The sequence below is a fragment of the Bufo bufo genome, chromosome 4 (genome assembly GCF_905171765.1).
Source record: "Bufo bufo chromosome 4, aBufBuf1.1, whole genome shotgun sequence".
Classification (NCBI taxonomy): Eukaryota; Metazoa; Chordata; class Amphibia; order Anura; family Bufonidae; genus Bufo; species Bufo bufo.
Window position 1 is genome coordinate 409998823 of NC_053392.1, and position 144179 is coordinate 410143001.

A 144179-nucleotide genomic window follows, 5' to 3' on the forward strand; every position below is an offset into this window, starting at 1 on the left:
CACCCTTGATCACCCCTGATCACCCCATATAGACTCCCTGATCACCCCCCTGTCATTGATCACCCCCCTGTAAAGCTCCATTCAGATGTCCGCATGATTTTTACGGATCCACTGATAGATGGATCGGATCCGCAAAACGCATACGGACGTCTGAATGGAGCCTTACAGGGGCGTGATCAATGACTGTGGTGATCACCCCATATAGACTCCCTGATCACCCCCCTGTCATTGATTACACCCCTGTCATTGATCAACCCCCTGTAAAGCTCCATTCAGATGTCCGCATGATTTTTACGGATCCACTGATAGATGGATCGGATCCGCAAAACGCATAGGGACGTCTGAATGGAGCCTTACAGGGGCGTGATCAATGACTGTGGTGATCACCCCATATAGACTCCCTGATCACCCCCCTGTCATTGATTACACCCCTGTCATTGATCAACCCCCTGTAAAGCTCCATTCAGATGTCCGCATGATTTTTACGGATCCACTGATAGATGGATCGGATCCGCAAAACACATACAGGCGTCTCCGCAAAACGCATAGGGACGTCTGAATGGAGCCTTACAGGGGCGTGATCAATGACTGTGGTGATCACCCCATATAGACTCCCTGATCACCCCCCTGTCATTGATTACACCCCTGTCATTGATCAACCCCCTGTAAAGCTCCATTCAGATGTCCGCATGATTTTTACGGATCCACTGATAGATGGATCGGATCCGCAAAACACATACAGGCGTCTCCCTGGAGCCTTCCAGGGGGGGTGATCACCCCATATAGACTCCCTGATCACCCCCCCCTGTCATTGATCACCCCCCTGTCAGGCTGCATTCAGATGTCCGTATGATTTTTACAAATCCACGGATACATGGATCGGATCCGCAAAACACATACGGACATCTGAATGGAGCCTTACAGGGGGGTGATCAATGACAGGGGGGTGATCACCCCATATAGACTCTCTGATCACCCCCCTGTCATTGATCACCCCTCTGTAAGGCTCCATTCAGACATTTTTTTGGCCCAAGTTCGCGGAATTATATATTTTTTTTCTTACAAAGTCTCATATTCCACTAACTTGTGTCAAAAAATTAAATCTCACATGAACTCACCATACCCCTCACGGAATCCAAATGCGTAAAATTTTTTAGACATTTATATTCCAGACTTCTTCTCACGCTTTAGGGCCCCTAGAATGCCAGGGCAGTATAAATACCCCACATGTGACCCCATTTCGGAAAGAAGACACCCCAAGGTATTCCGTGAGGGGCATATTGAGTCCATGAAAGATTGAAATTTTTGTCCCAAGTTAGCGGAAAGGGAGACTTTGTGAGAAAAAAAATATATATATCAATTTCCGCTAACTTGTGCCAAAAAAAAAATAATTCTATGAACTCGCCATGCCCCTCATTGAATACCTTGGGGTGTCTTCTTTCCAAAATGGGGTCACATGTGGGGTATTTATACTGCCCTGGCATTCTAGGGGCCCCAAAGCGTGAGAAGAAGTCTGGTATCCAAATGTCTAAAAATGCCCTCCTAAAAGGAATTTGGGCACCTTTGCGCATCTAGGCTGCAAAAAAGTGTCACACATCTGGTATCGCCGTACTCAGGAGAAGTTGGGGAATGTGTTTTGGGGTGTCATTTTACATATACCCATGCTGGGTGAGAGAAATATCTTGGTCAAATGCCAACTTTGTATAAAAAAATGGGAAAAGTTGTCTTTTGCCAAGATATTTCTCTCACCCAGCATGGGTATGTGTAAAATGACACCCCAAAACACATTCCCCAACTTCTCCTGAATACGTCGATACCACATGTGTGACACTTTTTTGCAGCCTAGGTGGGCAAAGGGGCCCATATTCCAAAGAGCACCTTTCGGATTTCACAGGTCATTTACCTACTTACCACACATTAGGGCCCCTGGAAAATGCCAGGGCAGTATAACTACCCCACAAGTGACCCCATTTGGGAAAGAAGACACCCCAAGGTATTCCGTGAGGGGCATTGCGAGTTCCTAGAATTTTTTATTTTTTGTCACAAGTTAGTGGAAAATGATGATTTCTTTTTTTTTTTTTTTTTCTTACAAAGTCTCATATTCCACTAACTTGTGACAAAAAATAAAAACTTCCATGAACTCACTATGCCGATCAGCGAATACCTTGGGGTGTCTTCTTTCCAAAATGGGGTCACTTGTGGGGTAGTTATACTGCTCTGGCATTCTAGGGGCCCAAATGTGTGGTAAGGAGTTTGAAATCAAATTCTGTAAAAAATGACCAGTGAAATCCGAAAGGTGCTCTTTGGAATATGGGCCCCTTTGCCCACCTAGGCTGCAAAAAAGTGTCACACATCTGGTATCTCCGTATTCAGGAGAAGTTGGGGAATGTGTTTTGGGGTGTCATTTTACATATACCCATGCTGGGTGAGAGAAATATCTTGGCAAAAGACAACTTTTACCATTTTTTTATACAAAGTTGTCTTTTGCCAAGATATTTCTCTCACCCAGCATGGGTATATGTAAAATGACACCCCAAAACACATTCCCCAACTTCTCCTGAATACGGAGATACCAGATGTGTGACACTTTTTTGCAGCCTAGGTGGGCAAAGGGGCCCATATTCCAAAGAGCACCTTTCGGATTTCACTGGTCATTTTTTACAGAATTTGATTTCAAACTCCTTACCACACATTTGGGCCCCTAGAATGCCAGGGCAGTAAAACTACCCCACAAGTGACCCCATTTTGGAAAGAAGACATCCCAAGGTATTCGCTGATGGGCATAGTGAGTTCATGGAAGTTTTTATTTTTTGTCACAAGTTAGTGGAATATGAGACTTTGTAAGAAAAAAAATAAAAAAATAAAAATCATCATTTTCCGCTAACTTGTGACAAAAAATAAAAAGTTCTATGAACTCACTATGCCCATCAGCGAATACCTTAGGGTGTCTACTTTCCGAAATGGGGTCATTTGTGGGGTGTTTGTACTGTCTGGGCATTGTAGGACCTCAGGAAACATGACAGGTGCTCAGAAAGTCAGAGCTGCTTCAAAAAGCGGAAATTCACATTTTTGTACCATAGTTTGTAAACGCTATAACTTTTACCCAAACCATTTTTTTTTTATCAAAGACATGTAGAACAATAAATTTAGAGCAAAATTTATATATGGATGTCGTTTTTTTTTGCAAAATTTTACAACTGAAAGTGAAAAATGTCATTTTTTTGCAAAAAAATCGTTAAATTTCGATTAATAACAAAAAAAGTAAAAATGTCAGCAGCAATGAAATACCACCAAATGAAAGCTCTATTAGTGAGAAGAAAAGGAGGTAAAATTCATTTGAGTGGTAAGTTGCATGACCGAGCAATAAACCGCTAAAGTTGTGGAGTGCCGATTTGTAAAAAAGGACCTGGTCTTTAGGGGGGTATAAACCTGTGGTCCTTAAGTGGTTAAAGTCCCTTACAGTATGAACTTCTCCAGAATATCGTGGGAACCAGGGGTCTCCAAAATAATAAGGCATGGTTAAAGGCATTAAGCTTGGCGCTGCAGCAATTGGTATTGCGCTGGGACCGGCTGCGGCTGCCGCAGGGGGTCCGCGGAGGTCAGGCTGCACGTTATCCTCCTGCACAGACATGGTAACAGCAGGTGAATTATGGTTAGGTAAGTTAACTGTGGCTGTAGACACCTTTTTGTGCGGCGTTGCTAGGGGCAACCGCTATCTTGCGGGTGTATGGCCCTTTAAGAAACTTGGTGCCGGCTGCATGCAGTGTTTGAACAGCGCCTGTTTAAATCTCTGACAGCACTCCTGGCTATCGACGCTCCTTATACTTAGTAGGGGCAAATCGGAGTACTCACAGGTCGCGATTACTACTTGGGGGACGGCAAGCAATGCGATCCTTTCCTCTCTGTTAGTTCGCATGTGAAGTCTTGTGACTTTTGGGTATGTGCACGTCTCACTCTGATGTGGCTGCAAGCAGAGGAGGCGCTGCGTTTGCATATAGGATCGGCCTCCCAGAATTGACACAGCAAAAGGTAGGAAGGGCTGGCCGGACAATTTTGCATAAATGGGCGGCACTAGGTTTTCCCGCTCTTCAGGGGGTGTCACTAACTTATCCACAGTGATGGCGCAGTATTTTTTTCAAACAAGAAGGTCTCCGGCGGCCATTTTAAGTGCATAGAAACAGTCCATTCAATGATAGCAAGCCGTTTTAGTAACACATAAATATCTGATTTTCTCACTTTTGACACTGCGATTTTTATGCTGAGGGAGTTGCACCTTCAAGTTTGAATGCGCTTCTATTTTATCTTGGGAGTAGCGTTTTTGTGCACTTTTGCCCCACTTATCTACTAGGCGACCTTGATTAGGTGGTACATATAGCTGTGTGTGCTCCTCCTCTCAATGGTTGCTGATGCACACAGAGTTAACTAGGAGCAGCACACTATATGTGCAGGGTCTGCTCTCCTGAACATAGATGCCCAACGGCATAGGTAGGTTTAGAGTAGGACCTGTCTGACTGAGACCACCTTGGTGCGATTATGCGGGCACAGATGTGTTTTAATCAAAAAATATTGGCTGAGAGTCTCAAATTTTATCATTAGAGTGAGGGCTTGGTCTATATGTAATACTTGCATCTATTGTGTTTGTGTATTATTATCCGTTTTCTGAAAGCTCAGCTGCTACATTAACCCTACAGCACAGCCCAGACAGCTCCTTTGTTTCCAATGTAAGAAGGGAAAGCTCAGCTGCTGCATTACCCCTACAAACAAACATGCATGTCACGAGGCTCTTGCCCCTGACTCCACTGCCATACAAGCTTCGGAATTCTGCAGTTCCCAGCTGGTGCCCGGGCAGGACAGTCGTAGGTGCACCCACATTAGCGCTCCATTATTTTCTGCAACCGGGCTCCAGACTGGGTTAATTGCTAGACAGTAAGGTATAGTAAGCTGAATGCTAGGAGTAGATAGCTGGGAAGTGCATACTGTCTTTATCTTCCAAAGGAGAGTGTATGATATCACCATCACTGCTTACTGTTACAGATAGCCCCGCCCCACCCCCTTCACCAGGGTTTTTTTCTCAGACAGAATTGCAATCTGTGCTTAGTTCCATTTATTGCATTATATTTATGTTCTTTACCATTGCTCACCCTTTCCCAAATAAATCTGTTGATCAGTTAACTCATTCCTGGGGTGAGTGCATACTGAGCTGGGCAGGGGTTTCCCAAGCTGGGTAGGGGTTTCCAAATTCAGCCCCTGGCAGAAGAGGAAGATCTTCCTGCTGTCTTATAGAGCTCCAAGCAAGATTTAGGTGGATGGACTGTGTCATAATGAGGGCTGCCCAAAGGAGTGTTAAATAATACTTTCATACTTACCAAAATTTGAGTTGGTAACATCAGCGCATATAAGCCCACCCTGGGAAAGCCTCAAACCTGGTGGAAACATAACCCTGCCATTTTCAGCCTTGGACAGCGCAAATTTGCCAGGACTGTCTCTGAAAATCAGGAACAGTACCAGCAAATGTAGGACAGTTGGCAACTATGTCCTTGGCAAACCCCTTTATGAAGGATCAGGGATATTTTAGAGACTGGAGTAGATTTATCAACCAATCAGATTCAACCTTACGTTTTTCAGAGCTAATTTGGAAAATGAAAAGTGGAATCTGATGGTTGCTATGGGTAACCAAGCCATTTTTCATTTACACCAGTTTTGATAAATCTCTACCCATTGCTTTTTAACAAATATTCTGGTCTTTCAAGGTGATTTGTTTCAAACAGAAACTTTATTATCCTTTGTATACATCGTATTTCTGCGCTGCTCTCATAAAGGGCTTTTTACCTTTAGGCCTCATGCACACAACCGTGGTGTGTTTTGCGGTCTGCAAAATCCGGAAGCCGCCTATTGTAGAAATGCCTATTCGAATAGAACATGTTAGATTTTTTTTGCGGGGCTACGGAACGGAGCAACGGATGCGGACAGCGCACGGAGTGCTGTCCGCATCTTTTGCGGCCCCATTGAAGTGAATGGGTCCGCATCTGAGCCGCAAAACTGCATCTCGAATGCGGACAAAAACAACAGTCGTGTGCATGAGGCCTTAGTTTAATTGTCAGCAGGTTTGAATAGTTGTGACACTATATTTTTCTGACATCTGTTCTTATAAACTGCTGCATAATATCTTGCCAATGTATAAATAAAATTGTGTACCTGAAATTCCCATTTAATTCATGTAAAAATATTTTGCTGTAAAACAAGTTTCTAAATTACACAAACTTAACTCATCCTCATTCACAGAGTGTTCACTTGTAACTCATCTGTGACTTGCTATGAGAAGTCAATTCTTTACAACAGAGCCCAAGTGATGATTCAGATTTCAATAATGTTGGTTATGTTGTCATGCAGTAAATGACAAACTGTGTATTTTAGTGTTCTTTCTGTTTGCATTCATACAGTGTATAAAACAGTGTTATTTGGAAACTGTCAAAAAGCAGACTATTTTATTGTATTTATTTTCCTTTTTAGTTAGCCCTACAACTCCCTACAATCTAGGGTGGGGAGCTCCATGGGATAGGCAATCACTAAATAGCTTGGCCAAATCATATTCCACGTTCCCTATTCTAATTTCTCAATGTAATTCAAAGTGACCCTGATAAATGTTGGATTATGGTTAACCCATATTTTCAAAAAGCCATATTTAGGCATGAGCGAATAGACTTTGGATGAAACATCCAAAGTCGATTTGCATAAAACTTTGTTAGAGCTTTGTACAGAGCTAGCGCTCAAAAAAGTATAAGAATGTATTGGCTCAGATAAGCCAAAGTTATTACTTCGTGAAGTCTTTGGGTTATAAACTTCAGAAATTAAATTCTAATGTTAGAAACCTTTTACCATACTCTGTTTTGGGTCCAGTATTCTAACAACGTTTTATGCAAATCGACTTCGGATGTTTCATCCGAAGTCTATTTGCTCATCCCTAGCCATATTGGTCACTAGAACCATTTTTACATTTATCACTCAGTGTACCCTTTCCTACTTATCTTTATTCCCTCATTCTAATTTCTAACCCCTTGAGGGAGCAATTTAGCATTTTTCATGATGCTTATGAAAATGTGTAGAAACCTCGTCTCACTCCCCTTTTTTCTAAAACTTGTGTCCCTACCTATCCCTTGGTTGAACTTAGTAACATAGTTTATAAGGCCGAAAAAAGACATCTGTCCATCCAGTTCGGCCTGTTATCCTGCAAGTTGATCCAGAGGAAGGGGAAAAAAACTGTTAGGTAGGAGCCAATTTTCTCCACTTAAGATGAAAAAAATTCCTTCCCGACTCTAATCAGGCAATCAGAATAACTCCCTGGATCAGCAACCCATCTCTAGTAACTATAACCTGTATTATTATTATTACACTCCAGAAATACATCCAGGCCCCTCTTGATCTCTTTTAGTGAACTCACCATCACCACCTCCTCAGGCAGAGAGCTCCATAGTCTCACTTCTCTTACCGTAAAGAATCCTCTTCTATGTTTGTGTACAAAACTTCTTTTCTCCAGACGCAGAGGATGTCCCCTTGCCACAGTCACAGTCCTGGGGATAAATAGATGATGGGAGAGATCTCTGTACTGACCCCTGACATATTTATACATAGTTATTAGATCTTCCCTCAGTCGTCTTTTTTCTAAAGTGAATAACCCTAATTTTGATAATCTTTCAGGGTACTGTAGTCCCCCCATTCCAGTTACTTCAGTTGCTCTCCTCTGAATCCTCTCCAGCTCTGCTATGTCTGCCTTGTTCACAGGAGCCCAGAACTGTACACAGTATTCCATGTGTGGTCTGACTAGTGATTTGTAAAGTGGCAGGACTATGTTCTCAACACGGCATCTATGCCCCTTTTGATGCAACCCATTATCTTGTTGGCCTTGGCAGAAGGTGCCTGACACTGGTTTCTACAGCTTAGTTTGCTGTTCACTAAAATTCCTAGGTCCTTTTCCATGTCAATGTTACCCAGTGTTTTACCATTTAGTATGTACGGGTGACTTGCATTATTCCTTCCTATGTGCATAACCTTACATTTTTCAATGTTAAACCTCATCTGCCACTTATCTGCCCAAGCCTCCAATCTATCCAGATCCCTCTGTAGCAGTACACTGTCCTCTTCCGTGTTAGTTTACACAGTTTAGGCTTCGTTCACATCACCATTCAGCCTTTCCGTTCTCCTGCTCCGTTTAGGAGCAGCACATAACTGAGCCGAACGAAGCCTAAAGGACCCCATAGACTATATGGGGTCCGTTAGGTTTCCGCTCAGATTATTTTGGAGCGGAGACAAAAAAAATTCTTCTGAGCGGACACCTAACGGACTCTATTATAGTCTATGGGGTCCTTAGGCTCCGTTCAGCTCAGTTATGTGCCGAATCTGTCCTTTCCGTTCTCCTGCTCCTAAGCGGAGCAGGAGAACGGAAAGGCTGAACGGTGATGTGAAAAAAGCTTTAGTGTCATCTGTAAAAATTGATATTTTACTGTGCAAGCCTTCTACAAGATCATTATTAAATATATTGAAGAGAATAGGGCCCAATACAGACCCCTGAGGTACTCCACTAGTGACAGTGACCCAATCTGAGTGTGTACCATTAATAACCACCCTCTGTTTTCTATTACTGAGCCAGTTACTTACCCACATACAGACATTTTCTAACACTCCAAGCATTCTCATTTTATATACAGTCCTGATCAAAAGTTTAGGACCACTTGAAAAATGGCAAAAAATCCTATTTAGCATGGCTGGATCTTAACAAGGTTCCAAGTAGAGCTTCAACATGCAACAAGAAGAAATGGGAGTGAGAAAACATTTTTTGAGCATTCAATTCTCATTTTTTGCTGGATGATTTGTAGTTTTCAGTGATTTGGGGGTTTGTTTTGGGTTGACTTGATCACTTTTTAATTACTTTTTTGACAACGTATAGTCCATTTTGATTGTTTTCCCATTACAGCATTTAGATAAATACAGTTATATTTACCTAGTTTGAGCATTTTGGGAAAGGGGTATTCAAATGCAGCACTGCAATATGCAGGCCGACATTGGAATATACATGCGATAGGCCTGGTATCCTCATACAGGTTCCAGCCTACCACCAATGAGCTGCGTGGGAAAGCCGCTTGGGTGCCGGAAGCGCTGCCTCAGATGCTGTAGTCATAAGTGACCATGAAATCTAAGGGGTTATATAGTTATTTCCGGAAATAGTTGGAGAGTGACACAAGTTTTGGTATTATAGCCGTTAACAAAAATATATTCACAATACAGTTATATAATCAATATGGGCTTAAAGTGCAGAATCTTAGCTTTAATTTAACGGTACTCACATCCTAATTGAAAGAAGTGTTTAGGAATATGTAGCTGCCTCTTTTTCAAGGGACCAAAGGTAATTGGACAATTAAATGCTATTTAATGGGCTGCATGGACAATTCCCTCATTAATCTATCATCAGTTGGGAACCCACAACATGTAGTCAAAAGATATCTTAATGGAAGTGAAACAGACCATCTTTAGACAAAAAAAAAAAGATCCATCAGAGAGATAGCAGACATGTTAGGAGTGGCCAAATCAACAATTCGGTACATGCTGGTAAAAAAAAAAAAAAGAGCACACTGGTGAGCTCAGGAATTCAAAAAAGCCTAGACGTGGTGGATGATCGTAGGAAAAACCACTTAACAACATCCACCCAAGTGAAGAACACTCTCCAGAAGGAAGGTGTATCAGTATCTAAGTCTACCATAAATATAAAACTTTAGGAGAGTAAATACAGAGGGTTTACCACAAGGTGCAAACCATTAATCAGCCTCAAAAATGGAAAGGCCAGATTAGACTTTGCCAAAAATTATCTAAAGAAGCAAGCACAGTTCTGGAACAGCTTTATTTGGACAGATGAAATGAAGATCAACCTGTACCAGTATGATGGGAAGAAGTATGGAGAAGGCATGGAATGGCTCATGACCCAAAGCATATCACATCCTCTGTAAAACATGGAGGCAGTGTGATGGCATGGGCATGGATGGCTTTCAATGGCACTGGGTTACTAGTGTTTATTTATGATGTAACTGAAGACAGAAGCATCTGGATGAATTCTGAAGTTTACAGGGATATACTTTCAGCCCAGATTCAACGAAATGCAGCAAGATTAATTGGATGTGCTTCACAGTACAGATGGGACATGATGGACCCAAAATGTACTGCAAAAGCAACACAGGAGTTTCTTTAAAGCAAAGAAGTAGAATATTTAGCAGTGGCAGAGTCAATCACCAGATCTCAATCCGACTGGGCATGCATTTCACTTGCTTAAGACAAAACCTGAGGCAGAAACACCCACAAATGAGAAACAACTGAAAACAGCAGCAGTAAAGGCCTGGCAAAGCATCATAAATGAGGAAATCCAAGGTTTGGTGATGTCCATGGGTTCCAGACTTCTGGCAGTCATTGCATGTAAAGAATTCACTACAAAGTATTAAAAAGTAATATTTATGGTAACATTAATTTGTCCAATTACTTTTGAACCCCAAAATGAGGAGGCTTTGTAGAAAAATTATTACAATTCCTAAACGTTTTACAGTATATTTTTGTTCAATCCCTTCATTCAAACCTGAAAGCCTACCCTTCGATTGCATTTCGGTTGTTTCATTTCAAAAAACAAATGTGGTGGCATGCAGAGCCCAAATAATGAAAATTGTCACTGTCCAAATATTTTTGGACCTAACTGTATATCCATCGGTGTTATCACTGATTGCAGACATTAGCCCTGGGTGTCTCTGGAGCAGACGCCACCTTTAAAGTGCTGATGTCATTGTGAAGCAGTTAAATTGATTGTCTGATATCTAAAAACACGGGAGGATGTGCATGGGACCGAAAGTGTGATGTGCATCTACATACATGTCAGCGTTGCTGACCAATCACTGGACTCGGTGATGTGAGCAGGAACAGCACATGACTGCCGAGGCTCAGTTGTCGTGTCCAGTTACTCTTTCTTGTTGTGCACAGGAAAGAAAACGGTCAATCATCCAAAGGTGGTAGCATGCACTGCAGAGTTTGGATGGTCAGTTATATAAAAGTCTGTCATGACACTATGCCTGAAACACATGGGAGTCAACATGTTCCCTTTAAAAGTCAAAATTGCTTCCCATGCCAATGCTGTTCTGACAGCATATACTGCACTCCACCTCCTACAGGGAATTCTTCCCAGCCAATCATTGGCTGCAGTAATGATATACCTCAGCCAATTGGTTTAGCAGACATTTCCTGCCAAAATGGGCCAGGAGCAGGAAGTGGTAATCCGCTGGTACCCTGGAACTCTCTGAATGTTTATGGCAGCAGCAGAGAATTTGTGATTTTTTTTTTTACAGCAACTGCAAACCTTTTTTTGTGATAGAATACCGCTTTAACCACCTCAGCCCCCTTAGCTTAAACACCCTTAAAGGGACACTGACAGGGCCAAAAAGCATATTAAGGTATATATATAACCGTACAGGTCTTATAAAGTGTATAAGAATCATGTAAGTATCCCCCCTGTCCACCTTATAACTACAGTAATGTGAAGTTTTATAACCTGCTGGAATCGGGTTCAATCTGCCCAAGGGGCGGTGTTTCACCTCAGCTTGCGCCCAGCCAGCCTCGCCACAACTGCCGTTTGAAGCGCCGCCCAGCTCATCAATATTCACTTCGCTGGGCGGCTACTAGTGTCCCCGGCTATCTTCAGCGCATGCGCCCGACACCCTCACTGGCCGGGATCGCATCGCGCCTGCGCACAGTCTCATTCTCAGAGGCTGCCTCTGAAAATGAGACTGTGCGCAGGCGCGATGCGATCCCGGCCAGTGAGGGTGTCGGGCGCATGCGCTGAAGATAGCCGGGGACACTAGTAGCCGCCCAGCGAAGTGAATATTGATGAGCTGGGCGGCGCTTCAAACGGCAGTTGTGGCGAGGCTGGCTGGGCGCAAGCTGAGGTGAAACACCGCCCCTTGGGCAGATTGAACCCGATTCCAGCAGGTTATAAAACTTCACATTACTGTAGTTATAAGGTGGACAGGGGGGATACTTACATGATTCTTATACACTTTATAAGACCTGTACGGTCATATATATACCTTAATATGCTTTTTGGCCCTGTCAGTGTCCCTTTAATCACCAGGCCACTTTTTACACTTCTGACCTACACTACTTTCACAGTTTATTGCTCGGTCATGCAACTTACCACCCAAATGAATTTTACCTCCTTTTCTTCGCACTAATAGAGCTTTCATTTGGTGGTATTTCATTGCTGCTGACATTTTTACTTTTTGTTATTAATCGAAATTTAACGATTTTTTTGCAAAAAAATGTTATTTTTTACTTTCAGTTGTAAAATTTTGCAAAAAAAAACACGACATCCATATATAAATTTTTCTCTAAATTTATTGTTCTACATGTCTTTGATAAAAAAAAAAAAAAGTTTGGGTAAAAAAAAAAAATGGTTTGGGTAAAAGTTATAGCGTTTACAAACTATGGTACAAAAATGTGAATTTCCGCTTTTTGAAGCAGCTCTGACTTTCTGAGCACCTGTCATGTTTCCTGAGGTTCTACAATGGCCAGACAGTACAAACACCCCACAAATGACCCCATTTCGGAAAGTAGACACCCTAAGGTATTCGCTGATGGGCATAGTGAGTTCATAGAACTTTTTTATTTTATGTCACAAGTTAGCGGAAAAGGATGATTTTTTTTTTTTTTTCTTACAAAGTCTCATATTCCACTAACTTGTGACAAAAAATACAAACTTCTATGAACTCACTATGCCCATCAGCGAATACCTTGGGGTGTCTTCTTTCCAAAATGGGGTCACTTGTGGGGTAGTTATACTGCCCTGGCATTTTAGGGGCCCAAATGCGTGAGAAGTAGTTTGAAATCAAAATCTGTAAAAAATGGCCGGTGAAATCCGAAAGGTGCTCTTTGGAATGTGGCCCCCTTTGCCCACCTAGGCTGCAAAATAGTGTCACACATGTGGTATCTCCGTACTCAGGAGAAGTTGGGCAATGTGTTTTGGGGTGTCATTTTACATATACCCATGCTGGGTGAGAGAAATATCTCGGTCAAATGCCAACTTTGTATAAAAAAAATGGGAAAAGTTGTCTTTTGCCAAGATATTTCTCTAAGAAATATCTCGGCAAAAGACAACTTTTCCCATTTTTTATACAAAGTTGGCATTTGACCAAGATATTTATCTCACCCAGCATGGGTATATGTAAAATGACACCCCAAAACACATTGCCCAACTTCTCCTGAGTACGGCGATACCAGATGTGTGACACTTTTTTGCAGCCTAGATGCGCAAAGGGGCCCACATTCCTTTTATGAGGGCATTTTTAGACATTTGGATCCCAGACTTCTTCTCACGCTTTGGGGCCCCTAGAATGCCAGGGCAGTATAAATACCCCACATGTGACCCCATTTTGGAAAGAAGACACCCCAAGGTATTCAATGAGGGGCATGGCGAGTTCATCGAAATATTTTTTTTTTGGCACAAGTTAGCGGAAATTTTTTATTTTTTTTTCTCAAAGTCTCCCTGTCCGCTAACTTGGGACAAAAATTTCAATCTTTCATGGACTCAATATGCCCCTCACGGAATACCTTGGGGTGTCTTCTTTCCGAAATGGGGTCACATGTGGGATATTTATACTGCCCTGGCATTCTAGGGGCCCTAAAGCGTGAGAAGAAGTCTGGAATATAAATGTCTAAAAAATTTTACGCATTTGGATTCCGTGAGGGGTATGGTGAGTTCATGTGAGATTTTATTTTTTGACACAAGTTAGTGGAATATGAGACTTTGCAAGAAAAAAAAAAAAAAATTCTGCTAACTTGGGCCAAAAAAATGTCTGAATGGAGCCTTACAGGGGGGTGATCAATGACAGGGGGGTGATCAGGGAGTCTATATGGGGTGATCACCCCCCTGTCATTGATCACCCCCCTATAAGGCTCCATTCAGATGTCCGTATGTGTTTTGCGGATCCGATCCATGTATCAGTGGATCCGTAAAAATCATTCGGACATCTGAATGCAGCCTTACAGGGGGGTGATCAATGACAGGGGGGTGATCAATGACAGGGGGGGTGATCACCCCCCTGTAAGGCTCCATTCAGATGTCCGTATGTGTTTTGTGGATCCGATCGATGTATCAGTGGATCCGTAAAAAACATACGGACATCTGAATGCAGCCTTACAGGGGGGTGATCAATGACAGGGGGATGATCAATGACAGGTGGGTGATCAGGGAGTCTATATGGGGTGATCAAGGGTGAATAAGGGGTTAATAAGTGACAGGGGGGGGGGGGTGTAGTGTAGTGGTGCTTGGTGCAACATATTACTGAGCTACCTGTGTCCTCTGGTGGTCGATCCAAACAAAGGGGACCACCAGAGGACCAGGTAGCAGGTATATTAGACGCTGTTATCAAAACAGCGTCTAATATACCTGTTAGGGGTTAAAAAAATCAAATCTCCAGCCTGCCAGCGAACGATCGCCGCTGGCAGGCTGGAGATCCACTCTCTTACCTTCCGTTCCTGTGAGCGCGCGCGCCTGTGTGCGCGCGTTCAAAGGAAATCTCGGCTCACGCGAGATGACGCATATATGCGTCGCTGAGCGCAGGGCTGCCACCTCCGGAACGCGAATCTGCGTTAGGTCTAACCACCTCCGGACAGCCTATTTAAAAAAAAACAAAAAAAAAAAAAAAAAAAAAAAAAAACGTCGGGCATGGCCAGGGATGTTGAGAGAACAATAAAACTGGTTTGAGTCATCCTAGTTCCTGTAGAGTGGCTCCCATCCCAACCACTTCTGGTCTCTACTAGGTTGGAAGTGGAACATGCCATGTATATATATATATATATGTCACAACTGCCTGCCAGCCAATCTGGGACCCCAGCAGTCAGACATGAAACCACTTAACCTTCGCAGGCACCGCTTGGGCTGTTAAGTGGTGATGCACATGTAGATGGTACGTAACACTTCTGACATGGCACCATGGATAGAAGTCGCTCTGTGGATATTGGGAAGACTTGACTAGGTGAAGGGGGTATATATATATATATATATATATATATATATATAAAAAAAATTCTGTTATACTGTGCCATGCCATCCCAAATTTTTCAGGTATCGGCCAAGCCCTTTAACCCTCTTAGGCCGGGAGTTTTTTTTTTGCATTTTCGTTTTGAGCTCCCTGCCTTCCCAGAGCCATAACTTTTTTTATTTGTCTGTTCACATAGCCATATGAGGGATTGTTTTTTGCGGGACAAGTTGTACTTTCCAACACCACCATTTAATATTGTATATGATGTAGTGGGAAGCGGGAAAAAAATCCCAAATGGGGTGAAATTGCAAAAAAATAAAAAAAAGCTATTCCACCAGTTTTGCGTTTTAAATTTTTTTCATTTACGACGTTCGATAAAACTGACCAGTTACTTTTAATCTACAGGTCAGTACGAATCTGGCGATACCTTTATATGTATAGTTTTTCTTGCGTTTTGATAGTGATAAAAAAAATTAAAAAGTGGGTAAAAATCTGTTTTATTTTTGTCGCCATATTTTGACCCCTATAACTTTTTTGTAATTATGTGTATGGAGCTGTACTTTTCATCGATACCATTCATGGGTGTGTGACTTTTTATTTAAATTTTTTTGTAGAAAATGAAGCAACCAAAAACGGCGAATTGGCCATTTGGACTTTTTTTTCCGTTTTGGCGTTTGGGGAGTATATTTTTAAATTATTGGTGTTTTCGCACATTGCGACACCCATGATGTGTATTTTTTTAATTTTTTTTAGTTCTTTTATTCTTATTTTGGGAAAAGGGGGGTGATTTGAACTTATTATAATTTTTATTTTATTTTTTACACTTTTATAGTTCCCATAGGGAACTTTAACCATCAATCATCTGATTGCTATTATCAGACTTCAATGCACTTGCATGGGAATCTATGATGATTTCACTGCTTTCCTATGGAGCCTTAATACAGGCAAGGGCTCCATAGGAAATACTATGCAGCAGCCTCCTGTCATTTACAAAGACAGGGGCTGCTGCATACACGCTCCGGCTCCTCCAATCGCCACATGGGGGAGACTGAGCACAACCAAAAGCTCTTCTGAATACAGTATTTGTGTGCAGTCTCTTCTGAATACAGTATTTGTGTGCAGTCTGCACAGTGAGCGGTAACTTTTCCCACACAAATTAGTACAGTGTGACAATGCCATTTTTTCAAACAACTTTTCTTATAAACGCTGTGTAGCACAGTTCCTGTCACTTCTGGAAATGTATGAATAACAGGGGTGTCGCTAGGCATGTAGATCCAGGGTCTGGCCCCCAGATTTCAAGCATATTGCCCAGGACCTGTAGCAGGCACCTTCCCTAGTAACCAGGTGCACATTAAACCTGTAAGTAGCGGCTTCCTTGTGTGCCAGGATAAAGTCTAGCGAAGCCAGGAAGCAGCCCTCACTGGTGGCTCAGTCTGAGAGCATGAAGCAGGGCTAGCGGCCAAAATTCACATCCCAGACAGCATAAGCAGATTCCAGAGCTATTGCTGCTCCTGTCCGCTCACTAGTGCTGGAGTGTGGAAGGCCTTGTGTAAATGGCCTCTACCAGCCCAGAAAACAGCCAGTGCCGGTTCATGGAGCAGAGAGAATTACTGGCAATGAAGACGAGCTTCATGTAAGTCATTCATGTATGTTTATGGGATCTGTGTTACACAGTATATACTCATCAAGTAGCTGTGTACATACTCTGAATGGGGAAATGCATATATGCTGTGGGTGGAGGAGCTGTGTATATACTGTTCAGCGGAGGAGATAAGTAGTAGACACTGTGAGAAGAAAAGCTGCGTATATACGGTTATCTTTTAAAGGGGTTGTCTGGGTTCAGAGCGGAACCCAGACACATCCTCTTCTTCTGCCAGTCAGCCCCTCTGACACGAGCATCAGAGCATTTCATACTCAGATGCTCTCCCAAGGGCTTTTCCTGGAGATCCAGTGACATACCAGGCTCACCATGGGTAAGCTAAGCGGAGCCCGGTGCTAAAGCCCGCCCATGAGTGCCGGTGACATCACTGGGAACACTGCTAGGTGGAAGCCTCTGCCTTGCAGTGCAAGGCCTCTTTCACACTGGCGTGTGTGGTCCGTGGTCGTGCTGCGGCCCGCAAAATGCAGGCCGTAATGCACGAGCACAGTCCGTGGGGCAGCCGCAGCGGATCGCGGACCCATTTACTTGAATGGGTCCGCGATCCGGCCATTGTGCAAAAAGATAGGACATGTTATATCTTTTTGCGGAAGGGAAGTACGGGACGAAACCCCACTCCGTAGTGCTTCCGTAGGGTTCCGTTCCGCATCTCCGGATTTGCGGACCCATTCAAGTGAATGGGTCCGCATCCGTGATGCGGAATGCCTACGGAACGGCGCCCGTGTATTGCAGCCCGCAATACGGCAACGGGCCGCACACGCCAGTGTGAAAGAGGCCTAAAGATGTTAACAAAAAAAGCCCTTGCCCTGCACAATACAGCTCATGTCAGAGGGGCTAAGTGGGGGAAGAACCAGACAACCCCTTTAAGATCCTAGCAATGCTCCTGATGAATAGACAACTGGGTATTACCGTTTCTCTAATTTATTTAAGTAATTTATATTGCGCTGACACATTCCGCAGCACTCTACTGACATTATCATCACGTGACACCGATACAGTCTGTGTAGGTACACACCTCATTGTTAGGAATAACAGAAGACGGGCACCACGTTAGGTTACATGAAAAGATGCTCCAGCATTATTTTTTATGAGGAATACAAGTACTGAAACAAATGTCCTAGGAGAGATGGCAGGCCATTTTATCTACTTAATCAAAGGATTGTTGCATAGTTAGAAAAAGTATTTAATCGAGGATTTAACTCCAATATACAGTACAATCATCATATACCAAGTAGTTTTCTTTATAGCTTTAAATATTTACAAAGCTAAAAAAAATCCTGAAGTAAGGCATTTCGGTCAATATCTTATGAGTGCACTTATTTTTGTTACTGCATAAATATGCATAAAAAAAAAAAAAAGTTAAAATACAATACATTGTTGCTTTAAACAATATAAATTTAAAGAATCAGCACTTTGTTATTTACAAAAGAAAAGAAAAAAAAAAAGAAAAAAAAAACAATTTTGTTTTGCATAGAAAATATAGAACTAATTGACACCAGCGCAACTTCCTGATTTCTGCACCCGAAATCTCCATCTTCTAATTCAAACATGTGGTGAAGCATTTTGTCACAGCATCCCTGTTTAGGAAAATAAAATATGTTAATGAAAACCTCTGGAAAGAAGGCCATGCAGTAGACAAAATCTGATGTGCGGTGCCAGGCTTTAGAAGAGCGGGCACAGGCAGGAGCAATGATGTGCTATGCAGAGCTCCTGCTTGTGCATGTTCGCTCTGCTAAAGCCTTGCATAACACATCAGCAGAGGTTCTCCTGCACAGATATGCTATGCAGAGTAAGAGGGCGCCGAGTACGGAGCGATGTGTGCTCCTGCCAGTACAGCGGCTCACTGCTGTCCCTCAGTGGAGTCTGTACCCGCTGACATGTCAGTGTTTGAGTGTATGGAGTCCAAAGCACTATGAACACCTGAATTTAGTGTGCCAATTTTATAATTAAAATGGAGAAAAGACCTGGCGTGAGCGGTAAAAAGTCGCAGATAGCGGCACAACTAACCGTTGCACCGCCATCTATGACTGAAATACGCCGACTTTAGGCTATTTTCACACTAGCGTTTAAGTTTTACGGTATTGAGTTCCGTCATAGGGTCTCAATACGGAAAAAAAATGCTTCAGTTTTGTCCCCATTCATTGTCAATGGGCACAAAACTGAACTGAACAGAACGGAATGCTCCAAAATGCATTCCGTTCCATTTAGTTGCGTTCTCATACCGGAGAGCAAACCGCAACATGTTGTAGTTTGCTTTCCGTCCTGGGATGCGGCATGACCCCCCAATGCAAGTCAATGGGGACGAATCCGTTTTCTCTGCCACAATAGAAAACGGATACGTCCTCCACTGACTTTCAATGGAGTTCATGATGGATCCATCCTGGCAATGTTAAAGATAGTACAAACGGATACGTTCATAACGGATGCAGGTGGTTGTATTATCAGTAGCAGAAGCGTTTTTGCTGAAGCAGTAAAAACGCTAGTGTGAAAGTAGCCTTAGGCATATTTCAAATTAGTAAATGACCCCCAAAGTATATTACAAAATGTATTTATATGCCATTTAGAATAGATCTGAACAAAATCATTAAAAAGGTCGGGTACACTTTACGCTATGTTCATACAGGTTGAATTTGACCTAGATTTCAGAGTAGGTTTAGCACACTACACATCTAAACTGGTGACTATCCGCTTGCAATGCATATGAACATAGTTTCCAAAACTCCATTCACATGCGATGGAAATTTTCCTGCATGGAAAACCTAAGGTTTTGCCTGCAATGGTCAGCTTTGAATTCTTGCCACAGAAAAGTACATTGGAATATATAATGTTTGAACATTACCTAAGAGGGTTAAAAAATGAAAAAAAAAAAAAAAAAAAGGTTCTGATCTAAGCAGGCAAACCTAAAGTATGCATTAAAGATTTATGGCAGGGGTGGCAACCTTACATACACAAAGAGCCAAGAAACAACAACTTATGACTACCAGGAGCCACAAGCTATACATTTACACACTAGTCACCGTATTTTTCGCCCTACAAGATGCACAAAGAACATAAGAAAAATAAGATAAAAAAAAATATTTTTCATCCGATCTGAGTTCTGCTAAAAATATTTATTATTTTTCATTAGCAGAAGAAAAAAAGAAAAAATATATTATTCATCAGACCTCAGATCAAACTCCTAAATCAGATCTCAAATCCTCATCTGACCTACAATAAGATCCCCAAACCTCATCAGTCCTCCAAAACAGACCCCCCAATGCTCGGATCAGACAACACAAATCAGACTTCCAGTGTCAGAACCTCAGTGCTCAGATCCCCCCCCCCCCCCCCCATGCTAAGATCTTCCCCCTTCTCAGATCTCCCCCCCCCCATGCTCAAACAAGACCCCCCATGCTCAAATCTGCACCTTCATGCTCAGATCAGGACCCCCATTGCCCAGATCAGAACCTCCCATGCCCAGATCAGAACCTCCCATGCTCAGATCAGAACCTCCCATGCTCAGATCAGAACCTCCCATGCTCAGATCAGATCCTCCAATGCTCAGATCAGAACCTCCCATGCTCAGATCAGAACCTCCCATGCTCAGATCAGAACCTCCCATGCTCAGATCAGAACCTCCCATGCTCAGATCAGAACCTCCCATGCTCAGATCAGAACCTCCCATGCTCAGTTCTATAATTAAAAAAAAAAAATCTCTTCCCTGTCCTGATCAGGCACTGGGCTCCTGCTATTCTGCAGGTCTGACACGCCCTCCACTGTGATCTGATGAGCATAACGTCAGGTCATAGTGCGTGTCTCCACATACTACGTTCACACATTGTGTGCATCAGGACGTAGTGGAGAGTGAGCTGGAGCTGCAAAGTAGTAACAGTGCCCGATCAGGAAAAGAGATCTGAGCATGGGGTTGGAGAGTGAGCCGGCCTGACTGCTTCCTGGCTTCACAGCTAGAGCCTCACTTGAAGAAGCAAAAGAGCCGCATGTGGCTCAAGAGCCACAGGTTGGCCACCCCTGATTTATGGGGTCATTTATCAAACTGGTGTAAAGTAGAACTGGCTTAGTTGCCCATAGCAACCAGATTCCACCTTTCATTTCCCAAAGGAGCAGTCAAAAATGAAAGGTGGAATCTGATCGGTTGCTATGGGCAACTAGGCCAGATCTACTTTACACCAGTTTGATAAATGACCCCATTAATTTTTATAAATAGTGATGTTCTATTTCCTGGATACAAAAAGCTCAGATTATGCACTTACCTTGCAAAGGGAATAAAAGAGATGCTGTACCTGAAATACAAGCAAGAAGAAGGACTTTAAACAAAGTTCACAGGAAAAGATGTCAGAACACAAGTTAGAACAGGTGTCAAAAGATAAACGCTTTTATAGAATAGGCTTTATACGTTCCCCAGCCGAGCAGTTTATGTTCTTACATGCATTTATGATCCAAAGATTCATTTTCAGTGCAGTTCAGTTAACAGGTAATTGGAAATAGCAAACAGCATTGGTGGGGGGGGGGGCTCTTTCTACTCCTTAGGAGAGTTCACATCACCGTTATTTTTCAGTTCTTCCGATCCATCAGAAGAACAGAAAAATAAAGAAAAAAAAACTGAACATCTGCATCAGTTATGACTTTTTTCCGCCAGAAGTAACAGATCTCTGATGGAAATGGCTGAAACGGATTCACAGGATTTTTTTTTTGATTTTTTTTTGTACAGGATCAGTTTTTCTTTATTTTTCTGTTCTTCTCATGGTTTAGAAGAATGGAAAAAATAAGTGACTTGAACACAGCCTTACAGATAAAAACCAGCAATGCAGCCCGGTATCCAACTGGTTTCGCCTTTGAGCTTTGTCAATAGATCCCATCACATAACCCACCCAGCCCAGACTAGGCATACAGTGTAGGGAAAAAACGAGCAGCACACCAGCCTTACAGGCCTCTGTAAGGAGTCACACAACGTTCACAAAGAAGATGCAGTTTATGACGCCGAGATGAGAGCTAATCAACTGCTAGGACTACCGGCCTCTTTTTGGAACGATAAGAAACAGATATGCATCACTCAAATGTGTGCTTTTGAGTTTTTTCTTTTTATGTAGCTCTAAGTCCTACTTTGTATTTTTATTCTAAGTAATTACCTCTTCACAGGGGGTGTTTAGGACTTGTACTGTGCTTTTACAGTAGGGCTGGGCGATTGACAGAAATGAAAATGATAAATTGAACAGGTAACCTCGATTTCAATTATAGAACAATTATTTGGGGTGTGGCTTAGCACAGGGTGTTATACGACACCAATGGTTTAATAATATTTTGAGTTCTGTGCTCCCCCCCCTCTATTGGGGATACTCCTGTATACTTGATGTACATTAGACGGGTATATACAGGAGTACACAGCAATATAAAGGGGTTTATACGGGTATTTATACAATACCACTGTGTATTGCTGTATATTCTTGTATATAACCCTTTATATTGCTGTATGCTGTCGTACCCCATCTATAATGCTATTTACTCATGTATATACTACCCTATATTGCTGTGTACTCTTGTATATACTTTCCTATATTGCTGTATACCCGTGTACTACTGTTACAGCCAGTCTTAATAAATGACCAAAAGTGTTCGACGGTTTTGGTGGTGTGATCTAGCTGGAAGAGTTAATGTAGAGCTTAGGGTTAGGAAGAGTTCCAAGGTCCTGTAATCTACAATATCTCCATTATGGAATAAACCATTCTCAAACCATGGTTGGTTTAGAGAAGTCTGCAGTCATGCTGTCTGTAAATAAAGGGTTGTGTAAAAAGGTGGTCATGGAAGATTGAACTGATGAGAGAGGATATAGCTTCTTGCATTTGTTCTAGGGGTGGGCGATATGGCCTAAAATCTATATTGCGATATAATTTTAAGCATGTGCGATATAGCGATATATTGTTTTCTATATTGGGGGGGGGGGGGGTGTTTAAATTTTTTTTATACTTTTTATTTAATAACTATTAGCCTCCTTAAGGGCTAGAACCCTTGTCATTCACCCTAATAGAGCTCTATTAAGGTGAATAGGACTTTACACTCTTCCTGCTGCCCTGTGCACACAACAGCAAGGAGCTGACCATGGCAGCCAGCCTCTCATGTGCCCCCCAGCCTCTCCCTCTCATCTCCCCTCTGGTAACTCAAACCCACCCCTCCCTCCCCAGTATTAATCATTGGTGGCAGTGGCCACAGGGTCCCTCTTCCCCCCCATCATTGGTGGCAGTGGGCAGTTCCGATCGGAGTCCCAGCAGTGTAATTCTGGGGCTCCGATCGGTTACCATGGCAGCCAGGACGCTACTGAAGTCCAGGCTGCCATGGTATGTTAGTGAGCAGCATTATACTCACGTGCGCCGTGGCCGCCGGACGCTCCTTCTCATAGGTCTGTGCGGCGCATTGCTAATGCTATAATACAATGCGCCGCACAGACAGAAGGAGCGACCAGCAGCCACGGCGCACGTGAGTATAATGCTGCTCACTAACATACCATGGCAGCCAGGACTTCAGTAGCGTGACTCCTGGCTGCCATGGTAACCGATCGGAGCCCCAGCATTACACTGCTGGGACTCCGATCGGAACTGCCCACTGCCACCAATGCAGAGACTGAAGAACATTCCCGGCACCCAACCTCTGACAGGACGCTGTGATCCGCGCCATTAACCCCTCAACTGAGGGGTTAACTGCGGCAGATCGCAGTGTGCAGTCATAGGGGCCGGGATATGGCCGGCACATTCATTGGTGGCGCAGTGGCCACTGTCCCTCCCCTCCTCCTCCTCCTACTCTGTTCTCATTGGTGGTCAGCGGCAGCCGCGCACAGTGGGGAGGGAGGGACTCCCTCCTCCTCCACTGTGACGGCTCAGGAGAACCTGGTGCGCGCCGAGAGCGCGATCATATCGCGGTCCGGCGATATACGCGATATGCACAAAATCCATATCGTGGCACAAATTTATATTGCCTACCCCTAATTTGTTCCATACATCGCATGCAAACGACATAGGACCCAACATTGAATTGCTCTGTAAGGATCGAGAAGATCCTCACAGCAGGGAATTAGGATAGATAGGGGCAACCCAAAGCTTCTCCATCTTCTTCGACCAGTTCGGATTGCTCCTGAGATAAGAAGCCCAATAGTATTTTTAAGGCTACTTTCACACTTGCGTTCGGAGCGGATCCGTCTGGTATCTGCACAGACGGATCCGCTCCTATAATGCAAACTCTGGTATCCGTTCAGAACGGATCCGTCTGCATTATATTTCAGAAAAAAATCTAAGTCTAATTGTTAGTCAAACGGATCCGTCCTGAATTTGCATTGAAAGTCAATGGGGGACGGATCCGTTTGAAATTGCACCATATTGTGTCAACGTCAAACGGATCCGTCCCCATTGAATTACATTGTAAGTCTGGACGGATCAGTTTGGCTCCGCACGGCCAGGCGGACACGAAAACGCTGCGAGCAGCGTTCGGGCGTCCGCCTGCTGAGAGGAGGCGAAACGGAGCCATACTGATACATTCTGAGCGGATCCTTATCCACTCAGAATGCATTGGGGCTGTACGGATCCGTTCAGGGCCGCTCGTGAGAGCCTTCAAACGGAACTCACAAGCGGAACCCCGAACGCAAGTGTGAAAGTAGCCTAAATATCAAGAGAGCATGCTATTCTATGTCTCTTTCCGACCCCCCCCCCCCCCCCCCCCGGAATTTTTTATACACATCTCTGTATCCTCCCCAATTTACGCCTGGGAACTGCTATACGAAGCATCTCGAACAAATAGAGAAGCTTAGGAAGAACGGTCATCTTCACAGAATGGATACTGCCTGACAGAGAAAGCGTTAGTACATTCCATCTGTCAAGACAGCTTCAAATTTCCGTAAACAGAGGTTAGAAAATTTAAAATGCAGTTTTTGGCGTGTCACGTTCGCTAAAAGTCTATAGCAAATGCACACAAGTGCATTTTTTTAATGCAGTTTTTTTTCAAAGCATGAAAATGCATGTATTTTGTAGGTATTTGTTAGCAGCAAAAAAATATATCAAACCAACTTTGTATGAGAGGGAAGCCTAAAAATGACCTGAAAAATATAAGCAGAAATTATAGGCCCTGACTCCACACACTTGAAGCCAAAATTCTGGAGTAAAAAAGTCACAAAATGGGGCTCTTGCAACTTTTTGGGCTCACTTGTGCAAATATTTTGTTACTTTTTGCATTTTTACACTGTGGTTAACTATGTTAACAATTTTCTCTCCTGATTTATTACAGAGACTTTCAAAAAGTCGGAATCTCACTCCGGTATTTTTTTTTTTAATTTAATTTATGCATTAGTAGTATGGGAGGAAACCGGAGTACCTGGAGGAAACCCACACAAACACGGGGAGAACATACAAACCCCATGTAGATGTTGTCCTTGATGGGATTAGAGTGGTGTAAAAATGCAAAAAGTCACCAAATTTTGTGCAATTGCATGAAAAGAGTCGCAAAAGCATTTTTTTTTGGGCGACTTTTTGATGCCACAATTCTCGATTAAAAGGTATGATAAATCAGGGCCACAGCCTATTATGGCCCTCAGGACGCAGCCCAATTTTTAAAATCTGATGTGTCACTTTATGTGGTAATTTGGGAATGCTGTTACTTATCCAAGCCATTCTAAGCCACTCTTTTTTTCACGAGGCATTGTACATAAAAGAAATTCCAAATTTAATGTAAATATTCCAATTTGAGTTTCTCAGTTTTTAAGCCAGTTAAAGCTCACAAAATACTTAATCATTATTTACCATATGTACACTTTATGTTGGCATCATTGTTCTATCATACTTAATAGTTAAAAATCTTATAAGTTTAGCGGCCATTTTACAAATTTAAGAAAATATTGAAATCCTAAATTTTTATTGACAAATTCAATTCTAAAGTGTCTTTGAGGGGCCTATATATTATAACCCCCATAAATCACTCAATTCAAAATGGAATTTAGTAAGATTGTTAATCCTTTAGGTGTTTAACAGAAATGAATGCAAAAGATTGCAGATTTTCAATTTAATCAATTTTTTGGGGAACACAGCGTGTGATAAAGCAGAATTAAAGCCCACTTTTATTACCCTGATTCTGCAGTTTCTAAATATCCCATATGTGGCCCTAGATTGCTACACCTATAAAAAAAAAAAATTCTGTCGAGGTACATGAGTGAGGGATTGTTTTTGCAGGACAGGCTGTAGTCTTTACTGGTACCATTTTAGGGTACATATGACATTTTAATCACTTTTTACACCTAAACAAACAAAACCAATGTTTGGCAGCCGGAGGCCTTACAAAGACCTTAAAGGGACACTGACAGGCCCAATAAGCATAAATAGTTATATATATATATGACATTACAGGTCTTATACAGTCTATTAAAAGCATCTAAGTATCCCCCCTGTCCACCTTCTAAATACCGAAATATAAAGTTTTATAACCTGCCTGTCTCGTGACCAATCTGCCCAAGGGGCGGCGTTTCATCTCAAAATGCGCCCAGCCAGCCGCACCCAACTGCCGTTCTGAAGCCCCGCCCAGCTCATCAATATTTACTTCGCTGGGCGGGGCTACAACTCTCCCAAGTCACGATCCTGCGCATGGGCAGATTTGACATGAACGATGCCAGGAGGATTCAATTGCCCATGCGCAGGATCGTGACTGGGGAGAGTTGTAGCCGCCGCCCAGCGAAGTGAATATTGATGAGCTGGGCGGGGCTTCAGAACGGCAGTTGGGAGTGGCTGGCTGGGCGCATTTTGAGATGAAACGCCGCCCCTTGGGCAGATTGGTGACGAGACAGGCAGGTTATAAAACTTTATATTTCGGTATTTAGAGGGTGAACAGGGGGGATACTTAGATGCTTTTAATAGACTGTAAAAGTATACAGTAATGTCATATATATAACTATATATGCTGATTTGGCCTGTCAGTGTCCCTTTAAGGTCTGACAGGCTTGTGTACATGGTAGACCCAGGTCTTTATAAGGCCTCCGGCTGCCACAGCATCCATCAGGGCCCTGCGACCAAATCACAGGGGACTAGATGGTGTAGAGAGGGAGCCCCATCCCTCTAAACCCCATAGATGCAGCTGTCGCTACGGACCACGGCATCTAAGGGGTTAAACGACCCATTGCAGCAGGGTATCTGCTGTATGTTACTGCTGACGCATGCCGTTGATAGCTACAGTTCAGTTCCTTGCCCAGCGCCACTGCAAAATGTACAGCATGGGGCGGGAAAGTATCCCGGTTCAGAAAGGGGTTAAATTGTATATATATATAGTTCTCTAAGGATTTACAATGGAGTTGCCTGTTTGTTCACATTATAAGCAAACTTTGCCCCAAAACACTGAAAGAAAAGACATGGCAGATGTTCTTAATAGAGTTAGGCTTTAAGGGGTGTCCAGATCATGAAAATGAAGATATTCGAGTACAATGCCATCTCCAGCAGTCCCAGAGAGGTAACTGGAGTAGCAGTGCGCATGCGTGACCGCCGCTCCATTCGAAGAAGAACATGGGGCCCATGAGGGCCTCAGAGGTCGGACCTGCACTGACTAGACACATTCACTTTTTTTAATGGGGGAATAAGTCTTTTTTCATGGGACACATTTGCCTTAAAACTACCCATACCCATGAAAATACTCATTCAAGTGTGTGAAACAATACATATAAATTAAAACTCAAAATTTAAGTACATCTCACCAAGTTTGATGAATAGAAAATATATAAAATACTTACCAGGTCATCGCTAGGAACTGTAGGATACAAAAGAGAAGCGCTAAACCCTTCTTTTGCCACTGAAGAATAAGGTGGAGAACAAAAAATAAAGATCATGAAATAAATGTCAATTATACCACATACATAAAATAGCATGCAGAAATGCTAGGGATAAGTAAATCCTGCTAAAATGATGTGTTAATGTTTTGTTCTGTTCATATGGGCATCACAGGTTCAGATTTTACAGGATTTTTTTTTACTGGACAGAATAGTGCAGCAGAGTACTTCTGGACGGTAGAAGCCTTCAGTCATGACACCAGTAAGAAAAGAGCCTTATGCAGAAAAACCAATTGAAACCATGAGAGATATTAGCATCCATGAAAATATGTTCTCCGTGTCTACAAGTTTTTGTTGGGTCAGTGTTGACACAATCTGTGACTGGGTTTATATAGGAGAAGTCCTATACAACTATGGGGTCTTCAACTCCTGATTTACCGAAAAGTATACAGTTTATTTCTACACTGCAAATAGAGCACGGTGGGATATCCGCCCGCAGCTAAAATGCATATTAAAATTGTAATAATTTGAGTGACATATCTCACTCTACAATGCATTCAGAAATTCTTCAGGCCCTTTCACTCCCCCCCCCCCCCCCCCCCACATATTTTGTTATGTTGCAGCTTTGCAAACAATTTACTACAATAAAGGGACCATTTGTGTACAAAGTAAGAATAAAGTTAACTGCCTGAATAAGACGCTTAAAATAACTTTTATTTGTAATATTCTAAAATATGTGGCTACCTGCCAAAAATCCACACATCAGGCTTCCGTGAGTGGCTCACACTCCTGTATGTATATGGTGCAGCCAAACCCCTCCACTCTAATAAAAAATTGTGTATCCAACTGGAATAAAGTAAAGTAACTTCTCTTAACACTCCAGTAACATTGAAACACTATAAATAGCGCTGCCAAATAACAAATATAAGCTGCTGTCTCTTGTTTTGGACAACAGCTAAAAGGGCACACTGTTTAAATGTATCAGCGTATCCCGGCAACATTATGCAGATGACACCGAGTGTGTGGACCGTATTATTCACAGGCAAAGTGCCTTATATGTTCTGGACTTACTATCTAATAGCACATAACGTCCCCCACACTTCAAATCGCTGTCATCTATATATAAAGCATTTGTTCCCTGCCTAATATCGCGGTCGCTCAACGCGATTCTATGTCACCACAGACAGGGTGACATGTCAACAGGAGCATGGGATGTTTAATGTAGGAGTGGATTGCCTCATAGACTTGGCATATTTCCACCACCTATTATAACAGGGAAGACACTGCACGCCGATATTGGCGCGCGTGCAGCAAGATAGATCTTGGCCTCCAGCTCTGGTATAGAATAAGCCACACCCCCTGGGCAGAGCTAACAGCAGCAGAGATTACACACTGAGGAATGGTAAGTCCTTGATCTCGTCACTGCCTCATCTCATATAGCTTGAAGCACCAGAGGGATATTCATTCTTTATTGGCATATACTGGCTAAGTAAACAGGGGTAATCCATGAACTATACGCTGCTGTATAAAGGCAATATAAAGAGGTAAATATAAACTAAGAAAACCACCAATAGTGAGGTATATATATGGTGGCACCTGCAGTAGGTAAACAAACACAGCATCACCCATAGCAACCAGACCTAAAAGAAACTAGATACAGTTCACAGGGTCTATCGTCTATAATAAGATCCACCTCCATATCTTTTAGGTACCTACTGTTTCAGGTCACCAACTTTACCATATAGAGATCAATAGGAGGGGGGACACCTATAATGTGATAATTAGGGCTGCAACGATTAATCGACTTTATCGATAGTATTCGACAATGGGATTCGTTGTTGACGAATCCAGTTATCGAATAATCGCCGATTTGTTGCTATGCGGGTGGGCTACTTTAAATCAGCGCATCTTTATTTTACCTTACAATGAAGCTCCAGTAACAGGCAGAGCGGGCGGCGGCGTAACGTCACTTACTGACGTGACGTGCCTGCATCATTCATAAAGTGCGCGCCATGCGAGTGAGAGACGTTACACCGCCGCCCGCTCTGCCTGTTACCAGAGCTTCATTGTATTTTATTTTCTAAGGTATTAAAGATCAATTCATAGCGCTGATTTAAATTTTAAATAAAAGTTGCTGCAGGGTAACGGTTAAGGAATACTCTTTAGATATTGCTGTGAGTGGCGGGGCCGGTGTATTGGGACTCGGGAGACACTGTTCTGGGGGAGATCTGTGGATGACACATATAGCATAAGATGCTATATAGTGCCATTCACAGATCCCCCATAACAGCGTCAAGTCATCTACAGATCCCCCATAACAGCGTCAAGTCATCTACAGGATAATAGTATTAGGAAGAGTACTTGGAGATTGAATGTGCAATAATAAGCTATTGGTCTTCTCCCTTCTGACTAGGGTTGGGCAATATACCAATGTTGGCGGTATTAGGAAACAGCGATATGGCGATATCGCTGTTTCCTAATAACCGCTGTATTTTGTGACGTCATAGAAGCGGTCATGTGCACTGACCGCTTCAAAATCTGCGTCCGTGGCCGCCCACCCCAGCATGATTCCATACCCCGGCTCCTCCACGCAGGCTCCCATAATGCAGTCTCCACCGACCGACATCTGACGTCTGAGTCCGATGACAGGCGAGGCTGCACAGCGCAGGACAGGACAGGAGCGCCACCAATGCTTCTGCTTACAGCCTGCAATACACCCTCTAGTAGGAGATGATACACGAGATTACTATAAACCACTCGTTCTGGTACAGAATTAACCCTGTAATGGTAAACAGCAGCTAGTGAACACGGCACTGATAGCAGCAGCCAATCATAGGCCGTTTAACATTTGTATCTCAGCAGAGTAAACATTGAAAGCAGCGCTCTGATTGGTTGTTGTGTTGCAAGGTCACATCAAGGGCGACATAAAAACACATGAGATACAAAAGGTAGTAAAAAAAAAAAAAAGAAGAACATATACCTATTTGGTATTGATGTGATCGTACAGCCCCATAATACCTTAGTTATGTCACATGCTGAATAGCACAAAATATAAAACAAAAATGAATGTTGGAATTGTTTTTGTTTTTCCATTGGCCCCCGAAAGTGTTATTAGAAGTCAATCGACTAGTTACAGACACCCGAAATGGTGAAAAATATGACATCTAAAAGTATAACAATTAACGTCTCCTTGTGGCTGCTTGGCTGCCCCCATACAGTAGAACGTCTCCCTGTGGCTGCCCCCATACAGTAGAACGTCTCCCTGTGGCTGCCCCCATACAGTAGAACGTCTCCCTGTGGCTGCCCCCCATACAGTAGAACGTCTCCCTGTGGCTGCCCCCATACAGTAGAACGTCTCCCTGTGGCTGCCCCCATACAGTAGAACGTCTCCCTGTGGCTGCCCCCATACAGTAGAACGTCTCCCTGTGGCTGCCCCCATACAGTAGAACGTCTCCCTGTGGCTGCCCCCATACAGTAGAACGTCTCCCTGTGGCTGCCCCCATACAGTAGAACGTCTCCCTGTGGCTGCCCCCATACAGTAGAACGTCTCCCTGTGGCTGCCCCCATACAGTAGAACGTCTCCCTGTGGCTGCCCCCATACAGTAGAACGTCTCCCTGTGGCTGCCCCCATACAGTAGAACGTCTCCCTGTGGCTGCCCCCATACAGTAGAACGTCTCCCTGTGGCTGCCCCCATACAGTAGAACGTCTCCCTGTGGCTGCCCCCATACAGTAGAACGTCTCCCTGTGGCTGCCCCCATACAGTAGAACGTCTCCCTGTGGCTGCCCCCATACAGTAGAACGTCTCCCTGTGGCTGCCCCCATACAGTAGAACGTCTCCCTGTGGCTGCCCCCATACAGTAGAACGTCTCCCTGTGGCTGCCCCCATACAGTAGAACGTCTCCCTGTGGCTGCCCCCATACAGTAGAACGTCTCCCTGTGGCTGCCCCCATACAGTAGAACGTCTCCCTGTGGCTGCCCCCATACAGTAGAACGTCTCCCTGTGGCTGCCCCCATACAGTAGAACGTCTCCCTGTGGCTGCCCCCCATACAGCAGAACGTCTCCCTGTGGCTGCCCCCATACAGTAGAACGTCTCCCTGTGGCTGCCCCCATACAGCAGAAGGTCTCCCTGTGGCTGCCCCCATACAGTAGAACAGGAAATTCTGATCAGGCGCAAAATCACTGGTTCAAGCAGGTCTCTGTCGGTGAATCTTCTTTATTTACATATTAACCTGATGAAGGGGACACTTTGAGGCCCGAAACGCGTTCTATGCACATATGCTTATTATGTAAATAAAGAAGATTCACCGACAGAGACCTGCTTGAACCAGTGATTTTGCGCCTGATCAAAATTTCCTTTTCTACAAGCACCCTTTGGGGGATTGGGCACCCGATCCCAAAGATACTTCTGCGGCTGCATTCCTAGATCCTAAAGGTCTATATATACCTATAAATCTACAATAGAGTTGTGTCTATTATTGCACAACCCTAAAAAGGTGAGCACCCTTATCTTTCAATCAATTTATTTTGTATTGAACGTACTACCCTATTGTGCGCCCCCCACCTTCTTCTCTTGTCTCTTTATTCCCCTCGTGACCGAGTGGAATTTAGATTCGCGCATGGTTGCCAAGACCCATACAGTATAAAGTCTCCTTGCGGCTGCCCCCATACAGTATAATGTCTCCTTGTGGCTGCCCCCATACAGTATAATGTCTCCTTGTGGCTGCCCCCATACAGTATAACGTCTCCTTGCGGCTGCCCCCATACAGTATAATGTCTCCTTGCGGCTGCCCCCATACAGTATAATGTCTCCTTGCGGCTGCCCCCATACAGTATAATGTCTCCGTGTGGCCAAGTGTTTTTTTCTTCTAAATGGGCATTTATCACGATATATATAGTTATTGCGATAAATTTTTTAATATCGTTATTGTGGGAATATTTTTGATATCGCCCAACCCTACTCCTGACCAGAGTCCAGTGGTACGGTCACGGTGCAGTAGTGAGAATCCCCCTGAGAGAGACACTGCAAAGTCAGGAAGTCAGTAGTGGATTTTTTTATATGCTGCTGCTGTTTTTTCTGTCCCCATTAGGTCTACAACCTCCAGAGTCCAGTGGTGCGGGACTGTGGTTGTGAGAGACAGGTGCACACTGTTCTGTTGTGTAAGTTATGTCATGTTATTTAACCTGTTTCCTGCATGTCCTAGTACTAAACCCCTCTCCCACCAGCACTAATTTTAAGCATTTGCTTCAATTACAGAACTGCATTATGGCTGACGCTGGTGAGACTGTGACCCCTGAGAAAAGCGTGCGGTCAAAGTCATGCAAGGCATGGGAGCACTTCACTCAACATCCATCCAACAAGTTGGTTGTCTGCAAAATCTGTAAAGCAGCGCTGGCATGGCACGGAAGTACAACCGTGAACGAGCACCTGAGAAAGAAGCAGGTTGGCGTCACAGAGGAAGGAATAGCCCCGTAAGTAATTAATGATGTATTATGCAGGTAAAAAGCTCTCTTTCTGTCAAACCTAATCATATATATGAATGTGAGTAAGTTAGACAGAAAGATTTTTTTTTTTATACTAATATATTGCTTTTCAATCATATCATTTCAGGAAGAGAGCAGCGCTCCACCAGTGAATTTGTGCATGTAAATCCCCAATGTACACCAGCACAAGCTTCTGTTCTCACAGATGCTGTATTAAAAATGTTAGTCACTGACATGCGACCACTGTCCATGGTTGAAGACAAAGGATTCAATAGCATGGTTAGTGCACTAAATCCTTCATACAAGCTTCCATCAAGAACCCATTTCACCACACTAAGGCCGAATGCACACGGCCGTGTTCCGCAGCAGAGAGCGGTCCGTGGTATGCCGGGCTGGATTCCTGTTCAGAGCAGGAGCGCACGGCGTCATTGGTTGCTATGACGCCGTGCGCTTCATGCCGCCGCTGCACTACAGTAATACACTATACGAGTGTATTACTGTACAGCAGCGGCGGCATGAAGCGCACGGCGTCATAGCAACCAATGACGCCGTGCGCTCCTGCTCTGAACAGGAATCCAGCCCGGCATACCACGGACCGCTCTCGGCCGCGGAACACGGCTGTGTGCATTCGGCCTAATGGAGAGGAAGTACAAGGAGACCTTTCAGCATGTGATGGATACCATTCGCCATAATAAGAGCAGAATAGCGTTGACTGCAGACATATGGACCAGCGTAGCAACTGAGGCTTACCTTGGCATTACATGCCACTACATAGGGGAAGATTGGAAGATGAATTCCATCTGTCTGACAACCATGCCCCTGGAGGAGAGACACACATCTGCACACATTGCAGAATGGTTAGAGGAGGTTTTGGATAGATTTCAAATTCCACCTAAAAAAATTATTGCCCTTGTCCATGATGATTCTGAAAACATGGTGGCTGCTGCGAACATCCTGGAGGAGAAGAAAGGATGGTCCAGTATTCGCTGCACTGGCCACACTTTGCAGCTTGTTATTAATGCTGCAATGAAAAATGCAGGTGTTGATAGAGCTGTCAGTGCTGCTAGAGGACTGGTTGCACACTTTAAAAAAAGTGAATTAGCCAGCACAAAGTTGAAGGAGAAGCAGAAGCAAATGGGTACAGCAGAACATAAGCTTGTGCAAGATGTCAGCACCAGATGGAACAGCACTTACTATGTGGCTGATAGACTCCTTGAGCAAAGGTGGCCAGTTGCTGCAACCCATGTCAGACCCATCAGTTACCATAAAGGGCAAACATTATCGGGACCTAAAGCCAGAACAGTGGACTGTTCTTGAGGAGCTTTGTACTGCGCTTAAGCCTTTTAAGTGCGCCACTGTGTTTATGAGTGGGCAAGAGTATCCATCTCTATCTTCAATGCCTACACTTGTCAAGGGGTTGTTGAGGTCCAATGAGCGTGCTTCCCTTGAAACTGCGGACATGAGGAGCTTCCAAGCCACTGCAAAGGACCAGCTTCACAGCAGATGGCGTCATATCCTATCAGAACAGGTTCTAAATCCTGTCATTATTTCCGCTGCACTGGACCCAAAATTTAGGAAGTTGAAGTTTCTGACACCTGAACAAATTATAAATGTGCAGGCAAAAGTGCAGACAGAGCTGCTTGCTCTAAGAAGAACAGAGATCCTGGAGGTGCAGCAGGATTAAGAAACTACCACGTCTACTTCTACAGCTGATGCTGAGCCAGGACCTTCAACATCAAGAACATCCTTGATACTGGAGACTCTCCTCAAGTCTGGTGGCAGCAGTGAAGAGGACACAGAGGGACAACACATGGAGGAGGATATTAACACAGTCATCAGGAATGAAGTACAGTCCTATTTTGCTGAGAAGCCTCTCCACAAGGATGGCAACCCTTTGAGCTGGTGGAAGTCTAACGAACACAGGTATCCTACATTGGTTAAAGGGTTTCTGTCACCCCACTAAAGTGATTTTTTTTTTTGGGCTAGTTAAATTAGTTATATAGCGATATCTGAAAATATAATAGTGTTCCTTACTTTGATCCAGCAGTTTAGTCAAAAAACGACGTTTTATCATATGCAAATTCGGTCTCTACCAGCAAGTAGGGCGTCTACTTGCTGGTAGCTGCTGCAGAAATCCGCCCCCTCCTCTTGTTGATTGACAGGGCCAGCCGGGATCTCCTCCTCCGGCCAGCCCTGTCGGCATTTCAAAAATCGCGCGCCCGTGTTGAATCTGCGCAGGCGCTCTGAGATGAGGAGGCTCGTCTCCTCAGAGCTCCCTCAGTGCGCCTGCGCCGATGACATCGAAATAGAAGACATCATCGGCGCAGGCGCACTGAGGGAGCTCTGAGGAGACGAGCCTCCTCATCTCAGAGCGCCTGCGCAGATTCAACACGGGCGCGCGATTTTTGAAATGCTGACAGGGCTGGCCGGAGGAGGAGATCCCGGCTGGCCCTGTCAAGCAACAAGAGGAGGGGGCGGATTTCTGCAGCAGCTACCAGCAAGTAGACGCCCTACTTGCTGGTAGAGACCGAATTTGCATATGATAAAACTTCGTTTTTTGACTAAACTGCTGGATCAAAGTAAGGAACACTATTATATTTTCAGATATCGCTAAATAACTAATTTAACTAGCCCAAAAAAAAAATCACTTTAGTGGGGTGACAGAAACCCTTTAAACTTGCAAGATCATACTTGTCTAACCCAAGTACATCCACACCATCGGAATGCCTCTTCTCTGCTACAGGCAACATAGCGTGTAAGAAGAGAGCTAGCCTCAGCCCTGACCATGTGGACATGTCTTTTTCACATTGTAATGCAACATTTTTATAATTATGTAACTCCTAAAATTGTTTTAATATGGCCTTTGAACATAAATTTTTCAAGTAAAATCATATAAACCCCTTTTTTTGTCATTTTGGCGGTTTTCCTGATTAATCGATGAAATTATCGACAACTAATTGATTATTCAAATAATCGTTAGCTGCAGCCCTAGTGATAATCCATATAATAATGGATAAATGAAGATATAGGAAAAAGGAAAAAGCTGAAAAAGAGACCTCAACAACTACATATGATGGGAGACACCTGTTCCCCATCCTAACATGCAGTTAGATGAAACACGTGTATGAAATAAAATCATTCAGACCAAACGGTTTAACGGTCTGTAATGTAAAAGTCCATTGGGTCTCTTTCCGTAACAGGAGGTTATCATTATCACCTCCTCGCGGCGATCCCCGCACATGTTGCATCCCTTGAAAGATCACACACTGCTTTAATCCTGGGTGAAGTTTCATAATGTGTCGGGAGATTGGAGTATCATCCTCATTATGAATACTCAGCAGATGCTCTCCAATACGTCTCCTGAATTCTCTTTTGGTCTTTCCCACATACTGCTTCTGGCAGATGCATGTGGCCACACAAACCACCCCTACCGTTTTGCAATTAATGAAGGACCTAATGTTGTAACTTTGCATGCTACACAGTTCCCGCATTTATATGTACCGGGTGGTCTATTGGTTAGCCATGTGGACTGTATTGGAGAGCTATACATACTGTGCACCAATTGGTCTAGCAAATTGCTGCTTCTCCTGTATGTAATCAGAGGGTGGTCACCTACAAGATGTCCATCCACAGGGTCTGACTAAGATACCCCAGTTTTCTCTCAGGATGTCCCGAACCTCTCTGTTGGCCTGATCATATGTACCAATGACCCGAACCAACCTATCATCTGATATCCGTTCTTTAGGGATCAGAAGGTCATCTCTATTGCTCACTGAGGCATGTTGCACCTTTGTGCTAAAATAAAAAAAATCCAAAGTTCTCTGCACGCAATACACCATAATGAGAAAGTGAAAACAGAATTTTAAAAATCTTTGTAAACTTAAAAAGAAGGGGTGCACCGAAATTCCGGCGGCCGAAAATATCGGCCAAAAATGGGCCTAATCCATTTCGGCCGATATTGGTACATATCGGCAAAAAATATGGGGTTTGGGATTTGTCACCCACCAAGTAGCTCACCATCCGCGGCGGCGCCCCTCATGCTGTGCCTCCTAATCGTTTGCCGCTCTAAAGAATCTCCGGCTCAGTGCTGCGCAGCCTGCTGTGTCTGCTCTGTGCTACTGCTGTTGTTAGTGTAGCGTGGCCGAGCTCTGTTCGTTCCGCGGTACAGGAGCTTTTGTTTCCTGTACCCGGCCGGACTGACAGGAAGTGCTCACTTAGTGTGCACTTCCTTTCAGTCCGGCCGGGTACAAGAAACAAATGCTCCTGTACCGCGGACCGAACAGAGCTCGGCCACGCTACACAGGCTACACTAGAGGTGACAAGGGAGGGGGAGGGGGGGTGTAAAATGAGAGTGAAAAGGGGTGTGTGTAAAATGAGAGTGACAAGGGGGGTGTGTAAAATGAGAGTGACAAGGGGGGTGTAAAATGAGAGTGACAAGGGGGGTGTAAAATGAGAGCAACAAGGGGGGTGTAAAATGAGAGCGACAAGGGGGGTGTAAAATGAGAGTGACAAGGGGGGGTGTAAAATGAGAGTGACAAGGGGGGTGTAAAATGAGAGTGACAAGGGGGGGTGTAAAATGAGAGTGACAAGGGGGGGTGTAAAATGACAGTGACAAGGGGGGGTGTAAAATGACAGTGACAAGGGGGGGGTGTAAAATGACAGTGACAAGGGGGGGGGGGTAAAATGAGAGTGACAAGGGAGGGGGGGTAAAATGAGAGTGACAAGGGAGGGGGGGGTAAAATGAGAGTGACAAGGGAGGGGGGTGTAAAATGAGAGTGACAAGGGAGGGGGGTGTAAAATGAGAGTGACAAGGGAGGGGGGTGTAAAATGAGAGTGACAAGGGGGGGGGGTGTAAAATGAGAGTGACAAGGGAGGGGGGTAGAATGAGAGTGACAAGGGAGGGGGGGTAGAATGAGAGTGACAAGGGAGGGGGGGGGGGGAGTAGAATGAGAGTGACAAGGGGGGGTAGAATGAGAGTGACAAGAATTATTAATAAAATCATTTAAAAAAAGTATTTTAAAAGTATTTGGGCAAAAAGGCAGTTTCGGTTTTCGGTCAAGGGCATCCTGAATTTTCGGTTTCGGACCAGAATTTTCATTTCGGTGCACCCCTATTAAAAAGGGAAAACTAAAATTTCACATGCACATAGGTATTCAGACCCTTTGCTATGACACTTGAAATTTAGCTCTGGGGCATACCATTTGTGTTGGTAATCAGTCAAGTTTTAGAAACCTCTCAAAGGAGTCATCCAGTGGTAAATTTGACATGATTTGGAAAGACATACCCCGCTTATAAAAGGCATATCAGAGCAAAAACTAAGCCTTGAGGAGAAAAGAACTGCCTGTAAAGCACAAGTCTGGAGAAGGCTACTTTCACACTAGCGTTTTTGCTGTATCTGGCAGGGTTCAGCAAAAATGCTTCAGTTACTGATAATACAACCGCCTGCATCCGTTATGAACGGATCCGGTTGTATTATCTTTAACATAGCCAAGAAGGATCCGTCTTGAACTCCATTGATAGTCAATGGGGGATGGATCAGTTTTCTACAGTGTCAAATTGTGTCAGAAAACAGATCAGTCCCCATTGACTTGCATTGTGGGTCATGAAGTATCTGTTTTGCTCCACATCCCATGACAAAGAAAACTGTGGTTTGCTCTCTGGTATGAGAACGGAACAGAATGCATTTTGGAGCGCTCTGTTCAGTTATGTTTTGTCCTCACTGACAATGAATGGGGACAAAACGGAAGCGGTTTTTTATACGGTATTGAGACCCTATGACGGATCTCAATACCGGAAAATATTAACGCTAGTGTGAAAGTAGCTAAAGGGTACACAAAAATTCTACTGAACTGAAAGTTCCCAAGAACAAAGTGACCTACATGATTCTTAAATGGTAGAAGCTTGGAACAACCAGGACTCTTCAAGACCTGGCCGTCCCACCAAAATAAGTAATCGAGGGCCTTGGTAAGAAAGGTGACCAAGAAGCCAATGGTGGCCTAGCCGGAGCCCTGACTCAAACATCTCTGGAGAGACCTGAAAATGGCTGTCCACTGAAAGTTCCTATTCAATAAAACGCCTGCCATCCTATTAGTACACACAAAACCTGTCCTAAATCACACAGGACGACAAGTTACTAAATTAATTTTTACGTCAATCGGTCCAGTCTTTAAACATGGCGCCCGATCGCGTGCGTTCTTATAGCAGACACCCGCGGCTCATGTCCACAACCGGCAGTAATACCAATCGGACATTTAACCCCTCAGATGCCATGGTCAATCCTGACCACGGCATCTGAGTGCACTGAAAACCAAAAGCGCACGCGCTCTTTCAGTTATGCTCTGGTTCCCCCATGTGGCGATCGGAGGAGCCGGAGCTTGTGTGCAGCAGCCCCTGTCTTTGTGAATGACAGGAGGCTGCAGCATAGTATTTCCTATGGAACACTTGCATGTAATAGGGCTCCAAGTGCATTGGAGTCTATGATAACAGCAATCAGATGATTGATTGTTATTGGTGTCGTGATGTGCAAAAACGCCCATAGTATAAAAATATATTCCCCTTACGGCAAACAGCAAAACGGAAAAAAGCATCCAAATGGCCGATTCCCAGTTTTTGGTCGCTTCATTTTCTACAAAAAAATTTAATAAAAAGTGATCAAAAAAGTCACCCCCCCCCCCCACCCCAGAATGGTATCAATGAAAAGTTCAGATCGCCCCACAAAAAAAGAGCCCCCATGCAGCTCCGTACACATAATTACAAAAAAGTTCTAGGGGTCAAAATATGGCGACAAACAAATAAAACAGTTTTTTTCCCCACTTAATTTTTTTTAGCACTATCAAAACGCAAGAAAAAAACTATACATATAAAGGTATCACCAGATTCATACTGACCTGTAGAATAAAAGTAACTGGTCAGTTATATCGCACATCACACGTCGTAAATAAAAAACCCGCAAAACTGTGCTGGAATTGCTTTTTCTTTGCAATTTCACCCTAATTGGAATTTTTTTCCTGCTTCCCAATACAACTTGTCCTGCAAAAAAAACAAGCCCTCATATGGCTATGTGAACAGACAAATAGAAGTCTTTGCTCTGGGAAGGCAGGGAGGGCAAAACAAAAACACAAAAAAAAAAAAAACTCTGGGGGTGAAAGGGTTAAACAAGACTGGACAGGCCAGACTGGTAATGTGGGACTGTGGTAATGGGGACTGCATACAAGTGCTGCTGTTCATTTTTCACACCCCCACCCTCCTCTCTGTAGTCCATGTTTCCTAATGAACCCCACTCCTACAGAGATTCATCTGAAGATCACATTAAGGCCACTTTCACACTGCCGTTTTGGCTTTCCGTTTGCGAGATCCGTTTAGGGCTCACACAAGCGGTCCAAAACGGATCAGTTTTGCCCTAACGCATTCTGAATGGAAAAGGATCTGCTCAGAATGCACCAGTTTACCTCCATTCCGCTTTGGAGGCGGACACCAAAATGCTGCTTGCAACGTTTTGGTGTCTGTCTCAAGAAACTGAGCCAAACGGATCCGTTCTGATACACAATTTAAGTCAATGAGGACGGATCCGTTTTCTAGGACACAATCTGGCACAATAGAAAACGGATCCGTCCTCCATTGACCTTCAGTGGTGTTCAAGATGTCTTGGCCATGTTAAAGATAATACAAACGGATCCGTTCTGAACGAATGTGAAGTGGCCTTAACTGTATTCAAGATCATAATCCCTGATAACCAGAGGATTAGTAGGCAGCTCTTCAGCTCAGTGTTGTGAACCAACGTGTCCTGCTGTGTGACTAGGACAGGTTTTGTGTGTACTAATATGACGGCGGCCATTTTATTTCCCCTGATGATTGCCCCCCAAACAAAACAAGCCATTATAACTAATGGACTGTATTTATAATAAAATAATATTTAAGTAGTTTCTTTAATTCCCACAGAACCCCTTTCAGTGGATCTGCAGAAAAAGATGGCAAAAAAAAGCGACACGTGACTTTTGAAAAGTGAAAGGGTCTGAAGACTCTCCCCAACCAATGTTATGTTTACATTTTGGCTCTATACACCACCACAATGGATTTGAAATGAAACAAACATGATGTGCTTTAACTGCAGATTGTAATCTTTAATTTGAGGGTATTTACATCCAAATCAGGTGAACCGTGTAGGAATTACAACAGTTTCCATATGTGCCTCCCACTTGTTAAGGGACCAAAAGTAACGGGACAGAATAATAATAATAAATCAAACTCACTTTTTAATACTTAGTTGCAAATCCTTTGCAGTCAATTACAGCCTGAAGTCTGGAACGCATAGACATCACCAGATGCTGGGTTTCATCCCTGGTGATGCTCTGCCAGGCCTCTACTGCAACTGTCTTCAGTTCCTGCTTGTTCTTGGGGCATTTTCCCTTCGGTTTTGTCTTCAGCAAGTGAAATGCATTGCATAACATTCCACTTCCTTCCCTTAAAAAAAACTCTTTGGTTCCTTTTGCAGTATGCTTTGGCTCATTGTCTACTGCACTGTGAAGCGCCGTCCAATGAGTTCTGAAGCATTTGGCTGTATATGAGCAGATAATATTGCTCGAAACACTTCAGAATTCATCCTGCTGCTTTTGTCAGCAGTTACATCATCAATAAACACAAGAGAACCAGTTCCATTCGCAGCCATATATGCCCACGCCATAACACTACCACCACCATGCTTCACTGATGAGGTGGTATGCTTAGGATCATGAGCAGTTCCTTTCCTTCTCCATACTCTTCTCTTGAGGCCATCTCAAATAGCTAAACCAGTACTCTGATCTGTACTGATGCATGGCCTAAAAGTCTCCTTAGGCCCCTTTCACACGAGTGAGTATTCCGCGCGGGTGCAATGTGTGATGCAAACGCATTGCGCCCGTATCGAATCCGGACCTTTATTTCAATGGGTCTGTGTACATGAGCATTGTTTTTCACGCATCACTTCTGCGTTGCGTGAAAATTGCAGAATGTTCTATATTCCGCGTTTTTCACGCAACACTGGCCCCATAGAAGTGAATGGGGCTGCGTGAAAATCATATCCGCAAGCAAGTGCAGATGTGATGCGTTTTACACGGATGGTTGCTAAGAGATGTTCAGTACCTTCAGGTTTTTTTTTATCACGTGCATGCAAAACGCATTAAATCGCATTGCACCTGCACAATAAAAACAGAACTAAACACAATCGCATACAAAACTAAAATGAACTTGCTTGCGAAATCATGCATTTTTCAACTGAACGCATCCGGACCTAACCCATTGACGCTCAGCTGCAAGGGGCCTTATATGGCTACATGGAACACTTCCTAAGGCCTCCTGCACACGAACGTGTGCTTCCCGTTGCCATATTGCGGACCGCATATGCGGATCTGCAATATACGGGCACTGTTCTGTGTGCATTCCGCATCACGGATGCGGACCCATTCACTTCAATGGGTCCGCAAATCCAGAGATAAGGAACGGTAGCACGGAACCCTACGGGAGCACTACGGAGTACTTCTGTGGGGTTTCGTCCCGTACTTCCGTTCCGCAAAAAGATAGGACATGTCCTATCTTTTTGCGTAACGGCCGGATCGTGGATCCATTAAAGTAAATGGGTCTGCGATCCGCTGCGGCTGCCCTACGGATGGTGTTCCTGCATTGTGGCCCGCATTTTGTGGGCCGCAGCACGACCATGGGGCTCACACGTTCGTGTGCAGGAGGCCTAAGGGTGACCGTTGCTGTGTGTGTTCCGCATTTTGTGGAACAGAATGTCCTGCCCTCTGTACAACTGTCCTATCCTTAATCCTATCCTGTAAAAAGGACAAGTATAGGATATGTACTATGTACTACAGTATTACAATGTATGGGCTCGATGAGCAGAAGTTAGTTATTCACGAAGTTGCACAAGACTTTTTTGAAATATTTGGTAATTGATTTTTAAAACCTAACTCTGCTTCGGTTCCAACTAGTACCTCGGAACCAAAGCAAAGTTTGTTTTCAAGTTTCAAAGCGGTTTTCCCACAAAAAAAAACACAAACATGAATGACTTCGCGAATAACTTACTTCAGCTTATCGGAGCCCATACATTCTAATAGTGTACGGTTAAAGATCTTTGTGCAGTATTATTCTAAAGTTTTGAAAGAAGCAACTTTAGATGAAGCATCCGAAGCTCACTTAGCTCAACACTACTGATGACCTATCCTGAGGATGGGTCTTCAACATGGGAAACTGGACACCTTTAAAAAAAAAAAATTTTTACAATATTTTCAAGTCCTACAGTATATTTTATATAGGGAAAGGATACAATATCAGTTCCTAGTTACCAGTGCCGTTTCAGTTTGTCAAATCTTGCAGAAAAGCCACTATAAAAGCACCTCTAAGGCTACATTCACACGTCCGTGGTGTGTTGCGGACCCGCAAATTGCGGGTCCGCAACACACCAGCCCGTCACCCCCATAGAAATGCCTATTCTTGTCCGCAAAATCGGGGCCACGCTCCGCAATTGCGGCTGCAGACAGCACACTGTGTGCTGTCCGCATCCATTCCGTTCCCATAGAGAATGAATGGGTCCGCACCCGTTCCGCAAAATTGCGGAACGGATGCGGACACATTTTGCGGACGTGTGAATGGAGCCTAAAGGTGGCAATACACTAGAGTTTCCAGTTTTGTAAGCACAAACTAGCATGACAAATGCAGTCAGATAACTACTGAAAAGTTGATCTGCCATGTTGGATGTTTTTAGTTGTGGTCCGGTCCTGTAGCTGGAATGTCATTCATGGCAAACAGATCTGAAATGAAAGCTCAGACCAAGCCACAGACCAGATATTGATTTATTTCTACTTATGGCATTTGTCTTCCAAACTTCAAACTTTGCTGACTAGTAGTCCAGAAAACGGCTGTGAGAAATCCCCAACATAAGGTCAGCTTAATGCTCATGTTTAGCTTCTTCAGACCTTGCAAGGCGAGGGAACGGTTGAGAGTACTCCAAGATTGACAATGCTGACATAATGCCTTGAGGTTTACCTTTCACCCACTGTGAGCCCCTTCTATTGTAGGCAGAGTTGTGAATCATAGCAGGATAACAAGGGGAACATTGTGACCGCCTCATCTATACAGCTTCTAGAAAACACCACTTCCTGTGGGACTTGTGCCAGCGCATTTCTGACCGTTCCATCTTATAATTGTGGATGCAGTCTCATGTTATCATCATGATAACCTCCACCCACATGAAGTACTTGTTTAACTTGAAACTGCACTTATGATAATTATTTAACCCACATTAAATTGAAAAAACCCTACCGAAAATGTCACTTTTACTGTAGATTCTGAATTTACGTCTGAAGTAAATATAGTTTGCGCACAACTCCAAAATGAATACAAGGCCCTTATTATTGTATTGTCATTATCCATATTGCTTTCTTTGATGGCTTGATTTGAAAACGGAAAAATTATTTTTGGAGTAAAATTGAAAAAAATAAAATAAAATTCTGCCAAGGCTTCAACATTAGCACTGTGTGCTAAAAATGACATGACATCCTTATTCTGCAGCTAAATACAATTACGGCGATACCAAACTTGTCTAGTTTTTATTACTTTTTTGCCATTTTCTTACAGCCATAATTTTTTATTTTTTTTTATATATATTTCTGTCTACAGAGCTGAATGAGGGCTTGATTTTTGCAAACTGTAGTTCTTATTGGTGCCATTTTTGTGGTATGTACGACTTTTTGATCACTGTTAGGACCCTTTCATACGAGCGAGTTTTCCGCGCGGGTGTAATGCGTGACGTGAACGCATAGCACCCGAACTGAACCCTGACCCATTCATTTCAATGGGTCTGTGTACATGAGCATTTTTTTTTCACGCATCAGTTCTGAGTTGCGTGAAAAACGCAGCATGTTCTATATTCAGCGTTTTTCTCGCAGCCCTGGCCCCATAGAAGTGAATGGGGCTTCAGTGAAAAACGCATTGCATCCGCAAGCAAGTCTGGATGCAATGTGTTTTTCACCGATGGTTGCTAAGAGATGTGGCTTGTAAACCTTCAGTTTTTTATCACGTGCGTGAAAAACATCAAAACGCATTTCACTCGCGCGGAAAAAACAGAACTGAACGCAATTGCAGACAAAAATAACAACTTGCTTGCAAAATGGTGCGAGTTTCACTGAACGCATCCGCAGCTAGTGTGAAAGTACCCTTAGTAGTTAACATTTTTAAATGCGGCAATGATATGTTTTTTTATTGTTTATCTAATTTTTATATGTAAAACTTGGAAAGGGGAGAGTTAAACTTTTAATATTTGTGTTTTATTTTTTTTTACTTTTCTTTTACTTTTTACTTAAAAACTATTAACCCCTGAAGGGGGCTAGTACATCTTTTGATACCTTGTCCCATTCACCCTATGGGCTCATGTACAAGGCCGTGTGCCTGTGCTGCGAACTGCAAATTGTGGTTCGCAATGCATAGGCACCAACCCGACCGTGTGCCCATCGTCTGTAGACACATTCACTTGAACGGGGCCCGTGATGCATGCAATACTTTTTTGCGGTGCAGAGGACAGAAAACCCACAGAAGCACTCCATATCGTCTGAATTGCAGACTCATTGAAGTGACGTATCATCCATGATACGGTGCAAACACGGCCCGTATATTGTGGACTCGTTGTTTGTGGGCCGCAATAAGGTCAAGGCCGGCACACGGTCTTGTGCATGTGGCCTAACAGATCTATTAGGGTGAATGGCATTCTGATGTGCTCCCAGCAGAGCTGCGCCTCATGGACAGATTAGCAGGGAGGTTATTATGACAGCCCTGGGAAGCCTCAGCAGGCCCCAGGTTGTCATAGTTACCGATCAGAGCCACATGATTTAACTGCGGGGGGGACTCCAATCGGAAGGCAAAGCCGCATGTGTCCGACTTATCTCACAGATGCCACAATCGCTGTTGAACGCAGATTCTGAAGGGTTAAATGACGGGGCACGGCGTGATCGTTGCTCCCAGTCATTGCGGCCGAGTGTCTGCTGTATTATACAGCCGGCACCTGATGCAGCAGCCCACTCAATTTTAATAGTACGGTCATTTCCGCACTCAGCGATGCCCATGTTATTTTTCAGGTTTATTTTTATTTTGGAGAAAGGGGGGGGGCGATTTGAATTTTTAGATATTTTTTTAAACTTTTTTCACAAATTTTTAAAACTTTTTGTTAGGTCCCTAATTGGACCCCGACTTGCAATCATCAGACTGCAATTTGTATAGAATGGAATTATTTTATTAAGAAATCACTATATTACAGTTCAGTAATAAGTCAGGACTCATAGTACAGGCTCAGGCTCATTACTATGTATGAGCTCCTTCCCCAATTTTCGTCCGGGTGAGCTTCTGGGTTTTAGACCATTTAGAACGCCGTGGTCACATTTGATGAGGAGAGAGTGAATTTATTAAATACTTTTCCTCCACTATATTCACTGATAAAATGCAGAGTGTCTAAGTAAACTCCCCTTTAACCCCTTAAGGACTCAGCCCTATTTCACCTTAAGGACTTGGCCATTTTTTGCAAATCTGACCAGTGTCACTTTAAGTGCTGATAACTTTAAAACACTGACTTATCCAGGCCATTCTGAGGTGTTTTTTTCGTCACATATTGTACTTCATGACACTGGTAAAATGAAGTAAAAAAAAAAAAAAATTTTTGCATTAAAAAAAAAAATACTTAATTTACCAAAAAAATTAGAAAAATTAGCAAATTTCAAAGTTTCAGTTTCTCTACTTCCGTAATACATAGTAATACCCCCAAAAATTGTGATGACTTTACATTCCCCATATGTCTACTTCATGTTTGTAGCATTTTGGGAATGAGATTTTTTTTTTGGGGGATGTTACAAGGCTTAGAAGTTTAGAAGCAAATCTTGAAATTTACAAAAAAACAATTTTTAGGGACCACTACAGGTCTGAAGTCACTTTGCGAGGCTTACATAATAGAAACCGCCCAAAAATTACCCCATTCTATAAACTACACCCCTCAAGGTATTCAAAACTGATTTTACAAACTTCGTTAACCCTTTAGGTGTTGCTCAAGAGTTATTGGCAAATGGGGATGAAATTAGAGAATTTCATTTTTTTGCCTAATTTTCCATTTTAACCCATTTTTTCCACTAACAAAGCAAGGGTTAACAGCCAAACAAGACTATCTTTATTGCCCTGACTCTGCCGTTTACAGAAACACCCCATATGTGGCCGTAAACTACTGTACGGGCACACAGTAGGGCGTAGAGGGAAAGGTGCGCCGTATGGTTTTTGGAAGCCAGATTTTGCTGGACTGGTTTTTTGACACCATATCCCATCTGAAGTCCCCCTGATGCACCCCTAGAGTAGAAACTCCATAAAAGTGACCCCATCTAAGAAACTACACCCCTCAAGGTATTCAAAACAGATTTTACAAACTTTGTTAACCCTTTAGGTGTTGCACAAGATTTAATGGAAAATAGAGATACAATTTTATAGAGCAGGTTGTCATGGATGCGGCGATACTTAATAAGTATACTTTTTTTTTTTTGTATTTAAGTTTTACACAATGATTTCATTTTTGAAACAAAAAAAATGTTTTAGTGTCTGCATAGTCTAAGAGCCATAGTTTTTTCAGTTTTTGGGCGATTATCTTGGGTATGGTATGATTTTTGCGGGATGAGATGACGGTTTGATTGGTACTATTTTGGCGTACATGCGATTTTTTTGATCACTTATTACCTTTTTTGGGAAGTAAGGAGGGCAAAATTTCAATTTCCTCATAGTTTTATTTTTTTATTTTTATGGCGTTCACCGTGTGGGGAAAGTAACATGACCGTTTTATACATCAGGTCGTTACGGACGCGGCGATACCAAACATGTGTAGGGATTGTTATTTTTTTCATTTTTAAATCAGTGATAAATGTGTTTTTTGATTTTTACTTTTTTTCACTTTATTTTACTTTTTTTTGACCCAGACCCACTTGGTTCTTGAAGATCCAGTAAGTCCGATGTCTGCATAATACAGTACAGTACAATATAGTGTACTGTACTGTATTTTACTTACACTTTGTCTGAACAGATCTATGCCTTTAGCACAGATCTGTTCAGCACCATGGACAGCAGGATGCCTGAGAAGGCGTCCTGTTGCCATGGGAACCTTCCCCGTCTGCTCAGTTGTGGCCACAACTTCGCAGACGGGGAAGGGTAAGGAGGGGGGCTGTCTGGGGGCTCTCTCCCTCTCCATCGGGGGGCTGCAAAGGCACAGCAGCCCCCTGATGGGAGAGGGAGGGTGCCCCCTCTTACTGTTAACTTTTTCCATACAGCGGTCCGTACGACCGCGGTATGGAAAGGGTTAAACAGCTGACATCGCATCACAGATGTCAGCCGTTTATACCAGAGTGTCAGCAATGTGCTGACACTCTGGTATACCACTGGCCACCAATGATTATTCAAGAGGAGGCGGGCAGGGAATCGCGATCCCGCCTGCCGCACCGCCCGCCTCCCGCAAAACCCCCCCCCCCCCCCGCCATAAAATCAATCAGGGGTGCAGGGGGGGTGAATAAAACTTTATTTGGGGCATTTTAAAGTTTGATCTGACCACGGGGGATCAGAATCGACAGAAAGCGCAGCAAACCGCAGGTCTGAATTGACATGCGGTTTGCTGCGATCGCCGATAGGGGAGGGGGGGGCGGGGCGGCTTCATGTGACAGGATGATTTGAATGATTTCAGCCGGCATTCTGTTCGGATTAACCCCCGCAGCGCCGCAATCATTTTAAACTCATGACGTACCGGTACGTCATGGGTCCTTAAGGACTCGGGAAACATACCGTGCCGGTACGTCATGCGTCCCTAAGGGGTTAAATGTGGCCTGTCTGACCCAGGATGTAGTGCAGTGCCATCTTAAAAAGAAGATAAAAGACATCTGGCCTACACCCAAGAATCTTAAGATAATTAATAATGTAATACAGACCCTTATTTCTGATATTTAAGAACGCTATAATGACAGGCTCTGTTAATCTCTTATGGAACAGGCCGCTTTTTGGAAATTTGACATGCGTTAACAACTTTGGAGAACTTGTACTTATTCATGCCATTCTGAGACTGTTTTCTCATGACACATCGTACTTCACGTTAGTGGTAAATTTGCAATGTTTCACTATATACACTGCTCAAAAAAATAAAGGGAACACTTAAACAACACAATGTAACTCCAAGTCAATCACACCTCTGAAATCAAACTGTCCACTTAGGAAGCAACGCAGAGACAATCAATTTCACATGCTGTTGTGCAAATGGGATAGACAACAGGTGGAAATTATAGGCAATTAGCAAGACACCCCCAATAAAGGAGTGGTTCTGCAGGTGGTGACCACAGACTACTTCTCAGTTCTTATGCTTCCTGGCTGATGTTTTGGTCACTTTTGAATGCTGGCGGGGCTTTCACTCTAGTGGTAGCATGAGACGGAGTTTACAACCCACACAAGTGGCTCAGGTAGTGCAGCTTATCCAGGATGGCACATCAATGCGAGCTGTGGCAAGAAGGTTTGCTGTGTCTGTCAGCGTAGTGTCCAGAGCATGGAGGCGCTACCAGGAGACAGGCCAGTACATCAGGAGACGTGGAGGAGGCCGTAGGAGGGCAACAACCCAGCAGCAGGACCGCTACCTCCGCCTTTGTGCAAGGAGGAACAAGAGGAGCACTGCCAGAGCCCTGCAAAATGACCACCAGCAGGCCACAAATGTGCATGTGTCTGCTCAAACAGTCAGAAACAGACTCCATGAGGGTGATATGAGGGCCCGACGTCCACAGGTGGGGGTTGTGCTTACAGCCCAACACCGTGCAGGACGTTTGACATTTGCCAGAGAACACCAAGATTGGCAAATTCGCCACTGGCGCCCTGTGCTCTTCACAGATGAAAGCAGGTTCACACTGAGCACATGTGACAGACGTGACAGAGTCTTGAGACGCCGTGGAGAACGTTCTGCTGCCTGCAACATCCTCCAGCATGACCGGTTTGGCATTGGGTCAGTAATTGTGTGGGGTGGCATTTCTTTGGAGGGGCGCACAGCCCTCCATGTGCTCGCCAGATGTAGCCTGACTGCCATTAGGTACTGAGATGAGATCCTCAGACCCCTTGTGAGACCATATGCTGGTGCGGTTGGCCCTGGGTTCCTCCTAATGCAAGACAATGCTAGACCTCATGTGGCTGGAGTGTGTCAGCAGTTCCTGCAAGACGAAGGCATTGATGCTATGGACTGGCCCGCCCGTTCCCCAGACCTGAATCCAATTGAGCACATCTGGGACATCATGTCTCGCTCTATCCACCAACGTCACGTTGCACCACAGACTGTCCAGGAGTTGGCAGAAGCTTTAGTCCAGGTCTGGGAGGAGATCACTCAGGAGACCTTCCGCCACCTCATCAGGAGCATGCACAGGCATTGTAGGGAGGTCATACAGGCACGTGGAGGCCACACACACTACTGAGCCTCATTTTGACTTGTTTTAAGGACATTACATCAAAGTTGGATCAGCCTGTAGTGTGTTTTTCCACTTTAATTTTGAGTGTAACTCCAAATCCAGACCTCCATGGGTTGAAAATTTTGATTTCCATTTTTTTACTTTTGTGTGATTTTGTTGTCAGCACATTCAACTATGTAAAGAACAAAGTATTTCAGAAGAATATTTAATTAATTCAGATCTAGGATGTGTTATTTTTGTGTTCCCTTTATTTTTTTTGAGCAGTGTGTGTAATATATATATATATATATATATATATATATATATATATATATATATATATATATATATATATATATAAATAATATTCTTTTGCCACTTTTACACAAAGCATTTTTTTTTAAAAAAAACTTGTTCGTGTCGTCATTTTGCGAGGGGCTCATTTTTTTGAACGATGATTTGAGGTTTTCATCGGTACTATTTTGGGGTACGCAGTACTTTTTGATCGCTCGCTATTACACCTTATTTTTTAAAGCATGGTAAAAATTGTTGCAGATGCAGCAATACCTAAATTGTCAAATTGTATTATACATAGCTTGATTGGAAAAGTTTTTTTTACTTGAAACTTACATTTTATTATAATTTTTTTTAATAAAATTTTTTCCCCTTTTTTTGTCTCACTATGGGACTTCAACATTTATGGGTCGGATCCCTGTTTCAATGCAGTACAATACATGCATGTAATACACTGACAGTTCGCCTATGAGACAGAGCCTGGGGGCTGAGCCTCATGGGCCCCGGTAGCTGCCGGGCCCCAAGGCTTATGCAAGGCTTGGGGCTGCCATGGCAACCACCGGGACTCCGCCATCACAGTGCAGGGACCTGATGGGGTGAGAGAGCCTCCTACCTCTGCGAACCTCCTATATGCCGATGCTGACGGATACAGCCAGACCCCTGCCGCTGATCAAGACTGCGCTGTGTGGGGGCGGGGCTAACTGCAGGATGCGAACGCTGGAAGTACCCGCTGTCCTGGGTCTTTAAGGGGTTAAACAGGATTTGTGCTTAGCGAATGTGGTCCAATATAAAAAAAATGGATCAAAACAGAGCCTGGAAAGTACAGGCCGGTAAGTTTACCATCTGTCTGGGTAAACTGAAGGTGTTCTAAGAAATGTCATCTTGAAGTAACTTAACGGAAATAAGTGTATGATACTGTATCAGCAAGAGTTCATGAGGAATGGGTCCTATCTAGAGATGAGCGAACTTCTGTTTTAAGTTCGGCGTCTAAAGTTCGGCTTCCGGTTAGCGGAGGATCCCGATATGGATTCCGAATTCCGTTGTGGTCCGTGGTAGCGGAATCAATAATGGCCATTATTGATTCCGCTACCACGGACCACAACGGAATTCGGAATCCATATCGGGATCCTCCGCTAACCGGAAGCCGAACTTTAGACGCCGAACTTAAAACAGAAGTTCGCTCATCTCTAGTCCTGTCTAATCTAATTCCTTTAGACTAGACTGGGGTGAGTCAATGCATGTTATATCTTGGCGTCTCCAAAACATTTGATATTGTGCCACACAAAAGCTAGTACAATAAAATGTGCAGCGGCTCAAAACAGCAGAACGGCAGGGGTCCCGGGTGTCAGAAAAATATTAACCCTGTTTGGATAGGGTCCTTGCCATTTGTATGAGTGCTATGGATATTGCTAACTTGGAGACAAAGCTTTAGGTAATAGGATATTCCATTCGGTACTATTTTAGCAGGATACACATTGTATGCAGTACACTCTAAGGGCTCATGCACACGAACGTATTTTCTTTCCGTGTCCGTTCATTTTTTTTTGCGGACTGTATACGGAACCATTCATTTCAATAGGTTATAAAAAAAAAAATACGGAAGTTACTCCGTGTGCATTCAGTTTCCGTATGTCCGTATTTCTGTTCCGCAAAAAAAAAAAAAAAATAGCACAGTACTATCCTTGTCCGTTATGCGGACAATAATGGGACATGTTCAATTAGGGTCCAGCTGTTCCATTCAGCGGACCACAAAATAAATACGTTTGTGTGCATGAGGCCTAATACTGAGGGCTCTGTGGTCACAAATGATACTAAACAATTCAAAGAAATATATAGAACGTTAAACTTACCCAAAATACAGAACACAAGGTACAGACCAAGCAAAGCTGTGAAAGGATATAAACAAATTGAACAGGGTAGGTATTATTTAAAGTCCATCGGCTACCTGGAAAATGATAGACTCTGGAGATAATAAAGTGTTAAGCTCGTCACACACAAATCAGACTCGTCGGCTAAAACCAGCAGATTCTGGGTGACTGATGGAAGTATGTGTAATGGAGGATATCTTATTTCACCATCCTATACGTATACCTGTCTTTAATCAGATTTTTTAATAGTCTGACTTTAACCATGCATTTGGAAGGGAACAGGAGGTGAGGGGATACATAGAAACTGTGAAAGTTCACAAGAAAATAACAGGGTTACTGAAGGTTAATATCGACCAGCTTCCTTCTATGCATCACGCTGAAATACAAATATGAGCGAGTGCCCCAACCATCCCAGACACGGACGTTTTAATACTTACCAGCATAACTATTGTAGCAATCAATCTGGTCGGCTCAAACATCTTCTTAAGTTGCTTAAGTGGACCCATAAGAAAACAGGTGCTGGAACCATAATAAGAGACAGAATTAGGAATCTCGGAAATATAAATGCCTCCTTCTCCCAGCCCCACGCTTTCTATGCTTAGGAATGATTAGTTGATACAATTGCACATCACAGTTAATGTCTGTTCAGGTATCTTAACCCTAATTTCCTGTTTTTCACTCCCCGACTACGCAGAGCCTCAACTTTTTTATATTTCTGTTCACAGGACGGCTTGTTTTTTTGCTGTGCTTTATAAAAAAAAATATAAAAAACACACACACACACACACACACAAACGCAATTCTGCCACAATCCACAATTATATTGGTTTACAGTGATAGCACATTTATATAGCTTTTCTTGTGATTTACTTAATACTTAAAAATACTGCAGTCCCACGGTCCTGCGCCACCAATGTTTTTACTATTGGCCGGGATTGGGATGGAGGTGGGGGACGCACTGCGCCACCAATGATTAATACTGGGGGGCTTGGGGGGGCGCACTGCGCCACCAATGAAGATAAGTCTCTCGATCATTCATATACAGGAGGCGGGAGCTGGCTGCAGAATCACATAGCCGGCTCCCGACCTCTATCAGCGGTAGCTGCGATCCGCGGCACCTGAGGAGTTAACTACCGCGGACTGCAGCTGCCGTTCATAGAGGACGGGAGCCGGCTATGTGATTCTGCAGTCAGCTCCCGCCTCCTGTATATGAATGAATGAGAGGCTTATCTTCATTTGTGGCGCAGCGGCCACAGCCCCTCCCCTCCTCTTATGTTCTATCCCCTCATTGGCGGCAGCGGCAGCAGCAGCACAGGGGGAGGAGACACTGCTTCCTTCTCCCCTGTGCTGCGGAGGGAACACAGAGCGCTGAGAGCAGCGCGTTCTGAGTTCCCCATACGTTATCGGTATATCGGCAAAATTGATGCCGATACCGATAACGTTCAAAATCCTCTATATCGGCCAAACCGATAATCGGTCGATCCCTAGTCGTAACCATGGAAATGAGCAGTGTATAATGTGATTGAAAAATTAATCAAGCCGGCAAAGGAGGCAACATGGACAGTCACAATACATTAGGAAGTATTAACTTTGTCTACATGATAAATGCCATTTGCTGAAGTGAGACAACCCCCTTTAAAACAAAACAAAAACTTTGGAAAAAAATACATTTTGTCTTTGAATCATCAAAATCTGACCCCCATAACTTATATACTATTATAACTTTATATTTATTTATTGCTGCGTGATGGCGAATTTTTTGTGATATGCTGATACCATTTAGAGTGTGTAACTTTTTGATCATTTTTATTCAATTTTATTCCTTTTTTTGGGGGGGGGGTTTGCAAATACAAAAAAAAAAAAAAATGGTAAATGCGCTTATATTTTATTATAACAGGCATTTTGGGAAACTGTGATGGCAATTATTTTTTTTTATAGTTTATTTTTAATATGGGCAAAGGAGAGGGTTAGAATTTTTACATAAAATTTTTTAGATTTGTAAAAACTATTTTTTTTACTATTTTAAGTCCTCCTAGGGGAACATTGAACATGCAATCGTTTGATTGCTTCCCTAATAGACTGCAATGCCTATGGGAGATTCATACCTTAAAGGCTCATGCACACAAACTTTTTTCTTTTAGTGTCCGTTCCATTTTTTTCCCCGGACTGTATACGAAACCATTCATTTCAATGGGTCCGCATAATAATAATAATAATAAAAAAAAAAAGTTACTCCGTGTGTAGGGCTGAAACGATTACTCGAATTAATCAATTAACTCTGCACAAAAAAAATCCTTGATGCAATTTTTTTGCATCGATGATTCGTTTGTGCCATGTGACCATAGAGCGAGTGAAGAGCTTGTTATTACTAACGCTCCGAGGTCACCCACTGGCCTGCACAGCGCTGCACTGGATCCTCACGTACACACATCGTCAGGACATTTTAGTTCACTGGCGCTGTGGCTGGGCCCTGATGGCTAGAAGGGGCATTACTTGATTACTAAAATAATAGATAGCTGCAGCCCTATCCGTGTGCATTCTGTTTCCGTATGTCAGTTCCGCAAAAAAATACATGTCCTTTTATTGTCTGCATCAGGAACAAGGATAGTACTTGTTCTATTAGGGGCCAACTGTTTCGTTCCGCAATATACATATTTTTTGTGGATCCGTGTTTTGCGGACCGCAAAATACATATGGACGTGTGCATAACCCCTAACATTGCTGTCATTGGGAGATTCAGGCCTGGAAGCCTTAAGAAGGCCCAAGGCTGCCATAGTAACCTAACTGCTCTGTCAATCTCGGCATGGGGAAGCCATTTAGGCGATCCAGGGATTTTACAGTTATCGATCACAGTCAATGCCTCTGGGTATCTGTTGTGTAAAACGGCAGGCACCCGACAGCTAGAGAGGAGGCCCTTAAACACCTTTCACTTCTCAGTCGTGGTTAATAACAAAAACCAAGACGACGGTAGATTTATTGCATGACCCTCACAACAGACGGATCTCCCCCCCTTCCCCCTCAACTTACACTTGGGGTCTGTTAGGTTTCCACAGAGGTGCCCCTAGTTATGGGCATGTACATTGAATCTGCTAGCCGAGTTAGATATAAACATGGGGAGCTAATTATTAAAAACTGCGTTTTAGACGCCGGTCTTAAAACCTCTTTAGTTGGTGGTGGATGCGCCAGATTTATGTATAGATGTAAAAATGCTGATGCACAGCTTCCAAAATCTAAGATGTAATTTATTTATTTTTAAACCCAGGATAAGAACAATTACCATAAAGCACAAATATACATTTAGCAAACATAAAAAAAAAAAAAGAAAAGTACATGTCTCTCTTTAGATTTCATAGTCTGAACAAGGCCTAATGGAAACCTACTGCTAGATGCAGAAACCCATGACTGGTAATGACTAAGGAGGTTTTCTGAATGCAAGTCATGCAGTTCAGTATGTGACAGAACTCATCTGCAGGCATATCAACCATTCAAGACAGATGACACGGAAGGAAAATTGACATTTTAGTGTGCCTTTATATGAGGCAAGAGCTGTATCAGCAATTCCCTAATCCAGTCTGTAAATGCGGTGGTGAGCAATTCCGTGGGTCAGTCTCTTATCTGTTCATTTTCATGCTGCTTCTAGCTCTTAATATCATACTGAGACTGTTCCGAAGCAATAAGGCTTTGGTGACTACTGTAAATAATTTTATTTATTTTTTAAACTTAAAGGGGTTGTGTCACTTCAGCAATGGTCATTTAATACAAGGCACTTACTAATGTATTGTGATTGTCCATATTGCCTCCTTTGCATCACAAACACTGTTCGTTTCCATAATTATGACCACCCTACAATCCAGCAGTGGTGGCCACGCTTGCACACTACAGGAAAAAACACTGGCCTATACGAGCTCCCATGGTCCTGGCCATCAGAAATGCTGGTGCCGTTTCCTATAGTGAGCAAGCACGACTGCTGGATTAAAGGGTGGTCACAACCCCTGGGAACGAGCAGTGTATAATTGGATAGAAAAATTAATAATGGCAGCAAAGGAGGCAATATAGACAATCACAATACATTAGTAAGTGGTTTGTATTAACGGTCTACATGATAAATGCCACTTGCCTCCTATTCAAGTACGAGCGCTGCTTTCTCTTCAAACAGCTGATCAGCAGGGGTGCAGAGAGTCGTCAGTCCTAAGCATAGGTCATCAATATAAAAAAAAGCGGACAACCGCTTCAAGGGGAGGCCAGATGGAAAGAGCAGACCACACTCTGGCAGACTCAAGTAAATTATGTATTACATGGTTGTAATACACCATGCAAAACATGTAACACACAGTAATACAACACTATACTACTGCTTTTTCCTTCCGCAGTCACTGATTACCAAGAGTTATAGGAAAGCAGTCTTTGGGGGTTAAAACATGAATAGTTACCTGGCTAGTGCCGCAACATTTCCCAGTGTGTAGAACACTGCAAATAGTTTTATTCCGGCACCAGGAATCCAAAGTAAGGCACTTCCCTGTAGTAACAAAAAAAAAACTTCAGGTTAATTTGGAAGCATTTTATAAGAAAACTATAATGCATATATTTTCATATATTTAATGGAGAGGGGAAACAAAACTCTGGATAAATGCCGTGTTCGCCACCACACATTAGCTTGTCTGTAATAACAGCCAAAATGCCCAAGTCTTGGTGCTCCAGGTAAGTTTATAGGCATATCAATTCTGAATCATTCCCAATCTTCTTGGGAGAAAGCGCCACATATACCCTCCATCTTAAGTCCTCCTACCAAAATCTGGCCCAAAGCATATACAGGTGACTGCAGTGCATACCCAGAACAATATACACTGACAAAACAAAACTTCTCCGTTTAGTTTTGTCAGAGTATATTGCCCCTTTCTAATGTGCCAAATACATCAGACATTAATGGTATATCAGGTATTCCATAAAGGGGATGTTGCATAACCCAGGGATTCAAGGAGCACCAAAGACTCCCAATCGTGGTGAGTGCATCATGTTCCTGCCCTGCTTGGAGAGGGAATGAACACTGCTCACCACTCTTCTCACCGACATGGAAGATATAAGTGAGTAGCTAGAGGGTGCTCAAATACAACCCCCAAATCCTGCACTAATAACTATGATCATTGCAGGGAAGGGGTCTGAGATAATACCTACTGTTGCCACCAATTTCTCTGCATCAGAGTTATGCAGCCATCTACTGAAAGTCTATCTGAACCTTCAGATCACAAAAGCATATCTGTTTCCTAATAGGTGAGGCTATACTGGAAGACATCACAATCTGCATGCACACCCAGGCCACAGGTTGTGCAATCCTGTATTAGAGGTTGTTGAGTTAATCAGGTTCCACTGTATGTGTCAGAGCTCATCTCCGCTCTAGCACGATACATGCAGCCATTGAAAACCAACATTTATGGTTTACAATGGGAGAGAGCACCTTAAATCAGTGTGAGGAGAATTATAGGCCATACATGCTCCTCTGGAATTTTGGAAGGGATGCAAATGAGCTCTTAACAAGCTCTGCCTCTAATGCCACCAGCTATCCTAGAAGTCAATGTTCAGCTCTTAAAATAATCCTTGAGACATGACTTGGATATTAAATAAGACAGCACCTCATCTGCAGACAGCTGTTTCGGGGTGTTTGCTCCTCACACCCTGAAACAGCTGTCTGCAGATGAGGTGCTTGGCTTATTTAATATCCAAGTCATGTCTCAAGGATTATTTTTTTTTTAAGAGCTGAATATTGACTTATAGGATAGCTGCCTTACATCTAGAGGCAGAGTTTGTTAAGAGCTCATTTTCATCCCTTCCCTCCCTGGATTACAATGGTCATGGTGCTATTCTTGATATTCCCGGCAGTGGTACAATTACCCTAAATATAAAAAAGGTGCACTCAGTGGCTCCCAGGACAGGGACTGTATAATCAGCTTGTCTTGACCTAACTGCCACTCTATACTGAAGCTCCATTCTCACAGCAGGCCATCAATATCTAGTCAGTGAGGGTCAGACACCCCAACACCCTCACCAATTCTGGAGTAATTCTGGTGCAGAATTAGACAGCTCAGTCCACTGTGTAGTGGAGGGAGTTGGTCACTGCAGCACTGCTCCCATTCACTTCAATGGGAGCAGTGCTGCAGTAACCATATTGATCCACTACACAATCGACTGAGCTGCGTAGTTCTGCACCAGAGTTACCCCTGAACAGCAGGAGTGTCAGTCCCTCACTGAACAGATATTGATGGCCTATCCTGAGGCTAGGCCATTAATATAAAAGGAGGCGACAACCTCTAAAGCCAGATATAAGGAGTCCAATTTGCCCTCAAAGTTTCACCTTGCTCTGGTTTCACAAACTTTTTTTGCTGGGAAAATGTCACAATTATTTGACGATGTACCAAATGTGTCATAGCGGCAGACAAAGTAATAGAGTTGGCACATCTTGCTAGATGTTAGAAACGTTTCCTTATTCTGGTCTTGACAAAAAATATCCCCCTATTCTAGACACTTATGAAGAGTCTATTAATAGACAAAAAGCCTCAAACTGACAGCATATATGCCAGTTTTGGTGCATTTTAAGCCACATTACGGAGCCAACCAACTGGTTTGACTTTTGGCTAGTCCTAAAGGAGTTATACCAGCAGTCCCCTGGTTTTTACCCTTTAACTCCTATACAGGGATCTTGCTTTCGCTGCAGGGGAATCCACCAGGTTGCTACCTCTTCGTATAGTCCCTTTGTGGTTGGCTGCTGACATACGGAGGTCAAAGACACCAGTGCGAAGCACTGAGGGGGTCAGGCAACACTCGTAGTCAGGAAGGCAGCGTTTAGGGCAGGCAGAATACATGCAAATCCGTTAAGTCCAAAGCAGGTGACATAAGGGCCAGTACAGTAAACAGGCCCTCAGAATCTCAGAAAGCTAGGTAACCTAGAGTAAGGTGCCTTAAAAGGGATTATGTCACCTCTTTTTACCCTATAGAGATGTGGACATGCAGGGCTAGATCGCTGCTAGCATGTCCTCAATATACCTGTCCCATAGCTCTGTGTGGTTTTATTGAGTGTAAAAATAGATTTTATATATATGTAAATCAGCCTGGTAAGGAGCCCAAGGGGCTGTACTAACCGTTCTGGAGCCCAGTCACGCCCCCCTGTGAATGAGCCCAGCACCGCCTATAACCAGGAATCTCCTCCTTGCTCACAAAGTCAGATCGCCGTAATCTCGCGATGCGCGAGCTCGTGCATGCGCAGTGCCGGCATAGTGTTCCTTCCCTGTGCTAGCATCAGCCTCGGGGAAGGAACTGCACATGCGTGAGCTCGCGCATCACGAGATTACGGCGATCTGACTTTGTGAGCAAGGAGGAGATTCCTGGTTACAGGTGGTGCTGGGCTCATTCACAGGGGGGCGTGACTGGGCTCCAGAACGGTTAGTACAGCCCCTTGGGCTCCTTACCAGGCTGATTTACATATATATAAAATCAATTTTTACACTCAATAAAACCACACAGAGCTATGGGAGAGGTATATTGCGGACATGCTAGCGGCGATCTAGCAGTGCATGTCCGCATCTCTATAGGGTAAAAAGAGGTAACAGAACCCCTTTACATACACTAAGATGACCAGAAAACTAGGGTGCACACTGGCCCTTTAAGAGCCAGAGAGTAAGCATGCCCTAGGAACAGAGCAGGGGACCTTACAGGCAAGCACAGGCCGTGGCCTGCGGCAGGAAGGGCCATATGGGAGGCCAGCAGTCATCTGCTGCTGGTGGGCAGAGAAGGGCAAGCAAATTGGACCACCAGCACAGCAATAAGCTGGTTAAGTGAAGTGGTGCCCATGCCCACTTGGAGGAGTGGGACAGTGGCAGGCATAGGCCACCAGAGTAACACTACAATTCTGCCCCATTGAGTTCTTTTATATTGCTGCTGTCTTCCTCATTGGCAAACCACAGCAATGAAACGTCAACTCCAACCACATCATTTAAATTTGATTTTTTAAGTCCAATTCACTACAAAGTAAAGTTGGCCACTAAAGATTGGTTTACATAGCCAGATGAAGCAGACGATCATGAAGGAAGCGTTCCTTCCCAACAAATGCCCGCTTGTCTGTGGAGGTGAAGCACTGCATTTACTTGGATACTACTATTTCACATCCCTATACAAATTCATTGTTTCTGGACAGCAGAGTGCTGTTTATATACACCACGATCTGCTGCCGAGAAACGAAGATTTAGATGTTCACATGAAAGATTGTTCCACCCGATGAACAAGCATTTTGCTCAGTCATCAGCGGCATTTTTACACAGGCAGATCATCTGGAAAGCGCGTTCACCCCAGAAAGTCTGCCCGACAATCGGACAGTGTAAAGCCACCTTAAAAGGGGTTATCTCACTTCTGCAAGAAGCATTTTTCAGGTAGAGTAAGTTAAAGGGGTATTCTCATCTGAGACCATTCGGGCATAATGCTAGGATTTGCCCTTATTGTTCAATATGTGTGGGTCCCATTGCTGGGACCCACACTTACACAGAAAAAAAGAGAGTGGGGAAGGTGGCGGCCGGAGGACCCTGGGTTTCCCCAGGTCCGGCCACCACCAAGCGCTCTCCCAATAGTACTGTATGGGAGCACACTGCCCTTGCGCGGCCACAACTCTCATTCATTTCTATGGGGCCTACGGAAATAGCCAAGCCAGTGCTCTGCTATTTTCGGTGGCTCCATAGAAATGAATGGAGGGGAGCTGCGCATTACTAATGTATTATGATTTTCCATATTGTCTCCTTTGCTTGCTTGAGTTATTTTTCCACCGCTCGATTCCATGGTTATGACCACCCTGTAATCCAGCAGTGATGGCCGTGCTTGCACACTACAGGAAAAAGCGCTGGCCTCTCTAGTGTCTAGATCAGTGTGAGTGCACATAGACAAGGATTAGGATGGGACTTTTCTTATGTGCAAGCATGGGCACCACTCCTGGACTGCAGGGTGGTTATAACCCCTGGATATGAGCAGTGAGGAGGCAATATGGACAATCACAATACATTATTAAGTGGCGCAAAATAACTTTCTCTACATGATAAATGCCATTTGCTGAAGTGACAAAACCCCTTTAAAGGGCTTCTGTCACCCCACAAAAGTATTTTTTTTTTTTTGGATAGTTACATTCCTTATAGCGCGATATAGGAGAATATAATGGTCTTACTTACTTTCATGCGGCCGTTTCTTTAGAAAACGAAGTTTTATAATATGTAAATCCGGTCTCTACCAGCAAGTAGGGCGTCTACTTGCTGGTAGCCGCAGCAGAAAACCGCCCCCTCGCCGTGTTGATTGACAGGGCCAGCCGTGATCTCCTCCTCCGGCCGGCCCTGTCAGTATTTCAAAAATCGCGCGCCTCTGTTCATTCGGCGCAGGCGCTCTGAGATGAGGAGGCTCGTCTCCTCAGAACTCCCTCAGTGCGCCTGCGCCGATGACGTCTTCTCTTTCGGTGATGTCATCGGCGCAGGCGCACTGAGGGAGTTCTGAGGAGACGAGCCTCCTCATCTCAGAGCGCCTGCGCCGAATGAACAGAGGTGCGCGATTTTTGAAATACTGACAGGGCCGGCCGGAGGAGGAGATCACGGCTGGCCCTGTCAATCAACACGGCCAGGGGGCGGTTTTCTGCTGCGGCTACCAGCAAGTAGACGCCCTACTTGCTGGTAGAGACCGGATTTACATATTATAAAACTTCGTTTTCTAAAGAAATGGCCGCATGAAAGTAAGTAAGACCATTATATTCTCCTATAATCGCGCTATAAGGAATGTAACTATACAAAAAAAAAAAAAATGACTTTTGTGGGGTGACAGAAGCCCTTTAAGACAAATTAGAAATAGTGCATGTAATAACTGTACAATACAGTGGCTCCCCAGCTGCAAATAATATTGTGCACTAGTGTCACCAGTGATGTTCGGGCCCCAACCATATCACTATGACAGTTAACACCTGGGTAAGCGCCATATCATTCAATTGTAACTTTCATAAGATTGTCTCAGAGTGTCTCCACCCCATCTGCAGTATTTGAAAGCGGCTTATGACCCACAAAAGGTTAAAAGGGGTTATCCGAGAATAAGAAATTCCCCCCATATGCCGGGCTTCTCACACTAAATATACTTACCTGGCTCCCTGCCCCACCAGATGTTTTCATCTGCGCACGGGGAGAAGCAGCAGCGGCGGTGCGGGGACCAGGAGCGGCGCAGTGAGCCAAGCACACTCACCTAAAGAATTATTAGGAACACCATACTAATACGGTGTTGGACCCCCTTTTGCCTTCAGAACTGCCTTAATTCTACGTGGCATTGATTCAACAAGGTGCTGATAGCATTCTTTAGAAATGTTGGCCCATATTGATAGGATAGCATCTTGCAGTTGGAGATTTGAGGGATGCACATCCAGGGCACGAAGCTCCCGTTCCACCACATCCCAAAGATGCTCTATTGGGTTGAGATCTGGTGACTGTGGGGGTCATTTTAGTACAGTGAACTCATTGTCATGTTCAAGAAACACATTTGAAATGATTCGAGCTTTGTGACATGGTGCATTATCCTGCTGGAAGTAGCCATCAGAGGATGGATACATGTTCTCATTCTGTTTACGCCAAATTCGGACTCTACCATTTGAATGTCTCAACAGAAATCGAGACTCATCAGACCAGGCAACATTTTTCCAGTCTTCAACAGTCCAATTTTGGTGAGCTCGTGCAAATTGTAGCCTCTTTTTCCTATTTGTAGTGGAGATGAGTGGTACCTGGTGGGGTCTTCTGCTGTTGTAGCCCATCCGCCTCAAGGTTGTGCGTGTTGTGGCTTCACAAATGCTTTGCTGCATACCTCGGTTGTAACGAGTGGTTATTTCAGTCAACATTGCTCTTCTATCAGCTTGAATCAGTCGGCCCATTCTCTTCTGACCTCTAGCATCCACAAGGCATTTTTGCCCACAGGACTGCCGCATACTGGATGTTTTTCCCTTTTCACACCATTCTTTGTAAACCCTAGAAATGGTTGTGCGTGAAAATCCCAGTAACTGAGCAGATTGTGAAATACTCAGAGCGGCCCGTCTGGCACCAACAACCATGCCACGCTCAAAATTGCTTAAATCACCTTTCTTTCCCATTCTGACATTCAGTTTGGAGTTCAGGAGATTGTCTTGACCAGCACCACCCCCCTAAATGCATTGAAGCAACTGCCATGTGATTGGTTGACTAGATAATTGCATTAATGAGAAATAGAACAGGTGTTCCTAATAATTCTTTAGGTGAGTAAGTATATTCTGTGCCAGGGGCCCGGCGTATGGGGACATTTTTTTTGTCTTGAATAAACCCATTAAAGACCTCTGGTATAAGGCAATCAAGTCTCCAGGATAACACTGCCACACAGGTACAGTGTTATATGTATGCAACACACTTGCCATGAATCATCCTATATTATTTTTACACACACAAACTGTCTGGCTATCTATTACATTATAGGACATTCACTTGGATGATTGACATGTACTACTACATATATAGTATATGACGAATTCGTAGGGAGTAAAGCTGCGATGCAGCAGCTACAACCCTGATGACCTGCAGTGGTCCATAGCTCCATGAATTAGAAGGCAATACCTCGGTTACCGTGACCTGGCTACCAGAGGTTGGCAAGGTTGCAGCTACCCTGTGGAATCCCATCTGAGAAGTACTGCTGGAAACAGCCCATACTCCTATGATACCAGTATTGCCAGTTGAGTAATCTGCTCTATAAAAGGAGATATTGGTAAATTGCACCAAATATGGAAACTTTGTATGGAATCATGGTAGAGCTGCCACAGCGGGTGTGAGAAGACATGTTTTATCATCTGAATAGCCAGTTTCTTACGCAGTTTTCAGTCAAGCGTGTGAGATATTAAGGATTGCTAGAGCGGTTTCCTCTTTTGTCGATATTTCTCACACAGAAATAACTGTCACCTCAGATCTTTTACACTTCTATAAAGTCAACTTTAATCTTTCAGAAACAACACAAACAAGGAACTTCTTGATTAGCTGACATCTTAAAATATCACTATGGTGGGTCACCTCCTAAGGCCTCATGCACACAACTGTAGCCATTTTGCAATCTGCAAACCACAGATCGGAAAAATACATTTGCAAAAAATGTGATCAGAGGTGGACCAAAACTAAGTTTGCGAGCAAGAGCCCTAATTCTCCTCCCTGTGACCATCCCTCCATGTGAATGTTTTTGATAGAGAACTGCCATACATCCGAATGGCTTCTTCATATTACTGTGTCACTGTGCATGGCGGACCAGCTGTGCTGCTGTATGAGACAGGAGACATCTAGACAAACAGAAGATCCTATTAGGGTTCCAAATTGTTTGCAGCATTTCCCCCTGTCTCCTTAATTATCAAGCCTCTTAGGGTCTTAACCCCTTCCTAATACAGCCATTCCCCTCCCCCCCCCCCGCAGCATTTCAGGAGACATAACTCATTTTTCAGTTCACATAGCTAACTTAGGGCTCTTTCACACTTGCGTTATTGTCTTCCGGCATAGAGTTCCGTCGTCGAGACTCTATGCCGGAAGAATACTGATCAGGATTATCCTAATGCATTCTGAATGGAGAGTAATCCGTTCAGGATGCATCAGGATGTCTTCAGTTCCGGTACGGAACGTTTTTTGGCCGGAGAAAATACCGCAGCATGCTGCGCTTTTTGCTCCGGCCAAAAATCCTGAAGACTTGCCGCAAGGCCGGATCCGGGATCAATGCCCATTGAAAGGCATTGATCCGGATCCGGCCTTAAGCTAAACGTCGTTTCGGCGCATTGCCGGACCAGACGTTTAGCTTTTTCTGAATAGTTACCATGGCTACCGGGACGCTAAAGTCCTGACAGCCATGGTAAGTGTAGCGGGGAGCAGGGGAGCAGTGTACTTACCGTCCGTGCGGCTCCCCGGGCGCTCCAGAGTGACGTCAGGGCGCCCCAAGCGCATGGATCACGTGATCACATGGATCACGTCATCCATGCGCATGGGGCGCTCTGACGTCATTCTGGAGCGCCCGGGGAGCCGCACGGACTGTAAGTATACCGCTCCCCCGCTCCCCTCTCCTACTATGGCAACCAGGACTTTAATAGCGTCCTGGGTGCCATAGTAACACTGAACGCATTTGGAAGACGGTTCCGTCTTCAAATGCTTTCAGTACACTTGCGTTGTTACGGATCCGGCAGGCACCTCCGGCAACGGAAGTGCATGCCGGATCCCAACAACGCAAGTGTGAAAGAGGCCTAAGGACTTTTTTTTGCAGCACAAGTTGTAAAATAGGGTGTAATTGGAATACAAAAAAAAAAAAAAAACAACACACACACTCACACACACACACACACCATTGTTTTTATAGTTTTCATGCTTACGGCATTCCCTATACCAGTGATGGCGAACCTTTTACAGTGCACAAACTGCAACCCAAAACCCACATTTATTCGCAAGGTGCCAACACAGCAATTTAACCTGAATACTACAGTCAATATAGTTCTGCATTTTCGCTTTATTAGACACACTTTTTTCCCCCGAACATGGGGGTAAAAAGTCAGTGAGTCTTATAAAGCGCATGCCAAAATCATCGTGGCCGGCACATTGCAGGAGCTTTAATAAGCGAGCCTGCTACCTAGAAAGAAGAAGTGTGGGGCAGGCAGGGGGTATGAAGCACTCAGGAGCGGGAGGCAGCAGTGAAACATTCCACCGAATGCTGCCAGCCCGCACGTCCTTTATCTGCAGCCGGGGTCCATTCCAGAGGAGGAGGAGAGACTAGAGCCAGTGGCATACTAAGGGGGTGGGAGGGAGGGGGGGGGGGGGGGGGGGGTCAGTCCACCCCCAGATCTCAGGGGGTGGGGGAAGGGGTGCCAGAAGCAATGAGCGCTTCCATCAATACAGATGGTCCTGTCACTCACCGCTCAGCTCCCAGTGCTCCTCCCCTCCTTCAGGCGGCGGTGCTCTGAATGGTTAAGCAGGAAGACTTCGCCCCTGTCCACCATTCAGCCTGCAGACACAGATCGCGCTGCCAGCCTGTGTGGGGGCAGAGCATGCAGCCCAGAAATCTGCATAAGCTCCGCCCAAAGTGCTGCAGTGCGATCTATGCCACAGGGGAAGAGAGGTATGAGAGTTTCAGAAACAGGACAAGGTGAGTAGTTACTGTGTTTTTTTTTTTTAATACACAGGAGGTAAAAAGAGCATTATTAGCACAGAGGGCATTACTGCTGTGAAGGGGGCACAATGGGGATTACTACTATGAAGGGGGCACAATGGGGATTACTACTATGAAGGGGGCACAATGGGGATTACTACTATGAAGGGGGCACAATGGGGATTACTACAGTGGAGGGGCACAAAGAGGGCATTACAACTGAAAGGGGCACAGAGAGGGCATAACTACGGAGGGCACACATCTGTACAAAACTACTGTGAAGGTTGTACAATGAGGGCAATACTACTGTGAGGGGGTACAATTTCTTTAAAGTATTTATTTATTTATATATATTTTTTTATTTATTTTTTTGGGGGGGGGGGGGGGTGATTGTGCCAGAGAAATGACCCACCCCGGGTGCCAAACACTCTAGGCATGCCACTGACAAGAGCTATTCTCCTTCTCCTCTGCATGTCGCGCTAATTGGTGGTGAGCGCCAGCGGGAACTGCTGCTCCGCCACCTCCACCATTCAGCTTACTCCCTCCTGGCTATGTGCGGCGCTGCTATTAGGAAGGAAGAAGGGAGGGACTCATACTGGCCTTTCGTCGACTCAAGTGAGTGACAGCCAGGATAAAAAAAAAAGGGGGCGCTCAGGGGCAGACCTGAACATTAAATATGACTATGACTATAACCCCCCCTCATCCATAGGAATGCATCCTGCCACTGCAGTACATAGAAGTATTCTTAAGAATGGGGGGGGGGGGGGGGGTTATAGTCACATTTAATATAAACACTGTCTAGGAACTGTAGCATTATTTGCCTACATAGTTATATTAAACGTGACTATAACCCCCTCATCCACAGGAATGCACCCATGTACTGCAGTACACGGGTGTATTCTTAAGGATGAGGGGAGTTCTAGTCATATTTAATATAAACACTGTTGAGGGACTGTACCGTAATTGGTGTTTAATGGTAAGTGTTTATATTAAATGTAACAATAGCCCCCTCTGCAGTACATGAATAAATTATTAAGGATGAGGGGAGGTATAGTCCCATAACATAACTAGGTTAACCGTAGACCCCCCCCCCCCCCCATAATAGTGTCATCTACAGATCCCCCCACAACAGTGAGTCATCTGCCAAACCCCCATAACAGTGCTTGCGTTTTCCGCAGATCCCTCCATATCAGTGCGTCAGTACCAGATTCCCCCATAACAGTGTGAAACATTCTGTTATTACGTTTTTTAGCACACCTTTTGGTTCAAAATATATATTTTTTTATTTTCCTCCTCTAAAATCTAGGTGCGTCTTATCACCAGGTGCGTCTTATAAAGCGAAAAATACGGTATATCTTCCGTGTACTTAATAGCCGGTCTACAGTCAGTGTGCTGCCTGTGCCATTCATAGTGCATCCTGCTCTGATGAATGGCAGGAAAAGTGTAAGGCATATTGGTACACCATAGACTTTTTTCTAAGGGGTGGGTACCCACAGAGAGGGCTCTGAGTGCCACCTCTGGCCCTCGTGCCATAGGTGCGTCACCACTGCCCTATAATGTATGTAAAACGGACATGTTATCTTATACAGTGATGCCACATAGTTTTCTTTTGTTTTAAATACTTTTTAAAAAATAAAAACTTCAAAAAAATATATATTTTTTAATTTGCATCACCAGATTCTGACCCCATAACCTTTTTATAGTTACGTTTACAGAGCAGTTTTTACCGATTTGGGGTGTGTATCACTGTGATAAATTTTATTAAATAATTTTTTGAGAGGTGACCAAAAATTGGCAAAATAACCATATACTGTAGATTTAGTTTCGCTGTGGCATTAACCATATGGACAATTTTTTTTTTTTTATAGTTCAAATAAAATCTGTCACATGGATTATCAATAATAAAGTAAAACACTTACCTGCAGAGAAATCTCACGCAGGTGCATGCCCAGTGACACATTTGAGGCTGAAATGAAGGACACAGGTAGTCTTCAGTACTGCGCCTGCGGGAGATTTCTCTGCGATACAAAACTGTGGGCAGCTATACCTCGCGTCAGTGATGTCGAGGGGGAGGGGCGGCAACAACGCTTATGGGGATGTGGAGTCTCAGCCCAGCGTGCTTAGGCTCTGCTGGAGGGCGGGCCTGGGCACCATTGAAATAAAATAAAGCCCCTCTGGGCACCTTGCTGCCTAATTTGCATATCATACAAAGATGATTTTCACAAGATAAAAAAAAAAAAAAAAAGAAATGCCAAATGAAAGGGAAGGAGGTGTTATGTTGTACATGGCAATAGTTTTACTTTAAGGGTCCATTCACACATCCGTGTGTGTTTTGCGGATCCACAAAACACGGACACCGGCAATGTGCGTTCCGCATTTTGCGGACCGCACATCGCCGGCACTTAATAGAAAATGCCCATTCTTGTCCGCAATTGCGGACAAGAATAGGACATATTCTATTTTTTTCCGGCTCGGAATTGCATGGGTCCGTAATTCTGTTACGCAAAATGCGGAACGGAATTGCGGACGTGTGAATGGAGCCCAATAGTGATAATCCATGTGACAGATTTCCTTTAACATCCATTTTCAGAGCAATCTATTTTTTTACTGTTTATTTTAATTTGTAAAAAAAAATGGGCAAAGGATGCGATTTGAATTTTTAAAAAACGTTTTTCATACTTTATCCCTTATCCCTAAGGGACTTCAACATGCGATCATCTTATCACTTCTACCCAGGCTGCCATAGCAACTGGACGACTCCCGAATGCTGTGCTGAGGAGGTTAAAAGTTTGTGAGTAAAGTCGTTTCCAATCACAGACTCTGCCAGTCTGTTGGGTAAAACTGCAGGTAACTGGCAGAATTGGCACCTGCTTAGCGGAAGCCATCATGTCCAGAAGATGTCAGGAAGGTGTTAAGGACGATTATTTATATTTTTTTCCAATGCTGCATTTCAAGAGCTATGAAGGTCTAACATCAAATTCATCGTCGTTTAAACCATGATGACTGAAATGTACACAGCTATGAGCTACCATAGATTTCAGTTTAGGCACACAGACTGCTGAAGCATGCAACTAATTTATTAAAAAAATGTAATTACAAGTTTATATAAAAATTTTTAAAGTGTTACATTTATATTAAATTAGACATGAGGATATAGGGCCAGGCGAGATGTCTGGCCCTGTCAATCAAGGTGTGAGTGAGCCTAATGAGCAGAGGGGCCAGCCCCTCCCTGCTCAGGCAGGCTGATTTATCCACTCATCTGTAACTCAGACTAAGGCCTCATGCACACAACCGCATCTGAGCCGCAGTTTTTGCGGCTTGGATGCAAACCCACTCACTTCAATGGGGGCGCAAAAGATGTGGACATCCGTTGCTCCGTTCCGTGGTCCACCAAAAAAATATAACGTCCTATTCTTGGTAATTTTGCGGACAAGAATAAGCAGTTATATCAATGGCTGTCCGTGCCATTCCGCAAATTGCGGAACGCACACGGACGCCATCTGTGTTTTGCGGATCCGTAATTTGTGGACCGCAAAACACACAATGGTCGTGTGCATGAGGCCTAAGCCTACATGCACACAAACGTATTTTGTTTCCGTGTCTGTTCCTTTTTTTTTTTGCGGATAAGAGGCAGACCTATTCATTTCAATGGGTACGCAAAAAATGCGGACAGCACACAGTGTGCTATCCGCATCCGTATGTCCGTTCCGTAGCCCTGCAAAAAAATTTAACAAAAATAGAGCATGTCCTATTTATTCTTGTCCGTTTTGAGGACAAGGATAGGCATTATTACAACAGATTACATACGGATGTCATTTTTTTTGTGGATTCGCAGTTTGCGGACCGCAAAATACATACAGTCGTGTGCATGTAGCCTAATGGGTTTACCCCCAAAACCTCTTCCCGCTGAGCGACGTACTATTACAACACAGCATTAATGACGTTCCTGCCCTGTGCCGGCGCAGGCTCAGGAGCTGGGTCTGTGCCATCACTTGCGGGTGCCGGCTGTATTATACAGCAGGCACTCATTGCCAGGAATTAGCTCTACCGGGAATTGGCTTTCCAGGAGTCCACCATGACAGCAACTCCTGGAGGATGTCCTGATTGGCCTCTGCAGGAACAAAAAAACAGAGGTTAAGAGGTCCCAATGACCTCAAAAAGGACAGATGTAAACTATTTATTTTCAACAATGTTAACTCACTGCAGATATACACAGCAGTCGAGTCATATTATTATGACCACCAGCTAAGCACTGCAGTGCTTTCCACAGTTGCTAGAGGTGCATGGGCAGGGCCGTTTCTACAGCAGGGCAAGGGGTGCGACCGCACGGGGCGCGTGTCTCCAGCAAGAAGAGGGGGGCGCCGTCAGCATCTATTTACAGGCTGGCAGCCACTGGCGGATCGGGGGGGGGGTGCAAGGGGTCAATTGCCCCCCCCTCTCCGAGAATATAGTAAGTGTAAGGGCAGAGATCGGATCGGGGGGAGATGAGGGAGAGGTGTCTCCCTTCCTTGTTCCTCTGATGTGCCCGCAGCCTATCAGAGGCCGCTGCAGACACAGGCCGGAAGAGGCCTGCATCGCATCGCTACCATGGAGGTAAGTAAGTATAAGTGTTTTTTATTCGGGACAATACTTGTGGCACATGATTTGGAAGGGGGGGGGCATGGAGAGGCACACTATTGGGTGGCATCTACTGAAACCACAAAGAAGGGGTATTTTATATGGGGGGGCTCTGTGTGATACTAGTATTATCAGGGGGTTTATCGGTTTCTACAGTATAATATTGGGGGTGGTAGGATGATTTGTCCAGAAGATGGGAGGATGATGGAAAAGTAGTAAACCAAGATTTTTTTTTTTGTCAAACTGCAGAGACGAAAAATAGCTGAAAAATGATGGTCTGGTCTGAAAGGAGAAGATGAGGAAAGAGAACATCTACATCAAAGGAGACGTCACTGGATGCAAGAGGTACAGTATGTCGGGCTGTATAGCAAGTACAGCAAAATGCTGTGTAGGGGGAGGGACTTAGAGAATTGGGCCATAATCATTGGGGCTTGGGCCCCAAATCTTTTTCGACCCTAGCAACGCCCTTGACCTGCACCCATTCCACTACGCCCCGCCCACGGACGTCATGACTGGCATCTCAACAGCAGCAGCAGAAAGTGACGTCATGTTCTAGGTGGTTGATAGATCGGCAGGCTTAGCGGCTACTCCCTGCCAAGCTAAACCTGTCTGCAAAGATCGGCCATGATGAGAAGGTCAAAATAGCATATCTGTGTGAGGTCATCGTGTGCTGGGAAGGCTGTTATTGGCAAATGCAGTGGTAGATTAAAAGGAAAATATTACTGATAGCAACCAAAGGCCGTGTATGATACTGCCAGCTGAACCACTGTATCTTAGCTTATCATGTGTTATACTGCCTGCTGAACCACATATCTAAGCTTACCATGTGTAAGGGCTCATGCACATGGCCGTGCCTGTATTGTGGCCCACAATAACAGCGGGTGCACAATATAAGGGCACCGGACGTGTGCCCACTGTATGATGGATGAGCCCTTAAAGGGGTTGTCTCACTTCAGTAAGTGGCATTTATCATGGAGAAAAAGTCAATACAAGCCACTTACTAATGTATTGTTATTTTCCATATTGCTTCCTGGATTCATTTTTCCATCACATTATACACTGCTCGTTTCCATGGTTACAGACCACCCCGCAATCCATTAGTGGTGGTCGTACTTGCACAATATAGGAAAAAGCACCAGCCTACGTGCGCTTCCATGGTCCCGGCCACCAGAGAGGCTGATGCTTTTTCCTATAGTGTGCAAGTACGACCACCACTGATGGATTGCAGGGTGGTATGTAACCATGGAAACGAGCAGTGTATAATGTGATGCGCTTTTTTTATGTCCGCCCTGTTGGTAAAATTCCCTAGAAACAGCCCTGTGCGTGGGGAAGGAGCCATAGAACACGACAATTGAGGTTTTCCCACAGATGCTTGCAGGGGAGGACTGTAAAATTAAAGTGGCACTGGATAACATTTTAAGTGTTCCTATGTTGTAGGCGGATCCAATTTGACATAAGGCAGGGCAAGAGAAGTAGATCTGGCCAGCTATACCTTAGTGCAGCACAAAATACTACTGCCCCCACTGTAGTATTCCACTGTATCACTGTCTTGAGGATGATTATTTCCAGTCCACCCCTGAAATACTCCATTTACTCCAGTTAGGGTGACAGGGTAGTATTTAGAAAGTCTTGGTCATGCTCTTCCAGCCAATGTCAGACATTTCTAGCCGTGTCGTATTGTCTTAATAGAAGATCCTATCTGCCCCAAGGTAGACAGAGTAGGAGTGTTCATGTGCAAGAATGGATTCATACCCAAACCAGTTGAAAGTGCTATCTACATGGATGAGTGGGCTCAGAAAAACACAAAAACATTCCCCAGACCATAAGGCTGCTCCCACCAACTTGTGTTTTTCCAGTAACAGTTGCAGGTTATTGGTCCACTGATGTTTCTCGCCTGACATGCTAACATCCATGCATTCAATGAAGCAGAAAACTCAAAACGGTAACCCTTTACCAATCAGAGGAGGTCCAATTCCGATACTTCCATGAAAATTAAATCAGTTTTTGCTAATGCAACTTTGCTTGCAGAGGTGCAGTGACCATCCATCTGCTTCAGAGCCCCATATGCAGAAAGGTTTGCTGTACCGTTGTTTTAGACACCTGTGTGGTAGCACCCTGGTTCACTTTGGCAGTGAACTGCTCCACTGTAGAGTGTTGGTCCGCCCTGGCACACCTTTATAGCAGAGGTTTACCTCTCACATCACTTATTTGCAATGGTGCCATTTGTCCACTAATTATACAATTTCACCACAGTAGCACAGAAATCGTTTACAAACTGCACAGCTTCAGAAATCCTGCCACTCTTGACCCAAAAGCCAATAACCATTCATTTTTGCAACATTGATAAATCGCCCCTTTTCCCCCATGACAGCAGCGAGGGATGTGTTTGCAGACAGCCTACTGCACAACTTATAAACCCACCAAGCCAGCTCAAGTTGGACGACTTTTCAGGACATCCTCCATTACAGCACCACAAGGAGCAATTCCAGATCAACTATGTAGGGAGAGACTACAGCCTGTAACGTCCAAAGGCTAGTTCTTTGTAGACAAAAAGGTCCAGCTTATAATTTCAGCAGAAAGTAAGGAAATTGGACCAAGTGACTGCCCTGCAGATATGCTCAATAGAGGCCTCAACTCTTAGCCCAAGAAGCGGCCATTGCTTTGGTAGAATGGACTAGCTTTTAAAAGGACAATCAGTATCCTGATTGTTCGTCTGTCCTATGTATTTTATCCATCTTGCCAAAGTGTCTTTTGAAACTTTTTTCCCCTTTATTTCTTCCTGCAAACTAAACAAAGAATAGAGTCCTTTCTCAGTACAACAGTTGATTCTTGATAATTTATAACTATCACCAAACATCCAGGGTGTGAAAGTTCCTCCTGCTGATTTCTGTAGAAGGAACAAAAAGGATTCGCTCTTTACCACATTGAAAAGTTGAAGAAACCTTGGGTAGGAAAACTGGGTCTAATTTAAGGATTAGTCTCTAGTCCTCCTATTCTTCAAGCCATTGGCAACTAAAGAAAGCCATTTTCATTGATAAAGGCCTCAGACTACTTCTAATGATTCAGATAGAGGCTTACAAATTCTGTACAGATCCACTTAAATCCCACAGAGAAGTGTCACGAAAAATGTTATCTGCTAGTTAAAACCAGATGGCAACAAATATTCATATTTTTTTTTTTTATAAGGGAAAATAATAATGATCGGGTCTCCATCCCGATCGTCTCTTAGCAACCGTGCGTGAAAATCGCACCGCATCCGCACTTGCCTGCGGATGCTTGCGATTTTCACGCAACCCCATTCATTTCTATGGGGCCTGAGTTACGTGAAAAACGCACAAAGAGGAGCATGCTGCGATTTTCACGCAACGCACAAGTGATGCGTGAAAATCACCGCTCATGTGAACAGCCCCATAGAAATGAATGGGTCGGTATTCAGTGCGGGTGCAATGCGTTCACCTCCCGCATCGCATCCGCGCAGAATACTCGCCCGTGTGAAAGGGGCCTTAGTCTGTACACCTCTGGATGTTGTAGAGGACCCTGAACAGGAAGAGCTTTTCTTGCCAGTAGAAAAACAAGACCCAACGGAGCCAAAGGTTTTAGTATTTGGGTTTTAGCTTAGTTTTGGGGAAAATAAAGTACTTACACTAAATCGGTCTGAATCTTCTTTAGGCTTTATGCACACGAACGTATTTTCATTCAGTGTCTGTTCTTTTTTTGGACCGTATACGGAACCATTTATTTCAATGGGTCCACAAAAAAAACAGAAGTTACTCCGTGTGCATTCCGCATGTCCATATTTCCATTTCGCAAAAAAATAGAACATGTCCTATTATTGTCCGCATTACGGACAAGGATAGTACTGTTCTATAAGGGGCCAGCTGTTCCTTTCCGCAATATACAGAATGCACACGGACGTCATCCGTGTTTTTTGTGGACCGCAAAATACATACGTTCGTGTGCATGAGGCCTTAGAAGCATGGAGATGACAGGAAAGGGTGGGAATGTATCAGCTAACCTAATGCTCCACTTTTGGGCTAGGGCCTCCAGCCAATGCATGTGGTCTATCCCTAGGATTTAGTGAATAAAAAGGAAGTTTGACATTCTTCCTTGCAGCATGGGGCTTCTGCTGAGGAAATCCACAGCTTGGTTCAGTAAGCCTTTTATGTCAACTACAGCCAGGGAGAGTACTGCTTGTTCTGACCATCTGAGGATCTCTTCCCTCAGGGAGTGTAGGAGAGGATATTTTGTTTCTCCCTGATGTTTTAATAAGGACACTATTGTCTTGTTGTCCAATATATTAGATATGCAGGCGGCGGCCTTTGAACATCTGGAGGCACTCTTACAGGTGAAACATAACCGCTTTTAGATGATATCTGTAATTCGAAGGTCTGTTGCTGATCTGCTGGGACCAATAGGTCTGGAAATAGAGGTCTTGGACCTGGACCCCAACCTCTTTTGCCAGCATCCATTGTTACTAGAACATAAGGATTTAGGCTCCAGCAAACCCCTTGTTGTAGGTTCTGTGGGTCTATCCACCAGTTCAGACTCTGCCTTTCTTTATATCCAGAAATTTTTGATCCAGATCCTAAATGACGAGGATTAATTTCTGGGGGAGAGTAGAATGGAACTGGCTCCAAGGAACCATAGGGATACAAGAAGACATTAAACAAAGAATGTGCACTGCTTCTCTCAAGGAATCAGAATTTTTCTTCTGAAATAAGCATATCAAAATAATTGAATAAAAAATATATATATATATATATATATATATATATATATATATATATATATATATATATATATTGAATAACAATAATTGAATTTAAAAAAAGCATCAAACTGTCCCATGTTTCCCAAAGTGGAATAAATTCTATAGACTACCTGAGAATTGGCCTACCATCTGTTCTCAAAGAATTCGAGCTCTTCAGCCGCCTTAGCAACTTTAAAGTTAATATTCAGAAGTCAGAAATGCTGAATATCACACTTCCACAACGGGAGGCCGCTTCTCTCAAGGACTCATTTTCCTTTCAGTGGGCCACTCAGTCTATCAAACACCTGGGTGTTCATATCCCAGCAAATCTCTCTCTCCTTTTCAAATTGAATTACCAACCCAATTATTAGATCTATAGAAGCGGACCTTCAAAAATGGTCACCACTTTACATATCATGGTTTGGTAAAATCAATGCCATCAAGATGGACATTTTGCCTTGTCTCATATATATTTCAAACAATCCCCTGTGGTGTACCCCTCAATTACTTCAGCCGACTCAAAAGTCTAATATCACGCTTCATCTGGCAAAACTCCAGGGCTAGACTTAACTTTATTGACCCGATCTAAAAACGCAGGGGGAACGGGCCTACCTAATCTCCTCACATACTACAGAGCCACGATCATGACCTGTATATCTTAGACCTACACCACAATTGCTCCTCAAAATTATGGGTGGAAATTGAACACAAATTAACCCCCCATCTGGCGAAAGGTATATTTTGGCTGCCGCGGAATGTCATGTACCAGTTTCCTCACTCACAATCAGACTTACTTCTATTCTCGCTAGCTAGAACGTGGAACAGATTCACCACAAAACTCCATCTTGCAAATTTACCAGGCCCCCTCACTATCCTAACAGAGCATCCAAAGTTACCATCAAGCCTCAAACAAATACCAGCCCTCAGACCTGAGAGTGAGCTCTCAATATGTTTGAAAGACCTATGCAATCAAAAGGGTATATTGCCCTTGAGGGACCTCTCACACTTTATCCCCTCTGCCCCGGGACAGTGGTTTCTTTATCTACAACTTCGCAGTTTTGTCAATTCCCTGATAACTGGATTAGTCATGCCCTTCGCTAACAAATTTTGAGAAAATGTGTGTTGCGAACATCTCGTCTAGACACGCTATTTCTACGGTATATGCCATGCTGAACACAGAGGAGCCTGGAGTTACTGCCGCTGACCCCTCCCACACCAAACTTAAAATTCATGATTGATTGGGAAGTGGAATTGGGATGCGAGTTTACCGTTGAGCAGTGGAAGAGGTCCTTACTTTTTTCACATGCTCTGATGGTTTCCTGCAACCTACAAGAACTTAATTATAAGGTTCTCACCAGATGGTATAGGACCCCGGTTAAACTACATCAGTTCTACCCTTCAGTATCAGACACGTGCTGGAGATGCTCTTCAGATGTGGGTACAATGTGTCATATTTGGTGGGACACATTTACAGATCTAATGCACAAGCATCTTCTGCTATAGCTCTTTTGTCAATTTTCCCTGGCCGAATTTCCCAGGTCAAAAAGGGTTCATTGAGATTGTTTGTCCTGGCCATGAAACAGATCATTCCCCGCAGATGGAGATCGACCGAGAGTTTACAGAGAGTCCATTGGGTCACGGCGCTTGATTTCCTGGTCCACATGGAAGAACTGGGCGCTACTGACCGTAATATACTTCCAGCCTTTTTGCGGGTTTGGGAACCTTGGGATCAATTTCGCTCCTCAACAGCTTTCTCGAGTTGGTTAAATACTGGCAATGTATCTTCCGGTGCCTTGTAATAATACCTGGTTGATGCTCTAGCTTTTTCCCGCCTCTCTCCCCCCCCCCCCCCCTTCTTTTCCCTTTGTTCATGTCTAGGGGTGCACCGAAATTTCGGCGGCCGAAAATGTACCTAATCCATTTCGGCCGATATTGTTACATATCGGCCGAAAATATGGGGTGTGGGATTTGTCACCCACCATCTGCGGGCGGGCGGTTTACTGCATCTTTATTTTACCTTACAATCGTGACGCTCCAGTAAGAACTCTGCAGGCAGAGCGGAGGGCGGCGTAACGTCACTTACTCACGTGACGCGCCTGCTCCGCCTCCTTCATTCATAAAGTGGGTGGAGCAGGTGCGTCACGTGAGTAAGTGACGTTACGCCGCCCTCCGCTCTGCCTGCAGAGTTCTTACTGGAGCGTCACGATTGTAAGGTAAAATAAAGATGCAGTGAGTGATGCTGTGAGCAGCAGGGCCGAGCTGTTATGGGTAGGGGGATCGGTCTATGGCACTGCTATGGGGAGGGGGGATCTGTGCACTGTTATGCCCATAACAGTGCACATATCCCCCCCTCTCCATAACAGCGCCACCCACAGATCCCCCTCTCCATAACAGCGCCACCCACAGATCCCCCTCTCCATAACAGCGCCACCCACAGATCCCCCTCTCCATAACAGCGCCACCCACAGATCCCCCTCTCCATAACAGCGCCACCCACAGATCCCCCTCTCCATAACAGCGCCACCCACAGATCCCCCTCTCCATAACAGCGCCACCCACAGATCCCCCTCTCCATAACAGCGCCACCCACAGATCCCCCTCTCCATAACAGCGCCACCCACAGATCCCCCTCTCCATAACAGCGCCACCCACAGATCCCCCTCTCCATAACAGCGCCACCCACAGATCCCCCTCTCCATAACAGCGCCACCCACAGATCCCCCTCTCCATAACAGCGCCACCCACAGATCCCCCTCTCCATAACAGCGCCACCCACAGATCCCCCTCTCCATAACAGCGCCACCCACAGATCCCCCTCTCCATAACAGCGCCACCCACAGATCCCCCTCTCCATAACAGCGCCACCCACAGATCCCCCTCTCCATAACAGCGCCACCCACAGATCCCCCTCTCCATAACAGCGCCACCCACAGATCCCCCTCTCCATAACAGCGCCACCCACAGATCCCCCTCTCCATAACAGCGCCACCCACAGATCCCCCTCTCCATAACAGCGCCACCCACAGATCCCCCTCTCCATAACAGAGCCATCCACAGATCCCCCTCTCCATAACAGAGCCACCCACAGATCCCCCTCTCCATAACAGCGCCAATCATTAAAAAAAAAGTATTTTAAAAGTATTTGGGCAAAAAGGCAGTTTCGGCTTCGGTTTTCGGTCAAGGGCATCCTAAATTTTCGGTTTCAGACCAGAATTTTTATTTCGGTGCACCCCTATTCATGTCTGTCCACCAACTTCCCCCCGCCCCCCCTTTTTTTTTTTTCTCCAAGTGTTTTTTCTCAATATATTCTTGGTCTCTTAGGTTCTCATTAGTGATAATATCAGCCTTGAGACCACCTATGTAGATTTCAGAAAACTGGTCTAAATATTGTTACATGCTTTGTAATTTGTTTGCATTAGAGGATCTACTCCTCATACTTGTCGAAATTGTCATTTTCATGAAGCATTCTTTCGATTTATGCTACCACGTATCTTATATCTCAATAAAAAGATATTGAACCATAAATTCTATAGACTAGCAAAAAATGAGCCCTCACACAGCTAAGAAAATAAAAAGTGAACACAACAGAAACTGAGCTATAAAATAAATAAATATACAACTTGCCCTGCATAACAGAAGCCTCATGTTAATTGCGGGGGGGGGGGGGGTGCATTTTTCAACCTATTAGATCCCCCCCCCTCCAAATTTTTTTTTACATTTCTTTAAAAATTGTACAGACAGGTACTTCATAAAAAAAATATTAAATCTCTGCTACTAATTGTAGGTTGAGAAGGGGGTGTTTACTTACCAGGATCGAAAGAGCAATTCCAGAAACAAAGCATATTGCAAACCATTTCACTCGAGTACCAAAACCTAGGGATGAGGAATCCAAAACCTTAAATAAAGAAGTAAAAATGTGTAAATGGCCTGTTCTTGCACTACGGTTTTAAAAGTTCATTGCAGTTATGGTGCCCCTACACATGACACAAAGCTCAATAATTTGGGGGGTAAACGGCAAACAATCTAAAGACAGAGGGGTCACGACTCTCCCCTAACTACATGGCCATGTAGGATTACAAGCTCTTTTCACCCCACGGTAGCTGTGCCACTATCAAAAGAGTCTGAAAGTGGCTGAAAGGGGTTGTCCAGGCCAATAGAATTTTTTTTAAAAACAGGCTCAGAATGGTGCAAAATAATAACATAAGTGATACCGTGCCAATCCTCGCCGCCGTTCTTCCGAAGCCTGGATGTGACTAATCAGCCAATCACTGGATGAGCGGTCACTTCCTGCATGTTTTGAGGGACATGGTAATGTATGACTTATTATTTTAATCGCGATTCTTAGCTGCTTTTATCATTAACCCCGCTTCTCACTGAAATGAGCATGTGTGTTTATGAAGAGTCAGGAAAAGGGACAGATCACTATTAGTGTTGAGCGAACTTATGTTTTAAGTTCGGCGTCTAAAGTTCGGCTTCCGGTTAGCGGAGAATCCCGATATGGATTCCGAATTCCGTTGTGGTCCGTGGTAGCGGAATCAATAATCGGAAATTATTGATTCCGCTACCACGGACCACAACGGAATTCGGAATTCTTCGCTAACTGGAAGCCGAACTTTAGACGCAAACTTAAAACAGAAGTTCGCTCAACACTAATCACTATGTGTATGGCCACCGTAACTGTTACAGAACTTCTAAAGATAGGTTCAAAGTCAACTAGGAATAAACCAAACATCCCAAAGGCTGAAATTAGATGGAACATGCAGAGCGCTTCACTTTTAATAACACAGATGCAGATAAATGATTATGTATTATAATTTTTTAAGCAAACCATTATAAAGTTATCAGTTATATGTAGGTCTCATTTATAATTTGGAAACTTTACCTGTCCAGAAGTAGAAGGCAATCCTTCGGCAAGCAAGAATAAAAATAAATAAATAAAAAAAAAAAAAAAAAAAAAAAATGCAAAAATAAAATACTCAGCAGATTACACATAGCAGTTTTATGACTGGGATGCTGGAGACAGTAAGAGAAGATAATGCAAACTCATTGTTTTTACTGAATTGTGTCATAACCACTCATGGGGGTCCATTCACACGTCCATGAATGCGTCCGCACCCGTTCCGCAATTCTGCGGAACAGGTGCGGACCCATTCATTCTCTATGGGGCAGGAATGGATGCGGACAGCACTTTCCGGAGCACGCCCCAGATCTTCCAATCCGTGGCACCGGAAAAAAAATAGAATATGTCCTATTCTTGTCCGCAATAGCGGACAAGAATAGGCAGTTCTATGGGGGTGCCGGCCGGGTGTATTGCGGATCTGCAATACACTACGGACGTGTGAATGTCTCACCTCCGTAAGTGGCATTTATCATGTAGAGAAAGTTAATACAACCCACTTACTAATGTATTGATTGTCCATGTTGCTTCCTTTGCTGGCAGGATTTATTTTTCCATCACATTATACACTGCTCGTTTCCATGGTTACAGACCACCCCGCAATCCATCAGTGGTGGTCGTGCTTGCACAATATAAAAAAAAGCACTAGCCAGAGAGACGGACGCTTTTTCATAATGTGCAAGCACGACCAGTCACCACTGCTGGATTGCAGGGTGGTCTGTAACCATGGAAACAAGCAGTACATAATGTGATGGTAAAATGAATCCAGCCAGCAAAGGAAGCAATATGGACAATAACAATACATTAGTAAGTAGCTTGTATTAACTTTCTCTACATGATAAATGCGACTTATTGAAGTTAGACAACCCCTTTAAGTGCCATATTGTAATGGAAGGAAATCTATCTTCCTAGACAGTGTTCAATAAAAAATACTGCACAATCAGTAGCTGTCCATTCTAACTATGGCACAGGATGTGATGACCTGCGCCGTTTCATACCCAAGTGTGAGTGGACCTTCATAACTAAAGGGTACGCACTGCGGTCAGCACTTCTGTTCAGAACTAACGCAGGGAGGCTTATCAAATTAAAAAATGAATATGCAGCTCCAAATTTCCCTTCAAAACAACAGACACCATGGACCCAAAGGTCTCCAAGTCAACATGGTACAACATGTGGTGGTATCAGTTATGCAAAAGATCTGGCACTTTGCCATGGTGTCTATTAGGCTGACAGTACCCTAAAATCATCTACATTATGTGTTCATGATATAAAACTTTTATTTTAACATCTTAAAATCTTTCTGTGGATTAAAATCCCAGCTTGCCATCTCTGTGTATTATATAACTTAAAGGGGTTCCCCGGGCTTTTAATATGGATGACCTTTCCTCAGGATAGGTCATCAATATGAGATCGACAGGGGTCTGACCCCCGCTGATCAGCTGTATGAGGAGACCGCGCGCAGTGTGCACGTGCCGTAGACATACAGCAGCGAGCAGGAAGAGAGAAGGAGACGGCACATTCACACACAGCTGATCGGCAGGGGTGCCGATCCGATATTGATAGGTCATCAATATTAAAAGCTCGGGGAACCCCTTGAACTGAAATAACTGGGAACCAGCAGACGGCGTGCACTACCTCCTCCGGTCCCCACTCTGTTGTAGGTCTTGGTCTACAGCAGTGGCTGTTTGGACCACTAGGGCTAGCTTGCTATTAAAATTGCTTTATGCACTGCCCTTCAACATGGTTCGCCAAACCCCTGGCATCTTCAGGGACCCAAAAACCCCTGAAGTGACATTGTGGAAACGACACCACTTAGAGAATGTACTGACGGCTTTGACCAAACAGGCGTTTCACAGAATTTACAAACACATTGAGGGGGAAAATCAATAAAATGTTGCTTTAGCCCCAGATTTTTCATTTTTAACAACAGTAACAGAAGAAAAAAACATCACAAATTGTGTCCCATAATTTTTCCCCCAACATCCCCTATGCGGGCACAAACTGCTGGCACACTGCAGGGTTCAGAAGAGAACGAGCACCATCTGTATTCGAGGCACTGGGGGTAATGTATCATCTATCCACAGAGGAAGTAAATAGGGGCCCCGTAACCCCTGCAGTCCACCTGAAATGTACAGAGCAGCCCGTCGCACATTCATTTCTATGGGAATTCCAGAAATAGCGAAGTGCCGACTGGCCACTCTGTTCATTGAGGGGGGCTGCAGAGGTCTCATGATTGTGGGGGTCCCAGCGGTAGGACCCTTGATGATCCAACAGTTATCCCCTATCCTGTGGGCAGAATACCCCTTCAATGCGCAGTGTGCTGTACACCGCCCAATGGCTTTTCAGTGCTTATGCTGTGCCCAGCTGGTGCCATCTGAGACTTAAGCCAAATGCAATACGAGTGTATTACTGTACAGCAGCGGCGGCATGAAGCGCACGGCGTCATAGCAACCAATGACGCCGTGCACTCCTGCTCTGAACAGGAATCCAGGCAGGCATACCACGGACCGCTCTCGGCCGCGGAACACGGCCGTGTGCATTCGGCCTTACACTACACTTCTTAAAATGACGTTATTCTGCTAATCAGTGCAATTACATTCCTAACAGTTTTATACAGGTTTCTTCTTCCGTTGTGCTACTTTTACACAATAAAAGCATTTTATTGTGTATACCTGGCTTACCTGTTACATGTGCGCTTGGCAGCTGAAGGCATCTGTGTTGGTCCCATGGTCATGTGTGCCTGCATTGCTGAGAAAAGTTATGTTTTAATATATGCAAATGAAAATCAAGGAGCAAAGGGGGCGTTACTATTACACCTAGAGGCTCTTCTCTCTCTGCACTTTGACAGAGACGGGCAGTGAAAACATCATCACGCCTTGTCAATTAAAGTGCAGAGGGTACAGCAGGTGCAGAGAGAGAAGAGCAGTTGCTCCGAGAGGCTGATTTGCATATATTAACACATTCTTTTTCTCAGCAATGCGGGCACATACGGGCATGAGACAAGAAGCCCTCAGCTGCCAAACACACATGTAACATGTCAGCCAGTGTCATAGGTACAAATCTGCTGACAGATGCTGTGTTTAAATAGTCATTGTATTGCAATTTACTGAGAGCCATATTTTTATTTTTGGAGATTATGGACAAGAATAGGACATGATCTTTTTTGCGGGACTGCAGAATGGAACAACGGATGCGGACAGTACACAGTGTGCTGTCAGCATCTTTTGCAGTCTCATTGGAATGAATGGGTCCGCACCCTTTCCGCAAAATTGCTGAGCCAGAAATATGGACGTGAGAATGGACCCTCATTCACACGTCAGTGTTTGGTCAGTGATTTTGAGCCAAAACCAGGTGCGGCTCTAAATACAGAACAGGTGCAGATCTTTCCCTTATACCTTATGTTTGTGTAGGATCCACTCCTGGTTTTGGCTCACAATCACTGACGTGTGAATGAGGCTTGATGCTGCCTGCACACAGCTGTTACCCGGCCGTCCCCGTATTGCAGCCTGCAAACAGCAGGTCCGCAATATACGGGCAGCGGCCATGTGCACCTCGCATCATGGATGCGGAGCCATTTACGGAGGTACGGAACCACTACGGAGTGCTTCTGTGGGGTTCCTGTCCGTGCCTCCGCACCGCAAAAAAGTAATGCATGCACTATTTTTTTGCGGTGCAGGTGGATCACAAACCCATTCAAGTTGAATGTGTCTGAATCTGTATGAGTGGGATTTTCTATCCTGAAACAATGATTCTCTATGGGGACAAGCAATCGCTTCACAGACATCGGAGGCGACTGCAGCTTGATCTCTGCTGAGGAGGCGGCAATTATCGAGCACCTCTGGTACATCCCCATCAGTCCACGTAAATGACCAGAAGGGTACTTTCACACTAGCGTTAGAAGAATCCGTCAGGCAGCTCCGCTGCCGGAACTGCCTGCCAGTTCCGGAAATCCGTGTGCAAACGGAGATCATTTGGAATACTACTGCATGCTGCGGTATTTTCTCCGGCCAAATACCGTAAAGGGGACGGAACGTTAGACATCGTGATGCATACTGAACGGAATGCTTTCTATTCAAAATGCATCCGGTATTAAGCCCCTATGACGGAACTCAATACCGGAAAACTTTAACCGCTAGTGTGAAAATACCCTTAGATATGAACTGACATATTTGGGGTGGTAACAAACGCATAGAAATTCCAATTTTAGGTCGGTCTCATAGGTTTCCAGTGGAGTTTTGTGGTGGCTCTGTGGAACTGACAGGTTACAACAGCAGCCATCTCCCAAAGCAGGTAACCCGCAGAGCGGCACGTCACACAGAGGGGAAGCTCTCCAGCCCACTACATCAATATGGACGCTGAGATGGCACCTGTAAGGTTACAATGACTACTAGCCCGCCGGTACCTGCGCTGTCAGCCCCCGCTCTTCATCTTCATGGCCGTTCAGAACCCTGCGCAGCTTGTCCATGTTTCCTGCACTAGTAACAGCGCCCACTCTGCCGACACACCACACAGCTGCCCTGAGTCCCCGTACGTACGGTCACGTGATGATACCAACATGTGACTAACCTCAGGGCGATCTCAACTGCTGTAGGAAAGAGCGCCTATGCGCAGGCGCGCCCACACCCTCTTTTGGACGTTTACGGAAGTAGCCGGGATCGCCATTTGACCCGGGAGTTTTCCGCACTTAGGGAGGGAAGGTATCAAAGCTGTGCAGAACACCAGTCCAGAGAGCAGAACTCCAGTCCAGAGAGCAGAACTCCAGTCCAGAGAGCAGAACTCCAGTCCAGAGAGCAGAACTCCAGTCCAGAGAGCAGAACTCCAGTCCAGAGAGCAGAACACCAGTCCAGAGAGCAGAACACCAGTCCAGAGAGCAGAACACCAGTCCAGAGAGCAGAACACCAGTCCAGAGAGCAGAACACCAGTCCAGAGAGCAGAACACCAGAAGCAAATAGCTTGGTAGTCACTAATAGCAAGTAATGAGGGCAGTTCGGAATCCTGTCTCCTGCTGGGATTAGTCCAGTACAGATGGCCTTCACAAGGGCCCAAGTACATTACATACCTCCCAAGTGGCCCTTTTTTTTCACACAAGTCAATCTATGTCCCTATTTTTGACCTAGAGAATGAATGCATAAACGTGCATTAATACATTTATTAAATTGCTCCTTACTAAAGTGTCTGTATGGTTTTTGCCTGTATATTAGACCAGAACTTCATTATTTGGACCGTAAAATATCTATGATGATGATTTATGTGCCATCATTTATATGGACATTGAAGTGCAAGAAAAAAATTGCCATAGGGGCTCCAGTAATTATGATTTGTTAGAGGCATCGCCACACATTGTCCCTCTGAAATTTTTAAAAGTTGGAGGTATGACATTATTGGGAACAAATGGGAATGCTGGTTCCTGATAATTGCCCTGTGTAAAGGCAGACAAAGTGCGCAATTTCTGGGAATGAACCATTCCTTCTCAATGCATACATACCTCCCAGCTTTTGGGAGGGACAATATGGGCGGTGGGCTAAGAGAGCCGTGGCAATTTTTTTCATACTAGGCCATGCCTTTAACTCCGCCCAAAGCATACATAGTCACACTGACCCAGTAATTATAGTAATTATAACCCCTTTTGTGCCACCTCACAGTAGTAATGCCCAGATGGGCCCCCTTCACAGTAGCTACGCCCAGATGGGCCCCCTTCACAGTAGCTACGCCCAAATGGGCCCCCTTCACAGTAGCTATGCCAGGCTGTGCACGAGGAGCACACATGCTGTAACCGCTCGCTTTATACAGACCAGCACTGAGATGTGTGATGGCATCCTGCTGGGAGTGCCAGCAGCTGAGCTGAATGGTGAAAAGGACAGTGGACGGTCCCCTGCTTCTTCACCATTACGGGCAACTGTCTCTGCATCCTATGGTGACTGTGGCACTACTAGTACTCACCTCTCCCTGGTCTTTCTCTTGGCGCCGTGCTGCATGTGTCCTGGCTGCGTATAGTGCCAGGATGAAGTGTGCGCACCATGCCCTGATGCTGAACGCAGTCAGGTTACAGTGCATCACGGGCCCAGAGAAGATTATTCCCAGCAGTAATAATGTCCCCCATAGTGGACTCCAGCTAGGATGGCCAGACGTCCAGTTTTAGGCTGGACAGTCTAGCTTTCAGACTCCCTGTCCTCCATCGGGCGCAGGGATGTCCTTTTGAACAGCTCACACTCAGACAACATCTGTGAGCTGCAGGAAGAAAGTCACCGTCCCTCCCACCCCCGCAGCTGATACGAAGTTGATTTTACCTTGATTTTTTTAATTGCCGTCGATTGCAGAGTGGAAGGGGCGTGGCCTAATCCATTGGGGTTGTGGTTTAGCGGAGCCAGGGGCAGGGTTTTAAAGTCTATCTTTTGAGGCTGGCCTAAGTGGCCACCTTAACCCCAGCAGTAATTATGTCCCCCATAGTGGCTCCTAGCAGTAATAATATCCCCCCAGCATTAATAATATGCAGCATTTTTTTGATTAAAAAAAACCTCATAGTCACCTCAACTTGAACACTTTGAGCATCAGGTCCTTCTGCATCCTAGCGCATGCAAATGGATGAGGTGAGTATTTTTCTTTTAATCCCTGAAAGGCAATTTTTCACGGCTGTTAGACGAGTGCACTGCTGTCTAAGTGGCTGTTAAAAATGGTCCCATTGATTTTGGCTAAAAAAAGGATATGTACAATTTATTAACAGCAGTTTCTCACTGGCTGCTTAAAGGGTTTCTGTCACCTGAAAAATGGGTATTAACCACCTCCGGACCGCCGAACGCAGCGACGTGTCCTAGAGGTGGTTGATAGATTCCTCCTGGACGCGCCGGCGCGTCCTCTCGCGAGACGCGAGATTTCCTGTGAACGCGCGCACACAGGCGCGCGCGTTCACAGGAACGGAAGGTAAGCGAGTGGATCTCCAGCCTGCCAGCGACGATCATTCGCTGGCAGGCTGGAGATGTGATTTGTTTAACCCCTAACAGGTATATTAGACGCTGTTTTGATAACAGCGTCTAATATACCTGCTACCTGGTCCTCTGGTGGTCCCCTTTGTTTGGATCGACCACCAGAGGACACAGGTAGCTCAGTAATATGTAGCACCACACTACACTACACCCCCCCCCCGTCACTTATTAACCCCTTATTCACCCCATATCACCCCATATAGACTCCCTGATCACCCCCCTTTTATTGATAACCCCCTGTAAGGCTCCATTCAGACATTCGTATGATTTTTACGGATCCACTGATAGATGGATCGGATCCGCAAAACACATACGGACGTCTGAATGGAGCCTTACAGGGGAGTGATCAATGAAGGAGGTGATCACCCCATATAGACTCCCTGATCACCCCCCTTTCATTGATCACCCCCCTGTAAGGCTCCATTCAGACGTCCGTATGATTTTTACGGATCCACTGATAGATGGATCGGATCCGCAAAACACATACGGACGTCTGAATGGAGCCTTACAGGGGAGTGATCAATGACGGAGGTGATCACCCCATATAGACTCCCTGATCACCCCCCTGTCATTGATCACCCCCCTGTCATTGATCACCCCCCTGTAAGGCTCCAATCAGACGTCCGTATGATTTTTACGGATCCACTGATAGATGGATCGGATCCGCAAAACACATACGGACGTCTGAATGGAGCCTTACAAGGGAGTGATCAATGACGGAGGTGATCACCCCATATAGACTCCCTGATCACCCCCCTGTCATTGATCACTCCCCTGTAAGGCTCCATTCAGACGTCCGTATGATTTTTACGGATCCACTGATACATGGATCGGATCCGCAAAACACATACAGACGTCTGAATGGAGCCTTACAGGTGGGTGATCACCCCATATAGACTCCCTGATTACCCCCCTGTAAGGCTGCATTCAGATGTCCGTATGTTTTTTACGGATCCACGGATACATGGATCGGATCCGCAAAACACATACGGACATCTGAATGGAGCCTTATAGGGGGGGTGATCAATGACAGGGGGGTGATCACCCCATATAGACTCCCTGGTCACCCGCCTGTCATTGATCACCCCCCTGTAGGGCTCCATTCAGACATTTTTTTGGCCCAAGTTCGCGGAAATATTTTTTTTTTTTCTTACAAAGTCTCATATTCCACTAAATTGTGTCAAAAAATAAAATCTCACATGAAGTCACCATACCCCTCACGGAATCCAAATGCGTAAAATTTTTTAGACATTTATATTCCAGACTTCTTCTCACGCTTTAGGGCCCCTAGAATGTCAGGGCAGTATAAATACCCCACATGTGACCCCATTTCGGAAAGAAGACACCCCAAGGTATTCCGTGAGGGGCATATTGAGTCCATGAAAGATTGAAATTTTTGTCCCAAGTTAGCGGAAAGGGAGACTTTGTGAGAAAAAAAAATAAAAAATCAATTTCCGCTAACTTGTGCCAAAAAAAATAAAAATTCTATGAACTCGCCATGCCCCTCATTGAATACCTTGGGGTGTCTTCTTTTCAAAATGGGGTCACATGTGGGGTATTTATACTGCCCTGGCATTTTAGGGGCCCTAAAGCGTGAGAAGAAGTCTGGGATCCAAATGTCTAAAAATGCCCTCATAAAAGGAATGTGGGCCCCTTTGCGCATCTAGGCTGCAAAAAAGTGTCACACATCTGGTATCGCCGTACTCAGGAGAAGTTGGGCAATGTGTTTTGGGGTGTCATTTTACATATACCTATGCTGGGTGAGATAAATATCTTGGTCAAATGCCAACTTTGTATAAAAAATGGGAAAAGTTGTCTTTTGCCGAGATATTTCTCTCACCCAGCATGAGTATATGTAAAAAGACACCCTAAAACACATTGCCCAACTTCTCCTGAATACGACGATACCACATGTGTGACACTTTTTTGCAGCCTAGGTGGGCAAAGGGGCCCACATTCCAAAGAGCACCTTTCGGATTTCACAGGTCATTTACCTACTTACCACACATTTGGGCCCCTAGAATGCCAGGGCAGTATAACTACCCCACAAGTGACCCCATTTTGGAAAGAAGACACCCCAAGGTATTCCGTGAGGGGCATGGCGAGTTCCTAGAAATTATTATTTTTTGTCACAAGTTAGCGGAAAATTATGATTTTTATTTTTTCTTACAAAGTCTCATATTCCACTAACTTGTGACAAAAAATAAAAACTTCCATGAACTCACTATGCCCATCACGAAATACCTTGGGGTGTCTTTTTTCCAAAATGGGGTCACTTGTGGGGTAGTTATACTGCCCTGGCATTTTAGGGGCCCGACCACGTGAGAAGTGGTTTGAAATCAAAATCTGTAAAAAATGGCCGGTGAAATCCTAAAGGTGCTCTTTGGAATGTGGGCCCCTTTGCCCACCTAGGCTGCAAAAAAGTGTCACACATGTGGTATCGCCGTACTCAGGAGAAGTTGGGCAATGTGTTTTGGGGTGTCATTTTACATATACCCATGCTGGGTGAGAGAAATATCTTGGTCAAATGCCAACTTTGTATAAAAAAAATGGGAAAAGTTGTCTTTTGCCAAGATATTTCTCTCACCCAGCATGGGTATATGTAAAATGACACCCCAAAACACATTGCCCAACTTCTCCTGAGTACGGCGATACCACATGTGTGACACTTTTTTGCAGCCTAGGTGGGCAAAGGGGCCCACATTCCAAAGAGCACCTTTCGGATTTCACCGGCCATTTTTTACAGATTTTGATTTCAAACTACTTCGCACGCATTTGGGGCCCTAAAATGCCAGGGCAGTATAACTACCCCACAAGTGACCCCATTTTGGAAAGAAGACACCCCAAGGTATTTCGCGATGGGCATAGTGAGTTCATGGAAGTTTTTATTTTTTGTCACAAGTTAGTGGAATATGAGACGTAAGAAAAAAAAAAAAAAAAATCATCATTTTCCGCTAACTTGTGACAAAAAATAAAAAGTTCTATGAACTCACTATGCCCATCAGCGAATACCTTAGGGTGTCTACTTTCCGAAATGGGGTCATTTGTGGGGTGTTTGTACTGTCTGGCCATTGTAGAACCTCAGGAAACATGACAGGTGCTCAGAAAGTCAGAGCTGCTTCAAAAAGCAGAAATTCACATTTTTGTACCATAGTTTGTAAACGCTATAACTTTTACCCAAACCATTTTTTTTTACCCAAACATTTTTTTTTTATCAAAGACATGTAGAACAATAAATTTAGAGAAAAATTTATATATGGATGTCGTTTTTTTTTGCAAAATTTTACAACTGAAAGTGAAAAATGTCATTTTTTTGCAAAAAAAACGTTAAATTTCGATTAATAACAAAAAAAAGTAAAAATGTCAGCAGCAATGAAATACCACCAAATGAAAGCTATATTAGTGAGAAGAAAAGGAGGTAAAATTCATTTGGGTGGTAAGTTGCATGACCGAGCAATAAACGGTCAAAGTAGTGTAGGTCAGAAGTGTAAAAAGTGGCCTGGTCATTAAGGGTGTTTAAGCTAAGGGGGCTGAGGTGGTTAAGCTGGCTGACATTAGCGATGTGCTGATTAAGAACAAATGGGCGGCACTGTGCTTCCTTCAGGGTCCAGGTGCACGGTCAATAGGTTGAATCCCCAGATACTTGTGATCAGGGCCGGACTGGGACAAAAAATAGGCCCGGGCATTTTTGACTGAGCAGCCCAATCACATGACCCCCAACAGGCCCCACCTCCTTCCAGTCTAGGGGCAGAGCCAAAACCGGAAGCACAATTGAGAGGCAGGGCCAGCCACCAGTAAGATAGGAAGGCTTCAGCCAACACACAAGCTTCTTTGGGGGTCCCCAGGTGACATTAGGGGTCTTAGTACGATCCGGCCACCTAATCCGGCAGAAAATGCAATGAATCGACTGGACACAAAGCACAGCATGCAGCGGTTTATGTCCCGCTGATTCTCTGCATTTTTCCCAGATTGTCGCTGGATCTCTGCCGTACCCCATTATAGTTAATGGCGCTGGCGAGCATTCTGTCTGCATCCAGCAGTGCCGGATCCAGTGAATTCTCAGCTGGAACAGCCTGCCAGGATCACTAACGCAGATGTGAAAGTAGCCTAATACAGCGCCCCATACCTCTTATATCCATTGACGTCTCCTCTGATGTAGATGTTCTTTTTCTTCATCTTCTCCATTCAGACCAGACCACCGTGATAATTTCTTTCAGGCATCTCACGTCTCTGCAGAGTTTGACAGACATCTTAGTTTCCTACTTTTCCTACCATCATCCTTCAATTAACATCCTATCATGCACCCCCAATACTGAGAAGCTGTGCTCCCCAAAACTATACTGCAAAAAGAACTGTGCTAAGCTGATGCTGTGCCAGGGTGCCCCCAAAGTAATGGTGCTCCCAAAGTCCCAACAATAGTAATTATTTCTTTGCCAGAGTGCATTTAGTAGTAATAGTGCTCCTACAGTGCCCCCAACAGTAATTGTGTCCCACAAGTAATAATGCTCCCATAGTCCCCCAGTTGTAATAAAGCCCACCATAATGCCCCGATAGTAATAATTCTCTTCATAATGTGTTACAGTAGAACCCCCCCCCCCCCCTTATAATGTGCACCAGTCCAAAAAATGCCCCGTTGTGTGGCAGTAAGAAAAGAAATACCTCCTCTTAGTGCCCCCAGTAGAGCCAATGTCCCCAGAGTGCCCTCATGTGTTCCAATGACCCGTACTGTGTGCCACTACAAAAAACACTTAGTGCCACCAGTTGAGCTTAGGTGCCCATAGTGACCTTATAATTTGTGCCAGTATAAAATACTCCTATATAGTCCCCCCAGAAGATGCCCCCATAGTGCTCCTCCCCCGTCTCCATAGTGCCCTCCATAATGTGGCACTATAAAATGCCCCTATAGACTGCCCAACATAGATACCCCCATAATGCTCCTTTCCTCCCTTCCCCATAGTGGCATCAAAATGGGTGCCAGTATTAAATGCCCCTATATAATGCCCTCATAGTGCTCTTGTGCCCCACTTCTCCATAGTGCCCACCTATAATGCGTGCCAGTATATAGGGCCCCCAGTAGATGCCCCCATAGTGCTCCTTCCCCTCTTCTCCATAGTGCCCCCCCATAATGTGCCAGTATATAGGGCCCCCATAGTGCTTCCCCTCTTCTCCATAGTGCCCCCGTATTGTGCCAGTATATAGGCCCCCCATATTGTGCCAGTATATATGGCCCTATAGTGCTTCCCCTCTTCTCCATAGTGCCGACCCCCCCATATTGTGCCAGTTCTGCATAGTGTCCCCCCTATATTGTGCCAATATATAGGGCCCCATAGTGCCCCCCCATATTGTGCCAGTATATAGGGCCCCATAGTGCTTCCCGTCTTCTCCATAGTGCCCCCCCATGTTGTGCCAGTATATAGGGACCCCCATATTGTGCCAGTATATATGGCCCCATAGTGCTTCCCCTGTTCTCCATAGTGCCGACCCCCCATATTGTGCCAGTATATAGGGCCCCATAGTGCTTCCCCTCTTCTGCCAGTATATAGGGCCCCATAGTGCCCCCCCATATTGTGCCAGTATATATGGCCCCATAGTGCTTCCCCTCTTCTCCATCCCCCTATATTGTGCCAGTATATAGGGCCCCCACCCCCCTTCTTGCCACAGTATAGTATAAAATTTAATAATAAAAACAATAAACTCATATATTTACCTCCATGCTGCTGTCAGCGATGCGATGCAGGCCTCTTCAAGCCTGTGTCCCGCGCTGTACGGCTCGGGCGGCGCACGCGATGACGTCATCACTCCGCCTGCATCGGCCTCTGATAGGCTACAGGCCTAGTGCCTGTAGCCTATCAGAGGAATGGGCAAGGGAGACGCCTCTCCCCTGCTCCATTCATCTGTATCGCTGTCCTGAGGACGGCGATACAGATGAATATGGAGATGAGCGCTTCCACAATGGAAGTGCTCATCTCCACTCCTGCCCGGCTGCTGCCACATTAATAAAAATAATAAAAAAACTCAGCTGGCGGCCCGGCTGATTGTGTTCGGCCCGGCCCACCGGGCAAATGCCCGGTCTGCCCTATGGCCAGTCTGGCCCTGCTTGTGATAGAAAGACCAGCACTCCGTAATTCCAATAATGAAAAAGGATTTCTTTATTCGTCACCCATATGGGTGACGAATAAAGAAATCCTTTTTCATTATTGGAATTACGGAGTGCTGGTCTTTCTATCACAAGTATTAGCGATGTGCTGTCAGCTGAACATAACTATATTAGTGCCATCTCACTGCCTGAGGGAAGGACGCTCGGCGGCTGCTGGCTTCCTCACTGCGCCTGCGCTGAATACGTCACAGTGAGGAAGCCAGCTGTCGGAGAACATCTTTCCCACACTGCGCCTGCGCTGAATACTGAACAGGGTGAGATTTTCTCAGTAGACACAGCCGGCAGGAGGAGAGCAGCGCTGCCCTGGCCCTGTCAATCAAGAGAAGAAGGGCGTGAAAAGAGGTGGGAGAACGGAGCCTCTAGGAGCAGGTTCAACACCCCCCTCCCCCCTACTCCTAGAGGCTCATTAGCATATTACAAAAGTTCCTTTTTCGCAATAACGGCGGCAGGCAGTGAGATGGCACTAATATAGTTATGTTCAGCTGACATTAGTACATCACTAATGTCAGCCAGCTTAATAACCATTTTACAGGTGACAGAAACCCTTTAAAATAGCCCCATAGACTGAAATGCTTCCGAAAAAAGCCGCAAAAACATTCTAATTTATCTCAACACCAAAAATGGCTTATATTTATTCAAAAGTTTTGAGTGGTTAAGAGCAAATTTTTTTGCATTAAAAGTCGCACTTTCAGGAAGACGTGTGCCCTTTCTCCATACAGATGTGACTATTTTTCATGTGCAAATAAATAAAACCAGTCTAAGTGAATATGAACCTAACTGAACCACCACATGTTTAATAACAATACGCCTAGCCCAATTCATCAACTGCTGTGCAACTTTAAATACTAGGCAAAACACTGACAGTTGAATCAAATACGCCACTTTGGGGTTAATTTAGCAACTATTTAATGCCCGCTACACAGCGTCACGCGTCACGCAACATTTCACGTAATGATTGTCAATTGTGTCGCAATTTGACACTTGACATGCTGTGACTCGACAGTCGCAAAAAATCCAGACATGCTGGATTTTATGTCGCAAGTGGCATGACTTTTACTCCATAGGCTTTAATGTAAGTTGTGCGCGACTCGTCTGTGACTTGGCTCTATTTTCATAGCCACATAGCAGCTGTTAGGCTAGTTTCACACTTGTGGCAGGACGGATCCAACATGCTGTTCACCATGTCGGATCCGTCCTGCGGCTGTTCGCCGTGCCCCCGCTCCGTCCCCATTGACTATAATGGGGATGGGGGCGGAGCTCCGGCGCAGCACGGCGGTGCACGGAGAAAGCCGCCGGACTAAAAAACCTGACATGCAGTAATTTTAGTCCGGCGGCCTTAAGCCGTGCACCGCCGTGCTGCGCCGGAGCTCCGCCCCCGTCCCCATTATAGTCAATGGGGACGGAGCGGCGGCCCGGGGGCACGGCGAAACAGCCGCAGGACGGATCCGACATGGTGAACAGCCTGTCGGATCCGTCCTGCCGCAAGTGTGAAAGTACCCTAAAATAGTCGTCCATATTTTTGTGTCACATAACAAATGTCTGACTGCTAGAGGATACACTAATTTAGGATGAGGCGCAGGCCTAGTCATCAGTTAGGTGCATCCTCCAGCAGTGCAGGGGCCAGAAAAGACCGCTGTGAAAAGCTGGTCTGCTGAATGTACATGGCATATTATGCCCAACCTGCAAAACTATTAGGCCCCTTTCACACGGGCGAGTATTCTGCATGATGGATCATGTGATGACCGGAGTGACGTCATCAAAGGTCCTGTTCCTGTAATTAATGCTCACCACAGGTCCTGTTCAGCAAAGGAGACAGAAGGAGATGCCGGGCCGCGATCAAGTGGACTAAGGTGAGTTAAATTATTTTTATTTATTTTTTTAACCCCTCCAGCGCTGTTTTACTATGCATTCTGTATTCAGAATGCTATTATTTTCCCTTATAACCATGTTATAAGGGGAAATAATACAATCCCGATCCCAAGCCTGAACTTCTGTGAAGAAGTTCGGGTTTGGGTACCAAACATGCGCGATTTTTCTCACGCGCGTGCAAAACGCATTACAATGTTTTGCACTCGCGCGGAAAAATCGCGGGTGTTCCTGTAACGCACCCGCACATTTTCCCGCAACGCCCGTGTGAAAGAGGCCTTAAACATGCATACCATCAAATAACAAAAAATACACTTGACTAGAGAGTGGAGGTAAACGGCCAAGGCCTGATTTATTAAACAAATAACTTAACTTAAACTTTTAAGAGCCTAGTCATAAACTCAGACTCCAATACCATAAATATATATATATATATATATATATATATATATATATCTATCAGAGTCCATCCCATCACGGGACGACTATCATTACTTCACCCAACATCAGGCCATGGCCCCAACTACTTACCATACATAAGAGCGGGAGGGGGCACGAAGAATCCGGCTCCACAGGCAGGTTCAATTCAAAGACAAGCCCAGCCTGAGGAGCACTGACAATTATAGCCCCCCAGACATTCCAATAAGCCAATCAGATGTCGTCTCCAGGGCTCCGCTAACCTTCCCCGACACCCTGGGACAACATAGGCTAAAATTCCAACCAATTGCAGGACACTTACTGGGCAGAAATATTCCTCTGCCCAGTGATCCCACAAGAGCGGGAAACCCTTTTCCCTCCAAAACTGCCTCCCAGAATAACCATCTTGTCACCGGGCAGACAATCCCACAGGGCATACACAGGGATCTCAAGTCTCCCGGAGGTTCAGGGAGTCTCCTGCTATTAGATAGTGGCTCCCTGACACCCGCATGTGATACAATATATCCCGGAAAGGTTTACTGATAGCAGAGCAGAGAGATAAGAGAAGTGACAGGACAGAGTTTAGATGACAGGTTGAATTAACCCTTTAGGGTCAAATTGGCTTCTCAAGGAGATATATATGTTAAAGGCATCCCTTCTTCTGCCTCATTCAGTAGCTATATAACTATTGAGAGAGATGTATTTTTTTGAAATACATTTACACATTTAACCCTCCATTTTAATTATATTATTTACCCCAGTGTTAAATTCACACCCCCTGGATGCTTGTTTTTTTCCTACAGTGGGGTAGATAATTACACACAAGATTTTAAAGAATAAACTTCCTGACTCAGACCAAGAGTCAGCAAGTGAATGGAAGCATCCGCGCATGCGCATTGCGCAACCTAAGCTTCAGTTCACTTGCTTCTCGTCAGTTCAGCGAATGAACCGAAGATTCGATTCATGAATCGGTTCATTTGAATGAACTGATTCAAATGAACCGATTCATGTGAAAGATCCGAACTTCCCATCTCTAGTTTACTCGCAGTAAACCTTTCTGGCAACCTGTAGCAGTGTCCCCTTCTTGGCGCGTGCGCACAGTGCAAGAAGAAGCCGATGCCAGCAGTCCGCAACGCCGCATCAGGCTGAGCCTGTGCGCACGCGCGGGATCTCAAAGCGGGAGAAGGGGGAGGGAAAGGCGGCACTGAGGAGTAGAAGGCGGCGCTGGGCACGAACGACGATGTGTGCGGCCGGGCACCATGCATCCACAGACCTCCCCTGCTTGGGCACCTTAATTCAATGATTGACAGGTTAGTAAAACCAGTTTTTCCACAGAATAAAGCCACAAATAGCTTTTATAAGGCCACCTTAGAAATCAGAATGCTGCCTGGACATGAGCATATGTTTAGCTCACAGGGCTTATAGGTGGTGACAGAATCCCTTTAATCATATACATAAATAGGATAATTTGGGGCAGGGTAATGAGCCCAGTCCTCCACACCATAGAGCAAAGTGTGCAGATACTGCATATGTTTGGAAAATGTAATAAAAAGTTTGTGAAAGAAAAAAAAAGAAAACCTCCCTGAAATGAGAAGTGCACCTCCCTGAAATGAGTTTTTGCAGGTTGGGATGTCTGCATACAGCCATAAGGCAAATGCCAGTATGGCCATATGTCCCCCTCCATAATGTCCGGGGTCCCTTCATTACTGGAGAAAAGAGCAGTGGCACCTGTTGCCTGCACAGGTGAAGCCAAGACCAGTACATCACTTTTAGATACATGATAAAGTGGACAGTTTTGAGAGGTTTAAGAATGTGGAAACCCAGCAGTATGAAAACATGCCAGTGGTTCGGTGCCCTTGCCCTAAATCTCGTGACAGGTTGCCTGAATGTGAAAGCACTTTACCAATCACACCTACAATTCATTACTTGTATGTTATGTTTCCTGGAATCTGTGTGCCGCTGGGGAAAAATGTAATTTATGGTGCATTCACACGACCGTATGTATTTTGCAGTCGGCAAAACGCTGATCCGTAAAAAATACAGATGATGTACATGTGCATCCTTTTTTTGCGGACCCATTGTAATATTGCCTATTCTTCTTGTTCACAAAACAGACGAGAATAGGACATGTTCAACCTTTTTTATGGGACTGTGTAACGGAACTATGGATGTGGACAGCACATGGTGAGCTGTCTGCTTCTTTTGTGGCCGCATTGAAATTAATGGGTCCGCATCCAATCCGCAAAAACGTATTGGCTGCAGAACAAAAGGCCTTATTCACACAACAGTCCTGTGCCCGTGCTGTGGCCCACAAATTGTGGTCCGCAATGCACAGGCACAGTGCACTCCGTTTGCGCATGCGAACCTATTGACTGGAATGGGTCCGTGTCTGTGATATGGAGTCCACACAACCGATGCCTGTTTATTGCAGACCCCATGTTTGCGGTGCAATACTGGCACGGGGAACACAAGCTTGTGTGCGTGAGCCCTTATACCTTATCTCTGTGGAGGCTTCACTCCTAGTTTTGGTTCACAATCACTGCCGGAAATCACTGATCAAACACTGTGTGAGTAAGGCCTAAACAAACACATTTAGCGGCTCAGCAACCTGTTCTGCAGAAGGTTTCCAGTTGAGATTGTTTTCTGTCTGAGGTGTGTAATACATATACACATTTATATATACACAGTGGTCCCTTAAGGCTATTTTCACACTAGTGTTAGTGTGATCCGGCAGGCAGTTCCGTCGTCGGAGCTGCCTGACGGATCTGCCGATCAGTGTGACAACTGACAGCATTTGTAGACGGATCCGGGTGCGGATCCGTCTACAAATGCATTGCAAGAACGGATCCGTCTCTCCGATTGTCATGCGGATGGACGGACCAGTCTTGCAGTCTTTTTCACAGTTTTCCCGGTCTGCGCATGCACGGATCCGTCCTTCAGTTGTTTTGCAATGCCGGATCCGGCACTAATCCAAGTCAATGGGAATTAATGCCCTCCGGCGACTGATCAGGCATTTTGGAAGGACATAATACCGCAGCATGCTGCGGTATTATGTCTAGCCAAAATGCCTGACAGAGACTGAACGGAAGGCATACTGATGCAAACTGAACGGATTTCTATCCATTCAGAATGCATTGCAGGGCTCCAGATGGCGACCAAAATGGTCGCCAATGCGACTTAGAATTGCAAAATGGCGACAAGACTTTGTAGTCTTGTCGCCATTTGCGCCTAGAGCCTCCGCTGCTCTGCCGCTTTACGGGATTTCATCCAGCAGGCGGCAATCCAATAACAGAGCTCCGCACAGTATAGAGCTCTGTTATTAAAGAGGAGGCTGCTGATTGGTCAGTATCAGTGTGCTGCTGTACCATTGGATGCTCCTCTCACACCCCCATTCTCCCGCGCTGAACACAGCAGCAGCTTTAGAGTCATGAAGACAGGGAGCCGCTCCATAGAACAGAGGTTAGCTTGAGAAGGGATACTTAACAATCCACAGACTGTCACAGTCACCCCTGCGCTGCCGCTGATAAAGGCTAATCCTTATCGTCTTTACAACCCTGATAACACTCAGGGGGCCGCTGCTGGTGCTCCCTGCCTGGGCTCACAAACATTCTTAATAAGGGAATAAAAGGGTTAATAGGAGCCGCTGGTCAAGACACTAAAAAGCCAGTGAACCATATCTCTTTCAATAGTCCGTGCTTAGTAGGAGGAGAGGTTATCTCCTCCTCCTAAGACTTTTGAAAGAGATATGGTTCACTGGCTTTTTAGTGTCTTGACCAGCGCGGGGCTCCTATTAACCCTTTACATACTTAACATTAGCAAGTGGTGAGATGACTGATGATCACCTCACCACTTGCTAATGGCTGCTGCTGCCCAGTATTCCCCCCACCTACCTACCTACCTAACTTTCTCTGCACATCTCCTATTTTATGCTAAAGTGGGGGGGGGAACCTTTTCTGGTGTGAGCCTGATAAGTGTGATTGTGACCAGTTCCATCAGTTGGCGCACGTGCAGAGGTATGAGGGAGCACTCTGCCATTTGTACAGCCTACGATGCGGAGATGCCACCACGCTGGGGAGGCTCAGGTGTGGCTGGCAGTGAAGGTGTTAAGGCTGCCGGTCGTTAAAGTAACCTTAGGCTGATATAAGGGGCAGCCGCGCAGCCCACCTGCTCCTTGCAGGACTCTGATCATGCACCCGCCCTTCCCAAACTATGGGCCCACTTACCGGCTACAGCCCCCCTACTACAAACCCAAGGGGCCCTACTGGAAGCCTCCCTACAAGGGCCCCATGAAGTCTGCACTTCTCTTTAACTGCCTGGATAACTACCGGATATGGGCTCAGCTGTAGGCCTTGCTCAGCCAGCTGGGGCCGGAGCTGGGGCTGAGCCGCTCTTACACCAAAGTAGTAGGGGTTCAGGTGAACCACAGAGTGGACGCGTCTGTTCAGTGTTCACTGGGGCCCCGTACGCTGAAGAGCCGCAAGGGATGGGCCCTACTGTGCCATGCCACACCTGGGCAGCATGCCGGACTGCGTAACGTCACCCCAGTCCGCTTTCCCCGCACTGTAGCCAGACAAGTCTTTTATTTTTTATTATAATTATATGTATTTTACATTTGGCGACTAAAAAATTCATTTGGCTCCTAAATTTTTCAGATTAGGAGCCAATGGCTCCTTGAGATTTTTTTTTGTCTGGAGCCCTGCATTGGGATATGCCTGATCAGTTCTTTTCCGGCATAGAGCCCTTTTGACGGAACTCTATGCCGGAAAAGAATAACGCTAGTGTGAAAGTACCCTAAGTTACTATATTAATTGGTTACAAGATGACCATTGTATGTTGAATCCATTGTAACTTGAGTCCATTACTCTATAGAAAACTGATAATTGGTTCCAAAGCCAAGAAAAGTAATCCCAGAATAATAAAAAGCAAAGTTTAAGGCCTCTTTCAGACGGGCGTTGCGGGAAAATGTGCGGGTGCGTTACGGGAACACCCGCGATTTTTCCGCGCGAGTTTAAAACATTGTAATGCGTTTTGCACTCGCGTGAGAAAAATCACGCATGTTTGGTACCCAAACCCGAACTTCTTCACAGAAGTTTGGGCTTGGGATCGGTGTTCGGTGTTCTGTAGATTTTTTTCCCTTAGAACATGGTTATAAGGGAAAAAAAATAGCATTCTGAATACAGAATGCATAGTAAAATAGCGCTGGAGGGGTTAAAAAAATAATAATAATAATTTAACTCACCTTAGTCCACTTGATCGCGCAGCCCAGCATCTCCTTCTGTCTCCTTTGCTGAACAGGACCTGTGGTGACGTCACTCCGGTCATCACATGATCCATCACCATGGTAAAAGATCATGTGATGGATCATGTGATGACCGGAGTGACGTCACCACAGGTCCTGTTCAGCAAAGGAGACAGAAGGAGATGCCGGGCTGCGCGAGCAAGTGAATTAAGGTTAAATTATTTTTTTGTATTTTTAACCCCTCCAGCGCTATTTTACTATGCATTCTGTATTCAGAATGCTATTATTTTCCCTTATAACCATGTTATAAGGGAAAATAATAATGATTGGGTCTCCATCCCGATCGTCTACTAGCAACCATGCGTGAAAATCGCACTGCATCCACACTAGCTTGCGGATGCTTGCGATTTTCACGCAACCCCATTTACTTCTATGGGGCCTGCGTTGCGTGAAAAACGCAGAATATAGAGCATGCTGCGATTTTCACGCAATGCACAAGTGATGCGTGAAAATCACTGCTCATGTGAACAGCCCCATAGAAATGAATGGGTCGGTATTCAGCGCATCGCATCCGCGCGGAATACTCGCCCGTGTAAAAGGGGCCCAAAGAAAAAATAAGCAGATAACCAGTACATATGAAGCAAGAAACGGACAGGAATAGATGCTGGAAGCTGTAAATGACTTTCTATGGTGAGGGCAGGAGCTTCAATGCATCTCTATCTCTTTCAATGTACAAATTTGCATAAGCTACCAGAAAAATAAGCCTGGTCAGGAGTGGAGTACAAATAAGACTGTTTACGCTCCTAATTCAGGCGCACCTACATAAATAGGTTGGAAAAAAGTCTCAAAAGTTGGAAAACTTATGAATTAGGGCTCCAATCAAATCAATAGTTGGTGTTAATAACCAAAGATCTGTGTGTGTAAGAGGCCATCTGACCAATCATTGGTCAGATATCTGTCAGATAATCTGTTGGTGTGATACAGCCCTTAAGGGTATATTTGACACCCAGATGTTGCTAGGGATTGTTAGGCCCCTTTCACACGGGTGAGTTTTCCGTGTGGGTGCAATGTGTGAGGTGAACGCATTGCACCCGCACTGAATCCTGACCCATTCATTTCTATGAGGCTGTGCACATGAGCGGTGATTTTCACGCATCACTTGTGCGTTGCGTGAAAGTCACAGCATGCTTTATTTTGTGCGTTTTTCGCGCAACGCAGGCCCCATAAAAGTGAATGGGGCTGCGTGAAAATCGCAAGCAAGTGCGGATGCGGTGCGATTTTCACGCACGGTTGCTAGGAGACAATCGGGATAGGGACCCGATCATTATTATTTTCCCTTATAACATGGTTATAAGGGAAAATAATAGCATTCTTAATACAGAATGCTTAGTACAATAGGGCTGGAGGGGTTAAAAAATAAATAAATAATTTAACTCACCTTAATCCACTTGTTCGCGCAGCCCGGCTTCTCTTCTGCCTTCATCTGTGAGGAAAAGGACCTGTGGTGTCGTCACTGCGCTCATCACATGGTCCAGCACACGATAAATTACCATGGTGCTGGATCATGTGATGGACCATGTGATGAGCTCAGTGACGTCACCACAACATACAATACAATCTACACCTAACCCAAACCCGAACTTCTGGGAAGAAGTTCGGGTTTGGTTACCAAACATGCCGATTTTTCTCACGCACATGCAAAATGCATTAATATGTTTTGCACTCGCACTGAAAAATCGCACATTTTCCCGCGACGCACCCGCATCTTATCCGGGCCAAAAACATGACGCCCGTGTGAAAGCAGCCTTAGGAAGGAAGCGTTCCCTCCCGGCAAACGGCAGATATCTAGCAGAGGACTCATATTACATACAGCAATGTCCTCCACAATATGGGGAGAAACTATCGCTATGCCATTGGTCATCCTTATGCAGGACAGTGGATTTTCCGATCGCAAATCCAGATCTTTCAGCATGCTAAAAATATGGACTGCCTGATGAACAAGGGCAGTATTAGGGCTCTTTTACACGAGCGTGTCCTTTGCGGGAATCACGCTCAGTGTGAGAGAGGGATCGTGCGGTCTGGACTACAGAAGCACATGGCATTATCAGGAATCAAAATGCTGTGAGCCTCTGCCTGATCCTTCTGTAACGGAATCATACTGACATAAAGCTGTCACTGTGAGGCCTCTTGCACACGACACGGATGGGCAGCGACCGCGGGGCAGCCGCATGCGGATTGCAGACCCATTCACTTGAATGGGGTCCACGATCCGTCCATTCTATTTTTTTGTGGAACGGAACACCACAGAAGCACTCTGTAGTGCTTCCATTCCACACCGCATCTCCAGATTTGCGGACTCATTTAAGTGAATGGGTCCGCATCCGTGATGCAGAATGCACACGGCCGGTGCCCCGTGTATTGCGGACCCGCCGTATGCGGGCTGCAATACGGCCACGGGAGCACTGCGGTCGTGTGCAAGAGGCCTGATTCTGTTATAGAAAGGTCAGGCAGAGGCTCACAGCATTATTAATAATGATAATGCCATGTGCTTTTGTAGTCCAGATCGCACAATCCTTCTCTTATATGGATCGTGATTCCCGCAAGGGATCCGCTCATGTGAAAGAGCCTTAGACTGCCAGATGATCAGTATGTTTCAGTGTTTATAGGAACATTCATTACCGATCATTGGGCACAAAATCTGACAGTCTAATATACCATTTAGTCTTAAAAATCGAAATAGGAGCAACGGGTGCAAATGCCTCCAAAATCAGTTGATAAATGAGACTTAAAAAAACATGAAAACAGGTGCATACACTATAGTAAATGTGGCCCGATGTGTGTGGAAAAGATCTGGAAAGGGTGTATATTTCACCCAGAGTCCTTAGCTGGGGAGATAAACCAGAAAGCTCTATTTATTCAGCAAAGTGTAGTTGGCTTGAGCTGTTTGTTCAGACTTTGTTGTGGACTGGATTTTTTGGACTCGTAGGTAGGTGTGGCAGTGGGACCTACCAGTCCACACCTGTGTTCCAGGACAGCGATTCCCCAAGCCTGAGGAGATCCCAGGTATGACTATTGGAACGTTACTGGGGAATGAAGAGAGGCCTCAGTTATGGTCAGACTATGGTGGCTGTGAAAAGCTAGATTCCCCTGACCCACTGAGGGCGTAGGTGAGAGATAGGGTCATTGTATAGGTAGAGCCAAGATAGGCAGGTGTACATACTGTGTGTGTGCATATATATTTACTCAAATTGCAATAAATTCATCAGAATGATGCACATGACATCTCGTGATATTAGTTAGAGCTCTCTCTCTCTCTACTATGGAACTCTCTGCCTGAGGAGGTGGTGATGGTAAGTTCACTAAAAGAGTTCAAGAGGGGCCTGGATGTATTTCTGGAATGAATAATATTACATGTTATAGTTACTAGAGATGGGTTGTTGATCCAGGGAGTTATTCTGATTGCCTGTTTGGAGTCGGGAAGGAATTTTTTCCCCATTAGGCCTCATGCACACGGCCGTGGAAAAACTGAACAACTGTACCCAATCGCATACAAAACGAAGGCCTCTTTCACACGGGCGTTGCGGGAAAATGTGCGGGTGCGTTGCGGGAACATGCGCGATTTTTCCGCACGAGTGCAAAATATTGTAATGCGTTTTGCACTCGTTTGAGAAAAATCGGCATGTTTGGTACCCAAATCCTTGGGATCTGTGTTCTGTAGATTGTATTATTTTCCCTTATAACATGGTTATAAGGGAAAATAATAGCATTCTGAATACAGAATGCATAGTAAAATAGCGCTGGAGGGGTTAAAAAAATAATAATAATTTAACTCGCCTTAATCCACTTGCTCACGCAGCCCTGCTTCTCTTCTGTCTTCTTCTTTGCTGTGTGCAGGAAAAGGACCTGTGGTGACGTCACTCCGGTCATCACATGGTCCGTCACATGATCTTTTACCATGGTGATGGATCATGTGATGACCGGAGTGACGTCACCACAGGTTCTTTTCCTGCACACAGCAAAGAAGACAGAAGAGAAGCCGGGCTGTGCGATCAAGTGGATTAAGGCGAGTTAAATTATTTATTTATTTATTTTAACCCCTCCAGCGCTGTTTTACTATGCATTCTGTATTCAGAATGCTATTATTTTCCCTTATAACCATGTTATAAGTGAAAATAATAATGATCGGGTCTCCATCCCGATCGTCTCCTAGCAACCGTGCGTGAAAATCGCACCGCATCCGCACTTGCTTGCGGATGCTTGCGATTTTCACGCAGCCCCATTCACTTCTATGGGGCCTGCGTTACGTGAAAAACGCACAAAGAGGAGCATACTGTGATTTTCACGCAACGCACAAGTGATGCGTGAAAATCACAGCTCGTGTGCACAGCCCCATAGAAATGAATGGGTCAGGATTCAGTGCGGGTGCAATGCGTTCAACTCACGCATCGCATCCGCGCGGAATACTCGCCCGTGTGAAAGGGGCCTTAGTTTTGTATGCGATTGGGTTCAGTTGTTCAGTTTTTTCCACGCGAGTGCAATGCGTTTTGATGCGTTTTTCATAAAACTGAAGGTTTACAAACAACATCTCTTAGCAACCATCAGTGAAAAACGCACCACACCCATACTTGCTTGCGGATGCAATGCTTTTTCACGCAGCCCCCTTCACGTCTATGGGGCCAGGGCTGTGTGAAAAAACACAGAATATAGAACATGCTGCAATTTTCATGCAACGCACAAGTGATGCGTGAAAAACAACACAGACCCATTGAAATGAATGGGTCAGGATTCAGTGCGGGTGCAATGCGTTCACGTCATGCATTGCAACCGCGCGGAAAACTTCGCCAGGGTTTTTCGTTCCAGAAGCTTAAATTAGATTCAGAGGGTACTCTCTGCCAACATGCCGGTGCAAGGTGTAACCCATACCGTTTCGGGGACGTGGCCCCTTCCTCAGTGGCCACGTCCCTGAAACGCGTATGGGTGACACCTTGCACCGGCATGCTGGCAGAGAGTCCCCTCTGAATCTAATTTAAGCTTCTGGAACGAAAAACCCTGGCGATATTTAAACTTCACCAAGCGCAAAACCTGCTGACGACACTGGACACAGAGTCAGCTGATATCCACGCCGAGTCGACATTCAGAAACGGGAGAGGAATAAGAGTAAGGTAACACTGAATGAGTAAATACAACTAGGTGGGACGCCACCTTGCTTACCGCATTGTACCTCTTTCTCTCTCCGTGATATTGCAAAGACTGGCGATCTATATATGCACAAATAAAACTAGCCAGGAGTGGAACTGTAAAAGTTATAAGATACCTTGACCCGGAATGTGGGAAAGTTATTCTGAGAAAAGATTTTTTTTTACATCTGGCCCCTAATTAGCGCCATATCCTCTGCTGCAGTCAAAGAGAAATATACGTTCTATATCTGTGGTTTATGTGGACGGACTTATATATATATATATCATTGCCTTTTGATATATACCATTGCCTTTTGATATATTTACTGCTGCTAACTGCTGCTACTTGCCATTTACTGCTGCTATTCTGATATTATATACGTTTGATTGCTACTACTGATATTTTAGTGATACTTTTATATGCTGATACTGTATACTGTTATTTTATGCTATTTTAGATAACTGATTTTATAATAAATATCTCGTTTGTTGGTAACATATATCGAGTGCCTGGTCTATCTTTACAAACCTAATTCCATCAGGGTTTCTGCTACCACCTACGTTAGTGGCTCCAACCCCCACTTCTCCTCCTCTGCCTTCTCCTTCAGTTCCACCTCAGAATTATCCTCTTGCAGTTTCAGTCAGCCATCAGTCAGTAGCTGGAAGCAGTGTAGCACTGCAGTGGGGAAGCGTCAACAGGTCAGGCTTAAGTTGATCTGCTTAGGTGACAAACAGCGCACCACCGCAGAGCTGTGGCAGGGGATAAGAGACCAGACTGAGATGTGGCTCTCACCACTCAACCTAGAACCAGGCATGGTTGTGTCGGATAATGGCCGTAACTTGGTGGCGGCTTTGGAGCTCGGCAAGCTCACACATATCCCATGCCTAGCCCACGTCTTCAACTTAGTGGTCCAGCGGTTTCTCAAAACCTACCCCAATTTTCCTGAGCTACCAGTGAAGGTGCGCCGCATGTGTGTCCATTTCCGCAAGTCATCGACAGCTTCCGTCGGTCTGTCAACGCTTCAGCAGCGCTTACAATTGCCAACTCACAGACTGTTGTGCGACGTGAGCACGCGCTGGAGCTCGACGTTCCACATGTTGGCCAGGCTCTGTGAGCAGCAGAGGACAGTTGTGGAATACCAGCTGCAACATGGTTGTCGCCTTTACAGTCAGCTTCTGCTCTTCACAAGCGCAGAGTGGGTATGGATGTCTGACCTCTGTGAGGTTTTAAGAAACTTTGAGGAATCAGCACAGATGGTGAGCGGCGATAACGCCATTATCAGCATCACCATCCCACTTCTGTGTCTACTCAAACGCTCGCTGCTCATAATTAAGGACAACTCTTTGCATGTGGAAGAGGTGGAAATGGTTGAAGACATTAGACAGGTTGATAGCGATACCACCCTCAGTTCGTCTTCTCAGCGCAAATTGGATGATGATGAGGAGGAGGAGCAGGAGACGGTTGCCTCCGCTACAGACGGTAGTACCCATGGAAGTTTAATTCCTCCAAAAATTGCTCCAAAAATTTCCAGCTGACAACGCTGGCGGCAGAGTACGTATGTAGTTCCTTGGGCAAACGAGGAGGGGAGACTAGGGGAAAACAAAGCAGGTCCAACAGAGGCAGGGCAAGGGAACAGTGTCACAAGAAGGGAAACATTTTGGAAGATGGTGAAGGAGTACGTAGTAGACCGTGTCAGCGTCCCCAATGATCCCTCTATGCCTTACAACTACTGGGTGTCACAAGAAAGGAAACATTTTGGAAGATGGTGATGGAGTACGTAGTAGACCGTGTCAGCGTCCTCAATGATCCCTCTATGCCTTACAACTACTGGGTGTCCAAGCTGGACACGAGGCACGAACTGGCGCTCTACTCCTTGGTTTTGTCAGAGCGGGTATTTAGTGCTGCTGGGGGCATAATAACTGATAAGCGCATCCGCCTGTCAACTGAAAATGCTGACCGATTTAGGCCTCATGCACACGACCGTTGTGTGCATCCGTGGCCGTTGTGCCGTTTTCCGTTTTTTTTCGCGGACCCATTGACTTTCAATGGGTCCGTGGAAAAAACGGAAAATGCACCGTTTGGCAGCCGCATCCGTGAGCCGTGTTTTCTGGCCGTGAAAAAAATATGACCTGTCCTATTTTTTTCACGGCCAACGGTTCACGGACCCATTCAAGTCAATGGGTCCGTGAAAGAACACGGATGCACACAAGATTGGCATCCGTGTCCGTGATCCGTGGCCGTAGGTTAGTTTTTATACAGACGGATCCGAAGATCCGTCTGCATAAAAGCTTTTTCAAAGCTGAGTTTTCACTTCGTGAAAACTCAGAACCGACAGTATATTCTAACACAGAAGCGTTCCCATGGTGATGGGGACGCTTCTAGTTAGAATACACTACAAACTGTGTACAAGACTGCCCCCTGCTGCCTGGCAGCACCCGATCTTTTACAGGGGGCCGTGATCAGCACAATTAACCCCTTCAGGTGCGGCACCTGAAGGGGTTAATTGTGCTGATCACGGCCCCCTGTAAGAGATCAGGGCTGCCAGGCAGCAGGGGGCAGACCCCCCCCCCCCCCTCCCCAGTTTGAATATCTTGGGTGGCCAGTGCGGCCCCCCCCCCTCCCTCTATTGTAATAAATCGTTGGTGGCACAGTGTGCGCCCCCCCCCCCCTCCCTCCCGCTATTGTAATAATTCGTTGGTGGCACAGTGTGCGCCCCCCATCGGCCCCCCCTCCCTCTATAGCATTAACAACATTGGTGGCCAGTGTGCGGCCTCCCATCTCTCCCCCCCCCCCCCCCCCATCATTGGTGGCAGCGGAGTTCCGATCGGAGTCCCAGTTTAATCGCTGGGGCTCCGATCGGTAACCATGGCAACCGGGACGCTACTACAGTCCTGGTTGCCATGGTTACTTAGCAATAGTACAATAGTAGAAGATTCATACTTACCTGCTCCAGGCTGCTGCTGCGATGTTCGTGTCCGGCCGGGAGCTCCACCTACTGGTAAGTGACAGGTCTGTGCGGCGCATTGCTAAATGAACTGTCACTTACTAGTAGGAGGAGCTCCCGGCCGGACACGAACCTCGCAGCTCCCAGGTAAAGTATGAATCTTTTACTATTGTACTATTGCTAGTAACCCGCTGCCACCAATGATCGGGGGGGGGGGGAAGATGGGAGGCCGCACACTAGCCACATGGGGGGCGCACACTGTGCCACCAACGAATTATTACAATAGAGGGAGGAGGGGGGGGAAGCCGCACTGGCCACCAATGATATTCAAACTGGGGAGGGGGGGGTCTGCCCCCTGCTGCCTGGCAGCCCTGATCTCTTACAGGGGGATATGATAGTACAATTAACCCCTTCAGGTGCGGCACCTAAGGGGTTAATTGTGCTGATCACGGCCCCCTGTAAGAGATCGGATGCTGCTAGGCAGCAGGGGGCAGTCATGTACACAGTTTGTAGTATATTCTAACTAGAAGCGTCCCCATCACCATGGGAACGCCTCTGTGTTAGAATATACTGTCGGAAATGAGGTTTCACGATCTCACTCATATCCGACAGTATATTCTAACATAGAGGCGTTCCCATGGTGATGGGGACGCTTCAAGTTAAAATATACCATCGGATTGGAGAAAACTCCGATCTGATGGTATAAAAGGGACTCCAGACTTTACATTGAAAGTCAATGGGGACGGATCCGTTTGAAATGGCACCATATTGTGTCAACGTCAAACGGATCCGTCCCCATTGACTTGCATTGTAATTCAGGACGGATCCGTTTGGCTCCGCACGGCCAGGCGGACACCAAAACGACTTTTTTTTCATGTCCGTGGATCCTCCAAAAATCAAGGAAGACCCACGGACGAAAAAACGGTCACGGATCACGGGAAAACGGAACCCCGTTTTGCGGACCGCAAAAAAATACGGTCGTGTGCATGAGGCCTAACTCTTATAAAAATGAACAAGGCCTGGATCGCCCCTGACTTCTCTACTCCACCAGAGGAAAGCAGCTGAACATAAAGGCACTTTAAATGTGTTTTTTATAATGTACTGAATACACTGTATTACCATGCACCCCTTCCACCACAAAAAAAAGGTATATGGTTCAATCTTTCTTTTCTCGTCCTCCTCCTCCATCATATCAACATTAGTGTTGAGCGTGAATATTCGAATCACAAATTTTAATCGCGAATATCGCTATTTTGCTATATTCGTATTCGTGAATAGTGTTGAATATTCTAATTGCGAATGTATTGCGAATTTATTACATTGCTGAATTTCGCAATCAATTAAACAATGACTATAAATTTGCGAATTTATGGTGAATATTTGGCCAAAAATTCATGAAATATTGCGAATTCGAATATTGACTATGCCGCTCATTACTAATCAACATGCTTATTAGTCTGCCCTCGCTCCTAATGTTGTAGAGGGTCAGCTCACCTGCAGGCCCTCGCATGTAATGTTTTTGAGGGTCAGCTCACCAGCAGGCCCTCAACCATAATGTTTTACTGGGTCAGCTCACCAGCAGGCCCTCGCCCATAATTTTTTCAATGGTTAGCTAAGCAGCAGGCACTCGCCCATAATTTTTTCAATGGTCAGCTCAGCAGCAGGCACTCGCCCATAATTTTTTTCGATGCTAAGATCAGCAGCAGGCACTTGCCCCTAATGTTTTAGATGGTCAGCTCAACAGCAGACCGTCGCCCGTAATGTTTTAGAGGGTCACCAGCAGGCCATCAATCATAATTTTTCAAGGGTGTATGATGCCCTCCTTTATGTGTAATAAAGGGTGTATTGGAGTGCGGGTTCCTTGTACTTTTTGGCAGCCCTTTCACTTAGTGCATAGGCCTTATGAGTGTAGGAGTTCCACTACCTTAACAATTGTACCACAATGTGAATGAGGCCCTCTATTATGTGATATACAGGTTGTATCGGAGTGCCTCATCCTTGTAATTTTTGGCAGCACTTGCACTTTATATACAAGTAAATATACAGGAAACAATGTTTCCTGACAATTTTTTCTCTAAAATCGATTTTATCTTCGGTTTTGAGCGTATTATTGTCAGTCTGTAAAAGTGGCATACTACTCTGACAACCTCGTTCCCAGCAGCGATCTGGGAGTCCAAGATGCATCCAGACATCCTCCCCAAGCTGTTCCTGAACCATTTCGGTGGTGTTTCCATCAATTTCTGACCTTTTCCTAAGAACCAGACCCCCCCCCCCCCTCTTCAGAATAGGGGGTGCCTGGTTTAAAGCTCGGGTTCTTCTATTGACTTCCATTGTGCTCGGGTGCAGCACCCAAGCATCCTGAGGTGTTTGACCTGAACACCCGAGCACTTTGCTGCTCAATCAACACTACTCAACACTACTGATGACTAGGTATGAGCGGATGTTTCATCCGAAGTCGATTCGCTCATCCCTACTGATGACCTATCCTCGGTATGTGATCGGTGGGGGTCGGACACCGTAGCTCACAATATCGCTTCAACCTTCTCTCTGCTTTCCTTAGGTAAGTGATGACATGCTCAGCTTAGCCCCATAGAAGTGAATTGGGCTGAACACGATATCAAGCACAGCTGCTCTGAAATGTACGGCGCCGTGCATGGTAAGCTGCGAGAAGGCTGCGGTGCTCCCAGGTGTCAGACCCTCACCGATCACATACTGATGACCTGTCCTCTGGATAGCTCATTAGTTGTATAGACTTGGAAAATCCTTTTAAATTACATTAATGTAACTCTATTTTGTAATTAATGTGATTCACTTTTGCTATTACCCTTTGCTGGAAGTAAATGCACCATAAAGGCAGGCATGTGTAACACCCCAGAGTGGTGTTACCACTTCTGCACCTTGCTACTGTCTTTATTGGTCTAACCTCATGTCATCTTATGTATTTATTCCAGGTCCTCCCCACTGTGCATTTCTAATGTTATGTAACTGTTCATGTAATGTGCCTGGTTCACCAGCAGGTGGAAGCAAACATGGCAGAGCTATACTTCGATAGAAAGGAATCTTCCATTCCATTCTAACCCCTTCCCCTCTGGAGAGAGGTGGGCGAGTCCTACTTCCTGCAGGAAGGGTGGGGACCAGTTAGTTAGTCTATTTTTACCCCCAGCTAGGGAAAGGGTGTGCAGGGGCACATCTCTGCTGGAGGTGCCCACGCCAGCTAGAGCACCCTAAGCTCTTCTGGCCATGGAGGCCAAAGCTTGAAGCCTCAGGAGCCAAGAGAAAAGTTCTCTGCCATAACTTAGAGTCAGACTACAAAGTGAAGTGCAGCATACAGAAGAAGCTGAGTTATACAGCCAGCCTGTCAGTACAGCAGAGTCAGAGAGAAACAGATAAAGCAGAGTGGAGTTTGCCTGCCAGTTTCATGCTAAAGCCCGTTGGACCAAAGACAAAGCCTGTAAACAGTTTTGGAGAACGTTTATGCAAAGTAAAGCTGCCATTGAACTTCATCTCAAGGTCTGGACTCCAGTTATTCTTTTATCCCTCAATTATTCCCCTTATTTATTGCTTCAGAGCCAAAGCCTGGGGTCCAGCCGTGTCCAGGTAGGATCACCGTGACACACATATAGAGACATTTTAGGCCGCACTATACCACTCGGCATTTCCTACACCTGGGATGCGCTACATAGAGGGCCCTAGGGGGAGGTGCCCGTTGCACATGTTGCAAAAGCCACATACTTGCCAGCACACTCAGCCTGGGTTTACACATTTGTTTATTTATATTCAGCTTTTGAAGACAAACCCAGGTGAGGATTCAGAAAGAGGAGAAGACTCAGCCTTTCCTTTAAAGGGAACCTGTCGCGGCAAAAACCACCCCAAACTGCCAGCAGTACCTTCAAGTAACCGGCAGTGTGCTTCTAAGGCCTCATGCACACGACCGTTGTGTGCATCCGTGGCCGTTGTTCCGTTTTCCGTGATTTTCTGCGGACCCATTGACTTTCAATGGGTCCGTTGAAAACTCGGAAAATGCACCGTTGTTCATCCGCGGCCGTAATCCGTGTTTCCTGTCCGTCAAAAAAATATGACCTGTCCTATTTTTTTGACGGACAACGGTTCACGGACCCATTCAAGTCAATGGGTCCGTGAAAAAACACGGATGCACACAAGATTGGCATCCGCGTCCGTGATCCGTGGCCGTTGGCAACTTTCACACAGATGGATCGCAGATCCGTCTGCATAAAAGCTTTTTCAGATATGAGTTTTCACTTCGTGAAAACTCATATCCGACAGTATATTCTAACACAGAGGCGTTCCCATAGTGATGGGGACGCTTCAAGTTAGAATATACTGAGAACTGTGTACATGACTGCCCCCTGCTGCCTGGCAGCACCCGATCTCTTACAGGGGGCTGTGATCCGCACAATTAACCCCTCAGGTGCCGCACCTAAAGGGTTAATTGTGCGTATCATAGCCCCCTGTAAGAGATCAGGTGCTGCCAGGCAGGAGGGGGCAGACCCCCTCCCTCCCAAATATTATATTCATTGGTGGCCAGTGCGGCCTCCCCTCTCCCCCCCCCCCTTCCCAGTTAAAATCACATTCCGAATCCCCCATCATTGGTGGCCAGTGCGGCCTCACATCTCCCCCCCCCCCCTAGTTAAAATCACGGTCCGAATCCCCCATCATTGGTGGCCAGTGCGGCCTCACATCTCCCCCCCGCCTTCCCTTGTTAAAATCACGTTCCGAATCCCCCATCATTGGTGGCCAGTGCGGTCTCACATCTCCCCCCCCTAGTTAAAATCACGTTCCGAATCCCCCATCATTGGTGGCCAGTGCTATTTTCGAGTCACTCTTGAAGTCAAGCGGGCAGCGTCAATTCAAGGTAACCACGCCCCCTCCCTGTCCCTTCGCTGTGACTGACGGCGCTTATGCCCGACAGCCGGCTGGCTTTCAGTCACAGGAGAAGGGGGCGCGGTTAGCTTGCCCGTTTGACTTCAAGAGTGACTCGAAAATAGCGCGGACGGAGGATAAAAGATAGTTTTTTTCCTGCTTTTACCGCATCTGACTGCAGGAAGAAAATCATCATTAGAAACACACTGCCGGCTACTTGAAGGTAATGCTGGCGGTTTGGCGTGGTTTTTGCTGCTGATAGGCTTAAAGGGAACCTCATTCACATCTCAGTGTTTTGGTCAGTGATTTCCATCGGTGATTGTGAGCCAAAACCAGGATTGGAGCCTCCACAGACATAAGGTATAAGGGAAAGATCTGCACCACACCTGGTTTTGGTTGAAAATCACTGACGTGTGAATGAGGCATTAGATGCAAGCTCAATTTATGATCCACTCTCTTTGTTTTAGCTTCAAAAACTTCCTAAAACCCCCCTGGCCATTCTGTAAGCCAGATCCATTTCTAATAAGGCAGCCCAGAGATGTTTCAGTCATTAGTAAGGTTAAAGGACTCACCGTTGTGTCTTGCATGTCACTGCTCACAGTGCTTCCTATCCTTGCTTTCAATGTATGCACTGATCATCCACCCCTTCCCACCTCCTCTTTTGTCATTTCGAAGCAGGAAATACCGTATTAAACCTAATGTAGGCTCATCAGCCTCCAGCATGAAAGCACTTCTAGCAGTGCAGGAAAAATTGCATTCTTGCTTTTAAAAATACTCAATGCTGTACTCGATTAGTGGATGCTGCAAATTCCCAGTTTAACTCATGAAAGGCAATCAATAAATACATTTGCATTTATTATAGGTCATTTGTGCTATCATATTATCTATGGAACTAATTGGTACAGTTGGGCACATTTACTAAAGGCGATTTTTCAGCCAGTAATCGCTAAGGGGGGTGTTCGTTCATTGGGCAATTCAGATTTTTAAACATGCTTAAAAATCAGCTCTTGCAGGCAGCAGATCGTGGTGTTGGCAAATCACTAGACAGTATGGAGACGAGCGATGGCATAGCGATCGTTCCTCCCCATGCTGTGGAGGAGATCGCTGCATGTAATAGCTCCCAAGAATCGCTTGCTCAATCGGCCTGTGTAATACACACTTAGGCCTTTTTAACACGGGCGTGTGCGCCCCGTTGCCGTATTGCGGACCACATTTGCGGATCCGCAATACACGGGTGCCGTTCCGTGGGTATTCCGCATCACGGATGCGGACCCATTCACTTGAATGGGTCCGCAAATCCGGAGGTGTGGAACGGAACCACGGAACGGAACCCTACGGAAGCACTACAGATCCGTGGGGTTTTGTCCCGTACTTCCATTCCGCAAAAAGATAGAACATGTCCTATCTTTTTGCGGAACGGCCAGATCGCGGACCCATTCAAGTGAATGGGCCCACGATCCGCTGCGGCTGCCCCACGGACTGTGCTCGTGTATTGCGGCCCGCAATACGGGAACGGGGCGCACACGCCAGTGTGAAAGAGGCCTAAGGCCTCTTGCACACTAACGTTTTTTTTTCCCGTTTACATTCTGTTTTTTGCGTTCCGTATACGGACCGTATACAGAACCATTAATTTCAACTCACTGATGCTTCTGTATATACTGTACTCAGGGGCAATCCCCTACAGGTGTTTCAGGAGAGGTTGTCACATTTGTTGGATAGGGGTCTGGAGACGGGAGTCATCAGTCAGAGGGAGGCGGACTATATTTATGTTCAGTTCCCTATCATTTCAGTATTCCATGCATTGCCTAATATTCATAAGAACATTTTTCCTCCACCCATGAGGCGTATTGTGGCCGGCATAGGGTCCTTCTCAGAGAGATTGTCTGAGTCGGTTGACTCCCTTCTCCAGCCCCTTATCCAACAGATTCCTGGATATATCAGGGACACCAGGTCTGTATTACAGGCCTTTGATGGAGTCATATGGCATGACACCTATTTCTGGATTACGTCGGACGTGGTGTTCCTTTATACGAATATTCCACATAATATGGCACTATCAGCCCTCCCATGGTTTTTGTGCACATATAGTGATTACACTCCAGTGCTACAGGAATATGTTGTAATGGTGACAGAAATTCTCTTGAAACACAACTTTTTTATATACCCTGATGCTATAGAGGTCTGAAACGCGTCACTTGTTACACCTTGCTGTGTGGAATTTTACAACCGCTGAAATAAAGAAACCACGTATTCACACCTGACCTGAGCTGGACTTCTCCTTCCTTTAAAATCGCTTTTGCATCCCCGCATCCAGGTGCGGTGTCCGTGCCCGGAGGGTGTCGTGGAGCAGGTGAGAGCTGCCTTACACCCAAACTATTTGACTGTTACCTGGTGGCGTGCACTCCCTGCGTGGATTTATCCGAATCAGCGTTTTTTTTTCCCTTCCCCCCTCCTGTGGAACATGGCACATATATCATTGCGCCCAATGGATGATGACATTGAAAGGGTGAGAAAAATGAATGCCATATTTGATGTTCCTAAACAGGAGATGCAAGATGTTCTTAATGTGAAGACGCAAATGTTATCTCTGGAAAAGTTAATGTTGAAGGAACTGCGCACGTGGTGGGACGCCACTTCATTACAAAGATATATGGACAAAAAAATGATCCCTCGTGGCGTTAGAAACCCACGGCTGTTGATACTCTATCTAGTCTCAGAGAAGAAATTAAAAAAGCTCAGGATTTGCTATCAGTACTCTCCAACATGCCTGTCTTTGTCGATCTTGACAATCAACTCAAGTACAATCTTAATAAAGTGGAAGAGGACTTAATGCTGTTCAAACAAAACAAATTCAACAGGGACCTGTTGGATTACAACAATGATGCAGTATATACATGGGCAGAGGTACGTGGGAACACACCTCGTTCTATCCTGCGGAGATCCCGCTCCAGGCATAGACGAATGCCTAAAGTTTCATTCAGTTCAGTCGAACGGGACTCAGTGGAATCTTCACCTGAGTTTGGGAATCCATCCGATGAGAGACAGAGCAGCTCGGAGCGCCCTCCACGACCAACTGGCCAACATGACAGACAGTCAAAAAACTAAGGGCAGGTAAGCGGCACAGGAAAAAAATCGCCGCTATCCATCCCGCCAGAAAAAATAAAGGTGGACATTCAGATTCTCAATATATCGGCGTCTATTCTATCGTCTGATCAGGTCGGTGTTTTGAAGAAGGGTTTATCATTCTCCCCTACTCACCACTTTGACCTATATCGCACCATTCTGGACGTTAATAGATTTGCCCGAAATCTCACCCTGAAAAAGCATTTTCAGGATGAATCTATGAATGATGTCCATGATCTTATTGTTACACCCTCCCTGGTATCAGCATCTGAACCATACAGTACAGACCAAAAGTTTGGACACACCTTCTCATTCAAAGAGTTTTCTTTATTTTCATGACTATGAAAATTGTAGATTCATACTGAAGGCATCAAAACTATGAATTAACACATGTGGAATTATATACATAACAAACAAGTGTGAAACAACAGAAAATATGTCATATTCTAGGTTCTTCAAAGTAGCCACCTTTTGCTTTGATTACTGCTTTGCACACTCTTGGCATTCTCTTGATGAGCTTCAAGAGGTAGTCCCCTGAAATGGTTTTCACTTCACAGGTGTGCCCTGTCAGGTTTAATAAGTGGGATTTCTTGCCTTATAAATGGGGTTGGGACCATCAGTTGCATTGAGGAGAAGTCAGGTGGATTCACAGCTGATAGTCCTACTGAATATACTGTTAGAATTTGCATTATGGCAAGAAAAAAGCAGCTAAGTAAAGAAAAACGAGTGACCATCATTACTTTAAGAAATGAAGGTCAGTCAGTCAGCCGAAAAATTGGGAAAACTTTGAAAGTAAGGGCTATTTGACCATGAAGGAGAGTGATGGGGTTCTGCGCCAGATGACCTGGCCTCCACAGTCACCGGACCTGAACCCAATCGAGATGGTTTGGGGTGAGCTGGACCGCAGAGTGAAGGCAAAAGGGCCAACAAGTGCTAAGCATCTCTGGGAACTCCTTCAAGACTGTTGGAAGACCATTTCAGGGACTACCACTTGAAGCTCATCAAGAGAATGTCAAGAGTGTGCAAAGCAGTAATCAAAGCAAAAGGTGGCTACTTTGAAGAACCTAGAATATGACATATTTTCAGTTGTTTCACACTTGTTTGTTATGTATATAATTCCACATGTGTTAATTCATAGTTTTGATGCCTTCAGTATGAATCTACAATTTTCATAGTCATGAAAATAAAGAAAACTCTTTGAATGAGAAGGTGTGTCCAAACTTTTGGTCTGTACTGTATGGTTCAGATGCTGATACCAGGGAGGGTGTAACAATAAGATCATGGACATCATTCATAGATTCATCCTGAAAATGCTTTTTCAGGGTGAGATTTCGGGCAAATCTATTAACGTCCAGAATGGTGCGATATAGGTCAAAGTGGTGAGTAGGGGAGAATGATAAACCCTTCAAAGCAGTAATCAAAGCAAAAGGTGGCTACTTTGAAGAACCTAGAATATGACATATTTTCAGTTGTTTCACACTTGTTTGTTATGTATATAATTCAACATGTGTTAATTCATTGTTTTGATGCCTTCATAGTCATGAAAATAAAGAAAACTCTTTGAATGAGAAGGTGTGTCCAAACTTTTGGTCTGTACTGTATGTATACAAAGGGTTAACAAATGTATCTTCTGTTGTTTCAACTGCATGTAGTATACCTGGTAATTTGGAGAGTGGGACTTGCAGTGCATCATCCACCACCAGCCGCACCAGTGGGCTGGGTTATGTGGAGCTGATCCACTGCAACTCCTTACAAGCCATGCTGAACATGGAGCCTGGTTATGTTAACTCTTCAAGTCATTTCAGGACTTCCAATCCAGACTTCTATCCTATACAATCTCGATCTGCAGCACTAGACAAATATCAGGAACAAGTAGAAAAGGATCTATGTTCCCTATATGATACTATACAATCTAACAGTCATTCTAATATGACCCGGGCAGAGAGAGCTGCACTTCGAGATTTAAGGGATAGACAGGATATCATAATAAGAGAAGCCGATAAGGGCGGGGCTGTAGTCATTTTGGACAGGGGCTTATACAAACAGCTTGTCACAACTATGCTCCAAGACACCCAGGTGTATACCCGTTTATCTGGGGATCCACTCACATCGTTCCAACGTCAAATTAGGAGTATTTTGGAAATGGGAGTGTCATCTGGCTGTCTCAATGATAAAGTCAGGGATTACATTTATGTGGAACATCCGGTGATTCCGATATTTCATGCATTGCCCAAAATCCACAAAAATGTCTTCCCTCCCCCCCTTAGGCCCATTGTAGCTGGAATTGGGTCCTACTCTGAACGGTTTTCAGAGTGGGTAGACTCCCTCCTTCAACCTCTGGTTTATTCCATTCCTGGATTTTTACAGGACTCACGGTCTGTATTACAGGCCTTTGCATATTTTGAATGGAGGGATAATTTTGTGTGGATCACAGCAGATATAAAATCCCTACACACCAATATTCCACACAATTTGGCCCTTATGTCCCTCAGTTGGTTTTTGAACTGCTACAGCAACGACACCCAGGAACTCAGGGCGTATATTCTTTCAGCTGTGGATTTCCTCCTTGGGCACAATTATTTTTTATTTGACAACATTTTTTATTTGCAGTTGTCAGGAGTGTCGATGGGGGCTAAGTTCTCTCCCTCCATAGCCAATATATTTATGGCATGGTGGGAGGGTCGCTTCCTCCTCATCGACACCTCCCCTTTTGTGGATCGCCTACTCTGGTATGGACGGTACATCGATGACCTGCTCATGGTATGGTCCGGTGGTGTGGCGTCCATACCAGAGTTGGTCGCTTATTTTAATTTGTGCTTGGATCCAATTCAATTTATTTTTCAGTTCAATACTACAGAAATTAAATTTCTGGATTTGTGCCTGAGGGGCAACTCCACAGCTGGTAGGGTTAATATGTCTACGTACCGCAAAGAACTGGCTGGCAATACCACACTATTTGCACGCTCATGCCACCCACCTCATACCATCCTAAACATTCCAAAAGGAGAGCTAATACGGGCACGTCACAATTGTTCAGATTTTGATATCTACAATAAGGAAGCCTCTGAGATACGGACTAGGTTGTTGCACAGGGCATATACACCCGGCAACATAGAACAAGCTAATAAATTAGTGTCTGATATGGACAGAAACCAGTTAGTATTTCCAAGGCTTCATACGAATGAAACACCTGCCAACCCCCCCAATAAAGACAAACATGTAACCCACTTTGTAACCCAATATAGTCATGAATTTTCGGAAATCTGTAAAATCATGAAGAAATATTTTCATATTCTGAATTATGATGGGCAGTGGGCAAATGTGGTGTCGGATGGTTTGAGATGCATGGCTAAAAGAGCTCCTACTGTCGGCATTTTATTCAGTCCGAGTTTTTTCACGGAGGAAAAATGTAGACAACCAATTTGGCTTAGTTCTAAAGGCAGTTTTACTGTAGATGCGGACATCGCAAATGCATTTGCTATGATCACATGGTTATTGATAAGGTCTTCAGGTCCACAGTAGATGGTAAAATATTTAATATACAATCGCATATCAATTGCAATTCCAAATATGTGGTATACTTGATTACCTGCGATTTGTGTTCACTGCAATATGTAGGTTGCACAATTAATCCCCTGAAGAACAGGATACGAAAACACATCTCTGATATACCGCATTACAAGAACCGCAATGTCTCAGCCGCCAGTCTTCATTTTGCGGTTTTACATGCTGGGGACACATCAGGTTTAAAAGTGCAGGGCATAGAGAGGGTTTTCTCACCTCCTGGGGGGGGGGATCACAGAAGGAAACTGCTGAACAGAGAGGCCTTTTGGATTTTCCAATTGGGATCCCGCCAGCCATTAGGTCTCAATAAACGTCATGACCTCATATTGCAATATTAGAAAATGGCGAATGTGTAGCATTGTTTGTATTCTACATATTATATGCGTATCCAATGTTGTGTCCCTTTTAGTTAGATATAACTTCATGTTTATTATGTGCTGCATTCTTATGCAGTTATATGTGATACCATTTATGAACGCACTGCTTCCTCCCACGTTTTTTAATTATTTAGCCATACTCTGTATGTTGTACTTTTTAACTGAGAACCTGTGGGACCTCCCCCTGGTGCCTCCCTCTCCCAGGTGATCAGCATCTGCTGGTGATCGGGCAGGGATTTATCAGGGGGTGCTCCCACAGTATTTTGTGTTTGTCATGAAGAAGGACCCTGATGCTATAGAGGTCTGAAACGCGTCACTTGTTACACCTTGCTTTGTGGAATTTTACAACCGCTGAAATAAAGAAACCACGTATTCACACCTGACCTGAGCTGGACTTCTCCTTCCTTTAAAATAGCTTTTGCATCCCCGCATCCAGGTGCAGTGTCCATGCCCGGAGGGTGTCGTGGAGCAGGTGAGAGCTGCCTTACACCCAAACTATTTGACAACTTTTCTATGTTTAATAAAAAAATGTACCTGCAGGAGTCCGGAGTCTCCATGGGAGCCAAATTCTCCCCATCCATTGCCATCATTTTTATGGCGTGGTGGGAGAGGCGTTTTCTCTTTTCGGATGCCAACCCGTTCTCTTAATTAATCAGGTGGTATGGCCGTTAGATTGATTACCTGCTCATTGTATGGTCAGGCGATGTGACGGCCATACCAACCTTTTTCACCTACCTCAATCAATGCTTGGCTGCCATCTCCTTTGATTGTCAATATGACACTGAGTGCATTCACTTTTTGGATCTATGATGTTGATAACTCTGGCATTTGTATTTCATCCTATAGGAAGGACACAGCGGGCAACACAATCCTGCTGGCTACTTTGTGCCATTCTTCACATGTCGTGCGCAATATCCCCAGGGGGGAAATGATCCGAACCAGGCGCAATTGCACTGATGCTTGCACTTTTAAAAATGAGTCTAACAAAGTCAGAAGGAGATTGGAGCAAAGGCTTTACCCCCCTGAATTACTAACAGGTCAGAGGAACCTGGCGCTATCACTGGACAGAAGGGCTTTGATTTTCCCTAATAGTAAACAGCGTTTGAGATCCAATGTAGATGATCTGTCCGGTGGTGATGCCATTATGTTCTCGACCGCTTACAGTGAAGAGTACAAAGACATCTGTCACATAATTAAAAAACATCTCCCTGTTCTGAGCTTTGACAAGGATTGGTCAAGATTCATACAGGGCGGTATTAAATGTGTTGCACGACGTGCACCAACACTAGGAAATCTACTTAGCCCCAGCCTTTATGTTGAACGTACCAGGCTGCAGCCAACCTGGCTTTCCAATAAAGGCAATTTTAAATGCGGACACACTAGAATGTGGGCACATGGAAATAAGCAATAATTTTACATCTACGGCGAATAAAAGACAATTTGCAATCAAGATATATTTGAATTGCAATACCAAGTATGTCATCTATTTAATCACGTTAAATTTGCTTGCTTCAATACATGGGTTGCACAACAAATGCATAAAAAATCTGGATTAGAAAACATATATCCGACATTCCGCATTATAAAACAAGGAAGATTTCCGCTGTTAGTCTGCATTTTGCCTTGGAACATGGAGGCGATTCTTCAGCATTGAGTGTGGTTGGCATTGAAAGAGTTACAGCCCCATTACGGGGCAGGGACCATCGCAGAAAGCTTCTCAACAGAGAGACTTTCTGGATGTTCCAATTGAATACCCGGATTCCAGCAGGATTAAATAAGAGACAAGATTAATTTTAAAGTATAATTAAGTGTCTATGGGATTATGTTGGAATACATCAGCCAATGTTGTGGGTTTCTTGCTACACGTCTTTGATTTTAGTAACATATGTACAAGCTGTTTTTACATTATGTCTGTTTTAAATCCTACTAAACAGTTAAACACCCATGTGATGCCTCATCCTCCGTGGATTGGTGGAGGAGGGGTATATGGGTAACTGTTCAGTTTGGGGTTTTCATGTCTTGATTAAGGACTGATACACGAAGGTCCGAAACGCGTTGACTATACCCTTGCCTATGAGGATTGGAAGTTTTACCGCTAAATAAAGTGTCTCCTGTTGTTCAAGAGCCTGATTTTCTCCTTTTGTTCATTCATTTCAATGGATCCGCAAAAAAAACGGAAGTACTCCGTATGCCTTCCATTTCCGTATTTCCGTTTTTCTGTTTCGTTCAAAGATAGAACATGTCCTATTATTGTCCGCATAACGGACAAGGATAGTACTGTTCTATCGGGGACCACCTGTTCCGTTCCGCAAAAAATAGAATGCACACGGACGTCATCCGTATTTTTTGCAGATCCGTTTTTTGCGGACCGCAAAATACTGAAAAATCCATGCGGTTGTGTGCAATAGCCCTTGAGACCGGCTTTTTACGCCAGTCTTAATTTCCCCCTCTGCGCTACCATAAGATCCATCTAATTTATGGCTGGCGTAGTTTTTAGGTAACGTTTGCGCCGGTTTACAGGTGAAAATGTAAGAAACATTGCTGGGGCTGGGCAGGCCCACGACATGCCCCCATCCCTATCACGCCCAACTGGGGTACACGGTGCAAAACTGCCCATGGAACAAAATATTGTCACATGGATGGACAGAAAAGAGGACTTGCGCCTAAAAGTGTCGCAAGTCCCTTAGTAAATGTGTCCCAGTATGTTAATGTGAGCAAAGACAGATGATTGGGTTAATGATGATTAGGCGAAGGATCGCCATTTTGAACTCATGTTCCCAATAATTGCCCCATGTAAGGCCTCTTCCACATTTTTGACGTCCATGAAAAAATTCATCCGTGAAGATGTGAAGGATCCGTATTTGGTCTTGTGTGTTCATTTTTTGCCCTCCCGTGTCATCTGTATTCCATGGACACTGCTCAGCTGAAAATTAATTTCCAGAGCATCTCCGACCTGTCATCAGTGAAAAATGGACCAAAACACAAATGCTATCTATGTTGCGTCAGTGATTTTTCACGGACCCATAGACTTCAATTGGAATCATCACTGACAAAAGTAGTGCATGTCACCCACGGTCAGTAAAAAAATACTTATGTCTGAACAAACACATTAAAATCAATGGGTACGTGTGCTGTCCATGGAAATTGCAGATAGCACACTTCAGTAAAAAATGGAAATGTGAACAAGGCCCTAGGCCTCATGACCACGACAATGTCCGCTTTGCGGTTCGCAAAACACATACACCGCATTTTGGTGAACAGAACGTCTGGCCCCCAATAGAGCAGTCCTATCCTTGTCTGTGATATGGACAAGAAAAGGACATGTTCTATTTTTTTGAGGGCCAACGGAACGGACCTGTGGATGCGGAAAGCATAAGGCATGCTGTCCGCATGTTTTGCAGCCCCATTAAAGTGAATGGGTCTGCATCCGACCCGCAAAAAATGCAGCTCGGATGTGGACCCAAACCACTGTCATGTGCATGAGGCCTTAGGGTGCCTTCATACTCGACAGAATTTGTTGAAGAAAATTTCTGCAACTGACGATCAGTTCCATGGGAGCAAATGACACACTCTAATACTACCTTAGCCACTAAATAAATAATGACACCAACAACTTAGTGGAGGAAATGGCCGCTGTGCTTTTATTTATTTTTTTATCAGATATTTCTTTATTATCAGTTTTCCGACTTTTTTAACATCATTATGACATACTTTGTTGACAAAAGACATGTTCATTGTCAGACATATACAGTAGACACAGTACAAACCATATGGCTACAAAGACAAGTCATACATCTAGGCATAAAGTCATACAGTATGGACATCTTTAAGGTAATCAATAAAACCACCCGATAACAAGTAACCCCTTTAGCCCCTCCCTCCACCCCAGACCCTACAAAAGTAGGACACATTTATACCAACCTCCCTTCAACACCACCCCTGAGGTGTCGGCACTGCGATCCTTATTAGTAAACTATCACCCAGCTCCATTTTCCCATCACCTATATACCCAAAGAGTATCTCCACCAAGCATCCATATCCACATTCAGCCATATCCCAACTCCATTTAAATCAATCAGCAACCAATTTTGGCATGTATTTACATCTCACATACCACGCACTATGGACTTTCCCCTCCCTTCCCCCTTCTCATATACAGGGAGTGCAGAATTATTAGGCAAGTTGTATTTTTGAGGATTAATTTTATTATTGAACAACAACCATGTTCTCAATGAACCCAAAAAACTCATTAATATCAAAGCTGAATATTTTTGGAAGTAGTTTTTAGTTTGTTTTTAGTTTTAGCTATTTTAGGGGGATATCTGTGTGTGCAGGTGACTATTACTGTGCATAATTATTAGGCAACTTAACAAAAAACAAATATATACCCATTTCAATTATTTATTTTTACCAGTGAAACCAATATAACATCTCAACATTCACAAATATACATTTCTGACATTCAAAAACAAAACAAAAACAAATCAGTGACCAATATAGCCACCTTTCTTTGCAAGGACACTCAAAAGCCTGCCATCCATGGATTCTGTCAGTGTTTTGATCTGTTCACCATCAACATTGCGTGCAGCAGCAACCACAGCCTCCCAGACACTGTTCAGAGAGGTGTACTGTTTTCCCTCCTTGTAAATCTCACATTTGATGATGGATCACAGGTTCTCAATGGGGTTCAGATCAGGTGAACAAGGAGGCCATGTCATTAGATTTTCTTCTTTTATACCCTTTCTTGCCAGCCACGCTGTGGAGTACTTGGACGCGTGTGATGGAGCATTGTCCTGCATGAAAATCATGTTTTTCTTGAAGGATGCAGACTTCTTCCTGTACCACTGCTTGAAGAAGGTGTCTTCCAGAAACTGGCAGTAGGACTGGGAGTTGAGCTTGACTCCATCCTCAACCCGAAAAGGCCCCACAAGCTCATCTTTGATGATACCAGCCCAAACCAGTACTCCACCTCCACCTTGCTGGCGTCTGAGTCGGACTGGAGCTCTCTGCCCTTTACCAATCCAGCCACGGGCCCATCCATCTGGCCCATCAAGACTCACTCTCATTTCATCAGTCCATAATACCTTAGAAAAATCAGTCTTGAGATATTTCTTGGCCCAGTCTTGACGTTTTAGCTTGTGTGTCTTGTTCAGTGGTGGTCGTCTTTCAGCCTTTCTTACCTTGGCCATGTCTCTGAGTATTGCACACCTTGTGCTTTTGGGCACTCCAGTGATGTTGCAGCTCTGAAATATGGCCAAACTGGTGGCAAGTGGCATCTTGGCAGCTGCACGCTTGACTTTTCTCAGTTCATGGGCAGTTATTTTGCGCCTTGGTTTTTCCACACGCTTCTTGCGACCCTGTTGACTATTTTGAATGAAACGCTTGATTGTTCGATGATCACGCTTCAGAAGCTTTGCAATTTTAAGAGTGCTGCATCCCTCTGCAAGATATCTCACTATTTTTGACTTTTCTGAGCCTGTCAAGTCCTTCTTTTGACCCATTTTGCCAAAGGAAAGGAAGTTGCCTAATAATTATGCACACCTAATATAGGGTGTTGATGTCATTAGACCACACCCCTTCTCATTACAGAGATGCACATCACCTAATATGCTTAATTGGTAGTAGGCTTTCGAGCCTATACAGCTTGGAGTAAGACAACATGCATAAAGAGGATGATGTGGTCAAAATACTCATTTGCCTAATAATTCTGTACACAGTGTATACTTCGGAATCATATAATGAGAAGTGCACCTCCCTGAAATGAGTTTTTGCAGGTTGGGATGTCTGGATATTCATTAATCCCGTTATCCCTAAGATAATTTTTCCCTTGCCCCATACTTTCCTCATGAGTTGTAGAGTTGGAATACGCCCCATTTCCCCTTTTATCTCTCCTTCAATAGCTGCTAACGGGGGAGACCTATTAGATGCCCATCCTATCAGCCGACCACTTTTCCCTCCCAAGCCACTTAGCACTCCCCACCCCTTGAAATGTTGTAGTTGGGCTGACAAAAAATAAAGCATAGGATTGGGTAGAGCCAAACCACCTGCATCCTTATTCCTCTGTAAAATTCTGTATCTGATTCTGCCTCTATTATTTTTCCATATAAAGAACCAAAACAGTTGTTGTATCTTATGAAAATAATGCGCAGGGATCCATATGGGGGAGTTGTGCAAAATATAGACCAGCTGAGGCATTAAAATCATTTTCAATAAGTTACCTCTACCTATCAACGATACAGGCAGTTTGTGCCAGATGGAAATCTTACTTTTAAACTTCCCTATCAAGAGTAGTAGGTTATTAGAGATATAATCTGCAGGGTTCATCGATACTGTCACTCCGAAGTATTTAAAAGAGCGTACCACTTTGAGCTCAGAGAAATTGGCATAATGGGTTTGCACTTGAGAAGATATTGGGAGGATCACTGATTTATCCCAGTTTATGAGAAGTCCAGACTGGTCACCAAACTGCGATATTATAGAGATTATAGAATCCATGGATTCAGCTAGATTACTTGCATAGATCAGCATATCGTCCACGTATAAAGATACGCGTTCTTCAATAGAGCCCCTCACTAGCCCTCCCAGCAGCGGTGTAGATCTTAAAAGACATGCCAATGGTTCTATTGCTATCGCAAATAATAAGGGAGACAACGGACAGCCTTGTCTCGTCCCCCTCTCCAGAGCAATCGCGGGTGATAACTGACCATTCACTCTAATTCTAGCCCTAGGCTCGAAATACAATAGCTTGACCCATTTTAAAAATCCTGATCCGAAGCCCATCCTAGTCATGACTGCCCACAGATATTCCCACTCGACGCTTTCAAAAGCTTTGGCAGCGTCAAGTGAGACCACCGCAGCTCTACTATCCTGTCCGTCTCCTCCCTCCAACTGGAGATTCAAGAACAGTCGCCTAAAGTTCAAAACCGTAGATTTTCCAGGCATGAATCCAGATTGATCATCATGGATAATAGTTTGAATGACCCTACTCAATTGATTGGCCAAAACTTTAGCCAGAAGTTTTACATCCACTGTCAGGAGAGAGATGGGCCTATAGGAGTCCACTAGTGAGGGGTCTTTGCCTGATTTGGGTATTACCACGACTATCGCCTCTCTCATGGAACAGGGCATCCTACCCTCTCGATAGGCATCTTTAAAAACCGTTAGAAGGTGTGGAAGTAGTAATTCCCCATGTTTCTTATAGAATTCTACAGAAAGACCATCCCCACCAGGCGCCTTTTCATTGGGGATGGAATTCAGCGCCTTCTCCAGTTCCCCCAGAGCTATATCTTCCTCAAGAAGCAATTTATTCTCCTCAGTTAAGACAGGGATATTAATCCCCTCTAAATAGTTGGATCTATCAGACTCATTAGTGACCAGCCTGGACTTATACACCTCCCCAAAGTGAGCATAGAACTCTCCCAAAATGTTCTCATCTCCTGTTACTAGTTGCCCTTCAGTTCCTCTGATTGAGGCTATACAGGAAGGACCATTTTGTGCTTTAGTCACAGTAGCCAACAAGTGGCCCGCACTTTCCCCTTCAGCGAAATATCTCTGAGTCACAAAGAGACGTTTATCCTCCGCCCTAGTCTGTATGTGTTCTTTCAAAAGTTTTTGAGCTTCCTTCCACTGTGCCTCATTAGTCAATGTGGGTTGTTCCACAAATTTAGCTTCTAAGTTTGTAACCCTATCTGAGAGCTCCCTATCCAGAATACGACTCTTAGACTTTTTAATACTAATGTGCTTAATATACAATCCCCTGACATATGCCTTCAGGGCATCCCATACCATAGCTACCGATGTCGAGCCCACATTAATAGATATAAAAATCCGTAATGGCCCTAGAGATATCCGTTCCTGTATCCACTATTGATAACCAAAATGGGTTTAAACGCCATATAGGTCTAGTAGTGCATAGGTGTCTTCCCACTTCCAATGTAATCAATAGTGGGGAATGATCAGATATACTACGAGGCAAATATGAGATCTCCTTTGTCAGGGTTACCAAGGATGAGGATCCAATTGCTAAATCTATTCTGGATAGGGAGCTGTGTGAGGATGAATAGCATGAATACTGACGCCGACCAGGGTTTATGATTCTCCAGATGTCACATAGATCTACCTCCGATAGCAATCTTGCCAGAGAAGTAGGAGTAGCAGTGTATGTTCCCGACCCATTATGGAATTTATCCAAGGAACCGTATATATACATGTTAAAGTCTCTTGTTACACAACCAATTGTAGTCGGTCAGACTATAATAAGATAATGGGCTGAACCCTTAAATCAATAATAGAATTCACAATGAATGGGTAGCTTATTAGGTTTAAAACATAACATTTATTTATGTATGTAGATAAAATAATGGGCCCTACTATACTTAACAATGCTTAATAGTTGCCACTAGTTACACTAATCTCCTGTAAAAAATGGGCGGAGATGGGAAGGGACCAAAAGGGATAGTAATAATGTAAGGAGACAGGGTGAAGGGTAGCCAGGTACCAAGGTAGAAAGACACAGTGCTGGGTCCAAAACCCTAGGTAGCCCTGTCTCTCTATATCCTCCCTCCTATCTACTTCAATATCACCCTTCCTGATTGTGGACTGCCCAGCTTTGCCCGATAGCCAGAATATGGTCCTATAGATGGTATCCCTAACAGCGGGGACAAAGGAAGGGAAAGCTGGCAAAAGAGAATGTGATGAAACAAGAACAGGTAAATTCGCAGCTGATGTAGAGTCACCTGTAATGCCTGAACAAGTTCAAACACAGAAAAAGGTATATAATCAAAGGATTATGATGTCCCAAGAATGTACATATTCAAATGGTCATAGAGTCCCGACGCGTTTCCTCAGTGTTACCTGATTCGTCAGGGGACAAGATTATATCCGAGGAGCCCCTCAACTGGGCTCACTTATCCAGCAAAATAGAGGGGTCACAGGGAGCACACTAATATACCATACCCAATAAGCTTATGCAGTCTCCCTTGTAGTGGACAACTGTACAGCAGATAAAGTGTATAGGTAGGTTATTATGTGGCCTCCAACCAGCCAAAAGTTGTGGTGATAAAGACCAAATTGCCCTCTATTTCACATGACCTGTGGTAATTTCTGGTATTTAATCTCTATTCGTATGGCAAAAGAGATATAGTGTGTTCAGTATTCGATACACACTAATATCCAGGTATGAGTGTCAAAGCCTGGAAAGTAAATAACCAGAGGTCACCAGTCTTAACTAAACCAGATTATACTTGTCAGTAAGACTTCAATCCAAGCCTAGTAAACCAATGGTAGTATATTCATAAATGCATCACATTAGCTAGAAGCATCTATTCAGTATACCTCCCAACCAATAGTAAATGCATCGCGTCAGTTGATAGTGTCTATTTGATATACATTGTAGCCGATCTCCCACTAGTGATGTCACTAGCGGACGTTTAAAAATCAGTGCAACGTTGCTTATCTAATGCTTATAACAATCTGATATGCAAGCATAAAGAAATAAGCGGCTTATCTGTCCAGTTGTTGATGATAACTGTTCCCAGATAGGGATGGGTGGAGGGTGCTCCCTGGCGTCCCGCGTGTAGCAGTAGCAATGAAGCCATGTTCGCGGGTCATTTAAAAAGCCGAGAAGCCCCGCCTCCATCCAACGCCCCCTCATTATCAAGTAGCGTCATGGTCACGTGATACATCAGCTGTTTCGCCTATAGTCACGTGTTTCTATTCCTTTCTATGACCATTAGCGTGGAGGCAGGTTCCTGCTGCCAGGCAACCAAGACGAAGCTCCGCTTTGATAATGAAATCGAGGTCCGTACATTTTCAGGTGGCCAAGCAGAACGCCGCCTTCACTTGTTAGGTTTCAGACGGCATATAGTCTCCACTGCGCATGCTTGAGGTGGGTGTTTTAGTGAGGTGCAGAGATGAAGTCAAAGGGCAAGTAAGCTCAACCTCTGCTCCCACCAAGATCTAAAGTATTTTCCATTGGTCCGCCTGGTCTGCAGATCACCCAATGGAATATCAGAGTTTTTAGGGTGATTCTTCAAATAACTGTCGTTGCCAATTAATTGCATCAATGCAACCATATTTTAAAGTGCCTCTTTTAATCAGATCCCCATAGGGGGTATAGTGATCTAGCTCAGTATGTCACTCCAACAGAGTCATTTATTATTGCAATCCTACCAACATTTTCTGAGGGTAGCTGAGGGAGCGACCGGAAAATATCGCTGAAATGCAGAGTAATATATTAAGGTTCAATGTAACAACCAAATGACAGTTGCTCATTTAGACCTCTAGGGGCCACGGTTTGAAGGTGGAATATCCACCAAGTCTCTCTCTGCAATATTCTCCGGTCCCAATCCCCTCCCCTTTTTGGTCTCGCGACCACTTCAATACCCATAAATCTCAACTCCGATGCATCACCACCATGTATCATGTTGATATGTTTGGCGATAGGTGTATCTCTATCGTTCCTAATGTCGCCCAAATGTTCACCTATCCTGCGTCGCAACTCACGGGTGGTTTTCCCAATGTATTCGAGACCACATATACAGTTGGCCCTATAGATCACTCCCCTGGTGCGACAATTGATGAAATGTCTAATTTGGTGACACTTGCCGGTGACATTGGCAAAAAACGACCGTCCCTTTAGAATGTGTCCACACGCCACACAACCACTACAGCAAAAACAACAGATTGGACGTTGTAGCCATGTCTCTTTAGAATCACGTGTATCGCTGTAGTGGCTGTGTACAAGGCGATCCCTGAGACTGAGGCCCCTACGGTAGGTGACCTGTGCTGTTTCCGGGACAACCTTTTTAATGTCTGGGTCAATGAGGAGGACCTCCCAGTGTTTCCTTAGTATCTGTTTAACCTCCGCCGAGGAGTCATCAAATGTGCCTATAAGGCGTATCAAACCTGTCTCCGTTTTTTTGGGTTTGGGATAGAGAAGGTCATCTCTCTTGCTCCCACAAGCTCTTTTAAAGGGCGCTTTTTAGGACCGCATCTGGGTACCTCCTTTCCCGAAAACGACTTCTAAGATCGTCAGCCTGTGTTTTAAATGTATCCCAGGTGGAACAGTTCCTCCTGATGCGCAGGTACTGTCCCACTGGTATTCCCCTTTTCAGGGGGAAGGGATGGTGGCTGCTCCAATGTAGAAGTGAGTTCGTGGAAGTGGGTTTCCTTAAGATGTCTGTTTGAATCAGATCATCCTTGCCCCTTGAGATGGAAATATCAAGGAAAGGCAAGGTGTTTGTTTCAAAGACCGAGGTAAACTTCATGTTTATGTCATTAACATTAAGATACTTAACAAAGTCAGAGAATTCTACTTCTCCCCCTTTCCAGACAACAAAGACGTCGTCAATGAATCTTGCCCAAGTGACGATGCAGGAGATATGTCTATTGGGTGCGTCGCCAAAGACCAGTGTCCTCTCCCACCAGCCCAGGAACAAATTAGCATACGACGGGGCACAAGAACTCCCCATCGCGGTGCCCCTGAACTGGTGGTAGAGGACACCATCAAACAGAAAATAATTCCTAGTAAGAACAAAGTTGAGTAATTGCAAGACAAAAACATTATGTGGATAAAACTGTTGGCCCCTAGTATAGAAAGAGAGAAACTTTTAAAATTGTCAGTGTCCAGTGATCTATGGGATAATGTCCCTTGGAGTGGTATGCTTCCTTTGACACTCATCTGGTGAGGGCCCTCTTGTTTGATATAGGGTAATATGCACGCTATTTGTAGGTTGGTTAGTTGTTTGCATGTGTATACATGTAGAGTTCTGGTAGAGGTACTGCTCCTGCTGAGATTCGCTACTTATTGGCCCTTAGTCTTGAGGTAACCATACAGCTACAATGTTGCTGTCCTTACAATAATTGTAGCTATTTGTTCTCTACTGCAGGGCTGCCTCTATATCCCTATTCAGTCTTTACTGCTGTTTTCCTAACTGTCAACCTATACCGCAGCTATACTAGGTCCTCTATTCCTATTCATAGAGGTCTCTGTAACGCTGTGGGTATCTATTGCCCTCACTGCTGACACTCTCCTATCTGCTGCATCGTGCTATATCACATCAATTTCCCTGCACATGGACACTGTTTAAAAATGTCACACTATACCACCCCTCCCGACATGTTTCGCCACATACTGTGGCTTCGTCAGGGGATGTGGGGTATATGTGCGCGCGCGCTCGCTAAGACCTTCCTTTATGTCTTTCCAGGTCCCGCCCACCTGCCGGAAATCATCACTTGCGACCAATCACAGTCGCTTCCTCCACACCTCTCCGCTGCGTACATACCGGGCCCATCCTTGGACTTATATCCTGTGTGTTCGCACCTTGATCTACGTCACCTATAGCGCCAGGTAAACAGAGCGCATTGTATGAATGGGTGGGCAGGAGGGGGTGTTTACGATTCATCTGATGATGAGACCAGTAGTTACTAGTCTCCACCCTCTTCCACTCATCACACCTCTCCCTCCTCCTCCATTACGTTTTGCTCCATTCATACCTTCTAGAGGCATCAATCTGACCATATAGTGTATTCTACTGTCCTCATAGTCCATTGTTCATCTCTAAGTCGAGACAGACATCAGGGGAATAGGTGAGGAGGTCTAGACGCTTTGTTATTTTATTATCTTTTCTTTTTTATTTTTTGTCTTTTGTCAGGGTTGTCAAGATTTAATCCATCCACCATTCTTTATACTTCTCCATGGTAAATAGCACCATGGAAGTGACATTTATTATTAAAGTTGCCAACATATATTACATCCACCCTTTTCTACTCCTCGCATCTCTTCCTCCTCATTAGTCACATTTTGTTCCATTCTTACCCTATTAAGATGTCAGTCTGTCCATATCGTATGTTCCACTACACATGTGGTCTATTGTTCATCTCTAAATCGAGACAGGCCTCAAGATGATAGATGGGGAGGTCTAATTTATATATTATTAGAGTTGCCAAGATTTAGTCTATCCACCATTCTTTATACTTCTCCATGGAGGTAACCATCTACCATTCTTTATATTTCTCCATGGAGGTGACACCATGGATCGATACCATGGAGGCAACCCACGAAGGTGACATTAATTGTCAAGATTACCAAGATCTATTCCATCCACCATACTTTATACTCTTCCAAGGAGATGGCACTAATGCCAATTTGCCTGGAGATGATAATGTAGCATGAATACTTTTGGATATGTGACTGTCCTGCAGCAGGCCGGCGGTGCCAATCTTTATATAACATGAGGTCTTTTATAATCTTTCTTCTAATTTGTTATTTCCATGTATTATATTTTTTGTGTATTTTTAATTTCTTTTACTTATTTGTTATGCTATGTTAGGTTTAGATGAAAGCCGTATATGAGAAGCCCTCATTTAGGCCACCTGGGCTAAGGGTCTGTAATTTGTGTATCCATTTGGCCTTTTCCTGTAGGAGTTTGACATCCAAATTGCCTCTTCTTGGTCCTGCAGCATGGAAATAACAAATTAGAAGAAAGATTATAAAAGACCTCATGTTATATAAAGATTGGCACTGCCGGCCTGCTGCAGGACAGTCACATATCGAAAAGTATTCATGCTACATTATCATCTCCAGGCAAATTGGCATTAGTGCCATCTCCTTGGAAGAGTATAAAGTATGGTGGATGGAATAGATCTTGGTAATCTTGACAATCAATGTCACCTTCGTGGGTTGCCTCCATGGTATCGATCCATGGTGTCACCTCCATGGAGAAATATAAAGAAAGGTAGATGGTTACCTCCATGGAGAAGTATAAAGAATGGTGGATGGACTAAATCTTGGCAACTCTAATAATATATAAATTAGACCTCCCCATCTATCATCTTGAGGCCTGTCTCGATTTAGAGATGAACAATAGACCACATGTGTAGTGGAACATACGATATGGACAGACTGACATCTTAATAGGGTAAGAATGGAACAAAATGTGACTAATGAGGAGGAATAGATGCGAGGAGTAGAAAAGGGTGGATGTAATATATGTTGGCAACTTTAATAATAAATGTCACTTCCATGGTGCTATTTACCATGGAGAAGTATAAAGAATGGTGGATGGATTAAATCTTGACAACCCTGACAAAAGACAAAAAATAAAAAAGAAAAGATAATAAAATAACAAAGCGTCTAGACCTCCTCACCTATTCCCCTGATGTCTGTCTCGACTTAGAGATGAACAATGGACTATGAGGACAGTAGAATACACTATATGGTCAGATTGATGCCTCTAGAAGGTATGAATGGAGCAAAACGTAATGGAGGAGGAGGGAGAGATGAGTGGAAGAGGGTGGAGACTAGTAACTACTGGTCTCATCATCAGATGAATCGTAAACACCCCCTCCTGCCCACCCATTCATACAATGCGCTCTGTTTACCTGGCTCTATAGGTGACGTGGATCAAGGTGCGAACGCACAGGATATACGTCCAAGGATGGGCCCGGTATGTACGCAGCGGAGAGGTGTGGAGGAAGCGACTGTGATTGGTCGCAAGTGATGATTTCCGGCAGGTGGGCGGGACCTGGAAAGACATAAAGGAAGGTCTTAGCGAGCGCGCGCGCACATATACCCCACATCCCCTGACGAAGCCACAGTATGTGGCGAAACATGTCGGGAGGGGTGGTATAGTGTGACATTTTTAAACAGTGTCCATGTGCAGGGAAATTGATGTGATATAGCACGATGCAGCAGATAGGAGAGTGTCAGCAGTGAGGGCAATAGATACCCACAGCGTTACAGAGACCTCTATGAATAGGAATAGAGGACCTAGTATAGCTGCGGTATAGGTTGACAGTTAGGAAAACAGCAGTAAAGACTGAATAGGGATATAGAGGCAGCCCTGCAGTAGAGAACAAATAGCTACAATTATTGTAAGGACAGCAACATTGTAGCTGTATGGTTACCTCAAGACTAAGGGCCAATAAGTAGCGAATCTCAGCAGGAGCAGTACCTCTACCAGAACTCTACATGTATACACATGCAAACAACTAACCAACCTACAAATAGCGTGCATATTACCCTATATCAAACAAGAGGGCCCTCACCAGATGAGTGTCAAAGGAAGCATACCACTCCAAGGGACATTATCCCATAGATCACTGGACACTGACAATTTTAAAAGTTTCTCTCTTTTTTTGTTGTGTGTTATTGTGAATACAAAAACTTTTAAAAAGTCTCAAGAGACCACTGGCGCATGAATACAAATATCCCGAGGGTCCCTAAAAGGGACTTTGTTTAAAAGACCCCTAGTATAGAGGAATGTTTCCACTGTCCTCATACCGAGGTGATGAGGTATGGACGAATAGAGGGCCTCAACGTCAATAGAGGCTAGGGATGTCCCCTCCTCCAAGCTGATTCCCTCCAGGCGACCAAGAAGGTCACTCGTATCTCTCAGGTACGAGGGCAGTGTTTTGACAAATGGTGCCAGTATGTGGTCCAAGTAGATCCCCAAGTTTTGGGTCAAACTATTTACACCCGAAACAATCGGGCGTCCCTTAACAGGGAAGCCACCCTTATGCACCTTAGGTAGGCTATAAAAGGTGGCTACTGTAGGATGTTTTTTATACAAGTACTCGAATTCATCACCAGAAATAAGGTCATCAGTTTTTGCCAATCGCAATATATCAATTAACTCCCTCTGATATTTAACGGTGGGATCACAACTCAGTTTTTCATATGTGTCCCTGTCATCAAGCAGGGCATGACACATATTAGTGTAGTCATTGGTGTTCATCAACACGATGTTCCCCCCCTTATCCGAGGGTTTGATGATTAGATTTTTCTTTTTCTCCAAGTCCAGCAAAGCTTTATACTCGCTTTTGCTGCAATTGAAGCCACCATGACAAGATATCAGACTGGACAGATCCCGACAAACCTGGTTAACAAAAACATCTATACAGGTTGGGTCCCCCAAAGGAGGCATTTTGAGGCTTTTGTTTTTAAGTGGAGTAAATGGGCCTTTACCCTCCTGGGGAATGCTGTCACTCAAGCTGTATAGGAGACGAACATCTTGGAGGATGTCGGGTAAGATACCCATCTCTTTGCTCTCTCGCCTAGCGACAAGCGCAAAATGTTTGCGCCATCTAAGCTTTCTGGCAAAGAGGTGGATATCTCTAACCCAGTTGAAGAGGCTGAAGCTAGAGGTAGGAACAAAGGACAGGCCCCTGCTAAGTAGGCACATCTCTGGACCCTGCAGTTGTTGGTTAAAGAGGTTGACTACTTGGTTGTGTTGCCCAATGGCTTGTTGGTCTGAGGTGGTGATCTTTGAGGCCCTCGATTGCGTAGGGGGTAAGGTGTATCTAAAAAATCTGAACCACCCTGGTCCTGTCTTCCTCTCTGGTTGTTCCTTACTCCTCTGCCCCTATAATTTTGAGTTTTCTTGTAGCCCCTGCCCCTTCCTCTGTGTGTCTGATTAGTTTCCCTCTCGTTTTCTGAGGCCTCTGTATCACTAGACGAAGCGTCCACGTCTGGACGTCTAGTCTGTGATATATTGCGATCTAGTTTGGAATATACCTTATTATCCCGGAAATCTTGCAGATATCTATTAAACTGGCAATGTTTTCGCTCTTTGAGGTGAAACTGAAATTTGTCAATAGTGTTCTTAAGTTGTAGTTCCTTATTGGCAAAGTCAGTTTCCCCCCCAAATTTCTGTGTGAGTTCAATCTGTTCTTTCAAATTACTCTCCAGTTTCACCAGATTGGCCCTTTCCTCCTCTAGCAAAAGATGCATAAATCTCAAGGAGCTTTTAGTCGCTTCCTCCTCCCACTAACTCATAAGGGAGGTAGATCTGCATCTATTAGCCGGAGTCAGGCTAATTCTTAAACCTCTGGGTACAATTTTATTTTTGAGATAATTTTCTATTGACTGAATCTCCCACCATGAAGATATTTGTTCCTTGTATACCTTAGTGAGATCTTTAAAAGCGGCCTTAAATAAAGGTGCGTATTTGCTCTGTATCAAGGTCTTCTCTGAGAATACCTCATTGGCTTCAGAGAGCAATGTGGTTTTGTCAACGCCAGTGGAGAGGAAACCAGCCATACTCCAAGTAAAGAAGATTATTGTTACACAACCAATTGTAGTCGGTCAGACTATAATAAGATAATGGGCTAAACCCTTAAATCAAGCTGGGCAGTCCACAATCAGGAAGGGTGATAATAGGGATATTGAAGTAGATAGGAGGGAGGATATAGAGAGACAGGGCTACCTAGGGTTTTGGACCCAGCACTGTGTCTTTCTACCTTGGTACCTGGCTACCCTTCACCCTGTCTCCTTACATTATTACTATCCCTTTTGGTCCCTTCCCATCTCCGCCCATTTTTTACAGGAGATTAGTGTAACTAGTGGCAACTATTAAGCATTGTTAAGTATAGTAGGGCCCATTATTTTATCTACATACATAAATAAATGTTATGTTTTAAACCTAATAAGCTACCCATTCATTGTGAATTCTAATGTTAAAGTCTCCTACAATTAATATAGGGACTAGCGGGAATTTAGATGTAAAAGTAATAATCAACCTCATAACTTCAGCTGAATATGGAGGGGGAACATACACCGCCACCAAAATAATCCTGAATTGAAAGATATGACAATCTATACAAATAAATCTACCATCATCATCAATATATGACTCCTGGGGAGTGTTGAGCGAACTTCTGTTTTAAGTTCGGCGTCTAAAGTTCGGCTTCCGGTTAGCGGAGAATCCCGATATGGATTCCGAATTCCGTTGTGGTCCGTGGTAGCGGAATCAATAATGGCCGATTATTGATTCCGCTACCACGGACCACAACGGAATTCGGAATCCATATCGGGATTCTCCGCTAACCGGAAGCCGAACTTTAGACGCCGAACTTAAAACAGAAGTTCGCTCAACACTACTCCTGGGCAACAAACGGAACAGATCTATGTACTAAAATACTAACGCCTCTGGCATGCGTGGACTAGGTAGAGTGAAACTCACAACTCACCCATGCTTTATGTATCAGATGCGTCTTATCAGCGGTCAAGTGGGTCTCAGATAAACACATAATAGCTGGCTGTATATCTCTCAGGGCATGGAAAATAGCTGATCGTTTAGACGCCTGTGACATTCCTCTCACATTCCACGCGAGAATTTTAAAAGAAGACATCATGGTGGCTCATAAGCAGATATAGAAGCCAGTGCCGACAACCCAAGAGGAACCTTCCATTGATAGTAAAATTGAAAATAGAGCCTGCCTCTGTACCCCCACCTCCCAACTGTCCCTTAACTTCCCTGAACATTCTGCCAGTTATGAACCAGATAAACAGGGGTACACTATAAACACATAAAGTGAACCTAACCGTCATGGGTTAACGTTAGAGGCACAGATAGCAAAGCAGTTACCTAGTTAGCATAGGCGCCTCATCCTGGATGTGCAAATAGGTTAGTCCACCCAAACTCCCCCCAACCACATACCAACCCACACATTGTTAAACATAACCAGTGAAAGGTCATCATATGAAACCTCCCTCCCTCCTTAAGAAAACATACAATAATCCCACAAAGCTGTAACCTGCAGTGCGGGGTGTCAATCTAAGAACACTAGTAGAACAAGAACAGTCCCATCAAAGGTATCACCGTCTCTTCAGGTGTTGTTGCCACGCCGATCATGTTCATGAGTGTCCAGCCATTGACATGCCTCAGACGGATCTTCAAACATATGCGTGGATCCATTCGCCACCACCCGCAGCTTTGCCGGATATAACATGAAATAAGGCCACTGCAATAATCTCAACCACTTCTCGACTTCCAGAAATTTCGCTCTCCGTTTGTGTATTTCAGCAGAAAATTCCGGGAACATCAGAATTCGGCTATCGCCAATTTGTATGTCAGGATTATTCCTGGCTGCTCTAAGTATGGCGTCCCGGTCTCTGTAATGTAAAACCTTGATCAGGAGAGGTCTCGGAGGCGCCCCCAGTGGCGGAGGGCGAAATGGCACCCGATGTGCTCTTTCTATTGCAAAGAGTGGGGATAGCTTTTCTTTCCCAATAATGTCCACCAGCCATTTTTCCATAAATGAAACAGGGTCTGAGCCCTCAGTGCGTTCCTGGATCCCAATAAATCGCACATTATTCCGTCTCAGACGGTTTTCCAAATCATCTGATTTCGATATGAGCAGAGACACATTATGTATAACACGTTGCAAGTCCCTCTTAACAGGTGGTAGCTGGTCCTCCATTTCACTAACGCGACCCTCCAACTCTTTCATTAAATTGCCGCATATCTTGTCTTATCAATAAGACTTCCTCCTTGAGTCCTCCCACATTAGTGTTTAAGGACGTGAGGGCTGTACTGCATTGCGCTACCATCTTGTACACGTCTGCTATGGTAGGTTCGGATATGGACGCCGCTTTTGGCGGCAACTCTGGACCCACCTTTGGCTGCTTTACAGAGGCATATGAGGCCGTTTCTAGGGACTCCGCTCCCCTCACATCATCGGATGTCCCAGCATAAGGCTCCGGATCACTTGCTGCAGCAGCTGAGGTACGGGCAAACTTTCCCAGCTTCGCCGCCACATCGCGAAAGCAGACAGGCGGATAACAACCGGGGAGCCTCAGGATTTCGACCACAGTATCACACTCCTGCCCCAACACAGCAACCGAAACCAGTACCACCGGTGAGTCAACCTACTGTCACGGATGGTGTACAGGAAACAAGACAATGCAATACAATAATGACTCACTGGATCCACAACTAAGGAACAAAAGGGAGACCCCTAAATGAGACCTGCCACTCTCCCTAATTGCTCAGCCTATGCGAACACCCCAAAGGTGGATGGGCGCATATCCACGTACCTCGGCTATCTAATACCTGAAGACCCTACAATAGTGAGGGGACACGACCACCGGCTCCCTACACTAGACACGGAGGGAGTCAGGGTCACCTGAAAATCCAGCAGACAGAAAATCACAAATAAAGGAACAGCACTTATCTTGCAGAGGACTGGGAAATAGAAACAGCAAGCACACACACTCCAGGAAGTTGTATAAGCCGCAACCTAATGCATCATGGGGAGGAACTTAAAGGGAAGCAATCAGTCCAACTGCATGACAGCTGAGATAGACTAACGAGATGAGGAACTTAACCAAAACAAAGAAACTCAAGGAGGAGGCTCTGGAAAGCTCCTGTCAGAGCTTCTCAACTGTCTGGTTGTGACAGTACCCCTCCCTCTACGAGTGGACTCCGGACACTCAGGGCCCACCTTCTCAGGATGGGACCTATGGAAAGCCCTGATGAGACGAGTGGCCTTAATGTCCGTCACTGGGACCCACATCCTCTCCTCAGGACCATAACCCTCCCAATGAACGAGGTACTGGAGGGAACTGCGGACAAGACGAGAATCCACAATCCTAGAGACCTGAAATTCAAGATTTCCATCAACCATAATCGGAGGAGGAGGCAAAGGCGAGGGTACAATAGGTTGAACATAAGGTTTCAATAAGGACTTATGAAAAACATTATGGATCTTCCAAGTCTGAGGAAGATCAAGACGGTAGGCAACAGGATTGATGACAGACAGGATCTTGTAAGGCCCAATAAACCTAGGACCCAACTTCCAGGAGGGAACCTTCAATTTGATATTCTTGGTAGACAACCACACCAGATCACCAACATTCAGGTCCAGACCAGGCACACGTCTCTTATCTGCCACACGCTTATATCTCTCACTCATGGTCTTTAGATTATCCTGAATCTTTTGCCAAATAGATGACAAAGACGAGGAGAATCTGTCCTCATCAGGTAAACCAGAAGACCCCTCTCCCGAGAAAGTCCCAAACTGCGGATGAAACCCATATGCACCAAAAAATGGTGACTTATCAGAGGACTCCTGACGACGGTTATTTAAAGCAAACTCAGCAAGGGACAAAAAAGAACACCAATCCTCCTGATTCTCCGCCACAAAACAGCGCAGATATGTCTCCAGATTCTGATTGACGCGCTCTGTCTGGCCATTCGACTGCGGGTGGAAAGCAGAAGAGAATGACAACCGAACCCCCAAGCGAGAACAGAAAGCCTTCCAGAATCTGGAAACAAACTGCGTGCCCCTATCAGAGACTATGTCTGAAGGAATACCATGCAATTTGACAATCTGGTCAATAAATGCCTGCGCCAGCATCTTAGCATTGAGCAAACCAGGAAAAGGGATGAAATGCACCATTTTGCTAAAACGGTCCACCACCACCAGAATCACAGTCTTCCCCGAGGAACGAGGCAAGTCCGTTATGAAGTCCATGGACAGATGTGTCCAAGGACGGGAAGGAATGGGTAAGGGAAGGAGAGGACCTGATGGCCGTGAATGAGGGACTTTGGCACGAGCGCAAGTCTCGCAAGCTGCCACAAAACCCTCAACCGACTTACGAAGCGCAGGCCACCAGAATCTCCGAGCGATGAGATCCAGTGTGGCTCTTGCCCCCGGGTACCCAGCAAGGACTGTATCGTGGTGTTCCTTAAAAATCTTGTGTCTCAAAGCGAGAGGCACAAACAACCTCCCAGGAGGACAAAGATCAGGAGCCTCTGACTGGGCTGCCTGCACCTCTGCCTCCAATTCAGGAAAAAGAGCAGAGACCACCACACCTTCAGCCAAAATGGGACCCGGGTCTTCAAAATTCCCACCTCCCGGAAAACAACGTGACAGGGCATCTGCCTTCACATTCTTAACCCCAGGGCGGAAGGTGACAACAAAATTAAACCTTGAAAAGAACAAAGACCATCTGGCCTGTCTCGGGTTCAGATGCTTGGCTGACTCCAAGTAGGCGAGATTTTTATGGTCAGTAAACACGGTAATAGGGTGTCTGGCTCCCTCTAGCCAATGGCGCCATTCCTCAAAAGCCAACTTGATGGCCAACAATTCCCTATCTCCCACATCATAATTTCTCTCTGCGGAGGAGAGTTTCTTCGAGAAAAAGGCACATGGTTGCCATTTGGCAGGAGAGGAACCCTGAGACAAGACCGCACCCACCCCTACCTCAGAAGCATCAACCTCAACTATGAAGGGTAACGAAATATCAGGTTGTACCAGGATGGGAGCGGAAGCAAAACTCTCCTTGATATTAGAAAAGGCCTTACGCGCCTCTACCGACCAGGAAGAAAAATCTACCCCCTTTCTGGTCATATCAGTGAGTGGTTTAACAACAGAGGAATAATTCAAAATAAATTTCCTGTAATAATTGGCAAAGCCCAAAAAACGCATCAGCGCCTTCTGATTCTCAGGAAGCTCCCACTCAAGCACAGCGCGGACCTTCTCGGGGTCCATGCGAAAACCAGAAGCGGAGAGAAGAAACCCCAGAAATTGAATTTCTGGAACCGCAAACACACATTTTTCCAGTTTCGCGTATAATTTATTCTCCCGCAGGATGAGCAAGACCTGACGTAAATGTTCCTTATGAGTCTTGAAATCAGGAGAA

The 144179-nt window shown here is 44.8% G+C and overlaps 1 protein-coding gene across 2 annotated transcripts; it reads right to left on the reverse strand.

Annotated features, from left to right (window-relative positions):
• Nucleotides 1-17883: 17883 nt before the first annotated feature.
• SFT2D1 (SFT2 domain containing 1) lies at nucleotides 17884-115335 on the reverse strand. 2 transcript variants are annotated; one of them, XM_040429296.1, is made up of 8 exons: nucleotides 115259-115335; nucleotides 79936-80022; nucleotides 57019-57104; nucleotides 53026-53107; nucleotides 52571-52606; nucleotides 27458-27516; nucleotides 20967-20996; nucleotides 17884-18293 (listed from the first exon to the last, which is right to left on the reverse strand). In XM_040429296.1, the coding sequence occupies exons 1-8, from the start codon at nucleotides 115271-115273 to the stop codon at nucleotides 18254-18256; spliced, it is 435 nt and encodes a 144-aa protein (XP_040285230.1). In that variant the 5' UTR covers nucleotides 115274-115335; the 3' UTR covers nucleotides 17884-18253. The 2 variants fall into 2 exon arrangements, with proteins under 2 accessions (XP_040285230.1, XP_040285229.1); XM_040429295.1 differs by lacking the exon at nucleotides 115259-115335 and adding an exon at nucleotides 85427-85578.
• Between the last annotated feature and the right edge of the window lie 28844 nt (nucleotides 115336-144179).

What these genes read in the sequence shown, in the direction of transcription:
- SFT2D1 (XM_040429295.1), bottom strand. Translation starts at nt 85,489, where the DNA reads ATGGACAAGCTGCGCAGGGTTCTGAACGGCCATGAAGATGAAGAGCGG. An exon ending in GAATTGCTCTTTCGATCCTG is followed by an intron (nt 57,105 to 79,935) that starts GTAAGTAAACAC and finishes TTGTTACTACAG; the next exon opens with GGAAGTGCCTTACTTTGGAT. An exon ending in TCTTTTATTCCCTTTGCAAG is followed by an intron (nt 18,294 to 20,966) that starts GTAAGTGCATAA and finishes TTTCCTAAACAG; the next exon opens with GGATGCTGTGACAAAATGCT.